Here is a 141483-nt window from a genome sequence, read left to right as displayed (position 1 = left end):
CGCCCCACTGAGGTGGAGGGAGCTGGGTATTTATTCACCAGCTCTGCCAATCATTGGCTGAGAGCCGCTCCCAGGTGAGCACTAACTCCTAGGCCTCCTGGCTTGCCCCATGACTGTAACCAGGGAAAGCTGTCAGGTGGGGTGCTGTAGGCTCTGCACCTGGGAACTGTTGGGTTGGTGTCCACCCAGAATGGTGGGGGCCGCTGACACACCTGCCACAACCTCACGCACACTACGTGCTTACAGGTGGGGCGACTGAGGTCCAGAGAAGTTACCCTGGAAGACATTTGTTGAATAAACTAATAAATGAACAAGCAAATGAACAGATGTCCCTGGAGTTGTGAGCTAAGTCAATCATAAGGACCAGCCCCAAGAGCCCCTGTTCCTACTTGAGGCTTTGCTTTCTCCTTTGATGCTCAGCCAAATCCCCAAGACGCCTCTATTCCTTCAAATCTCTCTCCCCCAAATAGTGACAGAGCAGGCTGTGCCCCATCTCCGGGTTCAGATGAGGAGAGCCCATGGGTGTCAGGAGTGTTGACATCTGGCCTTTGCTCTTCCTCATCCACAGTATGACACTGGGCAGGTCTTGAACCCTCCGGGCTCCGTTTCTTCATCTGTTAAGTGGGGGACGGTGTTAGATCGTGTAACTCCCTCACATTGTTGAAATAATGGGGAGGCTTTGGGGCGGAGTTGCCGAGATCTGTTAAAGCTAGCGTGAAAACAGAGGGGCCTTTTTTGTCCCTTCTGCCCAGCACTCTGCTTGACGGGCCGGGGGCTCAGCGGTTAGACCCCTGCCTGCCTCTGAGGTCAGACTTTGGCCTGATGCAGCTCATTTGCAGCCTTTATTGCATAGACGCCCTCCCCCCCAAATCTGGCCATGGCTGAGCCTTTACCTTGGCCCTTCTGGTTTTTGACCCTGCTAATGAAGGGAGTCCTGATCTGAACACAGACAGACTTCTGTCCTTGTCACAGACTGACCCCTGAATCAAGCCATATACTCACTCTTGACCTGGCCACAAACTGACTTTTGCTCTCAGCCACAGAGTGACCCCAGCTCAGACTGACCCCTCAACCAACCACAAACCTCAGACTCAGGCTGACCTCTGACCCCAACCACAGGCTGACCTCTGGTTCCTAGGCAATGGCTGGTCAGACTAAGATTAGTCAGCGATGTCCCTCGGCCTCTCTTGTTGCCAGTGGGCTGAGGCACAGCCCCCTCTAAGTAAGAGAGCCCCTTTACTCTACTGGGAGGCACCGTTCAAAGTGGCAGGGGGCCACTTTAGCTGGCCTTTCTGACCTCCGCAGTCCTACCACGGCTGACCACAGCCGCAAACTCCAGCCCTCGGGCTGAGATTCAACACCGCTCCTTGGCTGATTAGCTCTTCTGGAGCCTGCATCCTGCCCTAGTTCTTTGGGAACCCTGATCTCTGGGGGCGCCTGATGTGCTGTATCCCTTTAAACTAGGGAACCTCTAACGACCCTGGAATAGGAGGCAGAAGGCCAGGGTTTGAGTTCCAGCTCTGTACTGACTCATTATGTGGCTTTGGACACGACCTTGCTGCGCCTCAGTTTCTCCACCTGCCTTGCCTCTTTCCTATCAGACTTGGAAACTGCTCCTTAACCTAGGGAATCTACAAAATGGGAACAACGGTGGTTTATAACCCAACCCAAGGTTGACTGAGACCAACCAATGAGACAGGTGCCTCAGAGCCTCTGCACTGTTCCCTCTGCCCGAACACTGTCCCAGACACACACACGGCTCACGTTTCCTTTCCTTCAGCCTTCTGCTCTCACGTCGCATCGGGGGACTCGTCTCTGACCACACGGTTTAAAATGCTTTCTATCTTTTTCCCCTATGTTATTTTTCTCCAGAAGTTATCACCCCCTGGCACACTACATATTTGAATTATGCACTTGGTTCATTATTCAGAATACAAGTTTTTTTTCGGCGGGGGGGAGGGGGGGGACAGGAATTTTCATCTGTTTTGTTCGCTGTTGTGATCCGCACACCTAAAACATAGGGGCACAGGCGGTGCTTGCTAAATATCTGTTAAGCGGATGCTTGAATAAACGACCCAAGGAAAGTACTTAAACACCACACCCAACGCTAAAGACTTAATTGATGGTATTTGCTATTGTGGTGACTATTATCATCAACAAGGGGTGATGTAACCACGTAAGTTGGGTCCGGCCTTTGAGATGCTGGAGCCCCACCTCCTTACAGCAGCCTTTTGAGACCACTCCGGTCCAAGCTGACCACACTCACTCAGAGCTGCCGCAGTTATCACGTGGGGCAGTTGAACGAGCCCTAGACTTGGAATCTGCTGGTTTAGGGTCCAATTCCCAGCTCCTCTGTTTCCTTTGTGTCTGTGTGTCTTTGAGCACAAAATTATGTCCCATTTCTGAGCCTCAGTTTCCTAGTAGTCAATGGGAGAATATACGTACCTCCTCCCCATAGGATGACATGGGCCTAAAAGAGATAGGGCATCCACAGTGCTGAGTATGGTTCTGGGTGTCAAGGGTGGCCTTTGGCCGGGATCCTTGGGACTCAGGTGTACATGCTCTCTGTTCTGTTCCAGGGGCTGTCCTGCCTCATCTTTTGGATTATAAGTCCCTGGAGGGACTGGAACCTGATCCTCTTGGTCCTTTGCCTTCTCAACAGCCCGAGGCCAGGCCTCGGCCAGTAAGGTAGGGATGCATCCTGTTGGCTATGGATTGGCAAAATCGTGACTGTGCTTCTGGGTACCTGCTAGTTATAGCCACCAGGGGGCAACCTGGCTATGTACACAAAGGGCTGCCCCTGGTTGGTAACTTTTAACATCTGCTATTCTGGGGCCCGTCTTGTCCTGACAAGCAAGGGGAGACCTGATCTATACTGCAGCCTGTCAGCTGTTTCTACCTGGGAAGAGCCCAGGAGACCTGGATGGCTCTGCCACTCGCTTGTGTGACCTTGGTCAAGAACCTCCCCATCTCTGGACCTCAGTTTCCTCAGCCATGGTATCTTATCATGTGGTGGGACCCAGGGTTTGTTTCAACTTGTTTTTAATCAACAACTGTATTCATGCCTGCCACAAAGTATTTCCTCCATTTCCTCCTAATTCCTTCTTCCTGGCTGCTAGAGGAAGATCTCACTTCATCATACATGCCGCCCTCTGTTGGTTGGAAGAACTATAGCTTTAGCGACTGCCCCCCTGTGTGGCTCAGGGCAGAAAGAAGCAGGACCTGGGGAAGGGTTTGGAGGCCAGTGTTATCAAATGATTCACTTACTCAGCCAACATTTATTGGACCCCTACTGTGTACCAGACCTAGTGCTAGGCCCCGAGAACACAGCAATGAACATGATACAGCCCAGGCCTTCAGAGGGATCAGAGTCATTTGCAGGGGTTGTACTTCTGGGGTTTTCTTGGGCCCACCCCATATTTCTCCAATCTGACAGGGTAGCGTAGCAGCTGAGAGCATGGACTCCGGTGTGAGGATGCCTGGGTTCAAATCTTAACCTTGCTATTTACTAGGTGTCTGACCTTGGACAAATTATTTGACTTCTGTGCCTTTGTTTCCTCAACTATAAAATAGGGATAATAATGCTTACCTACCTCATAAGGATGCTACAAAGATTGAATTAGTTCCTATATCTAAACTACTGCCAGCTCTGCCACCCACGGATCCCTGGTTTGAGATTCTCTCTCCTGAAGCCCTAGCTGGGCCTGGGCAGCCTGTGTCAGGCAGCATCGTGGAGGCCTGGTGTGGAAGGGCTGCCTGCGTCTGGTCCATCCTTTCCCCAGCTCGAGCCTCCGCTTCAAAGGCTGCTTGGGCTCTGGGGTCCTGGGAGGGCCCTCTTGGCCCCAGGAAAGGTGGAGTTGGTGGGTAGAAGCCACACACTCATCGGTAGGTGTTAGTGGCGATAGCATCTTGGCTACTGACGTAAGTGAGGTGAGTTCTTCACACTCAGCCCCTCCAGGACCATGGCCTTCAGTGACTCAGTGGAATCAGAGAAAGAGATTTATCACCTCTCACCAGAGAGGGGGTGGAAAAGCAAGATAAGGCTTCCCTGGGCTCAGACTTCGTTCCCTGTACGTGGAGCCTTTGGGGGAGTTGGGCAGCAAAGAGCAGGAACTCGTGAGCGCTGGGTTCCGGTCCTGCTCCGCCTCAGTTAAGAAGCCGTTCATGCTCACAGCATATTACAGTTTACAAGGCTTTCCCCGCGTGCATGATTTTAGGGGAGCCCCACGACAACCCTGGAAGGCAAGGCGTGGTCTGTCATTGCAGGAACAGGCTCAGAAAGGCTGGTTGACTTGATCAACGTCTCACAGCAAGGAAGGGGTTGAGTGAGGCCTTGGACCTTATCTTGCCTCCCAAGCCAGTGTCCTTTCCAAAGCCTGAGGTGCCCCTGCTGCGTGAGCTCCTGTGATTGCTAGTGAGGACTTTCCTTCCTCCCCCGGCCTCAGTCTGCGCATCTGTAAAAGGACGTCAGACCAGTGGCGCCCTTGGGGATTTTCCAGTGCTGACTTTTTCAGACTGTCAATATCCACTGTCCCTCTGAGATAGCAGGTGGGGGATTATCACCCCATTTGACAGATGGGGAACCGGTCCAGACAGGGAAGCACCTTGGCCAAGGGCTCCGTGCAAGGAAGTAGCAGATTTGGGAGGAGAACCCAGGTCTGCAGACCCCCCACCACAAAGTCAGGGGGGCTCAGCTGGAGCTGGGTTTCTAAGAATAAAGCGCTGCTCCCAGAGCAGACCAGAGAACAGGGACTTTCGGGCCCAGCTGTTTCCCAAGTGTGAGCTCAGGCAGGGCCTGGCCTAGCGTGGGGGTGGGAAGGGGCCGACCACTTCCTGCTCGGGCTGGCGCGGTCCCCATGAGGTGGTCATCAGAAGCCGACCACTTCCCGGTCTGGGCCGCCTTCCTCTTTCTGAGCAGAGTGGCCCAGTGAGGCAGTCCTTGCGTGCTGTGGCCTGGACAGAGTCTGGCCTCTTTTCATTTCCCTCGCTCACCACGTCCCTCTCCACAGCCACCAACGGTCGGAAGCTGCTCAGAGCTGCCTTCCCAGTCCCCTGTCCGCAGCTAGCACCTCCCTGCCAGTGGGCCTCTGTCCCGGAGGCTCGAGGGAGCTTCTCCTTCCCAGCCCTCCAGTGTGCTGGCACTCGTGGGTGTCTGCCCACCGAGGGCCTATAATGAGGCATGGCTATTCCCACGGAGGCTCAGCGAGGTTGCACTTGGCCCAGGGTCACACAGCCAGCAAGCGGCAGAGCCGGAATCGGAACTCAGATGTGTCTGACTCCAAAATCTGCATCCTTTGCACATTTATGTCCCCAGAGGCCCCATTCCAAAATCTGCATCCCTTGCACATTTAATGTCCCCAGGGGCACCCAGAGGAAGTCGGAGCTGGAGGAGGCTTGGACATGAGAGACACTGGAAGGGTCTCCTCAGACACTGGGCTATCTCAGGGCAGTAATGGCATCTGTCTCCTCCGAATTACATCCTGGCACCCAGCCCAGCACCTGCTCCAGAGCAAGTGCTCAGGATACTTGTGGAAAAACAGTGGGCACTCTAACTGCTCCCGCTCAGCTCCGCAGATACTCATAAGCTCTGGACACAGGCCTGAGGGCAATGTGACTTCCGTCCCTGACGAGAGTAGTGATCACCGCCCTTACACGGAATCGTGATTGCAACTTTTAAATGCACCTTGAATCCCATGTGGAGAATTCGACATCCTTTAGTCCTAGCAGAGGGTCACAGAATGTCAGCACGTTAAGGCGTTAAGGAGGCAGCAGAATGTAGGGATAGAAGAACCTAGAGCCAGCCAGGCCCGGGTTCAAATCCTAGCTCTGCCAAACCTGTGGTGGCCTTGGAGAAATGCCTTCATGCTCCTCCGTTTCCTCACCTGTAAAATGAGGATGAAGCAGTAGAAACTGCCTTAACTGGCCTCCATCCGTCTGAGTCTCTGGATTTACAAACGTTTCCCCTTTCTTTGAAAGGCAGGCCGGCAGATGCCACAGCATTCTGGATGTTTCAGGCTGGCTGGCTAACGCTAGTGCCATAAAGTCCCTCCTGCTGGCTCAGTGAGGTCTGTTTCCAAACCTGTAGCTAGCTGCCCCTTGCAAATGCTGAACCAACGGGACTAGAATGAGAGCAGGACAGAGAGTGCTGGGTCTCCAAAAACTAAGAAAGAGCCTTAGAAAGGTCCAAAGCAAGAAAAAAAGAAGAAGAAGGAGAAGAAGAAGGAGAAGAAAACGCTGTTGAATCGTGTGTGGTTGAGACAGCTATAAAAGATTGGAGAAAACAGTTGCTAAAAATCTATCAAAACTTATGCTGATTTGGTTGAAATGCAGGGTAATTATTAAAAATCCAGAAGGGTTCTGCCTTTGGATCGCTTTCCAAGCATCTCTAAGGTCTCACTCCACTCTAAAGAAACCCAACCGGGAACCGTAAACGCAGCTGCACAGGTTTGTTTTATGCAAGAAAAACCAGGTAGGACTTTGGCCAGAGGCCTGGATCTCAAAGAGCCTTGGCTCTGTATCAAAAGATCATCTCATAAATGTACCTGCACTCATGTCGTGTTCAATAAGGTGCTTATTTTACGTATCATAAGATGTTCTGCTTTAAATATTTCTTCTATCAACAAACCGCCGGTCTTGCTCTCATTGGATAAGCGATTTCTTCTATTAATAGTATTTACCTCACAGGGCGGATGTGAGTGCTGAAGAGGTAACGAACACAAAGCGTTTGGTGCAATGCCTGGTACACAGCAAATATTAGCTATTTATAATTATCTTCAAAATCAGGTGCCCCCCCTCCCCCGCCCCACCGCTTGGCAGAGGAGAAGTCTGAGGCTCAGAGGATGGGTAACTTGCATAAGGCCTCAAAGGAACTGAGCTGCAGTAGAGGCCTGGATCCCCGAATCCAGATCTGATTCCTGCCTTCCGTTGGGCTTCTCCCTGGTCCCGAAATTTAGAGGGGTCACGCTTCCCAGAAGAACAGTGGAATGGAGGCGGCAGGCAGGAGGCGGCAGGTGCAGTGGGTGGGGCCTTCGGCATCCCTCAAGATCACACTGCCCGCCCCCCACAGCTTCCCATTACCCACTCCATTCGGGAGACAGAGGCGAATTCTCCCTCTGGTTAGATTTATGTAAAATGCTGTTTCTCACCCCAGCGGCCCCTCTGTGTTCACAGATCCTGTGTATTTTTATCTCAAAGTTTTATCTCAATGTCTCGTTCGTTTAATTAATTATTTGTGTCCACGTCTCCCTCTTCCAGCAGACCGGGAGCTCGCAGCGAGCAGACACCAGATTGGATTCATCTCGCATCCCTGAGCCCAGCCCAGTGCCTGGCACTAAGCGGGCACTTCGCAAACGTTTGTTGGACAAATGAGCAAACTGAACAAATGCGAATAATGGGGACCCTTGGACTTCTCACAGTCTCCATGCTAGACTTCCTGGCTGGGGCCCTCGGTGGGCAGACACTCACAAGTGCCAGCACATCGGAGGGCTGGGAAAGAGAAGCTCCCTCGAGCCTCTGGGACAGAGGCCTGACTGGGTGCCCAGCCCCCTGATGCTCCTTCTTTAACTCCTCCATCCCTGCAGCCTCCAGCCTTCTCCTCCTGGGGAGCCCAGGAGGTATAGGTGGAGCAGGGTGAATTCTGGGAACACCAGCACTGGGGGGAAGCCCTCCTCTCCAGGGATGGATGGGGTGTGGTTTGGGGCTTTGTCTCCTCTGAGTCACCTCCGTGGTGTGGTGGGCTGACTCAGAAGGAGAGAGAGGAGAACTCAGGCTAGTTTTCCACGGGTCCTGAGCTGGGCTGGGGCGGGGCTGGGAGGGGTTGGTGGAGGGGAGAGGCCATCGCAAGGAAAGAGTTAGTTCCGCAAGTAGTGGGCAGTGACGCAGGTCTCAGATCTCCTGGAGCACCTAAGCCCCACACTCTCTGCACAGGGACATCGAGGTTGGAAGAGGCCTCTGGGTGCGGTGGAGGGAGGGGTCGCATCCTGTCTTTACCTCTTCCCTGTCCTGAAGCTCACTTTGCACCTGAGATCCCAGGCAAGGGGGTTAGATCCAATTCCCCTCCAGCCAACGCCCAGACGGAGTGCCAGCACTTTGCCCAAAGGCCACTGGGGCCTGGAAGGAAACACTAATGACCAAGAGATACCATTGCTTGGGTACCCACCACACAGCAGGGACTGGCAGACGGTCTATAATGGTCTAATTTAGTCCTCATAACAGCCATCCGGAGTTCCTTTTTGCAGATGAGGAAACTGAAACTTAGGGAGGCAATGACTTGCCCCAGGTGGTACTCCGAGTTAAAGAAAGAGCTGGGCCCTCATGGGTGTGCCTGACTCCAAAGTCCTCATCCTTAACCACTATCCCACAAAGCTCCTACATCTCCCCCACCTACCTATGCACCAAGATGCTCAAAGTGTATCTTCTGACCCTGAATGAGAACTTGGGAGGCCATCCAGGGCCACTGGTCCTTGTCTCCTCTTGGGTCTGGATTTCACCAGGGAGCCTGTCCTGCTAACCACAGCCATCCCAGACAAAGCCATCCCCAAACCCCCTGAGCTCCAAGTCAGTTGGACAGCTCTGGGGTAGGTGCCTGCTGATCCTTTCATTGTTTTTATTTTCTTCCGACTTCTTGTAGCAAATTTAGAGAATACAGCTATACTCAGAAAAGGAAACGAAAATTTATTCCTTATCTTTATCACTGGAACTTTAACCTTTGGGTACATTTCATCCTAGTATCTATTTTATGCACGCATACCCACAGTTTTGTTTTTATGAAAATGGGATTGTTTGTCGGCAGACATTTCCTGAGCCTCCACTGGGGGAAGGGCCCACGCTCGATCGTTCTGGCCCATGGGCTCCTCTTCTTGGCTCACCTCCAGGTCCTGTCGGGCCAGACAGCGCTCTAGAGACTTTGCGAGTGTGGGAGAAGGCGGCGCTTCGTGGCCTCCCAGTTCAGAGTTGGGATTTTGGAGGGGATAGATTCGGGTTCTGGCTATGCGGCCCTCGCGGTGTCACTCGACCTCTCTGAGCCTCGGTTTCCCCATCTGAAAAGTGAGAATCACAGCACCCGTCAGGGGACAAGTGTGAGAACGGTACGGATAAACCTATGAAAATGAAAACTCAGTCACATCCTCCATAGGTGGCGGGGTCTCTGTGCCAAGGGCGTTTCTCTTCCTAGCGTTCTCAGGCTGCAAAGCTGGATCCGGGTCGTGAGAGGCACGTAATGACAGTTCAGTGATTAGAATCTTGCCTGTTCCACTTGAGGTCAGCGCCTGGAAAACCTTTCACCGCCCTGTGGTGTTTCAAGAAAACACAGAGTCTGGCCCCAATCACCTTCCTTCCCGCGGGGTTTCGAATGTGGGTGTGAGTCTCAACCGATGAACCAAAGCCGACGTCACAGCTAAAGACCACCTGCCAGCCTCGGTGGCAGCCGCGCCCCCTCTGAGTTCCACCCCAGCTCCCCCACCCCCGGGGACTGATGAGGGCGTATTAGGAGAGTGGGGAGAGCAGGGGACAGGCAGGGGACAGAGACGGGGCATCTTCAGATGGATGGCATGTCAGGATTCACGTGGGTTCATGGCATTTGGCAGGTGCTTGATAAATGCTTGCTGCACGAACAAATGAATGGGAGCAGAATGGGGAAAAGAAGCCGTCCTATTTTCTGTCCAAATGTCAAACCCTAGTGTTCAGCGCGAAGCTGAGGGGTGCCTGAAGCACCCAGCAGATAGGGGAGGTGCAAGCCCACGTGGCTGATGGCCGCCTCGGCAAGGAGCAGCCAGTCCTGGCCGCCCGCTCTGCTCCCTTTGGCTGCCTGCCATTCCTCCTATGATAGAGCCACTGGCTAAGAGAGCCCTGGGGATGGATGGGGGGGCTAAGTGTCTGGTTTCACGGACGAGGGTGCTGAGGCCTGAAAGGGGCCTGCTCGGGGCCAGCCATCTCCTCTCCCCGCCCCCTCGGCACCTGTCCAGGGGCCCGGTCCGCTCTCCTGCCGTCCCTCAGCTTCCTGCCCACAGTTTGCCCTCACGTCAATGCTCCCTGTGGCGCCACGGGCCAGTGCTGCCTCCCGCGAGGCCTTCGAGGCCATCAGGAGAACCCCATGAAGGGGGCAGCGGCGATGGCTAGCAGTGGGCATCCTCAGGGATACTCACAGCATTTAACGTCGAAAGGGAACACTTGCTTCTATGGTCAGCTGCACTACCCTTGCTGGTGTGGTCACTCCGGTCCTTCGCACAAGTTCTATCTTGTAGGTTGCTGGTGTGGCCTCTTCTATGGTCATCTGTCCTTTCCTCCCCTGCTCCCTGCTGGCATGGCTCTATCCATCGACCACCGCATTGCCCCCGTTGGTGTGGCTGCTGCAGCTACTGTGGCCTCTTCCAGTGGCCACTGTGCTGGCATAGCTGTTCCTGTGGTCAGATAAGCTGCCCCCACCCCCACTGGCATGCCTGCTGGAGCCAAGTCTCAGGCCGCAACTTTCTGCCTTCACGGAAGTACTTGAGGAAGCCACCAGCCATCAGCAGACAGTAACTGCTGCTCCTTCAGTCGGTCAGCCCAGCCTCCCTCTGAGGTCCATCACTCGGGGGGCCCTGGCTCCCTGGACCCTGGACACCCAAGACTGTATACTCACCTCTTCCCTGGAATGTCTGTGATCCCGACCTCACCCTGTGACAAACACCATTCACTCTGGTGATCTCTGGACTTTCCAGGACAGAACTAAGAGCTCCTTCCTCATGGGACCTCAGTCACTGCCAGGGTGGCAAGGACACAGCCCCTCTCTCTTACTCCACGATGCTCCAGGGCCCCCGCTAGCCCAGGATCCCCGCATCCATAGAGGGATAGCTACCTGCTGTCCTGGGGAAGTCATGGCCCCTCTGGGACCTGCCCATCACCTCCAAACCCTTATCGAGCAGCAGGTCCAAGGGCCTGCTTTTCCCGGAGGTCACCAAAGGGGCTTCTGTGTTAGGAGAAAGAAGAGAAATTCCCGGAAAACTTTCCTAGTGTCTGCCGTGCCACCCTTCTCCCAGTCTCTGGCCACGTTGGTGGCACTGATTCAGTCCAAAACCTCGAGGACCTACTATGTGCCAGGTACTGTGCTTGCCTTGGGGATGCAGCAATAGGGGCCAGACTCATCCCCACCCCGGGGACACCGGGTAGGAACCAAGGCAGAGAACGGCACAAATCGTAATTGAACTGCAGTTATGATGAGCATGCAGAGAGGTGCCATGTGCCATGAGGTCCCTAACGGAGCCAGTCCTGGAAGTTTCCAGAGGAAAGTGACTTTCAAGCTGAGGTCTCAGCTTGAGGAAAATGTGGTTAGGCAAGTCAGGGCGGAGTCGGTGCTTCTGGCTTGGGGAATGGCATGTACAAAAGCTCTGAGCAGAAGGGACATGCTCGTCACGGCTTTCGAAGTCCAAACTTCATCGGCCACCACTTGCCCAGCTCCCGGGACTGGCTGGCACAGCAGCAGATGGCTTGGGGTCTGATGCCACATCATCCGGTTTTAAATATCGCTTTGCATTTACTAGCTATGAGATCGTGTGTAAGTTTTGACTCCCTCTGCCTCAGTTTCCTCATCTGTAAAAGGGGAGTAATACTAGTAAGGACTTCTTAGAGTTGTCGAGATCATCCATGTGGAGTGATTAGCACAAAATAAATACTTGAAAAACGTTAGTAACTCTCATTAATCATAAACCCCGTCGACTGGGCACCTACTGTGTGTCAGACACCGTGCTACACAATCCGCATTGGCCTTCACACAGATCTGCCAGCTTGGACTCCCTGTCCCATTTCACAGATGAGCAGATGAGGGCGGAGAGGTCGCTAAGGTGGAGACTGGCTGAGGTTTTGGAGGAATCCAGGGCAACTTCTTGGACAAGGCGAGGGCTGTGACGAGTTTTTAAGGATGAGCACCCTCCCAGCCTGGCAGCCTCTGACATCGACAGAACGTTTCAGCCCTTGGGCTCCCTGGGTCTGGTGATGGGACAAAGGGGGCCACTCTGGGCACTTTCAAGGCCTTCCAGGAGTCCCAGTGAGGGAAGGCCCCGTGGGGCCAGGTTCTCAGACCACAGAGCCGCTAGCGAGCGTCAAATAACAAAAGGCTTTTCTCACTCTGGATGAGTCACCAGACACCCGGTCCCTGTTACTGAAGAAGACGAAACCACACATCTGAAGAAGTTTCCCACGCCACCACTCGCTTATAAATAGCTGCAAAGAAGTGGAGGAGGGAGGGCGAGGGGGAGGGGTGGAGAGGCCGGGCTCTCCCCACCAGGCCCTGGCTGGGGTCTCCACCCCAGCCCTGCTGGACCCAGACCTGAAGCCCCCTTGAGGCTGACTGTTGAGAGGAACTCAGGCCTCACAAGCACCAGGGGAACTCAGCAAAGGTCCAGAGCCCATGGTGAGGCAGGAGACAGTGAACAGACAGACAGACAGCTGGAGAGACATCTAGCTGGACAGACAGATGTTGGGGTGCAAATCCAGGAAGGGGGAAGTTGACCTCACTCTGCACCCCAGTGCAGCCACCAGGCCCCCAGCCTAGCTTCCTCGCAGGTCACCTGACTCCCCCTCACTGCTCTAGCTGGCCCCCCCCTGCCGCCTGGGTTCGTGACTGAGCCCTGGGCGGCATTTCCGGAGGCAGGCCAGGAGCCGGGGCTGCTGACGCACTTGCCGCCCCCCCAGCAGGGTCGGGTGAGAAGAACAAGCCCCCCATCCCCCTTTCCCGTAAATGAGCTCACCCACCCAGGCTGCGCAAGGATTCTAAGAAGTGGAAGTCTGAGCACCTGCTCCTCGCCCAGCCCACCGTCTCAGCTTCTCCACCAGGAGGTGGGGGTGGGGTTGGTGGGGGTGAGGCTGAGGAGGGACTAGGGGTCCTCACTTCCCTTCAGCTTAGCCCTCAGGCCCAGACTGGGGTTCAGGTGCTGGGAAAGGTTCCTCCCCCTCAGATGTGGAAGAATACCCCTCTGTGTCTATGCTGCGACAAGTTTAGTTTCCGGGTGCCTTGCTGGCCGGGGCCCATTTTTCAGAGGGTAAACTGGGGGAATCCCACAGATTCCTGGGAGATCTGTCTGGGAGTAAGATCACATCTCAGGTATTCAAACAGCCCTTTTAGGGGAGCAGTGGCTAAGTGTCAACTCTTAGAGACTACCTGAGGCAAGGCCTAGAGAGAACAGTGACTTACACAAGGTCAGTGGAGATTCAAGTATATTTCTCTATGAGCCCACAACCCTGGCTGGCCCATTAAGATCACCATCAAATGCTTATTGAGCACCTACTGGATCTTTCGAGTGGACCCAGGGTTAAATAAGACAGCATCTCACTAGAGTCAGAAATATAACTAGAAGTCACCAGAACCCTAGGCCAGGAGTTCTCAGTGCTGGCTTCTCATCCAGATGCCCAGGCTTTGAAAAAACATTTCCGCAGATTGGGAAGGGGCCCAGGAATCTGCATTTTATATGGTTCCTCAAGTGTCAGATGACTGAGCAGCTCTGGGACAAACTGTGAGGGCTGGAGGCCAGGAGCTGCCGCCACGGGAGGGTGCTTTCCACGGGCTTCTAACGGGAGACTCACCCCACAGCCTTCCCCTCCTGGGTCAAAACCTCCCTGCACACAGGGCCAGGCCCAAAGAGACCCAGAAACGAAGCCTCCCTGAGGGGGTGCTGAATGAATGACGCTCCACACCTTTTTGCCGCAAGAAAGGTGGGGCCAGTGCCTGCAGCCCCTCGTGCTTGCTTACTCTTGTCCCGGCACTGAAGGAGCCTGGTTCTCTCCCAGGTAGCACTTGGCGGCGTCTCTGGGTAACATGGGAAGCAACGTGGAACCCACAGGCTGGGCTGCAGGGTGGTTAGGGCTGAGCCCAGAGTGAATGGAGCTGGCTGACACTAGGGGTATCCCTCATCCCGCCCCTGTGCCCAGCCCTGTGTCCGGCCAGGGCCAGGGTCAGGGAGGACTCCATGACTGATTGGGTAGACTGGGGCGACTGGAACCCTGGGATGAGCAGGAAGTGCTCCCCTCTCTGTGGCCAATAGGGCCTTGGTCCTGCCCACAGTGCCCAGCTCTGCCGCCTCATAAAGGCACCTGTCCTCCCAGAGACTCTGTGTCCTCATCTGTACAATGAGCAGAATCATTTCTTCCAGCAGGTGCAGACAGAGTGGGAAGAGAGCGGCTGGTCCAGCACTGCAGCTGGCCTAACAGCTGCAGCCGGGCCCCTCTGCAGGCCCAGTCCCTGCTTCCAGGTGGGACACATCCCCTGAGCCTTTCCGGCCTGTGTGGAGGTCGCTTCGAGAAAGTAGAGCCTTGTCCCAACCCCACCAAATGAGGCTGTGCTCGCCAGCTGTGGGACCTCGGGCAGGTCCCACTCCCTCTCTGGGCCCCCATTTTCTCATCCGTGGGGCAGATACCCCCAACTGCAGAAGGCCCCTGTGAAGATCAAGTGAACAAAATCACAAGACTGTGCGAAGAACAATCACTATTTCGACAAGCATTACTGATTTTTTTCTCAGAACATGAATTCCAGGAGTGGGGACCACATCGGTTTTGTGTCCAGGGCCTAGCACAGCACCTGACACTTGTAGGTGCTCAGCTTGTGTTTGCGAAGGGAGCATAAGGGGAGAGAAATCGAGCTGTCTTCTTGGACCCGCGCTGTCGAAGGCCCGCTCAGCCCTTGTTTGGCACGACTGCGGTCACATGCATGCACGCGCGTGTGTTGTCATGCATGCACACTCTTGCTGTGAGTCCGACCCAGCGTGGAAATGTGTTTTTGTGCCTGAGCCTGTCTGGGTCTATGTTTTGCATATGGCTCTAGCGCGTGTGTATTTGCATGTGTGTCTCAGTCTGTGTGCGTGGACGTCTGTGTGTATGAATATGCTCACCCCACAGGTGGCCGGGCCTTATGTACACAAACATCTTGGGGGGGGGGTGTGATTAACTCTTTGCGTATGGGGGCATCTGAGTAGCCCCCTGCTCTCCTGACCCCAAGGCCCACCCGGAAGAGCCAGACGATGCAAAACAGAGGCCGGGCTTGGGGAAGACCCTGGGGAGTTGCCCCTGGGACTGGTCAGGCCTCCCCCGAGGTATCCACCACCCCAACATCCCCACTACCCCACAATAGAGCAACCTGCCTCTGTGAGCCTCCACTTCGGGGCCTTCACGTGGTCAGGAGCCATGCACCCAGACTTCTCCGCCTCCTCCGCCCTACGCCTCCTGCTCTCCCCGCTCTCTCGATCCCGGGCCTAGCCTCTCCCTCCATTCTCTCTGAGACTCCCTTTCACCTCCGCCCCTTCCTGAGCGGTGTTTGCGAGCTGCACCATGCAGCAGGTTTTTGGTGCTTCACCTACTTCTCGCTGGTCATCCGCCTGAATCATTCTTACCACAGCCCCAAGAGAGAGGTCTGGCAAGAGCCCTGTTTTATCAAAGAAGAAACCGAACTCAGAAAGGTTGAAGAACTTGCCCAGAGCCACACAGCAAGTGAACAAGAGCCAGACACAAACCAGACTCCAAATCCAGATGTCTTAGCCACTAGGCCGCATTGCTATCACACTTCGAATCACCTAAGTGGCCAAGCCTTGCCGGACTGGCCATATGAACCCACCAACCCTCGATGGGCCTCAGGGGCCTGGAACCAGCCCATGTGCCTGTGGCTTATGAGACCACAGACTCAGGAAAGGGTTCTTGCCCTCCCCATGGTGGACCCGAGCCCATCCCGTGCTCCCGCTCTGAGCCATGCTTGGACCTAGAAACTTCTGAGCCCACCCCGGTCAGGCCAGCTTGAAGCCCCCAAGTCCTCCCACTGCCCGGCAGTCCCCCCGGAGAGATCAGGACCCCCCTCTTCAACAGGGTCCCTGTTCTTTCCCCGGAACACGCTTCCATTTGGCAAGGGCGTGTGTGCGTTGGGAGAACCATGTGGCTTTGATTTAAACTTCACCCTGGAAAAACAATGGTTTGGATTAGAAGAAGAAACAGTTGGTGAAAAGTCATGAAAAGAAAGGAGGGGCGAAGGGGGGGGGCGCTTGTAGCAAAAACGGGCCCCAAACTTTCAAACCCACATTCCAGAGGTTTCTCAAGGCCTGCCATCAGCTGTGACCTCCAACCCCGACACGCTCCTGTCCTCTGCAGTAGCTGCGTGGAAGAAGCTGTGGGAGCCAGAGAGGCACGTCCCACTGGCCCCACCCCCTCCGCGCAGAGAGGAGGAAACCGAGGCTCAGAGGGCGTGGCAACGATGGAAGAGGGGTAGGGGGTGGAGCGCGGGGTTTTGCTGCCTCCATTATGTTGGAAGGAAACTTGACCTCTCTAGGCCTCAGTTTCCCCACTGAGAAAGGGAAGAAAAGGGTGTGACAGCATCTGCAATCACCACTGGATCCGAGTACAACCCAGGGACCCCGTGCAAGTGTGCTAAGCTTGGCTCCGAGTTACCCACCCTTCACTCATGCCAGGCCCTGCGCCAAAATCTCCCCACACAGCGCCTGCGCGAGTCTTCCGAACATTTGAAATCCCCATTTCACAGATGAGCAGGCTGAGGCTCTGAGAGCTAAGAATCTGGCTGAGGTCCCCCAGCTGGATGTGGTGACTGGGTCTTGAGGCCAAGTCTGTGCAGCCCCAAGGGCCGTTTCTAACCACTGTGCTGTAAGATAGAGACCAGGAGAGAAGGGTGTGGGGATTCAGACTAGGGAAGTGAGAGCCAGGAAAAGTCTGGATACACACCCACAGGGCCACGTTGTGCCTCCCGAGCCACCTACTGTCATTCATTCATTCCCGCATAGGGCAGAAGGGAAACCAAGGCCAAGGAGGGTGGGACGTGTCCAGGGTTACAGAGGGTGTGGCGCAAGGCCCGGCTCCTGCCACATCCCCCCAGGGCCTGCCGCGGGCTTCGTGCTGTGATTCCAGGCTTTCCTGGGGCCGCGTGGATGGGCTTCACGTTCGGGGATGATGCCCCTGGCCTAGCAGGCCCACTCCAGGAGCGAGCTGCCTCGGCCCTTCCAGGACCCACATCTGACATGGCTGCTTGGGGTCAGGTCACTGTGGCTGTGGTTATTGGTCCATCTGAGACCAGGGTCAGAGCTCAGTGTGTGGCTCGCGCTGTGTGTCAGGAGTCAGGGCTTGGTCTGTGGCTGGGGTCAAGGCTGAGGAGCCTAAGGCAGTGAACTGACTAGAAGAACAAAAGGACTTCAAACCCCAAAGACCAGCGTTGCTAGTGGCGGAGTTGCAGGGTCTGTGACGGGCTGAAGCGGAGGTGGGAGCCTGGGGCCCTGGGCTCTCTGGAGGCAGGGGATGGACACAGTAACACCTGGCTATCCTCCCCCGAACCTGAGGGCAACCCCACTTCTTTCCTCTTGGGAGAAGCTGCTGGTAGTGAGGCTCCCCCACCCTGACTTGCCTCCTATAGGACCGGAAGAGCCATTGCCCCCTAGTTCTGGGGTCCACCCACACTCAGAGCCCAGTCTCACCCCACATGAGGGGGATAGGAATCATGCTGGGGCCCAGAGAAGGGCGGTTCTGCTGGGATGGATGTGGGGACACTGAGCGATTGACTATCACGAGTGTCGTTCGGATCCAGGACCCTCGTTTGGTCCTTGAGCCCACCCTGCCCCTGAACTCTTCCTTGTATTGAGCATTTACCCCCAAGCCAGGCCACAAGAGGTTGAGACAAACACCCCATTTTATGGGAGTGAAAACGCAGGCTCAGATAGGTGTCTTCACTTGCCCAAGGTCACCATCTGGCAGGGACAGGGCCGGGTTTGCCCTATGCCCACCGGCTCTAAGACTGGGGCCATATCCACTCCCCACACAGCCTTCTCCAGCTGCTCTGTCAGTCCTGGGCCCGAGGGGAATGCTGACCCAGACGGGGTGAGGTGAGGACACCCCGCCATGGAAGCGCCAGACATGCCTTCTCAGACTTGCAGGAGAAACGGTAGGGAGCGAACCTCGGCAGCCATCGTCTGACCTGCTGATCGACTGGCCCAGTGTACGTGCCGGGGTGGGGGGGGGGAGGTCACACCCGAATTTAATGATGATAGTAATAATGGCAGGCGTTTCTCGAGGGCTCAGTACGCAGCAGGTACCGTTCACGGTAATTTCCATGCATTTGCTCACTTTATCCTTCCACTATCCTATGAGGTGGGAGCTATTATTAATTTCGTTAAAAAAAAAATAAGCTCTAGTTTTTAGAACAGTTTTAGGTTTATAGAAAAATTAAGATGATAGTACAAAGAGTTCCCACATACCCCCTCTCCCCCACCACATACCCATTTTCCATGATTACCATCTGACGTAAGTGTGGTATATTCGTTACAACCAACGAATTTATATTAACTAACATCTATGCTTTATTCAGATTTTCTTAGTTTTGACCCGATGTCCTTCTTCTGTTCCAAGATCGCGCCCAGGACACCACATTACATTTAGTTGTCATGTCCCCCGAGGCTCCTCTGACAGATTCTCAGGCTTTCTTTCTTTCTTTCTTTCTTTTTTTTTTTTTAATGACCTTGACAGTTTGGAGAGGTGCTGGTCAGGTGTTTTATAGAACGTCCCGCTGTTAGAATTTCTCTGATGTTTTCCTCATGCTTAGACTGGAGTTAGGAGATTTGAGGAGGAAGATCACGGAGGGTAAGCGCCGTTTTCATCGCATCGTACTATGCACACGACTTTTTACTCTAGGCGTTAACCTTGACCACTAACTGTGGATATCTCCACTATAAAATTACTTTCCCAGCCCTCACACCCTTCTCTTTCCATACTGTTATCTTCAGAAGGAACTCATTAATCCATTTTACAGGTGCACAAACTGAAGCACAGAGAGGTTAAGTAATTTGTTCCAGGTCACACAGCAAAGGTCGGAATCAGGATTTAATCCCTGGTAGTTTGAGCTCCTGAGCCTATGCTCTTAACCAACTGCCTTAAACTCCCAGGAGCATGGTATATTCATTTATAAAAGGCAACATTAGCACTATTTTAGCAAAGTAGGGCAGTGTGGGGCGAAGTGCGAGACTGAGGGCCACACGGGCCTGGGTGTCAAGCTTGATCCTGCCACTGAGACTCTGAGCAAGTCACATCACATCGTGGGGTCTGACACATAGTCGACAAATGGGAGATTTCGAAGGCCCGAACAAATGGTAGACCTGCCGCACCAGAGTTCAAATCATGGAGATACCACACAGCTGGGAGAGAAGCCAGCCTGGGCCTCCGACTTGTGTCCCAAGGGAAGGTGGCCCCTCCAGCCTGTCCTGCCTGGAGGACGGTCAGCACTGCCTGCCTTGACTGGGTCAAAAAGATCGCAGTCAGGTTCCAGGTGTTGCCCTCAACCTCGTCTGCTCTAAACTCATGACCACCACACCCTCTGAAAACAGCGAAAAAACAACCCTGAATAACCGAGCAGAAGGGACCCCAGAAATCATCCTCTCTCCGCCTTACATAGGAGAGAATCAAGGCTTTGGTATAGAAAGAAATACGGCCGGGGTTGTACAATGAGGTGCAAGCACATGCCTGGCCCCAAGAGAGGAGCCTCATGATAACAGCAGGTGCTCGCCGTGCTCGTGGGAAGCCCCCTGTGTTCATGTCATCCAACTCTGCCACAGCCATAAGACCACCGGCCCCATCTCGTTAGTGGGTATCCGCCGAGTGGTGAGTTTAAGGCGGTAGCCACTCAACTGGCAAATGGAAGAGATGAAAGGTAGTAGAGAAGGATGCTAGGCACCAAGCCTCACTCGCAGCAGCCAAGACCAGGGTGGCCCCAGGAGTGGCAGCCTCGTGTCCAGTCCCCCTAACCCCAGCATCTTTGCGGAAGTGTGGCCCCTCCTCGTTCCACGAGGAACGCTGGTCTCTTTACTCTGCAGCCCATCTCATGAGAGGTAAGAGGAAGATAAACCCACAGACACAAACGAAGCGATCCCACACCTGCCACCATTTCCCCTGGTGGATTTTCCCTCTGCCTCTGAGTGCAGAGGAGCCTGCTAATCTGGAGAAGAAATCAGGCTGGGGGCTGGGCAGCTGTGGCCCTGGGCGACTAGTGGCCAGGGGTGGGAGTGGGCGGCACATTGGACCGACTAAATGCAATTAGTTCATTTGCATCATTCTTGAAAAGTGTCAGAGTTCTGATGGGTTGAGGGACCCCAAGACCCAGTTGTATTGCCAGTGACTTGCTATGTGACATTGAACGACTGGCTTGGCCTCCCTGGGCTTTCGTCGCCCCACCTATGAAATGAGGGTTTGGGTCCATCAGTGGCTGCCCTAGGGATCTTTTATACTTAATACGTACCCTTAACGATGGTCCTGGGGTTGGCACCATTTAAACCCACCCTGGGTGATTCAGCTGAGCAGGCAGGGTTGGGAGTCCTGGCCAGCTGCTGACATTTCGCTGCAGTGTGGGGACTGGTGTCCAGCTTTGTCACTTGGTTCTGCGTCTGCCTGGGGATGCCACTTCACTACTCTGTGCCTCGGCTTGTCCATTGGTAGCTAATCACAAGGTGAGCCTTCCCTGCGCAAGGTTGTTGAGACGATTAAGCAACCTGATCGTGGAAAGTTCTGGCACATGCGGAGGAAGGACTAGATAAGCTGGTGTGGTGAAGTGGGGATGACGGTTCTGGGACCTGGGCTTCAGCTGGTCGCGTGTCCCTGGGCACAAGAGGAGAATGCAGTGGGCTTCCTGGAACTGACGGCTTTCTCCCAGCCTGCCTGAGCCCCAACGCCACGCACTTCTGTGGTCCCACGAGCCAGTGACGTCCCCTAGTGCAGTGGGGGCCTGCGGAGGCAGCCAGTTCCCGACCGGTGGGCGTGTAGGCAGAGGCTGGAGGACCACTTGGCTGACAGGGGCAAGCCGGTTCAGGCATATTCAAAGAGGATTAGACAGGAATGAGGGCCCATCCATGTCAGGGATGTCCGCTTCTCCATTTCCAAGATCTGGGGAGTTTCCTCACTTGTAAATGGTGGCGGGTGAGTCCTAACTCGTGAGGCTGTGGTGAAGAGAAAGTGAGATCACGCCCACTGACATCACCTGGCTCACGAGGTGGGTGTAGGGCCAAGCAGCGTGCATCGTCTCAGCTCATCCTCTCGATTCCACGAGGCTAGCGAGCACCAGTGCGCACACCATCCCTGTTCGGAGAAGAGAGAGTGAGGCCTGCTTCGCTCGCGGCCTGCCTGCTCTACACTTGCACCCGAGGCTCGGAGTGGTGAAGCCATTCGTCCAAGGTGTGGCAGAAGCAAGTGCCAGAGCCCGGACTGGAGCTCAGGACCGTCAGACTCCCAAACCGAACCGCTGCAGCCCGATTCGACCGAAGAAACGGTCAGAAGGGCCCTAGCAGGGCTCCCGGCTGGCGGCGTGTGCCACGCAGGTGGCGGCCCCCGTAGCATTTCAAGGTAACACCTGGCAGAATTCAGAAAGCCTGGACTCGGGCCCTGGGCCGTCAGTGACGAGAAGGAGGCGGGCTGTCACTGCCTGCCCTGGACTGAGGCCTGCGGCAGGCCAGCAGAAAGTGCGTGTGCCCTCACACTCTGGTAACTTCTCAGGCCTGGCGTGAATGGCAGTGATGACGGTGACATGGGCTGAGCACCTCCTGCGTGACAAGCTCTGCTCCAAGCACTTTTCATTCACTGGCTCACGACTATCCAAAAAGTAGAACTATCACGGTCCCCACTTTGTAGACTGAGAAGCGGAGGCACAGAGGGGCATAGTGAGTTGCCCCAAGGTCACGGAGCTGGAAAGAAGCAGAGTCAAGGTTCAAATCCAGACTCCGCACGCGAGCAGCTGTGCCTTAAGACCTCGGTGTAGACACCTGTATGAAACCTCTCTGGATCGAGCATCCAGACTCTCCGGCCTGCCGCCTGGAATCACATCCCAGCTCTGCCGCTTCCTGGCTGTGTGACCTCAGGCAACTTACTCAGCCTCTCTGTGTGTTTCAGTTTCCCCTCAATGAAATGGAAATGAAAGTCAAGCACCCACCTTATGGCGCTATTGTGATACTTAACATACTAAGCAGCCTGTTGCAGAGTAAACTCCATGTGAAGGTTAGCCGTGATTGTCGTGTTTACTTTCCTGGCACGTAGCTGTTGCCAGTGGTTATTTCTGGGAGCGGGGGGTGCAGAAGGACTTCCACTTCGTACTCTCCACACAGCAGTAGCATTTTACTCTTTTTTTTTTTTTTTTTTTTTTTTGATGAGCTTTTACCGCTATCGTGATACACATATTTTTTGAATAAAGAAAACCCTCTGGTGAGCTGAGTGAGGTGTGAGGAGGCGTCAAGAGGTCTCTTGTGGCTCATAAGTTGCTCTCTTTAGAAAAAAAAAAAAATTGAGGAGGCGGGGAGCATTTGATTGTGCTTCGTATAACCTGAGTCATGGGTTGTGGGCGTGCTAGAGGCCAAGGCACTTCCATCCAGTTTAATGAGAGACAATCTCACCCCCACCGCACGCTTGGAGCTGCCGGAGGAGCCCTGGGCCGTGAGCCCAGACTTGGTCATTAGCCTGCCATCCCGCCACCACCGGTGATGAGACCTAAACTGAGCTGCCCGGCAAATTCTCTGTGATACCTCAGTGTGTCAGGTCCTGGACCCGCCAGGCTTCGAGTGTTCACTGCCCACTAGGCCCAGCATGAGTCTTGGGGGACAAAACGTAGGACAAGGCAGAGGTGGCCCGCGTCCCTCTGGGACCTGCATTCCTGCAGGGGAGGCCACCACTGTCAACCCCGTAATGCGTGCTGGAGGAGGGGTGGGCAGAGGGGCTCCGAGAGCCTCCATGGGGGCGGGGAATGATGGAAGCAAGGAGGAGGCAAAAGGTGCCCTGCAAAGAGAAAGGACAGCATCGGCAAAGGCCAGCTGGTTAAGGGGTCATGGGGACCCTAAGAGAGTGACAGCGTGCTTGGAAATGGGTGCCAGGGGTGCTTGGTGTGAAACAGGAGGGACGTGGGGGCTGGGCCAGGCCCTACAGGGGTCGTGGAGATTTGGTCTTCATCCCTAAAGGGCCATGAAAGGAAACGGTGGGGTGGGGGGAACGTATAGATTTTACCTAGTGAGATCCCTCCAAAGCCCGGGGGGAAGAGATTAGGTAGAGGGTCAGAGTGGACCCCAGCCAGTCTGTAATTCCTCTAACTGCTAAGCCTGGACACACGAAAGCATCAGTAAATGGCTCTTCCCCCTATGTCCATTCCCCATCAACTCACAGAAGCAAAATTCAGATCGCAATTTTTTTTTTAATATAACAAACTTCTTTTTTTCTGACTACAGAATATGTACTATAGTGCAGAGCAACGGGAAATAACCAAATGTAAAGGGCTGTTATGGGAATGAAGGGTTCAGCTCACCTCCGGAGGTTCTCCTCAAATGGAGAACTGGGGCTTGAGGTTGTAGCTACAAGGAAAAGGAAGAGCTCGAAAGCCCGTTCTAGAAGCTGTTCTAAGATTTCTGGGCTTCTTGATAGGTGGTGAGTTTCCCATTCCTAGAGATATGTAAGCTGTCCAAGTATATATATGTATTTTAAGTCTGACTCTCACTCAAATATGGATTGAACATATGTCAAAAACTTGTTTAACTCACGAATAAGAGAACCAGTAAGACAGTAATGCTGGTTCAAATGAGAACTGTAGAGACAGACTTACAGACTATTGGTGACAGAGTATTGTAATAAAATACCTTGATTAGATCCCAAACTGGTTAAGGTCCTAAAGATTGAAAAATCCATAACTTTTTGGGGTCTTCTACTAGACAGACATCTATAAGTTAGCACATAACCTCTAAAATCAGGCCTTTTACTAACACATGCTAAGTCAAAAGCACATTCCTCTGGGTACTTAAATGCCGCTGGTGAGCCTGTTCCACAGTTCAGCATGACGCTGAAAAGGCGCGGTGCCCTCTCTTTGCCTGTGTCCAAGAGTTGGAGACTCCTTCGTAACGAAGCTGGGCCAACGGCTGCAGTGAGAGGCCGCAGTAGTTCTGGTGGCGAAGGGGTTGGCTGATAGTTTATCCTTCGCTGTGTAAAAGGGCACCCCAAAGCTTAGCGGCTTAAAACAGTAAATATCTGTGAGTCGGGAACTGGGGAGCGCGGAGCTGTGCGTTTCTGGCCCAGGGTCTCTCCTGAGGTGGTGGCACGTCAGCTTGGGCCGCACTGGCCTGGAGGCCTGACCGGGGCTGGAGGACCCGCTCCCAAGACGGCTCTGCACGCTGCTGGCTGTGGGCAGGCCCTGCCGTGGGGGCCTCTGCCCGGGGTGCTTGGGCACCCTTACAGCATGGCGGCCCGCTTCTCTCAGGGATCCCAGGGAGTAAGGCAGAAGTAGCCATGTCTTCTAGCTCAAAAGTCACACTCCATCGTTTCCACACCAGACTATTGGTTACACAAGTCGGTCCTGCCCGATGTGGGTGGGGACTTCACGAGGAGGTGAGCACCGGAAGGCCAGGGTCACCGGGATCATCTTGGAGACTGGCTCCACAGCTGGACGCCTCTAGGGCCCTTTCAGCCGGAAGCTGTGGGTATGCAGGTGGCAAGCAGAAGTTGCCTTAAGCTGCCCCACTGCTCAGGATCCTACCTATTCAGATGCTACATAGCAAAGGGCGCGGGGCAGGTGACTCTGCGTCGAAGTCTCTCGTTGTAGCATCCGATCGTGTCTTCAGAGCAAAAGCTCCTCTTCTCATTCCAGAATCTCAGCCCAGAAGCAAGCCTGCCTCTGGAGGCCAGGCTGGTCGGTCAGTCACACCTTGGTATGAATCAATTCATTAGCCTTCCCCTTCTGGCAGCAGAAAAAGAATGGAATTTGGAATGGGAGCTGGTGGGGAGTACGGTCAAAGTCGTAGAGAGGGTAGGCCAAGCAGGGCACTTGGTGGGAGTCCCCAGCAGGGAATAGCTAGGGAGGAACCTTTCTGGGGAGGACCAGGGGGACCATCTTGGAGGGAACACTAAGACGAGTACACCTCAGGCAGCATGTTGGTGGAGACCCTGCAGGGGGACAGTGAGGGGAGAACTTGGGAGGCTTCCCGCTGCTCAGGACCATCTGGGGATCACTAAGTGCCCCGCTGAGGATCAGGAGAGGACAGAAGCCGTGAGGGGAAAGGGCATGGCAAAGAGAAGTTTCTGGCCCTGGTGGTTTGACTCTGACTGGCATTTAGGCTGTGGTTGGCTGTCCGTCTGCCAGTGTGTCTGACTGAGGAGTGGTCCACAGGCCCACCAGTGACCAGCAGAGCCAGATACTGTAGTGGGGCCACCCTGGGCCCCTTGGGAAACTCCCTCAGAGAAGTAAAGAAGGAAGGAGGATTCTCACTTTGCCCAACGACCTGGAGTAGAGGGTGACCAACCAAGAGGCCACATTCCCAGGAGGCTTCCAGCCCAACTATAGAGCCCACCCAAAGCTTCCGGGAGAGTCAGCTGGGACGAAGAGTCTGGGGTCCAGGGTCCTATACTGACTCTGTCCTCTGCTGCATCGCTGAGACCTCAGATAGACTCCTTCCCCTCTCGTCTGTGGGAGCAGCCAGGGCACCGAAGGCAGAGCCAGCTCAGGGAGCTTCCGCCAGGGACTTGGCCCCTGCCTTGGCCAGGCCTGGGGGACAGCCAGGCCCTCCTCCCTCCTCTCCTCCCAAACCAGACCTCACTGAAGGAGGAGGTGGGCAACCAGGAGGGAGGGTGATGACCCCCCCAAGACCCCATGCCCAGCTGATGACAAGGAAGAACTGGAGTGGGCAACTTCAGGGGGAGGCAACGGGCAAATCCGGCTGGGATTTGAGGTCTGTGAAATTGTCCTACGGGCATTTATTCGAAGAGGAAAGCAGGGGAGTCTGCCAGTTTGGGGGGTAATTATTTTGCAAAACTTTACGAAGTTTCGGAAAATCTTGTTTCCCCCTTCATTGAAACCATTGTTTTTCAAGGGAAATTGAATTAGAAGGTGGTGGCGGCTGGAGGGGGCCTGAGAGGGAAGAGCAAGCCACATGTTTTTCTAACTAACTGGGCATCTATCCTGTGCCAATAATTCCAAGAGCTCCTTGCATTCTGTGTCTAGGACCACCAGGGCTGCAGCCAGGGCTGGGAGAGAGCCCCCAGCAGCTCTGGGGACAGAGGCAAGGCTGGAGGTGCCTCCTAAATCATCCCTCCTTCATCCGGCCTGGGAGGACAATGAGATTTAGCTGAGAAGTGGGGTTATGCCCTTGATGCTGGGATGTAAGCCTGGGAGAGGCTTTTGCAGAAAGCTGAGTGGCCTTGTGTAAGCGTCTCCTCTCTGCGGCTAGTAATAGTGCCCTGAGTGGTGAGTTGATCAGAAGGCAAGATGGGACAAAAGCTCTTCTGTAAGGTCAAAAGTGATGCTGACTTCGTTGTAATTCGCATCACCATCATCACCTTGTTGAGAGCTGGCCAATCAGCACCATCCTTCAGGCCTATTCCATGTGATGGTTGAAACTGGCTGTGGTGCGGTGGAGCTGAACCAGCTCCGTGGAGAAAGTGCGGGGATCGACTAGTGATGCCTGTTACGGATGCAGCTATGGAAGTGACGTGTGTGCCAGGCGTTTGTTATCTCCAATCTAGTCCAATTCCCTCCATCTTCCGATAAAGAAGGGAAGTCCAGAAGAAGGAAAAGGGCATTAAATTTTCAAAAGATGACTCTTCCATTATTATACTATTGATACGTCTTCACTCGAAAACCTTCGGTAGTTCCTACTGCCTAAAGAATAAAGTCAAAAATCTTCAGCTGGTCCTTCAGGACCCGCTCTGACCTGTTTCCAAGCCCACTTTCCAAATGATGCTGTTCCAGGTGAGCAGCACCATGCACGACCCCACACTGTCCACCTCCAGGCCTCTGTCCATGTGTGCCTGCACCTGGGATGCCTTCCCTACTTCTCACCTGATCAGCTTTCTTCCTCACCATTCCTGCCCCAAACCTCCGCAGCCCTCCCTCTCTACTCTCCCACCTGGTCCTGCTGAAACCTTCTATTTTAACAATATTTGCATGTGTTCTCTCCCCTGATGAGCAATGAGTTCCTGTAACTGGCCAGGTCAGCTCCATTTTTTCCCCTGTCCCCTTTCCTAGCACAGGGCCAGGTATACAGATCCTCAGCATATTTACTGAGGAAATGAAATGAACGTCTCAGCTCACGGAGGAAGGCAGTGGCCTCCTCACACTAGACTCCAGATCTCCAACTCCCTGTCCAGTGCTCCTCCCAGAGCCCCAGATGTTTCTCTTCCTGTCAGCTCTCTCATGGCTTTCCCAAGGCCAGATAAGCCTCCCTTCTCCCTTCTTCCCTTCCTCCCATCCCCGTCAGAGTCATCAGGAGGACATGATTTCAAGGCTAGCCCGATCTGGACCACTGCCTTGTTGTTGGATCCCAAAATGGAGAAAACTTGGAAGCCTGTGCATGAAACCTCACCATTATCTCCCCAACCCTTTGGCTCAGGATGTTTATCTCCCCTCACATGTAATTATTCCAATGGATGGAGTAGGTGGGCATAGGGACCTTCTGGAACTCTTATGAATCTTTAACCCCTCAGCATGAATGAGCCCAGTGCCAAGGAAAAAGCCCTGGATTGGAAATATAAGTTGCACGCTCTGCCTCTGTGACCTTGGACAAGTCCTTCACCCTCCCTAGACCTCACCTGCACAGAAAACCAAAGGATGCCTTCAGCTCTAATAGACAAAGATCATTTATGCCTCCCCAGAGAGGCGGAAGCCTGAGACTGTCTCCTAGGGGTGGAGAAGGGGCCCCTCCATGCCAGTCCCTGCTTTGAGGGCCTGACCTCTGGGCCCAGCACTTGAATCCACTCCTCCTGGAAAGTGTTTCTCAGGCTGTTAGGTAACCTGTTTCTCATAAACCCAACTGTCATCAAGGCTTTCCTGGGCCAAAGCAATCCATGAGCTGGAAACCAGAAAACAACTCCAGCTTATCTATACATTTGGCAAAATGAAATACCTGTGCTAGGTGTGTGTGTGTGCGCGCGCATATGTGCGCGCACGCACTCCAGTTTTGATTAAAGACATTTACTTTGTTTAAAAAATATATGTATACATATATAGATATAGATATATAGGAGAGGAGACAGATGCATTTAAATTGTAAAATAATAATAATAATAATAATAATAATAATAATAATAATTCCTGCAAAGAGAGAGAGGCTCCAGGGGACAGAGACAGAGACGAGACAGAGAGATAGAGACAGAGGTGTAATTAGAGAGAGACAGACAAAGAAGGGAGGGAGGGAGAACTAGATGCGGGTGATTTGGGCATTTCCAAAACATTGCAAGCACGTTCAGAAGTCCCTACTGGGCATTCAAGCTCTGCTCTACCTCCCGCTCCTCCCACCTTCCCGTGCTCCGGGAAGCAGATGCCAGCCTCCAAGCCAGTTTCCCACCATCCGGAGTGTCCCTCTGCTGTTCCCTGAGGGTTCGGGCTCTGGGCTCAGGAAGGCCTGAGTTCCAGCCCTTCCTCGGTCAGCTTCCTGAAAGTTACATCACCTCTGAGCCTCAGTTCCCTATCGGAAAATAGAGATAATAGGAGATTTAAATGCTCTAAAATACTTAGAATTGTGTCTGGTATCTCTTAAGCACATAATTTTAAGACATTAGCTACTAAATAATGATAAGGTCCGTCCATGACCCACTGAGAGCATGCCGTTGCTGACCGCTTGGCCCACAGGGTTCCCACTTCCTTCTGGCCTCACTCAGCAGGACTGACCCCGCCACACAACACTGGGATGCATGTGCCAGCGCAGGGACAGGTCTCCCACTCACTAAACACACAGTGCCCTGCACAGTGCCTCACGGTGTTTGTGAATGAATGAATGAATGAATGAAGACTCAACATGGCTGCCCCATGAGCCAAGTCATTCCAAGAAATATCGATGAAGCACCTGTAGCGCACCCCGCCCCACACACTGGGGTTTGCTGGCTTCATCTATGTCCCCTCTCAAATTAGGCTGCAATCCCCCTTGACCTACCTCCCCGATGCCTCTGTCAGGATGCTTCGATCGCCCACAAGGCATGGCCTGCAGTAGGTGCTCAGCAAATGTTTGTCACGGATGAGACTGTGGGTAGAGAGGCTGCAGCAGCTCATCAGAGCCCCCGCCTCTGGGCAGGCCGCAGCCACAGCTGATCCCAGACAATCTTGGACTTTTTGATTTTCGAACCACATGAATGTATCACTAATTGTTCCAGTTACTATTGCTGAATAACAAATTACCCTGAAACTTAAACTTAACAGCTTATTAAAACAACCTTTTTGTTTGTTTGTTTGTTTGTTTTGTTTTGTTTTTGCTTTTGCTCCTGCTGCCGTGGTCAAGAGTTCAGGAAGGGCTTGACAGGACACTTCTTGCTTGGGGGTCTCTTATGCAGTCATGGTCAGATGTCAGCTGGGGCTACGTTTACCTGAAGCCTTGACTAAGCTGGACACCTGAGGTGGCTCAGTCACACAGCTGCCGCCTCAGCTGGGCTGGGCCCTGGAGCACTGGTGGCCTCTGCAGCATGGTGGCCTCGGGGCTGTCAGTTGGCTTTCACGAAAGCTGGCTTCTCAAACACTATTGTCTCAAGAGAACCAGACAGAAGCTGCATGGCCTTTTATGACCTAAAATGAAAGTCCCATTGCGTCGCTTTTGTCATATTCTATTGGTGGACACAGACACAGGCCCACGAAGATTCAAGGAGAGGAGGCATAAAGCCCACCGTTTGATGATACGAGTATCAAAGAACTTGGGCCATTTTAAAACCTGCCACATTATTTTAAAATTGATCGATTGATTTCTTTTTAATGTAAAGAAAATGTATCTCCACACTAAACAGAAAAGCAGTGTCAAATAACTGCAAAAATAAATATAAGGAAATAAAAACATGTATTACTTTCTTACTGCTGTGTAACAAATGTATCAGCTTAAATCAACACAGGCTTATTATCTCACAGTTCCCATAGGTCAGGAGTCCAGATGTGGAGTAGCTGGATCGTCTGATCAGAGGCTTACCAGACTGAAACCAAGGCACTGGCAGAACTGAAATGTCCCTGGGGTTCAGGTGTCATTTTCAAACTCAGTGGTGGCGGCAGAATTCAGTGTGTTGTAGCTGTGTGATGGTGTCTCTGTTTTCTTCCCAGCTGTCAGCCAGGGACTACCCTCAGCTCCCAGAGGCCACCCACAGTTCTTTGCCATGCAGCTGTTTGCTGTCCTCCAAGCCAACAGGAGAGTGTACTTCTTGACACTTCACCCTCTTCTTAAAGGTTCTTCTGATTAGGTCAGGCCCACCCAGGAAAAACTCCCTTTGACTAACTCCAAATCACATCCACAGGTTCTGCCCACCCTCAAGGGGACTGGGAATCTTGGGGGCCATCGTAGAATGCTGCCTGTCACAAATATTACAGAACTTAGCTAGACACTATCATCTGCTGAAGCCTCTAACCCTGAGGCTCTCGGTCTGGATAGGAAGCCAGCAAGTGTAAGAAAGGGGTTAAAGACGCTCTAGCACCTAACTGAGACTTCTTCCCTGATGGCAATTGAAGCATGAGTGGGTGCCCCATCAATGGCCACCAAAATCACCCCACAGAGCAGCCTCTGCGAGACACAGGCCAGACTGAGTTTCCGGCCTTTCCAACAATCACATTCTGTGACCTTGACCATCAATCTCAGCTCTGTCCTTTTTGATCATGTGGCCTTAGGCTGGTCATGGTAACCCTAGGATTTGAGAATGGGCTCTGCAAACTGTAAAGTGCTGTGCCAGTATATGAGGGTGTAATGATTAGTCCTGTCTCCTGAGCTAAGCCAAGCTGGACCTTCTAACTCTGCTCGACACTCACAGCAGCTAAGCAGAACGGAGTCTGGCTCCCAACCAGCTCTCCTGCTATTAAGCAGCTTTCAGTGCCCCTGTAGCTGGGGGCGGCTCAAAGCGGCCAGGCTGTGTCGTCTCAGGGGTCTGACAAGAGATGGGCTCTGGATCCTCCCCAGAGATCACCCTCCTAATTGCTCTCCAAGGACTGTGTTATATAGATGGTTCTCCGCTCAGCACTTGCTATTTTCACTGGTATTTAAAATGTTTTGGGAGGAAAAGTCTCTAGTAAATCAAACCGATGATTCCACACATAACATTTCTTGGGATGATGCTAAATTTATTAAGTTAAAAGACTAAATGCATTTTAAACGTACATTAAGTAAAATATACATAAGGGATATTACGTGAGATACGAATTTAGAGTAAGAAAAGTCATAAAGTTGTTACCGGAATGACTAAAATTTGGAAGAAAAAAGCATCTTTGGAAGGACAGTACACCACAGAGCAGTCCTGCTGCCCAAGACTGTGGGGTGTGGCTCTGTTTCTTCCTGAGTCATCAAGCCAAAAGTCAGGGAGTTTAAGACGGGTCCCTGCCCCCAGCCAAGTTCAAGATGCTCTTCTCCAACAATGGGCAGAGGCAGAGAAGCAGAAAGCATTTCTTTGTAGATCTAGTTGCCTGGCTGGACCTGGCAGGACAGCAGCTCTGCTATGTTCCGTAAAGCTGACCAGTGTGTAGTCTGCGGCCATCCCAACTGGGACCAAAGGGTGGCCTGGCCTGAGCCAGCTGCCCGTGGGTGCCAACTTCCTGCTAAGGAAGAACTGAGGGGCCCTGGAGGCTCCTGACTCTGATTTCCGGTGGCCAGGGAGGGGACATGGAGGGAGAGCTTGTGGCAAGGGTGGAGGGGGTCCAGGGTGGGGTGGCTGGAAGACGTGTGAACCCAGCACTGGGCCGGAAACATGGGCAACCAGCAGGCCCTCACCCCAGGGACAGAAAAACCAGCCTCAGCAAAGAGCAAATAAGTCCACCCTTCCCTGCCCAAGCCTGTGCAGAGAGGCTCACCTTGTCTCCGGAGGGCACGCGGGGGGTGCGGGAAGGGTGCCTTGGGAGAACCAGGGCAGATGCTGTGGATGTCCTGGTGGGCCTCTTCAAGGTGCCCAAGCACATGCCCACAGCTCCCTGTGCTGCTCCAGGGCCCACGAGTGCTCAGAGCTGGGTCTCTGTGGAGAGCCTCTCTCTCTGTTGTTGGGAAGGGCCCAGGTTGAGGGAGATGGAGGTTGAGATGAAAAACAAAAATGAGAGGAATTCATGGCCCCCGAGCATCTTCTGAGAGTTGTAATAATCAGAGCAGCTGATACCCATTGAGCACTGACCGTGTTCCAGGCCCTTCCCGGTGTTGTCCCACTGGATCTCCCCATCTCCCTTGGGTGGGAGGCACTACCGTAACCCCCAGCTTACAGATATGGGAAATTGAAGCCCAGAGAAGTTAAAACACTGGCCCAAAGTTTCACAGTAGAGAACCAGCCAGGCCCTGCCAACGTCTGGCTGTCACCTCCACCCTTAAGAGTCAGATTCATTTTTATATGAAGCAAACACGTTCTTCATAGGAATGTGATTTACCAAGATGCTCTCACACTCGCATACCATTTAGTAATTTGCTTTTTCATTCGGTGTACTGTGAACCTCTCTCCATGTTATTGACCTCAATCTTGACTCCTCTCAAGGCTGCCAGAACCTAGGTACAGTTGGGTCTCTGCTGTGTGCCCAGCCCCATGCCAGGCATGATGGGAGGACAGAGGATGACAGAGAAGACAGTATCTCCAGGACTTCCAGAGGGTGGAACTTGGCAGCTGGTGAAATGTGTCTTGTCTTGTCCACATCAGGCCCTGGGCTGGGGATAAAGCACAGATACCCACTTGACATGGGCCCTGCACTTGGGAGCTCTCAGTCTACTAGCTGGGGCACGAGCAAGGAGTCAGATAATTCTAGGACATTGTATTAAACTACCTGGGAAGAAGAAAGACCCTTAAACCTCAGAAACCCTTACAGCTAACAGGACAGCTAATGGGCCAGTGCTCTGCTAGGCAGGACAGACAGTGGGGTGGCAGGAAGCCCCAGGAAGGAGAGGTCTGTACAGATGGACCATTCAGAGACAGCCTCCTGGAGGAGCTTGGTCTGGAAGTCTTGGGAAGATGGGCCAGGATTAGAGGAGGGAAAAGCAGTGTCCACTGGGGAGAGCCAGAGCAGAGACCCCCAGGAGGGAGGAAGCTGGTAAGCAATGCACCTTGATAGTGACACCCACTTAGTTTTCTGGGCGCTGACCTAGGCCTGGCATTATGCTGGACCCTCAACATACGATCCTCACATAGGCTTCATGACAGTGCTGTGGGGAGGGAAATTCAGTCCCATTTTCCAGAGGAGGAAGCCAGAGCCTCGGGTTGCCCTGGACTGTCCCAGTTTTAGCACAGAAACTCCCATGTCCCAGGAAACACCTTGGTCCTTGGATAGCTCATCACCATAGAGCCGAGTCCCTTGAGCTTAGTACTACTAACATTTGGAACCAGCTCATTCTTGATTGGGGGACTGTCCTGTGCACTGAAGGATGTTTATAAACAGTTCGGCCTCTACTCACTAGATACCAGTTGCATGCCCCAGTCGTGACAACTGAAAATGTCTGCAGACATTTCTAAATGTTTCTGAGGGGCAAAATTGCTCAGGGTTGAGAACCATCGCCTTGGAGGAAACTGAGGCTAAGAGAGTAAGACAGTTGTCCAAGGCCACAGAGGGGTTAGCAGCAAGCCTAGGGCTGTTCAGATCGCAAACACATGGACTTTCCACTGAGCCATGTGGCTGCTCCTGGCCTGGGGAATCTGTACATTTGGACTGGAGCCCTCACTCCACCTCCAATGTACTATGTGTCCCAAGCAAGGGACCCCCCAGCTCTGGGCCCAATTTCCTCACTCTAAAGTGCGGGCTTATATTTGACAACCTGTGGGGCCCCTTGGGTTTAGATGCTCTGTCTTCACAAGGACCAGGTGAGGGTCAGCTAGGCTGGCTTGGGTGGGAAAGTGAGGTGTGGCACAAGGCCAGACGCAGGGAAGCAGGAGGTGAGAGGGTGAGCAGGGGAGGGGAGTACTGGGCAGTGAGTGTCAGGCCCTGCTGTCTGGGTTTGACCACCATCACACCTCTGCCCACAGAGCATATCTTGTCTGGGCACAGGAAGGCTCTGAGCTACTCACACTGAGTGCCTTCAAAGAAGAACAGGGGTGGCTGAGCAGAGAAAGAAAAAAAAAGAAAAACAGGGTTGACAGGGTCACATAGCCCTTGAGGAAGCCTAAGCTTGTCTTTGCGGCCACCACATCACTCCTTCCTCTAACTCCTGCCTGCCAGGTCTTTGCACTTAGTGCTCAAGAAACAGTGTTTTGAATGAATGAATGAATGAATGAATGAATGAACGAACGAACAAATGTCCAGTCCATCTCCCAACACAACTGTGCAGAAACCAAAGTCCCAAGGACCCCTGAGCTCTCCAGGCCTGTAGATGAACCATCATCCGCCTCCACTCCTGCCTCCTTATGGCCCTTCCCGGTCTCACTCTCCCCTGCCAGGCCTGGCACACACCACGTGCAGGGCAGCAGAGAGGGGACACTCCCCACGACACGGGGTCAATCTCTCTCCCCCAAACTGAGAACACCTGGCATCTAAGCTGGGGGATGCCTGGCAAGGAGGGGCTTGGAGCCCCCATGCTCCCTACCTCTCCCGCCCCCCACATTGTGGTTTGTTCGCAGAGGAAACAGCAGCTGGGCCCGAACATGAAGCCTAGAGACGTGCTTGCTGGGGCCGTGTGGAAAGTTACAGCCGCCACCACTGAGGTCTTTGAACACCAAACTGTTTGTGTTCCCCACAGCTATTTGTGGCCAAGGCGCCCACCACCCCCCACACGCCCCGGCTGAGCGCTGGAGACCGAGCAGAACCCAGAGCCCTGCGGCTATCCCCCTGCCAGCCCGGAACCCAGCCAGACCAGGCCAGCCCATAACCCAGCCACCAAACCAGTCTGTCCCAAGCCAGACAAGCCAACCAACCAAACCCAGCTAAGCTATTCCAGTTTTAGAAACCCAAGCGATCTATCCCATCCCACTAGCTCTACCCATCTAACCCTGCCCACGCAAACCCAAACCAATCACCCAACCAACCAACACAACTCAAGTAATGAGCTCAACCCATCTAACCAAGTCTGATTCAACCAACCAGACCAACTCAAGTGGCCCTGCTCCACCGGCCTAATCCAGCCTACTCAACTAGTTAGCCCAACTCAACTGACTCATCTCAAGTCAGCCAACCCAACCTGCTATTGACTGCATGTTTGTGTCCCCCCACTTAAATTCATATGTTGAAGCCTAAATCCCCAATGTCATGGCACTTAGAGGTGTGGCCTTTGGAAGATAATTGGGTCACGAAGAGGGAGCCCTCAGAGTGGGATTGGTGCCCTTATAAGGGGACAAAGAGAGCAGAGCTGTCTCTTCTCCTTGAGATGATACAAAAAGATGGCCTCATCTATAACCAGGAAGAGGACGTTCTCCTCACCATGCTGACATCCTGATCTTGGACTTCCAGTTTCCAGAATTGTGAGAAATAAATATGTGTTGCCTAAACCACCCGGTCCATGGTATTTTGGTTTTAGCAGCCCAAACCGACCAAGCTTCAACTCAGCAGCCTGACACAACAAACTTAGCTGAATCCAAATAACCAGCCAAGTCCAATCAAACCAGCCCAAACCAACCCAACTCACCCAACCCAATTGAACTAATTTAAACAAAGCCAACCCAATAGCCCAGCTTGATTAGCCCAAACCAACCCAATTTACCCAGCTCAGGCCCACTGAGCTCTCCCAATTCAAGTAATTCAACACAATGCAACTAAACAGGCTATTTTCCCAACAGTTTAAATCCAACTAGGCCAACCCCATTCTACTAACTGGCCCAATCAAATAAACTCAGTTTGACTAATCTGACTGGGCTCAGATAACCTAGCCTAACCTTACCTGGGTGGCTAGCCCAATTAACTCAGCTTAAATCCAACTGGTTTAAAATAAATCCTTCCAACCCAGCCCATTCCTATTTAACTCAACCCAGTTCCAAACAGACTATCCATGCTCTCCATTCAAAGGGCACCCAATATGGTATCATCAAGCAGCTACTTTTCTTTGGTGTTAAATAAGCCTCTGAAGAGAGTGATGAAGAAGAGGGCCTAGGTCCTGTCCTCAGGGCCCTCACCATCTCAGAGTTTAGGAGGAAACAAAAGGCCCATGCCTTGGAGGGGTCTCCCTATTGTTGGAGCCACCTCAAAGCTGACCCAGCCTGCAGAGTGGGAGAGGCTGTGGCCAGGGCTGTGGGACAACAGCTCTGAAGGGGTAACAGCAGGAACTGTGCCTGACACAACCCCTGCGCAGGTCTTGAAGATGAGGCAGGGATTTTTGACAGAAGAAGGAGGGAAGGAAGACATTATAGGCAGATGGAAGAGCAAGAGCAAAGGCCTAGACATGGGGAAGCCCTGGGTCCTGCTCGACAGGATGAAGCGGCATGTTATGGCTGGAGAGCTAGAGGCAAGGTGGGGAGGGGTGGGAATGAGAATGAAAGAGCGGGCTGGGCAAGAGCCGGGAGGGCCTTGAGCGCCGCTTAGAGGTTTAGATCTCTAGGTTTTGGGGACCAGGGAGCCAGGGAGTTTGCTGAGCAGGGTGGGATCTGATCAGACACATGCTTTCAGGGGTCGTCTTAAAGTATAGAATAAAATAGGGAAGGTAAGGACTAGTGTGGGGCAGGAGGCCATGAGGATGCAGCAGGTAGGATGTAAGAAGAGCTGTCGAGAGGGGAGCAGCAGCAGAGAGGGGAGAAAGGAGGAGAGTCAAGACAATGTGGAAAAAAAAAAACAGAGAGAGAGAGAGAGAACACATGTGAGAACATCAGCCTGGAAAGGCCCTTAATGCTGTTCCAGCTCAGTGAGACCCTTTTGCAAGTATGAACCCTGAGAGCCCGAGACCAGGATGTGTCCAAGACTTAAGACCCAGCCCAGACCATCAGCCCAGTGTTCTGTGTTCGGCTGAGCTCCGAGGGCATCATAAGGACCCTGTCTGCAAACCCGGCTCCTGAGGTCCCCTTCCTGGGGCCAGCCCCACCCCCACAGAGATAGCCCAAGACCCATGGCTCAATCCCTGGCTCCATGAGGACCTGCAGCCTCCCTGGGAGACAGGGGATAGGAGCATGAAAAGGGAACCGTAATTGACACTCTGGAATGGCAAGGGCCAGGGTGTGAAAGGGGGCAGTTATGACCCCCACAAAGGCCATGTCCACCCCATGAACCCTCCCTAGGGAGTGCAGCATGCCCGGACAAGAGGGAATATTGTCATCACTAAAACTGAGGGCAGAGCTGGACTATTCTGACTGCTCATTGGTCCGACCTCCTTTGACCTCTGGAGAAATTAAGGTCCAGAAAGGAACAGAGACTGCTGAAGGCCACGCAGCAGGTCAGTGTCAGAGCAGGGTTAGAACCAGATTGATTATCCCAGCCCGGAGCTGTCAGACCTGTACCACCAGGCTACTAACCGGGTTCAGGGGCCAGGGCTGAAGAGGGATAATGAGTGGAAGCACTAAATTGTCAGAACATCTGGGTTGGCCCCCTGGTCCAGGCCTCTGGGGCTTCCCAGCATGCTCTGCAGTCCTGCCATGCCAGCTGACCCTCCAAGCAAAGTATTTCCTAAACTCAAGAGGAACTATTTCCTGGCTCCAAACTCTTCACCCTCATCTGCTAAGCTGAGTTTCATCGATTTCAGATTTGGTGGAAAACAGCTGCTTTCCCCATGCTCACAGCAGTACCAATCAATAGAAACAGCCCTGCCCCTCACCAGGCCAGACAGGCTTACGTAGCTGGTGGGCGATGGATCTATACCAACCCTGGACCTTTAGATGCTGCCTGTCCCTGCTGTCTGCCTCCCCTCATTAAGGGAGAGAGGCCAAGAGATATACGGCCCACTGGTTCTAAGAGTGAGTCTTCAGCACAGGGCTCAGGCTTTGGGGAAGGGAGGAATGGACAGCATGGGTCAGGTGTGGAGAATGGTGTGGTGCTAAGGACCTAGCCACTCCCAGGAGGTAGAAAGAGTGTGTATCGTCTTCTCTGAGAACTCATCTCAGAAAGAGGAAAATCGAGGTTCAGAGAGGACCCAAGACCTGCCCAGGTCACACAGGAGTGAAGCCAGAGCTGGGATTCCAAGATTAGGGACACAGCTCATTCTGCCTCCTTCAGGCCAGAATCAACTGGGAAAACGGAGAGAGGGACCAAGGGTCACCACCTTTGCTCCATGAGGTCAGGCATGCTGTCCCCTGCCCCGGCTTAACAGAGGTGATACAGTTATTAGTTAAGGGCATGGATGATGAATCAGACATCTGGGTTCAAATTGCAGCTCTACCGCAATCAACCGTGTGAACACTTGGTTCCTCAGTTATCCTACCTGTAAAATGGGAATAATAGCGTTTTTCTCAGATATAGTGTTTACAGAGACAATGCGCACATAGCGACAGATCAATAATTGTTAGTGGTTATGATTCCCCAGCACTTGACACTTTAGTAACCATTGAGCATATAAATGAGAGCACCTCCCCAAGATCACAGAGCAAGTCAGCGGCACAAATTAGGCTTGGCTCCTATTTCCATCTGTAAAATGGGAAGAACAACGTTGAACAGAGTGAACGAAGTCATGCACAAATTTGCTTGCAACACTGAGGAACACGCAACAGGCTACCAGCCGTCATCCTTGCTGAGATTCTTTTGCCTGGACAGCCGGTTGGGCTCTAATTGGCCCAGGTTGGGTCACATGCCCAGTCACAAACCAATCAGGGAAGCCCTGGGTGACCCGGTCTGTATCAGGTGCAGCCCTGGGGATGGGGGCGTGACCGGGTCATTCTGAGCCCCAGGAACTGAACCACCCCAGTTAGGATGTGGCACAGAGAGGCACCACCCTGAACGTTCAAAGCAAGTGGAATCTGAGCCACCAGGAAGAGAAGAAAGAATAATCACCGCATCACCATCGTTTCCAAGCCCTGCCCACCGGGTGCTCAGACACACCCTATCGGGTGGAGACTGTTACTACCCACAAGTAGCGGATTGAGGACACTGGGGCAGCGCAGAGAGGTTAAGCGCCTCTTGATGATGTCTGGGAGGGGCGGGGGGGGGGGGGCAAAGGGGGGCGGGGACGGCCAGGGGCCGGGGTGGGGTGGAATTTATGGAGATTGTCCCGATCGGAGGCCTCCTTAAATATAACCGAAAATATCACAATATTCTATGACACTGAATGGCTGTTGGGATGTGTCAATTAATAATAATAGCAGCTGACATTGATTAAGTTCTTACTATGTACCATTGTTTTAAGCACTTTTTTGTGTGTGTTAACTCATTTTAATCCATGTAATAATACTCCTATGTGGTAGGTCAGATTATAAACTCCATGTTAAAGGTTAGGACACTGAGGCGCCAATAGGTTAAGGAACTTGCCTAAGGCCATACAGCCGCTAACTGGAAGTTTCTGTCAAGAGAATTTTAAATAATCACTGTCGTGCCATAGAACAGGGTAGACTTCGGTTAGCCTTTATCTAGAACACCTCCCTTCCGCTTCCTCCCCACTGGACAGATTACCAATACCTCAGCACCACCTGCTTGCCAAGCATTCTGCTGGGTGTGTTACCTACATTTAGTCTCACTAGCAAGACCTCAAGGTCAATCTCATCATCCCCATTTTACAGATGAAGAAACTGAGGCTCGAAGAGGCAGAGCAACTTGCCCCAGGCCACACCCACAGCGGGAAAGATAGAGCAGGGCCTGGTCTGGTGGGGGCTCCCTCTTGCTCTGTGGTGAGGGACTGAATAAATGGGGCGGAACTGCGGTGTGCGGTGGAATGTTCCATGCCTGTCCTAGCAGAGCCCAGCACATGTCCGGAAAACCTGTCCCCAGAGAGGGCAGGAGTGGCCTGGGCACCCCGTGGGCTTCACTGTCTGAGGCTTGACTCCAAGTGACCTTGGCATTGGGCTCCTCCAGGACCACAGCCTGACCCTTGTTTTGCTCAGAAACCCCACACATCATTTCACACAGGAAATTCAACCTGGCCTTCTCACGTCCTGTTCTCAAGAAGAGGGGAAAAAAAACCTGTAAAGTCAGTCAGTGTGTTGTTTTTTAAACAGACTTTGAAATGTTTCCTGAGAGGGAGGAAGAGTTCAAGAAAAGGAGAGGTAGAGAAACCTGCAGATAAAAATGGGAGGGAAAACGTGTCCGAAGGACAAAGAATTGGAGAAACCAAGCAAAGAGGCTTCCAAGAGGGACACCCAGGCAGAAAAGCATCAGGAGCAGCAAGCAGAGTGGATTAAGGGGAGCCAGCAAGAACAAGAGAGGCACGGGAAAATCTGAGGCTTGTGGGTGTCCCTATCCCCACCTCCAGGGCCTCCCTCACCCCCATCTCAGCTCCGCCACCTTTTCCCCCCACCTCCACCTCACCTGGAGAGATTGCAGGAGGACTGACTTGGGGATCAGACAGACCTTCGGGGGTGTGCTGGAGCCGGCTTATGCTGGCTGCTGCTAGCTTGCAGCAATTGAGAAGTATCTGGGGATTTTGCAGGTTCGTTAGGGGCAGCTTGAAATTGGCCTTGGTGGGAGTATTTACACCATAGAAATTGGCAAACACTACAGATGAGGGCTTTGTTGTTGTTGTTGTTGTTGTTGTTGTTGTTGTTGTTGTCGTCGTCGTCATTGTTGTTTAGTTTGAGAGTCACCAGCACACCACTGCCTGGGATCCAATTCCAGCCATGTTTCTTAACAGCTGTGTGAACTTGGTCTTGTCAGTCCGCCTCTCTGATTCTTCATTTCTCCACCTGTGCAATTAGAAGGCTAATACCCATTCACAGGGGAAATAAACATGAATCTGTGTGGAGCATCTGCACGCGGCAGGCACCCAACATATATCCCTTTCTTTCCTTGGAGAATTCAAAAGATTGTCCTTCACCCTCTTCACTTCCCCTTTACGTCTGAGGTTTCCCCTGCTGGAAAAAAATGAATTTAAGCCTTCCTCTCGTTTAGTAAGAAAATACAATCTTCCTGGTAGGAGAGGACACTGGCATGTCTATAAGCCATTCGTATGCTCTTTGCATGGGAAGAGGGTGGGGAGGCAAAAGGAAAAGATGGAGACGATTGAGAGAATCCCGGGAAGGAGAGGTGAGGCTGCACATCTAGAAACGATGCTAAGAAATAATGGCATGTGGCTTTGAAACATGGAAATCAGGGGAGGCTCCCAGGGAAGGTCACATTCAAACTGGGTTGTTGGACCTTTCCTTCCTCCTTCTTCCCTCCCTCCATCCTTCATCCCTCTTGTCATCATTTAATTATAATTTATTCATCCATCTTTTATTATTAAGCCAATATTTCCTGCCCGGGCTAGATGACGAGGATGCAAAAAAGCAACATGTTCCCCTGCCCTCTCAGAGCTCAAGGCAAGCGGAGGAGATAGGCTCACAGCAGCCAGTTCCAATGCAGTGTGGTCCCCTGTGCAGACTAACAGGGTTGCAACCTGTGGAGATGGTCAGGAGGACATTCAAGGAAAAGGAAATGGCACAAGCAAAGGCCCAGAGATTGGACTGGGCAGAGCATGGTTAGAAATCTGAGTGGCCCTAGAACAGGCAGAAAAGCTAGAAAGAGAAGTCAGGTCCTTGAGTACCTGAGACAGTGCATTTACATCATCCAGTAGGACTGTCCCCAAGGACTGACAGAGTAAAGAGAGGAAGAGGGAAGAAGAGGATCACTGGAGACAATGCTCCCTCACCTCGGACAGCCACTTGTCCTTTACACCAAGCCCTCCTCTGCAGAGCTGGGCAGCTGCTACCCCTCTGCAATGGACACCTGTGATTTGAGCACCCTCAGCATCCGTCCTCACTTCCTTTGAAAACAGTCTCTGGATTTTCTTGTGAAGAACCGCTCCTCTTTTATGTTTCTTCCATGTGGTGCTACATCAACTGATCATGAGTCAGATCAGGTCAATCCTCTGCTCAAAATCCTCCAGTGGCTCCCACCGCCTTGGAAAGAGAAGACGAAACCCTCACAACCAGCTTCGGGCCCAACAGGGTCTCGGACTCCTCCCCTTCACTCACCCGCTCCAGCTGCACTGGTCTCGTCGCTGTTCCTGGAACACGCCAAGCCTGCGCCCACCTCCGGGCCTTTGCATGTGCTATTCTGCTGTCTGGAAAGCGCTCCCTGCAGATAATGGCCCAGCTCACTCACTCATTCCATTGAGGTCTCTGCTCAAATGTCCCCTCATCAGAGAGGCCCTTCCTGATACACGTGTTACCTGCAGTTCTCTTATCCTGCCTACTGTTTCCCTTTTTAATGCTTTTTGCCATCTGACGCGTTCCATTTTTGTTTGAGCTTTGCAGTTTATTATCTCTCTCTGGTCTGTGAGGGCAGGGATATTGTTCATAGGGACTTGGCTGTGTCTCCAGTGCCTGGAACAGCGCCTGATGTAGTCACTGGGTCAGGGTCGGCTGGGAGCAGGAGTGAGGGGCGACACTGCTGGGGAGCCAGCACTGGGTGGCTGCGAAGAACCTGGAATCAAACAATCCTGGATTCAAATCCCAGCTCAGCAACTTACCAGCACGCGGCCCCGGGCATGTTTCCTAACTTCTCTGAGCCTCGGTTTCCTCATCTGTTAAATGAGATAGAACAGCACCCACCCTGGGGAGTTGCTGTAAAGAATAAATGAGATGATACAGGTAAAGCCTTAGTAGGATGCTTGGCACGGTGGATGCTCAATAGGTGTTTGCTGTGATTATCACTGGCAATCATTCAGGATAGGGCTTCAGCCTTGTCCCTTTGTGTGGGTTCAAATCTTAGCCCTGCACACTCTGGCTATGTGACACTGGGTAAGCTGCATGACCCCTCTGAGCCCCCGTGTTCTTCATCTGCCAAAGAAGAAGGTAACACCTGCCTCGCAGGTCCTCGAAGGGATGGAGGATTGAGCGAGCTGGTGGACATGAAGCATGTGGCCTGTGCTCAGCATTTGGTAGTTGCTAGTATTCGACTGTGAGGTGCAACCTGACAGGGAGGGACCAAGCTTACAGATGCCTGAGATGGCCATATCATCCCACCCGGCTGGAGCCACTGGCTGGTCTCATTAATTCCTCCAACAAACATTCATTGGGTATCTATACGGGCTGGGCACTGTTCTAGATGCTGAGGACGCAAGAGGGAACATGACAGGAAATGACCTCAGCCTGTGTGGCACTTTCATTGCAGTGTAACGAGACAGACTGTCAGAGGGACATGGGCGAAGTGCGGGACACGGGTTCCAAGTACAGCCGGAACAGGAGGGCCTGAGCTGCGGTGTGTGGGTCAGGACTCTGGCCCTTGGAGATGCACTGACTGGGTGACATGGCTGCTAAAATTGATGCTGGCATTCTCGGTTGCATGACTGAAGGTAGGGCTCCAGAGGAAGGAGGCGAAAGCCACCTTCTCTCCTTCAAGGCTCACACAAGCCCCCAATTGCCAGCCATAAGGAAGGTCTGATTCATGAGTAGACCCCTGTGCCTGCACCTGCTGCCCTATATCCTCCTTTCTTCCAAAAACAGCACCTTTATTCTTTGGGGAACTCCCCTCACTCCCTGTCCCCTGCCCTCCCCAACACACGCAAATTTTTAGTTCATGTGATTTGGGTGGAAATAACACCATTCCCTAGCTCCAGAGATGAGCATGTGACCCAGGCCTGGCCCATAAGAGCACTGGCTCCTGCATCCAGCCATTGGTTTAAGGGAGAGCACGCGACCCAAGCCAAGTCGATGAGAATTGGTCCTGGGACATTGCCTAGAACTATGAGAAGCAGAAGCTCTCTCTGCTGGGGTTGCTAAATGGATAGAACATAAAACTTTAGTTTCTGAAGACAACTAGTGGAAAGGCCTGCCTGAAAATGAGGCCTGGAGAAAGGATAGCATTATGGAGAAGGAGAATAAGTTTGAGTTCTGATCATGTTGTTCGAGCTTCTGGATCCAGCCACATCTGAAGCCATTCCCCTGGAATTTTCAGTTATAGAAACCAATAATTAAGCCAGTTTGAGACTTATTTCCATAACATGGAGCTATAAGAGTCCTGACCAACACAATTCAGTCCTGGGTACCCTACTTTGGGAAGCTTTGGTATACTAAACCATGACCAGAAGAAAGCTTCCTGGAGAGCAGAAGGTTCTCGAAACCAAGTCGTTTGAGGAACAGTTGAAAGTAGCAGAGCCTGGTGGCAAAGAACACAAGCTTTAGAATCAAAGCAGACTTCTTACTCAGCCCCATACTGGTCAGGTGACCCCAAGCAAGCTCTTCCACATCCCTGAGGCTCAGTTTCCTCCATCAAATGGGCACGATAACAGTGCCCACCTCCAAGAGGAGGACATGAGATAATGTGTCATGTGCTCGGCTTAGCACCTGGAGGACAGCCTGCAGAACTGCTGAGTTCGAGGCCTGGAGGGCCATGGCGTGGATGAAAGATTAGCATAGCGGGCAGGGAGGGCAGCAGAGGGAGCAGAGAGGGGGCAGAATTGGGACTGATGAGTGGAGGGGCAGAGGCAGGAACTAAAGGACTCCCGGTGTGGGGTGGGGAGGAGTCATGAGCCAGCTCCCTGGAGATTTCAGTTTCAGCCAAACTGATCCCCAAGGCAATATTTCAAGCTTGGCTCCACCTCCAACCCCATTCAAATGAATCTTTGGGCTACATCACACTAGCTGCTTTTTCTTCAGATCTGAAGTTCTCATTTCAGGCTCATTCAGTTCCCTGGATCTGCCTCAAGGCAGGAAGCAAGCAAATATGTAGGGATCACTGTCAGGCCACTGAAAAGAGGGCTACCTGGCTTCCTGTCCAGTCAGAGTCTCAGCAATTGACTCAGAAATAGTCAGATGATGGGAGCCAAGCCAATGGGTGTCAACCTCCAAACTTTTGCTAGAATTATTAAAAAAAGAAGTCCTCCCTTTTTATAGTTTGCTAAGCTTAGACAATAAATAGAACTGCTGGCATCTTATTTTGCACCTCTTGAGGAGAGTCTGCTCAAGAATGAAGCCCGCACAGAATAGCAGAACTGGCGGCAGTAGGGAAGGGGCAAGCGGAGGAGGGAGAGATTGACCCTAAGGAATTGGCTGACTCTCCTGTGAAGGCCTGTTAAGTCCCAAATCTGCAGGACGGGTCAGCAGGCTGGAAACCCAGGTGAGAGCTGATGCTGCAGCTCAAGTCCAACGGCGATCTGCTGGCGGAATTCCCTCTTCCTCAGGGGCTGTCAGTCTTTTTCCTCTTAATGCCTTCAACTGATGGAATGAGGCCCATCCACATTATGGAGAGCAATCTGCTGAACTCAAAGGCTACTGATTTAAATGTTGATCTCATCTAAAAACTACCTTCTCGGCCACATCTAGACCAGTATTTGACCCAATATCTGGGTACTATCATCTAGCCAAGTTGACCTGTGATATTAACCATCACAGTTGGGTTTCTGTCACCTGAAATAATGAAGAGTCTTGACTGGAGGCAGGGGAATGTACCAAGTGACCTGTATGTCCTTCTCTGGCTCAAGGACTTCACCTGGAGCAGAGACAGTGGAGTGTCTTGGAAGGAGCCCTGGATTTAAGAGTCAGAACTGAATACAAATTTCTTTCATTATCAGAAAAACAATTATTAGAAAGAAAGAATAGTTTGAAATTGAAGTCGATGTGGAAACAGACCACTACTCTCTGCTTTCTCGAAGGCTCCATTTGACAGAGGAGCCACAGGGTATTCCAGTTGGAAGGGCACGGATGGGTGGAGAAACATCCAGATTCTGAACTCAGGAATGTCTCAGAGTAACCCCAACTCTGATGCTTGCTGGCTGTGTGACTATGGGTGTTCCTTAGCTTCTCTGAGCCTCAGTTTTCTGACAAGGAGAATAGAGACAGTGGTACAGACATCATCATGACGCTTTAAAGAGGCCAAGTATGTGCAATTTAAGACCTGCGTGTAGTAAATGCTTAATATATATAAGCTAAATCCGAACAAGGTAGAAAATTCAATGCAAGCATTTTACTGATGCTCTTGCCACACACCACGCCATGCCAAGCACCGAGGGGGCAGATGGAAACAGAAGCTGACATCTCAACTACAAAAAGAACCGAAGCCTGAAGTTGGCAGCCAGGGACTTCCAGGAGGAGGGGCATTGAAGCTGGGTCATGAAGGATGAGCAAGATATGGACAACGGCAGAAGGAGGGAGGGACTTCCTAGAGGAGAAATCCCCAGGAACAGTGACCTTGAGTTGTAAAAATGCAGAACATGTTCCGTCCTGGCAGGTGGGAGATGCGCGATGAGAAGCAGCAAGAGGATTACCTGGAGGGCCTCAGTCTCCAGGCTGCGGAGTGTGAAGGCGATGCTGTGGGTCCTAGGAAGCCACAGGAGATTATAGACCAGGAGAGAGCCTGGCATCTTGCGATCCTTTGGGGGCTGCAATGGGGCCTAGGATTCCAGCCCAGCCCCAACTCCATGCATGAGCAGCCTCTGCCCACGCTCTCCCCAGGCTTCCCTGAGGCCCAGCTGCACAGTGAGAACCACGGAGGAAAGCAGACAGCAGCCGGCCTGTCTGACACCTCGACCACATACAAGTCAAGAGGCTTATCTGATGTGCCTTAATGTGCAGAGCTGACAGAGCAGACAAGGGAAGTGTCTTGATTTTCTCTTGCTTCTGGCTGCTCTGCCTTGGAAACACTACTGTAGCCTCAGTGGGGTCTGGGGATGGGGGCTACACTGGGCTGTCATTATTGGGCCACCGGGAGTGGTAGGCCCCAGAATTATATCAGGGCCAGGCCCCTAAAGCCATTGTAGCAGCTGGCTTTGTGGTGCTGGAAAGACCTTTCCCTTTCCTCTGCACCTCACTGCCTGGAATCCCACCACGTCGGCTGCCTCCCCGTCGGCCTAATGCTCGCTTCGTTCACTCACCAGAATTGATCGACACTGGTGGGATGGCGGGGTGCTGGGAAGGTGGCTCTGTGGTCCGTCAGGCCTCAGAGGCATTTCTATTGTTTTCTGGGAACGGATTCTGATGCGGAGAGGATGGAAGAGCACAGGGATTCTGGAGGATCGGGCCATGAAGAATCAGGCAGGATAAGCGACAGGCTGGGACTCCGAGACTTCTGAAGGCAATCTCTGCCTTCTTTGGCCCAGGGCTCCCCTGCAGGTCATGGGAGCTTCCTGTGCCTCCACCCCTTCCCCCACACCAAACCTTGCCACAGAGCAAGGTTCACCAGCTGTCTGAAGATTCAAGATCTGCAGGGAGTTTCTTTTCACCTCTCAGCTGCCCTCTGCAGAGGACACTGCCTCCCTGCAACCTCCAGAAGAGGCTGCCCCTCCGTCCACCTACCACGTGTCAAGGCTGCTTCCAGATGCTGCCCCGGACAGCTCCCCCTCGTCTCCCATTGAACTCTCTGCTCCTCTGAGCCATCCCTCACCCCATTCATGTCCCATTCTGAGTGTCCTGGTCACATCCCTTGGCTCTTGGAAGGCAATTTTCTTCTCTGCCTTAAGTCTGAAAGAATGAATGAATTCATGAATGGGTGAATAAATAAATGAATGTGGTCTGACTTCTGTTGCCCTTTCCTGTGGTCCCCTCCACCCCCACCTGAAATTGCACCTGATTAATCACCAGCAACATCCTGGTCACCAAATGTGATGGTCACATCTCTCTGCAGCATTCATGCTCATTAATGATACCTTCCTTCCTCTGGGGCCTCCCCCTCACTACATTCGCAGACATCTTTCTGAACACACCATTCCCTCCCCATCCTTCAGGCTGGTGCATCCCAGTTTCTTGGCCTTGGTCCGGGTTTGTTCACACCCAACATGTACATGGCCATATGTGGGCTGGTGATGCCCAAATTCCTGTCTTCTTTCTGCTCCATCTACCTGCCTGCTGGACGCCATTTCTGGGAGATCTCCTCAGACATGGCTGGACCCACTTGGACCCCTCACAGGCTCCGCCCAATGTTCCTAAAGGCTCCACCCCATGTTCCCCACCTAATAGGCTCCACCCTCATGTTCCTTACAGCCACCCACCCAGTCTCCAGGCCATGAACCCGGAGTCATTCTCGGGTCATTCAACCCAGCTTCCAAAATGCCTCTCGACTCCATCTCACCCCCTTCCACGCAGCCATTGTCCGTTTTCAGGCCTTGGCACCCACTCCTGAAAATCACCGAAGCCTAGACATCTCCCTGCCGAAATGCAAATTGGAGCCCATCCTTCCCCTGCTCAGTACCCTGCATGGCTTTCCATTGCCTGCCCAGGGCTAAGTGCAAATGCTGCTGCAGGGAACGCCAGCTATCTCTTTAAAATCAACCTCTGCTGCTTTGAGACCCACCTGTCCATGGTCCAGGCCCAGGTAGGATTGGCCAATAAAATCCAAGATGGCTGGTTAAATGAGAATTTCAGATAAACAATGAATCATTTTTGGTATATCCCATGCAATACTTTGCACTCTGTAGTTTTATTTGCCAAATCTGACAACCCTGGGTCCAGAGTCAGCTCATTTGCGCCCCTGACCACCTGTGGCCTCAACTGGGGCTGACCTTCTGAGACGGGAAGACAGGAAGATGGCGGTCTTTGCATGTTCCTCTGCACAGCCTCGCTCTTGCTGCCCTCAGCCTGCAGGGCACTTTCCCGTCCCCAAAGGCGTGTGGCTCAGCCCCTGCTTATCTTTGGGTCTCGGCTCACATGGCCCCTGCTGAGAGATCTCCCTGACCACCTACCCAAACTCACCCCTCTCTCCCTCTCCGTCCCTTTGCCCACTTTATTTCCTCCACGGTGTGGACTTCACGGGGCACGACACACATGACCTGGTTGCTGCTCTTTATCATCTGTCTTCCTGATGAGGACACAGCTGGATAGAGACCTCATTTTGTTCACTGCGAATCCTAGAACTGAGCTTCATGCCTGGCACGGAGTAAATGCTAAATAAACATCTGCGAGCGGAAGAGAGCAAACCAGCCTTCCATTCCAGGTCACAGCCCCAGGAGCCACACGGAGGCTGGTGGACGTGCCTCCCGGGCTCTGCAAAGCTAAGGGGCACCTCGAAAGCAGAGAGCACTTTCCAAACACCTCAAAGTGCAGGATGGTGCGGCTGGAGGGCTCTTTGGAGGGTTTGTCACATGAAGGTGGGTGGAAGCCGGGCGTCTGTCTTTTATGTATTTTCACAAACCCCAAGCACAGGTGGGCGACAGACCTCTCCCCAAAAACCACCTGTGTAAATGAGCTCCTCACTGCCGCGACGTGTCCATCAGTGCAGAGACCGTGTCAGCCCCCAGAGCCAGCCCAAATGGCTAGCCTGTCACAGTCACAGCCCTGGTCTGTGATCGGAGCTGGCGGGCAGGGGAGGAGTTCTTAACCTTTACTTGGGCCCCAGGCTCCTTTAGGAATTTCATGAAAGCTAGCGACCCTCTCCATGGAAACTACACATTTTACACAATTTTAGGTGTGGTTTTCAGGGGTCCCCAGGGCCCCTAGATCTTGTGTACTCGGGGTAAGAATGCCCATTGTAGAACAGTATCTATCCAAGTGGGAGAAGATTCATGAAAATCTAGGTATGGCAATGACGTTTTGGGAAAGAAAGGAGAGAGAACAAGACAGACGTTGACACAGGAGAAAGCTGCACACCAGATTATTGACGATGTTTAATTCTGGGTGGTAATGAAACTGGAATAATGTTAAATTTTCTCTTTAGTCTTTTCAACTGTTCGGCATTGAACGTGTCTTACTTTTGTGACTAGGGAGAGAGAGGGAGCTAACTACAGAGAGGAGGGAAGAGCAGGTGGAGGAAGGGTTTCGTCCTGGGCCTGGGCAGGGAGCCCAGAGCTGGAGGGAGGACCCGAAGGTCAGAGCTGGCCCTGCTGTGCTCAGCCCTGTGAAGCAGCCCCCCGGCCCTCGGGGTCGTTGACTTGCTTGGCCTGAATTTCTGTTTTCCTACCTGCCCATTAGATGGGGACAGATGGTGGCGCCTTGGTCAGAGGGGGAGGGTGAGGATGAGGTATACGGCATGTAAAAGGTGAAGTGTAGACACATGGAGAACAGAGTTCAACCCCCACCCGCCAGCCCTCGCCTCTGCCCGGATGGCAACTTCAGGCTCTTTGATCTGTTTCCTCGAAAGGAGGAAATCAAAGATCCATACGTGAGGGCAAGAGTGGTGTAGGAGCTGGGAATAGGGTGGGGGCAACACCTGCTAAGCCCGTCAAGAGACCTGGAGAACACCTTATACCCCAGGGACAGAACCATTTTCTGAGAGTCTTTGAAGCCCAGGCCCTGGGAGGGGTCACAGGCCTTGGGACCTCAGCTCTCAGTCCCCCTTCAACTTGTTCTCCTGAGGAAATTCGAAAAATACAAATCTGATGATATCACACCTCATCCCGCCTTGACACTCTCTATACTTCTGGTCACCTTTATCATTCCTTCAGAGCTGGCCACCGCTTCCCTGCTCAGCCTCTCTTCTCCCTGAGGCCCACAGCCTTCTGTCAGTTCCTAAACCAGGCCAGCCTCCTGCCCTCCTCCAGTTCTTGGCCCATGTTGTTCCCTCCACCAAGCCCACTCAGCCTCACTCTTGAGTCACTACCACTCCTGACTCCGTGTAAATGTTACTTCACCATGAATCCTTCATGACTAAAATTAAATAATTATTCATGAAGTTACTCGTTGAATATCTGTTTCTCCCATCAGACTCTAAGTCTCATGAGGGGAGAGAGCTCACCTGCTGTGTTAACTACTGTATCCTTAGCACCAGCATGGGGTGTGACACGTAGTGAGTGCAGAACACGTAGCTGTTGAGCAAATGACATGAATGTCAAGTCCAACGATCCACGCTTCTTCTTCTTCGATGTTTAGGAAAAGCAGGGGCATTCATTTGATCCTTTACCTGGTCATTCAATCAAGTACTCATTCAACATTCATGGATGCCTGTTCTGGGAGCTGGGGACACACTTCCTGTCGTCAAAAATTCACAACCAGGGGAACAAAAGCAGCTAGAACCGTGAAGAGGGCAAGGAGCCCGACGGAGGAAGAGAGGTTTCATGGAGGAGTGACTTCTCTGTGGACAGGAAACAAGAGCAGGAAGGAGGCAGGCCTCTTGGGGTGCAGAGGGAAGGGTGACAGCAGGGTCAAAGTCACAGAGATGCAAAGCAGACTGGAGTGCTAGAGATACCACATGTTTCTCTATGTATCTCCAACTGGAAGGCTGGAGCTGGGAGGAATAGGTTGAGGGAAGGACCAAGGCTTTCCTGTAGGCAACAGGAAGTTGTCGAAAGGTTAGGTAGAGTACTGGCTCCTTCTCCACCGACTTAGCTGATAGGCGAAGGATGAGTTGCTTGTACCTCCATACAAGAGGTGATATGAGGATTATTCTGAATGTAAATTCAACAGTAAATGCGGAATAAAGAAGGATCAAGGACCCTGCTTGGTGACAGGGTGGATGGAAGTGCCATTCACGAAAGGAGAAGGTTTGGCGGTCGAGTGGGGTCAGGGGGAGGTCTAATGAAGTCTCTTTGCAAGCTGTGGCATTTGCACTGTCTGTGAGACCACTATGTGGAGTAGCTATAGGTATTTGGCTATTTCTGTATGTATCGGTTATTCTCCATTCCCCCCTCAAATATGATGCCACCTTTCTCTACCGTGCTCTGGACACCTGGAGGTTGATGTCTTTGGTCTGCCTTGCCTGGTTTCCATGCCCTATGGTTAAGCCAATGGAAGGCACTGCAGGAGGTGAGCCATCTCCACCTGGCCAGTCATGGTTTGGGCAGTGTCTGCATTTCTTCTTTGAGTCACCTGCTCTCCTAGAGCTGTTAAATTCCTGTACCATCTTCCTTCCCCAGCCTCTTTAGGCTGGGGTTATGGCTTCCCATTGCTGCTAGAATCAAGGTGCATCAGCATTCCTTGCTGGCTCCCTTGGAGGTGTGGCTCCTGCCCACACCTCCATAAAGAGCCACTTCACTAAATGCTCCTCAGTTAAGCCTTTGAGGGTACCATCTGTTTCCTGTAGGGTGCTGAGTGATGTGCCCTTTTAGGGACATCAGTTTCTGAGTTCTTTATTCTGTTTCATTGGCCTAATTATATATCTCATGCTAATACCTCTCTGACTTCATGACAGTAATATGTCCTAGATCTCCAGATTTTGTGGAATAACCGCACCCCCACTCCTTTTTGCCTCTCCTTGATAAGATGGTCTTGACTTTTCTTAGCCATTTATACATATTTTTTAAATATTTTAAATTTTATTAATAAAAATAAACAGAACTAACAAGTTTAGTAGCTGCCTTGCATTCACGAGAGAATCAAAGATATTTTGAACAAACATCTTGATAGTTATATAGTCTCGTTCAAAATCGAGATAGCTTTTATTTGTAAACTGATATCAAAACGTCTAGCAATTCGCTAATAACCAGACTCTCCAGAAAGAAAAACAAAAACAAAAAACCTTTGATTTTAGCATTTGCCGATTTCTGTGGTGCAAAACTGACAACACTCATATGTTTTTGTTGAAGTTGTTTTGCCAAAGGAACATTTACTTGCAAATCTCTAAATCCATACACATACACACACCACTCTATACAAATATACACACTTCCTTTTACTTCTTAAAGGGTCCTGAGAGGAACAGTTTGTGTCCCGGAGCATGATATAAACAGGCCAGCCTCTTTAAAAGAAAAGCATGGCTGAGAAGGGAGACTCGTCTCTGAGATAACTCTGATCCTCTTCTTCAGTGCAGATCGAAGTTGAAGCATCCCTCTCTTTTGACCAAAGTGGAGAATCCAATGGCTTGAGTTCCCCCCTAGAAGGCCACGGTGAAGTCCGTAGAGCAAAAACAGAAATGCAAAGTCCTTCCAAAACATCACCTGTGGCAACCATCATCATCCCCGTAACATGGTGGCGTCCAGGTTGAGCGGCCCACAGAACAATAGTCCAAGGTGGAGAAAGAGTCCAGTCCTTTAACTTTCCCACTTCTCCATTTGAGGCCACTAGGGTTATGATGCTTTCCTTAACTCAATCTGGGAAAATTTTAATCTCCGTGCAATATCCAAGGAACTCTCACCATGCTTATTTCTTAATGTGGAGTCTGCAGGGGCCTCGAGGAGCAGAGGGAAGAGAGTCTGTTTTTTCATTTCACAGGCGTAATGTAATGCAGTGCAGCCAGTACAGTCTGCAGCATTAACTTTGATGCCAGCGTCAAGTAGCATTTGGACAAGAGTCTCATTCTGCTTTGTCTTTGATACCGTAAGGAAATACCCAATAAGTAGGACAGGCATCAATAGAATAATGAGTAGGTAATCAAAGAAAGTAAATTTTTCCTTCGCAGCATACTGCAAACAGGTTCTCTCTTTCTGGTTTTTGAGGTTCACGTCAGCATTTCTTCTTAAAAGGAAGGAAATGATTCTCAGGTGCCCTTGCCTGCAAGCACAGATCAGGGGAGTGTCTCCATTAAAGCCATCTTGAACGTTGATATAGTTGCTGTCTTCCCTCACCCACCACCACACTTGACCTAAGTCATTCTGGGAGATATGCATGGACTTGGACCTGGGGCCAACCTTGCAGGAGTTTAAGAATTTGCTAATTCTGTTTGCCATTTATATTTCTACGTAAACTTTAGACACAATTTGGCAAGTTTTATTTTTAAAAAATCTTCTTGGGGTTTTGATTGAAATTGCTAATATAATTTATAAATTAATTTGGGGAGAATTCACATCTTTCAAGTATTGAGTCTTTCCAAACACAAACAAAATATATTCTAGAACCCTTATTGCAAACAAAATCCTTCCTACAATCTAGAAAACCAAGAGGGGCGGATTGAAAGCATGCATTTACCTCTGCTTCCTACATATAAAGTATTGTTGCTGGTTGGTTGGTTGTTGGTGGTGTGTTTTTTGGTTTCCTTTTAGGCATCAATCTACAAGGTCAAAGAGAACAGGAGGAAAGATGACAGCAATGGAGTGTAGGGAACTGGAACGCATCTGCGTAAGAAGCCACCGACTTGGCCGACTGAGAGACATGAACCCCCACAGATACAGCAGTGGACAAAGCCAGAAAGCAACTCAGCTTCTTACTCAGCGAAACCACCAGCGACTCAGAGATTGGCAGCATGAGACATATATCCAGAAATGGGGGTGAAGAAGTGACCGAGAGCAGAAAGAATATTTGAAAGTCTATAAGAAACAGCTGGACCTTCGATTCCTCTCCCTTGCCCCGGTAGAATATTTGAAGCTTCTTTTTTGGAGAAAAACAGGGAATGTCGGGACAGGGGAGAGCTGGCCATGTAGAAAGCAGAGGCTGCTGCACTGAAAATGAAGGATCGAGTGAATGTTACTCACATGCATTTTCAACCCTCTCGCCCCAGAACGTTGGTGACCAGTCCAACACCTTCCAAGCAGATCAGAAGAGTCTTCCCCAGGGAATGTGAGCAACCTTAAAGGAAAGATTCTGACTTAAAAAATGACCTAGCTAGACCCTCTCTATGAAGTCCAGAGTTGGGCAGTCTCACACAATTACACAGAGCTTCCAATCAGAGCTCAGTACCCTGCTATTAAATAGGGCAGACAGCCAAGGATCATCAGCCATATGAAAAAAAAGACTCTACCAGGACAAAATAAAAGGGAGAAAAGTAACTTAAAGGAAGCACACTAGGCAGGGAGATTAAATCTTTTTTTTTTAAAAAAAATTCTATCATTAATATCCTCAGAGAGATAAGAGAAAGTACTGCATCTGTGCAGTAAGAATAGGCAGTTATGAAACATAATAATCAGAAAACCAAAAAGTACAAATTCGAATTATTCTAACAGAAATTAGATACTCAATAGAGATGCTGAAAGGAAAAGATAAAGATATCCCCTCCCAAAAGACTATAAAAGCATAATACAAAGAAATAGACAATAAAAAAAGATAAGAATTATAGAATTTTTTAGAGCTTAAATTATTTAGAATTTTAGACGTCTCAGCAGAAAGAGAGAAGAGTGAAAAAGGAATGAGAAAATGATCAAAGAAATAATTCATGAAAACTACCCAGGATTGATCACCATGAATGAATGTCCAGATTATAAGACTAATTAAATGTCCAGAACAGTGGATGAAAACAGAACCACACAAAGGCATCTCATTGTGAAATTATAGAACACTTGGGACAAAGAAAATATCTTCAAAGCTTTCAGAGAGAGAAAAAAAAATAGGCTATTTTCAGAGATTAAGAACAGAATGTCTCAGATTTATCAACAGCAGCACAAAAAACAGCAAGAAGATAAAGGAAACACACCCTTGAGGAGGAAAAATGATTTCAATCGTGATTTCTATACCAGCTAAACTACCCATGAAGGATGACTAAAGGCATCATCAAACGTAACCAGCTCACAAATAAACCTATCTCCTATGCCCCCTTTCTCAGGAAGCTTCTGGAAGGTGTGCTCCATCAAAACGAGGCAGTAAACTAAGAAAGAGAAAGAATCCAGAAAAGAATGGCTCTGATGTAAGAGGCGGCAAAGGGAACCTCAGGATGACAGCGAAGAGAGACCTCAGGTTGACAGCTGAGCAGTAAGCTAGAGAGCAGCCAGTCCAGACTGAAGCAGGTAAGGGAATTCAAGGAGAGATGACTCCAGAAAAGATGAAATGAGTAGAATACGTGATGTTATTGCAGTTCCTAATAGGAGATTTGGGTAACTAGTGGGTAATTGGGGGATGAATTCGTGGCAAGTACACAGAAAATTATGCAAAAGAAAAGTTAAAAAAATTACAACTCCAGGGAAAACAAAAAGCTATATAATCAAGAAAGTGTCATCAGAGCAAACTATATGACTCCTCTGTGAGAAGCATTTACCCAGTAGTAAAAAGGCGAATACTAACAGTTCATCTAACCCAAATAACTACAATCCTGGGAGGATAGAAAGGGTGCATGGTAAGGAGAGGGCCGGGTAAAAGGAACTGAATCCTCTTCCATGGTGAATAGTCAATTGATAATGCCTAAAACTGAAAAATGATAATGAACTTGGTAAACATGCTATTTAGAAAAATAGAGTAAATACTAAAAGAAATAGCGAAAAGGATTGGAAGTGATTTTCTCTAAGGAGTAGTAAGGAAAGCCTTATAAAAATATTGGACTAAACCGTGAGCATATATAACTCTGAGAGGGGCAAAAATAAAAGCTAAAACAAAAGTAAAAAGACTGAGATGAAAGACTGATGAAAGTGGTGGAGAGACAGAGTCCCCTCCCCTCCATTCGGCCTACTAACTCTGGGCGCCCGCCCCCTCGGGGAGCACCCTAAGGCACTGCCTCCCAGGGGTTCCAACGGCACTTCAAAAACCGCTGGCCAACATACTGCAGCATGGCTGGGGGTGACCCTGGGACAAGTGGTGAGGGAGTGATTTTGTACCCCGCCCACTGTGCTAACACAAGGCTTTCCTGGCGGCGGAGCAGCTAAGAATGGTTGAGAGAAGATAGTGATGAAGACACATGGGAAATGAGGGACCCTTACCTATCAGAGCCTGGGTCCCTTAGACATCAAACAGCCCATGTGGATAGACAGTTCACTGGCCTTGAGTGGGCTTTGCCCAAGGGGAGCAGCAACGCCTGTGGGAGAGTCGTCATTCCCAAGACGGCCCCACACTGATGAGAGATAGGAGTTGATGGATACGAACTCTGGCTCTCTTGTCCCCTGGGGAGCAGTTCTGAGTGGCGTTCCACCCAGTTCCTCCGGGGGTCCCTAGTGGGGTTGAGCCCAGGGAAATAAGCTGCTTGCTCCTGCACCTCGTATGGGCTGCCTTCCCTCCCCCAAGCCGCTTCCTCCCCTCCCTTGCCCCTGCTTCCTGAGATCACCTCCCAAATGAACTGCTTACACCTTATTCCTTAGCCTCAGGGTCTGTCTTTAGTGGAACCCAAACTAAGATAATGATCTCACACTTTCCATTCACAGATGAAAAAAAAAAAATAACCCAGAGAAGGAAAAGAACTTGTCTGATTTCACACAACCAGTCGCTTGCAGAGCCAGGTACCATGGGAAGAGCATAAGGCTACAAGTCATGTCATGCAGATCTCGGCCTTAGCTGTGTGGCCTAAGACAAGTTCTTGCCCCTCTCTGAGCCTGTTTCTCTCAAGTGTCAGCCTCGGCCTGAAGCCTCACTGGCCCGGGCTCTCTCCTTACCCCAGGCACCCCCTCTTCCTGCAATGCTGCCTCTAATGTGCAGATCTCAAAGCGTCCTACTTTAAGTCACGAAAATGTACACACACACAGCAACGAGGAAGCCACAGCCCTGCATGGTAGCTAATTCTCCAATTTTCTTGAGGGCTGCTGAAATTCCTGGGATTCTAGATCGGTGGCATACAAAACGCCCCACCATTTCCCAACCACATAATGACAGCCCCCCCTTCCTTTTGCCTGGGTCAGCAAATTTGCTGAGCGGCACACCCCTGCAAATAGGGTCATTATGATTGAAAGAAAGAGAGAGAGAGAGAGAGAGAGAGAGAGAGAGAGAGAGAGAGAGAGAGAGGACTATTTAAAAATTACAGCTCAATCTGTTCTTCTCCTGGGGTTCGCTCAGCCCCCTCAAGGAAAGCAGCAAGGGCTCGGGGCTGGGGAGAGGTGGGAATTGAGATAACAGCTTCTAGCAAAGGCTTCAAGAATTCTAGGAGATGAGGGTCAAAGCCTGACTCCGCCACTTCCAGCTCTACAACCTCGGGCAAGCCCCTTCTCCTCTCAGAGCTTTAGTTTCTTCCTCAGTAAAATGAAAAGTAGGAGAATGATAGCGCACACACGCGCACACGCCATTTGTTGGGAGAATTCGTTGAGGTCATAGGTGCCACACCCTGGAAACCCAAAAGTCCAGGTGAGTGTTCAGGCCAGAGGCCCTGCGTCAGACAGTCCTGTCAGGAAACCTGACCTCATCATTTGTGATCTAGGTTATTTTGAGCAAATGCATCTGTTTATCTGAGCCTCTGTTTCCTTGGCTGTAAAATGAGACTAAATCATGATAAAATGGACTGTCTAGGTACAAATCTTGCTGCATCCTGTCTGAGTTGACCTTGAGCAAGTCACTTAACCTCTGAGTGTCAGTCCCCTTATCTGTTGAAAAGATCAGATTATTGTGAGGATAAAGCGAGTCAATTTATGTGAGGTTCTTGGAAGTGTGCCTGGCACGTGGTAAATGCTGTGTCAGGGCTAGTTTATGATTCTTGTGATGGTTATTATTGTTAGGTTTGTGGGGAGAATGCGCCGAGAGGAAATGGAGTGTTGGGGCACCAGCCTGGTCCCAGACAAGTGCTCCCGGAATGAAATGGAAGGAACCCCACTGGGAGTCAGGAGCACCTGGCCCTGGAGGCCCTGCCCTCCCTGCGGGTGGCAGGGGCACCCTTCCTGGCCACCCTCTGTCCCACCCGATGAGGAGCGCCTGCCTCTACCCGGTTTGTGGTCACATAGAGCTGGTCCCTCAGCAGGGCTAAGACCCTAGCAGAGCTCTTTGATGCTAAAAATAGATTATTCCATCTTAAGACCAAGAAAAAGATCGTTTTATGAACCAAAAGGAACTGAAGCTTGGGGTTTTCTTTCTTCCTCTGAGGGCCTGAGACTCTGAGGGAGGGAATATCTTAATGGGTGAGACTTTCCAGGTCTCAAAGGAACACAAGAGAGGCTTCTGGGCTGACCAGCATCTCAGGGAGGACAAACTGTGGCCAGGGTGGCCTCTCTGATGCTCCAGTCTACAGTCTGGGACCCAGGTTCAGGCAGCCCTTGACTGGGGCCGGCTTCCAGAAGCCAGCAGAGTCAGGGCCTCATGAAGCAGGGCCTCAGTGGGACTGGGTGGGCGGGATGCAGTCCACTGGGTGGCGTGCCAAGGACCCTTAGGGAAGTCATGAGTTAGCCACATGCCCCCAAGGGAAATGATTCTTCTTCTGTCCCCACTGCTTATTAACTAAGTCATTGACACTTTCTCTCCTCCACTGGCCAAGACCCTGTTTTGAATCTCTTTTTGGAGTTGAGTGGCACAAAAGTACATATACAATTTCTGCTTATGTCGATGGAGTGGCTGTGGGAGAATTAAAATGCTCATCAGAGGTACATTCCCACTGCCTAGTTCTGTCTTCCTCCCCTACACACACACGCGCGCGCACACTCTCTCTCTCTCTCTCTCTCTCTCTCTCTCTCTCTCTCTCCACTGCCCAGGACTCTCAGTGTGTTAACAACTGAACAGCACCAGAAGAGCTTCACCCAGCCCAGTGCCTGCCTGGGGTTCTCCCCGACCCGCACGCCTTGGGAGAAAAGAGAGGGTTTTGATGGTCTCACCTCACAGGTGAGGGCAGTGAGGTTCTGATAAGCCCGGTTGACATCGCATGGCTAGGAAATGCCAAAACGGAGATCTGAACCCGGCTCACCCGAATCCAAGGCCCCAGCATCTCGACCTCGCGGGGGAGGACCTGAGGACAGCCGGAGAGGACCTGAGGACCGAAGGGATGTCCTGGAGAGGCTGCGTGTGGCAGCAGCAGACCTGTGGTTGACTCCCCTTACAAGTGACTGTATGTGAGGCCCTTCCGTCTGCGAGCCTCAGTTTCCCTGGCTAGAACCCGGCTGGAACCACCTCTGCTCTGTCTGCCTGGCCTGCTTCGTGCGTTGGGTTGTGGCACTGGGGGAGTCCGTGGGTCATGATTTTAAGAAGTGGGGAAAGTCTGACCAGGGAGGAGGCAGCGTGCCCATTTGGAGGGGACTGGTGGAACCCAGCCTGGGTTAGTCTCCCAAGCTGGCTGACCCCGCTCAGAGGCTCCATTGCTCCTCTGCCTTTTTAACAGAAGACTGACGGCTAAACCCATATTTGAGTTTGTGTATCCAAACCCAAATGTACATGGACAGGAGGATTTCAGGCAGAAGGAAAGCCCATGAGTGGAGCTACTGGGGTCTCTAGCGAGGCAGACGCCGTGGGTAAAACCGACATCAGGTTGTCTTCAATGCCACCAAGATCCCTGAGGATGAAGCTACACTGGGATAGCAGTGAGGCCCGCAAAGGGAGGGTCCTGGAGAAGGGGCTGGGCCAGGGAGGTGAAGTAAGAGAGGGGAGGGGTTAGGTTCTGAAGGGGGCACTGTGAGCAGTTTTCAAAACAAACAACAGGAAAGAGAGAGGCTGGGGCTGGGGAGGGGAGAGGAACCGAGAAAGCAGGCAGAGGGCAGGCTGGGCTTGAATCCAGCTTTCTCCAACGTAAACTGGATGACCTTGAGCAGGTCTCTTCACCTCTCTGACTGTCCCCTGGAAACTGTCAGGAAGACCGCTCAGCAGGGTTGGCTGTCCTGAGGGCTCACCATTGGAGATACTGTGCGTAAAGCTCTCAGCACGTGCACCCCACGTGGTAGGTCCTGAGCTAAAAATCCCTTGGCTTGGGTACCCTGGTCCCTGGGTGGGCTGTGTGGCCTACAGGTGTCATTCTCTGCCCTGGGCTCCAGTAGAGCAGGGCCAGGCCTGGCTTCGGGGGTGGAGAGACAGGAGAAGGGGCCATCTTATCTTGATGTCTCTGTGCTGGACCCCGAGGGGGTGCTCCCTGGTCAGCCTGCAGCAGGTATCAAATATTGCTCCAACACCTTCCTGGGGCCCAGCATTGTAATTTGCTGGTGGAAAGCCAGAATTTGAACTCCAAGACCAGTGCCCACCTCAGATCTGCTTCCCATTTGGACCAAGCCGACTTGGTCCAAGTCATCTGGGAGCTAGAACTTGGAGATCAGTCCCTGGGACTGGTCTTTTCCTCATTTGAAAGGTGAGGAGAGCCACCCCTGTCCCATAGGTTTTTGGGAAGGTCAGCGGGCTTGGAGTGTGCCGTCTTCGTACACTGTAAAGTTCATTTGCGGGCCCTGCCCTCAGTGCTCATGACTGGTGACATACTTCCCCAATCATAGTAACTCAAGGTCGTGATGAAAGTGTCAGCTCTGCACACAGGTTAGGAAAGTGGATCTCATCGCCCTTCGTAGTAGGTGCTTTCTTAACTGCCCTGCAATGAGCCAACTCGTGGGCTCACTGGCACCTGGTATAAGATGCCAATCGATGCCCTTGGGGAGCGGGTCCTTCACTGGGATTCATACTTCCTGCTCCCACCAGCTCCCTGATATCAACTTGCCAAATGTCACTTGGGTTCGTTTCCAAACCTGCGTATGCCTGTTTGGTTTCCTAGGTTACAGAACTTCTTGGGCTAGTATGCCAGTCTGGGGCCAGTTTGCCCTTGATCCGTTCTACCCCTTCCGCCCTTAGGGTCTGTAATTCAGGGGTCTGATTCCACTAAGTCAGCGAGTCCCAGCTCCATTCGACCAATGGGAGCCACTGGAAGGAGACTGAAGAACGGGAAGAAGAGAGAACCCCCTTTATTCTTTGTCTCAGGGTCATCTTCACAGTGGCCGAGTCCCTTCTGTGGCTCCAACAAACACTAGAATGTTCTACCATGATGCTGCTTCCCCTGGGGACCCCTGGCAGCACCACCTCTCCCTAAGTCCCCCTTGCCGAGGGGTGGCAGTGGTTGGCTGCTGTGGCTAATCTTGGGGCTCCTCATTATCTTTGTTTGGCTTCTAAGCTCTTCCATTACCTATGTTGCCTATAACCTCTGAAGTAACTTCCCTCGGTTCCCAGTACAGAAAGTGACTTTCCTTTTCCCGTTTGGACCCTCACGGTCCAATTGCTATGTGATCAATGATGTGATGCAAAACGGAGTGTCCGTTTTTATGAAAACTAGGTTGAATACCTTGGAAAGACTCAGTAAAGGCAAGTTGCTAAAAAAATAAGTTGAATTAAGCACGGGTGGAACATGGTAAAAAATTGAGGGAAATAGTAAAATCTGGATACTGCTTGCTTTGTAAGCATCTTCACGTTCATGTTCCACTTTAAAGAAGCCAAAACTGGAAATTGTAGGAGATGCCATCGGGGTTGGCTTAGGCCAGAAGAACAAGGGGAAGACCATTGAAGTCACATTTGTAACTTTAAAGTAAAAATAAAAAGTTTAATGAAAATGAATATTTTTTTTATGATTCCATTTTTCAACCAAATTTTTTGATTAACCTAATCCAATTGGTTCAGAAGCTTCTATGATATCAGACTTTTTTTTTTCTTTTAATGGAGGACAAGGGAAAACCTGCCTGCCCCCTGCATGCCAAGAGAACGCGCCCTCGGGAGTTGGAGGAAGGGGAGACCACGGGAACTGGGCACCTCCAGTGTGTCAGACACACTTACGACGTCGTCTCATTTAATTCTTTTTTGCAGTTCGAGAGGTGGGTACTGTAGTTGACCCCATCTTATAGGCTCTGTCGGAAGCAGGCTCAGAAGGATAAATCCTCTTGCCCACGATCTCACAGCTCATAAAGACCAAAGTCGGGCTTCCGGAATGTTCTTCCTGCTTCCCCAGGTAGCTTTCCGGGGTTTGTTCGAAGGCCGGCACGCGCTTCGTAGGGGGCATGTGGTGACTACAAGCCTCCCAAGGGAAGGACGGAAACTGGCGCCCGGTGTGTGTTTGCCACGACGTTGTCCCCAGAACGCGTTAAACCACCCCTGTGCCGAAGCGCTCCTGGGCCCAGCGCAGCCTCCTGGGCCCCCTCTTGTTCCTGAGCTTGGGCTCAGCTACCCAGGGAGGGAGAGTCCCCTCTGGGTGACCAAGTTATAGGTGTTATGGGGGGGCCGCTCTTACTTGTGGAAAAAAACAGCGAAGTGCGTAGGGTGGGACATTAGAAACTGAAGGTGGTACTGGCAGAGTGGAAAGAACTCCCGGGCTGGGAAGCAGGGCCTGGGTTCCGCTGACTCACTGGGCGGGCTCGGCTGAGTCTCTGCAACTCTGGGGGCCTCAGTTTCCGCTTCTGGCAAAGGGGGCCTTCCCAGTCGTGTCCTGCTCCGATCTCGTCCACAGCACGTGAGACTCCAAATGCTCCGAGTCTAACCAAGAATCCGAGGCCCCTTGGCGAGCTCCGCCTGTGCTGTGCAGCCCACGGCCCTGCCCAGGCCGGGCCAGCTGGCGAGTTCATGTCGGGGCCAGTCTGTCTTCCTACATGACTGTGATGGCTCCTTACCTGTGATTACTCATAACGGAGCCCAAACGACGTCACCGAGACCGAGGCAAGGAAACCAACATTTATGGCGCCCTCGCCCAGTTGCCGGTCTCTCTGAGAAATGTGTTATCCCCATTTTACAGCGAAGGAAACTGAGGCCCAAGCAAAGGAAGTGACGTACTCGCGATCTTGCAGCTGGGAGTCATTAGAGCTGAGACTGGAATTTAGAAATCTGACCCCAAAGCCCTGTGGCTTGTACCATATACCTGCTTCCTCCCTGGGCAAATTAGAAGCCCACCACCACCGCCAACTCACCATTCAGGGTCAGAAGATTGAGGCTTCATGGGGCTCCAGATGAGGCACAGTGAGTGTCTAAGGATGTCCTGCTCCCAGGTTACCTAGTGTGGCTGTGGGCAGAAACGAGTCTCTGTGGGACTTTGGACAAGTCTCTCCTCCTCTCAGAGGCCCCTCCTGCTCTGGGTTGGCCAAAGAGGCCACTGTGAGGCAGAGGCTGGTGCTGGGGCCTGGTCTCAAGTGTGAACTCCCTGGAGGGGCCGGGGGAGGGGGGAGGGGAAGGGGCAGGGCCCAGGTGGTACAGGGCTTTCTGAAGTCTCAGGACTTAGCTTAGAGGGCACCGCAGGGTGCTATGGTCATGTATGGTCATGGCTGAGGCCAGGGGCTGGTGAGTCAGAGGCTGGTGTTCCAATTCCACTCAGAGTGCTGTGGCCAAGCTGACTTCAACATCCAGGGCCCCACGGGTCTGGCCTGCGAAATGGGAGAACAGAACTTGCGAGGGAAATAGTAAAAGCTACCACCCTCCCCCACACCTGACCTCGCCTCTGGGAACGTAGAAGTGTAGGGTTGACTCTTCTTCCACATCTTTTCTGACTTAGAGTTCTTCTGAGCCTCAGCCCCTCTGGGACATGCAGGATTCAAAAAGGGTGTGACAAAGGGCACAGAGGGGGCGCGGCATGAGCGAGAGCACAGAGGAAGGCAGGCCCGGGCACGTTCGGCCAGAGCAGAGAACCCAAAGGGGCCGCACGAGTGAGCGGAGTGAGCGAAAGGCCCTGAATGACAAGCTCAGGCCTCAGAAGCCAAGCTCTGTGCAGGGGCCCTGGGCACGGCCGAGCCGCTAGCTTTCACGAGAAGGAGCTTCCTCGGCGGGCAGGCCACGGCCAGGCGTGAACGCTGGCGCTGCCGCCTCATGTGTTTCGCATTTGTACTTAATCCCGACTCCCATAAAATCCCCCCGAAGTACCTCCCAGCCACACATGCAGACACCTCGCGCGGCAGCCGTGGTGGTGGACAGGGGTGGTGGCGGCAGCCGCAGCCCAGGGCCAGAGGTATGAAGGGAGCCCTCTGCCACGCGGGGGGACCTGGGCTCCCAGCGCCCAGGGAGGGCCCTGCGGGGCTCCCAGCCTGCTCAGACCAGGGCTGGCCTTAATTAAAAAGGAGGCTCCCAAACCACTGCCCCGGCCACCCACGCCCCCCGCTTTCAGTTCTGCTTCGGGGCCGCGTGCTGAGGCCGGCCCCACACATAAAAGGCGTCACTTTTTCTCTTTCTTTCTCTTTCTTTCTTTTCTTTCTTTCTTTCTTTTTTTTTTCTATCTTTCTTCTTCTTTTTTCAAAAAGAGAGAGAGGCGGCCACAAGATCTTCTAAGAGGCCGTGACATCACGGCCCAGGTGACCGTGGCCCAGCCAATGGGCCAAGGCCGCGAGCTGGCTTCTTGCATCCTGTGAGCTGAGGTTGGGTTGACACTGTGAGGCCTGGTCCCTCAACCACAGAACCACAAGGCCAGGCCCTCAGCAGCCTTCAGGAGCTGGTTGGCTCCTGGTCCTCCCCACCCCCGGGCCGCCCTCGCACCCACTGGAGCCTGGGCTCTGCCGGGGGGTGAGCCTCATTCATTCATTCCCTGTGGCGCTGACGCTGGCCTGGCTTTGCTCTCTCTGCCCTCCGAGCTCCTCCGCCCTGGCTGCCGAAGGCCCCTTCCCGCCATCTAATGATACACTCTGCATGCGCTTCTGTTGAAAATTTGTGGCTAGACATTCCTGTGGGACCGGGAATCCAAATTCTTGGGTACAAACAGAAACTTACTTTCCTTGGGGATTTTTTTTTTCCTCTTTTGCTCACACACACACACACTCTCGCGTTCTTTTCTTTTTTCTTTTTCGTAGCAGTAGGGGGGGAAAAAAGAGACAAAACAACAACCGAAAAAAAAAAAAACAACCAAAAAACAAAAAGCAACACTCTCCCCCTCGCTTTATTTTCAAAAGTAGCTAGAAAAAAATAAAACAACAGCCAACCAAGTCAATCCCAACCCACCCCCCTCGAAGGGCCGAGTTCTCGCCTTCCTCAGAGCGGGGCATGGCATCAAACAGCATCTTCGATTCCTTCCCGACCTACACGCCGACCTTCATCCGCGGTGAGTAACTATTGCCCAGGGCCCTGAGCTGGCCCTTTCGGGTGGGGAGCTGTGGCCAGGCCCCAGACCGTGTCCCTCCACTGACTGTCCTGGCTGCCTTCAAGTGTACAGCCTGTCTACCTGAATCCGCTGGCCTTTGAAAGCCTGAGGTGGGAAGAAGGGTTGGTGGCCTCCGTGGTCTCTTGGAGTGGACATCTTTGTGGGACTTTTATCCTCAGCTGGTGGGGACGGTTAGCGGTGGGGGCGATGGATACCACAAGACCTCAAGACCTCAAAGGGCAGGCCTCAGAGGGTCCTGGGATGGAAAGGACTTGGGGGGTGTCCCTCTGACCTGCAGCTTCCGGCCTCACTAACGAGGCTCCTGGGTCCTGCAGCCCCAGCCCCTGGCCCACCCGGAGGGCTTGGGCCCTCCACCTGGGCTCAGGCAGGCAGGGACCGAAAAAGTCATTTAGTTCTCCCAGGGCCAGGCCAGCTTCCGAAAGCCGTGGAGCAGGCAGGGGCAAAGCTGCCCCTTCCTAAGGACCTTCTCCCGCATTCTCTGAATGGTCCCTGGGGTGAGGGAAGCAGCGAGAGGAGAAGGAGGCTCTGGGCTTTTGTCGAGAGCTGGCGTTGCTCTGGATGGCACTGAAACAGGGCCGATGTGAGGGGACAGGCCTTGGCGGTGTTTGCAAACTTGGTTATAGAGGGCAAGAACGTGTTTCTGGGCAGCTTTTGGCTCTATTCATGGCCTAGGGGGACCCAGAGGTCTGGGTCAAGTCCCTCAGTGCGGACGAGGTCCAGGATGCCTGTGGAACCTATGATGGAGGCTGGAACTCAGGAGGGAGTTTGCTCTGCCTCTTTGTTTCTGCTCTGAGGCCTCAGACAGCACCCTGCTGCTTTCCTCACCTCTTCCTCAGCAGGAGCCCAGGTGGGGCCACGACCCCTGAGATTAGGGGGTCAAGAGACCCTGAGCTTGAGTCCCGGCTCAGGTTGCTACCTTGCTGAGCAGGCTTAGCCAAGTTATTTAACCTCTCTGTGCCCCAAAGAGAGGCCCCTCTGGCTGTGACATGCTGCTGGTCTGAGGCTGGGGATGGGCTCTGTATGAGGGCAACGTCTCTGGGTGGGACACAAGGACCAGTTCTCCTCTGGGACAGAGGGGCCTAGTGGGCTCTAGGACTCTAGATTTGGGGTGATTGGTGCTGCCGTTATTCAGCCAAGGTGGCCGGCTGAGACACAGAAGTCAGTCCGACTGTCTGTCTGCCCTTCTGCCTGTCCCACTGCTGGCTAGCAGTCCTTGGGCGGCTGGCAGTGGGCACATTTGGGTGCTTATTGTCCAAAGGCTTCTGCAAGGGCTTCCCTGGCAGCAGGACTGTTCCTGCTCTCTGGAGAGAAGGTGGGGCAGGCTGCGTGGTTGCAGGTGGGGACCGAGCGGGGCGAGCAGGGGGTCTGCTGTTCCTGCGGCGGGGGCACTCCCACCAAACCTGGTTGTGGCTGGCGACAGCAGCAGCCCCAGTCCAGGAGCCGGGAGCCATAAGCTCTTTCCTTCAAGCCACTCCTATTATAACGCTGCTCCCTTTGTAGTCCTCTAAGCTAATTAAAGGCAGTTCTGTGGCAAGAAAATAAGAGTTTATAAAAACCATTTGCTGGGTCTTTGTAATCTGTATTTCTCCCTCCGTGCACAAGATGGAGAGACGTAGAGTTTAAAACAAAGGAACACTGGGAGATGGGACTAAAGGGCTGGCCCACCTAGGATGAGCTCCTGAAGCCACGGAGCCCGGGAGATGACAGACAGTGACATGAAGGGAGAGGGAAAGGAAAGCTGATGGATTTCGGCCCAGTGTGTGCCCAGAGATGGGAGGCCACTGGGCAGAGCAGGCTGATCCCTGGTGGACAGGCGTATAGATGTGCCTTGTAAGCTGGGGTCCGTGCGGGAGCCCTGGGGTCTGGGATCTGAGGCTTCCCCTGAAATCCCATGAAGTCCGGCCTGTGGTATTCAGGCACCCTCTCTCCTGCCTAGTTCTATTCCCCACGTTCTGCTTACAGCTCACTTCGGGGGCTCTGTCTCCCAGATTCTGTCCCTGGAGACTCACAAGGCCATAGCTGCCCCTTCTGTCCCCACAGAGAGAGCTAGACTGGGTCCTGCAGTGCTTGGCTCCACACTGCCCCACACAGGGTCCTTAACCTCTTCTGGGCCATAGATCTTTCTAGAGTCTCAGGAAGTCTACAGATTCCTTCTCAGAATTGCATTCTTAAAGGCATAAAACAAAATTTGTAGGAGTACAGAAAAAAACAAATCTTTAGCAATATGGTTGGCAAATTGTAAAAAAAAAAAAAAAAAAAAAAGTTGTGTGAGATTGTAGCCACGTGCCTCGTTAGTAACAGACTGAATGAAAAGACCTCACGGAGGCTCCGTCGATGGCCGTGATGCAGCAGTGATGGGCGAGATCATCTGTGACAGCCCGAATGAAACTGGGGAATATCTCTGATTTCCGCTGTGACAAAATCACTGGGGGAAAAGTTGCTAAATTTCAGTCAGAAATCAGTGAAAAGAAAGATGTCTTGTGCTTCCTGCCCAAGTTCATGGACCCCTGGAAGTCTACACTAGCTGGAACTCCAGCCTCCAGCCTCCTGTCCCTCAGCAGGAGGTGATGGAGCCAGCGGGTCTGGGACATCACCATCCCTAGACAGCTGTTGAACACCTGGATTCCCAGTTCCACCTCCGGCTGTGGAATTGGAATCTCCTGGGTTCGGGCCTGGGTGTGTGTGGTTTGAAAATCTCCCCAAGGTGCTTCTGATGCACACACAGCCCGGGCAGGTGGGCATACCCCTGGCCAGAGCCCAGTACTCTGCCTGGCTCGGCCACGCACGTGCTGTGTGGCTCCATCGGAGTTACTTACCATCTCTGAGCTGCCATCCTCTCATAGGTAAAAACGGGAGGAATGAATTAGATTTGATGCTCCTGGACGCGGTCCAGCCACCCGCATGGCCTTCACCGTCTCCGCCTCCTCCACCCCACAGCGTGGTCACCAACACCATGACCAAGCTCTTGCTACCTCAGTGTCCCCATAGACCAGCAGGAGATGACTGCTCTTCTGTTTTCTCTGGCAAAGGCAGGGTGAGGATGAAGCATCTTACTCATCCAGTTGCCTTCGGGCATCTAAGCCCAACTAATGACCAGGTCTGCTCAGACCTCTTGGAAGCAGTTAGGGATCCCCCCAAGAGTCAGACCCCTTGTGAGTAACATGCAACGACCACCCCCCACCACCCCTTCTCTGGGGTTCTCTGACTTAGGAGAGTAGGGGGCATTCATTTGCAGGTCACTGAGGTTTGGGAAGAGGGTGAAGAGGCATTTGGTCCCACCCTGCAGTAGAGGGTGAGGAGGAGACAAGGAGAGGGCAGTGCTTCGCCCCAGGAGCGGCAGACCGAGGGCGGAATTCCAGACACGGAGAAGGAAGAGGCGAAGGGGCGAGAGGGCAAAGCCGCCCCCCGTGGTGCTGCGGGGCCCTCAGCACGTCTCCCTGGGACTCTCCCGTCTCTGCTCCTGGGACTCTCCCAACCGGGAGAAAGGCAGCTATTCCTCTCTTTGACAAATGGGGAAGCCGAGCCCTAATGGCTGTGACTCGGATATGCTGCGTGACTATGGGCAAGTCCCTTCCTCTCTCCGGGCCTTGGTTTTCCCGATAGCCTTAGGATGCTCCCGGCCCGTCCTCCCAGGGCCAGCGCTTTTATCCTGAAGCCCCATGAGGCCCTTCTCCGCACCTCCTGCGGCATCCCTTCACGGCAGGCCCCCTCGCCTTCCCCTCAATAAACTGCACCCCCACAGACAAAAGCACTCCCCCAGGACACTGAGGAAGGGTACCCCTCCAGGGAGAGAACCAGAGAAAATGGCCCTCGACTGCCACATGGAGGATTTAGAGAATCCTGGAAAGACGAATATTTCCACTTATTCAGTAATTCCACCAAAGCTTATTGAGGAGTAGGGTGTTGGGAGTCCAGCTTGGGTTCTGAAATCAGACTCTCTGGGTTCGAGTCCCGACTCTGCCCTTCGCCCAGCTGTGTAGCGTGGAGCAAGCCATCGTCCCTCTCTGTACTCCTGTGTCTCCACGTGTAAAAGGAGAGTGACGACTAGGCCAACTTCACAGGGCTCTGGAGAGAATTAAATGAGTAGGCTGCCCTGTGCAGAGTAAGCGCTCGGTAAGTGTTTCCACTCCGTACATTACCACGAGCCTGACCTCGTGCCGGGGTCAGGTGCGAGGGTGGCGGACTGGGTCAGGCTCTCTGCCCTTAGAGAGCTCATGGGCTGGTGTGGAAGGAGATGGGCAAATTGAGAGTAATATATGTTATAGTGGGGGAAGAACTGGGGGCTGGAGATCAAAGAGGGGTACGGGCTCACCTCGGGCAGAGAGAATGATTTCCCAGAAGAAGTGACACTCAGCTTGGTCTTGCAGGTGAGCAGGAAAGGATGACCTAGGCAGAGGGAATGGCTTGGGCGAAGGTGTGGAGGCAGGAAAGCATGAGATGATTCTGGGTGCCCCCTGGCTTGGCCGGAGGGCGCGGTGCAAGGTAGGGGTGCCGGGAGGTGACTAGACGGGCTCGCTCGGCTGTCTGGCCAAGGCTTTCTCAGCAGTGGTTGGGTCGTTGGCTGGCAGCTCCTCCCCTGAAGATGCCTGGGAGAAATGGAAAATGGCCTCCCAGGCATGAGGTAAGCTTGTGTGGAGGCAGGAGGTAGACAAAATGGTCCTGGGCAGGTCTAGCTGGGATAGACTGACTCAGAGGTCGCCGGACGGGGAGGAAGCCGCCCAGACCAGAGAGGTCGGTCACTGTGTTCTTTCCTAAACTCTGGGCAGTGGCCAACAGCAGGGGACTCTCTTGATTTTAGCCCTGAAAATCTCAAGTCTCAGGCCCCCAAGGACAGAGTGATGGGCCCATGGCGGCTTCCCCTGCCCCCGCCAACCCTGGGAAATGAACGGACTGACCGCCAGCCATCCTGCGTCCGCTATGGCGCTAGCCTGGCGCCACCTCTGCCGGGCCCCTTTGATGGCGGCTGCTGAGGCCGCCCTGCGCACGCCCGCTCCCCAGACCACCCTGCCTGTCCAAAGTGCCCCCCGGACTGGAAGGGCATTCCTGGGAGCCCCCCACTGGCCACAGGGTCTGGGCGGGCGTGAGCGGGCCCCACACAGTGGGACTGTGTGTCCAGGCCTCACCACGCCCACTACGGCCGGCGGCCCCACTGGTCACATAGAGGGCCCATTGACGAACGAGGCCTTGAGGTGGCTGCATCAAAGCTGAGGCTTGCTCAGTTACCTGAGAGGGCAGGGAGGTTTATGGAGGGGAGGGCGGCTGGGAGATGGGTGCCCCGGAGCAACTACGCCTGAAAACCTGACCTTCCAGAAGGCTCTGAGAGGCAGGGAGACAGCAGCACCCCCTGAGCCCAGGCTTATCTTGGAGCCCGTACAGACTCCTCCCTGGGTGGGCTAACTGAGGCCTCGGCTCTGTGTTCAGGAGGGGCAGCCGGAACACTAGCTCTTACTCCCACGATGCCTCATCAGCAGACCCTTCCTCAGATCCACCACCCAGAGTGGTTGGAGTGTCTCGCCCAGTCTTCAAGACTGAATTCAACACTCCCTCCGCCAGGAGTCTCCCCAGGACCACCTGCATCCCCCCCAGGAGCCCTGACCTCCTCTAGTTTCAGAGCCAACCAGGGACTCGGCTGGCTGTTCCCACCTTAGTGCCCGAGTAACTGCCTTTCTTGGTGGATGTAAAGGGGAGGGAAGAAGGGCTTCGGCCCTTGGTGGATTTGGCGCCCAGGCCTCCATCGTAGGCCTTGAAGAAGCACCTCCTGGAGGGAGCACCCAGACACAGCAGAGGTTAGAAACCGTGGGACTAAGGCTAGGAGAGAGACTCTGTCATTCTTTGAGAGGGCCTGGCACGGAGAAAAGCCCCCTATAAATGCTGGAAATAATTCCCATTTCATGTTCCCCCTTCCCAGGGGCATAAGGGGCGCCCTGACTCTGAGCAGGATGTGGAAGGTGAGACACCCACCCCTCTCCTCTCGAGGCCCAGCCCCCTCCAGGGAGCCTTCCCTGGTCCTTCCCCTTCTCCCCTTCAGGCCTCAGAGCCCCCTGCGCCTGCCCTCACATACCCCTCACCTCCCACTTGTGGGGAGAGCCACCCCTGGGAGCAGGTGGGGCTCACAGGAGCCGCTCAGGGTTTCTTGCTAAGTGGTTGGAGCGAAGCAAGGATGAATGGACGGATGGATGAATGAACCAGGCCCGGAGGTTTCCAGCTTCTCCCCTCACTTCCCCCTTCGTCGTCTGGCCTGTGCTTTGAAACGCTCGCTGGTGAGAGCCTGAGCTCTCATGTCCAGTCGGCGCAGCAGCGTGAGGTTTAGGTTCCTCTTTGGGGTTTTCTTTTGCGTCTGGGAAAAGTGTTTTTGGCAAAAGGTTCAGACTTACATGTGGGCGGAAAGGACAGACGCCATAACTTATGATTTGCAGAGGTGACCAAATTCAGCCCCCCTCCGCAAACATCCCTCGCTGTGTGACATGGTGACTAAACTACCACCGTGAGCCCTTAGTCCCTTTGCAGTCAAGTGCTGCCCATCTGGGCTTTTCGAAAACGCAAGGTCTTTCGAGTCACTGCGCTTCAGTGTCTGTGAGTCTACCCTGATCTCCTCACCTTTGCGAAGAGGAAGAGAAGTGGCTGACGAGCAGAAGGTATTAAGGGAAGGAAAATGTGGGGTGCTCGAATGGAGAAGAGCACGAAATAAAAACAGCGAAAAGAGGACCCTGCCCCTGCCCCAAACTCAATTCGCCTAGGTGTCCGGTGGCTGAGGACCAAGACCCCACAGCCCCAAGGCGTGCCCCCTCCTTGCGGACTTGCCTTCACACCTCCCTCAGTGAACCTAATTTCTGCCCCCACTCCGTGGGGAAAGCGGGGGCAGGAGGCTAGACCCGCTGATGCCCCTCCCACAGCTCTGGGCACCCTCATATCTTAGGAAGACTTGTCAAGTCCCGGGTGGGTGGAGTAAAAGGCATGTTTGATAAATGGCCCAGGGCAGAGCCTGATTCTCCCCTACGAACAGCTATACCCCTTTCCCAGAGGGAAGGGACAAGCCCACCATAAAAAAAGAAAGACAGAAAAAAGAAGACTGGAAGGAAAAATTAAATGTGCACTTATGACTTATTTCTAATGCTTCTGGTGATAGTGCCTTTTCCAAACCTTTAAACACTGAACATGAATGACTCGTACATTTAGGGAAAAAACTTTAGTGTTTTATTAAAAAAAAAAAAGAGGAAGAAGCAGCCCCGCCCCACCCCCCAGAAACAGGTGAACTGGGCCTCTGTCCGCGCCTGGACTGCAGCCGGGAGTGGGCCCATTCCTGCCCAGCCGATGCCCTGCAGGCCACGCCTCCTCTCTTTCCCTCTTCCCGAGTTGCCATGCCCGCCATCTTACGCCCTGGCCCTTGGCAGGCAGAGCTGTGGATACAGCAGGTGTTCAGGAGATGCTTATGGCCTTCATTGTAGCCCCAATACAGAGACAGTTGCCCAGAGAAAGACTGGTCTCCCTGGATTGTCACATTCTTGGAGTGTGATGTGGGTCAGTTGGTGCTGCTGATTATTCGATAGTGAGACAGGCCAGCACTTCTCTGGCTTGTGTCCTTTTTGTCGATGTAGGATCTCTGGCATCTGGAACTTTGGCAGATGCTCCCATTACCTCCTGAGGTCCTCCTCACAGTCCTGTGTGCTAGGCATCACTACCTCCGTTGCAGAGATGAATTAAGAGACTCAGAGTGGTGGAGTGACCTGCTGAGACTCATATTTAAGAGGAGAAAAGGCAATGAGGAAGGCAGAAGGGAACGGTATGTGTTGATGACTTACCAGGCACTGTGATGGTTCCTTTGCACGTGTATCTCATTTTACTAAATCTACAACAATCCATGTAGTTAAGTCTTATCATTATTGTCCTCGTTTTACAGATGGGGAAACCGAGGCTAAGCAGAGGGAAGTAACTCACCCCAGGTCATGCAGCTAGTGATAGGCGAAGCCCAGATTCCTGCCAGGTTCTGTCTGACGTCAAAGCCAGCCCAAGAAAACTCTTCCTTCTATCTAGCAGACATTTCTTTCTTAAGGCCCAGACTCACAACCTCCATGGAGCCCTCCCTGATTCCTCCAGGCAAGGTGATTTATATCCTCCTGTATGCCACCAGAGCACCTTCAGACCCTTTTTAAATAGTTCCATAAGCCTTCCCAGAAATGATGGAATCTGAGATGGGTCTAGACTAGGTCAATCTGAGAAGGAAGGAACGTTGGTGCTCTAAGCGGAGTGAGCGGCATGGTAGAGGTGCGGAAGAAGGACCACGTAGAGACGGTTTCTTAGATGGGAGGGTACATGGGTCTTGTGGAGCGGTTGAGGGAGAAGAGGCTGGGGAAGAGGTGGGTCAGGCCTGGAGGTTGGGCACGACCTTCAAAGCAGTGGGGGTCCAAGCAGGATCCCAGCTAGTCAGTGACAGGGGCCAGAGCATCCCATGATGCACTGTGCCACTCTCTGAAATAGGCCAGTTTACACGTGGGCCTCAAGCGCGTGTACATGTGTGAACAGAGACCACAGAGGCCCCCTCCTGTACCCGCTCGCAAGCCCTATTTTTATCACTCTCTAGACACACATCTGAGTAGCTGAAGCACACTTGTTCTCAGGCACATAGAGTGCTCCATGAATGGGCACGTCTATGATCCCACGAGGACGAGGGTGGCAGTTCAGAGCAGTCAAAACAAGACTTATCCTGGGGAGAATCCCAAGACCAGCGCTGGTGACACAATTTGCAGGGCACAGTGCAAAAGGCAAAGGCAGGACCACCTATTCGAAATCATTAAGAAATTCAGGACGGTGATCACGGAACATTAAACCAGGCTCGGAGCTCTTCTAAAAAAGGATCCCTTTGGGTCTACATGGCTCGTGTGCCCAGGACGCAGCTCTGCCTAGAACAGCCCGAGGCTGGAGGAGCCCTGGCCTGAAAATAAATCTCGGTCGGCCTTTCACTCTTTTGTCTTTATTTCTTTGACTTGTGTAGGCTTCCACTCTTCATGAGTCCACAGTAATAATAATAATAATAATAATAATAATAATAATAATAATAACAACAACAACAACAACAACAACAACAAATAAATAAAATTAAGCCTTGGGCGAGATCACACCTTGAAGATTTTAGAATCAGCAAGAACATTAGGAAAAACATGAACTCAGCAACATCCCCACCCCACCCGTACTTTGTGTTATAGATCACCCGAAGGACCCAGGAAATTTAAAAATAAACTCTGTTATCTGACTGCCCCGAGGAAACCACTATTGTTCAATGTGTTTCCTTCCAGACTATTCTTCCCCGTGTCTGGTTCTTGCCTCCGTGGGTGAGGCCATACAGTGTGCGTGAGCACTCGAAAGGTACCCTCTCAGGTCCATAACTCGTGCAACCGAGGGACTAAATTTTTAATCTTGTCTCATTTTAATTTTTTTGATTGAGATAGCCACGTGTAGCTAATGGCTACCTTGTTGGATCATGCAGATCTACAAAAGTACTTGCCCAATCTCACCCAACTGGGTGAGATTATGGAGTTTCTCATTTTCCAATTCAAAGTGTTTGAAAAGTCTTCTATACAACAGGAATAAGTTGCTTTTGCAATCAGAATAAAGCTACTGAGGGTTTTAAGTTTTTAATACAGGCAATGTTATAAGGTAGGGGGGAAACTTTAGATTTTTAAAAGTCATTGATCCTGGCAGAATGAGATCGATTTTTATTTTGCCTATTAATATCCAAAAGAAAAAATGTGGGGTTTAGAAGCAGACGCTGTGGGTTTGTCTCCTGGATATGCCACTTACTGGCTGTGTGGCCATTTGGCCTCTGTGAATCTTCATTTCCTCATCCATAAGATGGGGATATTGACGCTACTGACCTCCCCAGGCTGCGGTGGGGACTGAATCCGACGGGGCAGGTGAGAACGCAGGGGACTGGTGGGGCGGTGGAAGCTGTTCTGGAGATGGTTTCGGTAGAGGGAGACCACTCTTCTCCGAGGGGAGTTAACCACAGCTCTCGCTCCTGTCTGCCATTTCCTAGAAACAAGGAAATGAGGGGGGCAGCTCCCAGCGTGTGTGCACAGCAGATGTTATCAGATGTCGAGCAGGAATACAGGGGACTCTGTGACCAAACGAGGCTGGCGATGGCTCTATCCTAGGCTTCTCCTCCTGGGGCTGGTGTGCCGGGGAGCCCACTTCGGGAAAAGCCGCTCTAGGGAGAGCTATTACATTCACCATGGCTAAAAGGGTGAGAGAATTATCTTTTCAAGGACCTAGGACATTGCGTGAGACTCAAAAGGGAAATTTCCTGGATCCTAAATACAAAAAGGAAAAGTACAAAATTAGAATTGATAAAGGCATAATTGTCTAGAAAACATAATATGACAACTCAACTCTTAAATAGTTGTAGTATCAGCTCTTACTAGTGCCAGGCACTGTCTAAGCGCTTTACATATCTTTGCTTATTTAATCTTCACAACCCTATAAGACCAATTGCTATTATTAAGCCTGTTTTATAAATGAGGAAACTGAAGTCAGAGAGGTTAAACCACCTGTAAGGTCTCCCAGCTGGGGTTCAAACCCAGGCAGCCTGTATCCAGAGGCTGGGCACCTCATCACAGCACAGTAGCTCTGCGTTAATAGAGGTTTTCCTGGATCAAGGAACATCCCTTGGCTCTCATGAGTCCTCTTCCTGGGGAGAAGGTGGCACTCCCCGGAGTCCAACCAATCAGAATCAGTCTGCCGCTTTCTCATTAGCTGGGTCATTGCCTTCTCTGAGCTTGAGTTCCTCATTGGAAAAGTGGGCCAGTGATCGTGTGAAGACCAAGCGAGGGGAGGTTCGTGAAAACACAGTGCACGGTCCACTCGGCAGCACTTGATGGGTGGTGGGCCTCTCCTTCACCGGGGCATAGTTGGGGCAACTGAGACACACAGAGGGCGACATGGTCAGAGCTGAGCTCAGAGAGCACCCTAAGGAGCTGGGCTGAAATCCCATGGCCGGCCCAGGTCTATACACGGCGTAGCAAAGGGCTTCTTTCTCATTTTGCAGGGGCCCCTGTTATCCTTCTCATAACAGCACTTTTGGGGGGCCTTTTCCCCTGGGCTCCTCTCCCTGGGCTCCCCAGGTCTCCCAGGGGCAGGTGCTGTTTGATCCAACATCACGCCCCAGCCCTACTGCCCTGGGCGCCCCGCAGAAGTCCCCTGGAATTCCCCTCTCAGGTCCCCCATGTGGGGTGAGGGACACACACGCAGACATGCCTCTGCCCCTTTTCACAGACCCCCATGCTTGTCTGGGGCAGGGGAGCATTCCTCTGCCCTGAGTCACCTATGAAAGTGACCGTGTGCCGGCACTGAGCTGGGCACTTCATATACGTCACCGCTAATTCTCACAAGCCCATGGTCAGTATTTTTGTCTCCATTTTGTAGAGGAAGGAAGTGAAGCCCAGAGAAGCGAAGTCGCTTGCCTCAAGTTCACATAGCTTATAAGGAATGGAGCTGGGGTTCGAATCCAGGCTCTGCTCACCACTACCACAGGGTCCCCCCATGGGCACAGCGCTGTGCACAAAAGGCAGCTCCTGAGAACTTGAGTTTGACTGCACCCTTCCTCTGCACCCTTGCAAGGTGGGACTTGGGTGGTTGACCCTCATGTCTGAGCTGGGTCCCTCCCTCAGGCAGGGCTAGCTTCATGGGTTGCTACTTAGGAGGTGTTACAGGGCTCCAAGCTCAGAACAGGGCCCCGCACTTGGGTTTAATGCTCTGTATTCGCTGTCTTGAAATTCTTGATAATTTTATCATTGGATTGGTGCTTTGTAAGTGAAGTCTATTGCAAAAGGGCCCCTCCCCGCCCCCCCGCCAGTGGGTGGAGCCTGGGCATGAGTGTGGGTGTGGGGAAGACAGCTGCATGAGACCCACACACCAAGTCTTGGGGACCTGAGTGTCTGTGAGGGTTTGCACTCACCCCACAACCAAGTCCAGGTCCAAGGAAGTGTGACATCAAATAGCACATATAAAACACCGTGACAGGTTGAGAAACTGTGGGAGAAAGCAAAAAGCTTTTCTCCTGCTTTTTGAATAAGGGCCTTGTATTTTCATTTTGTACTGAGTGCCACAAATTAGGTAGCTGGCCCTGCCTGGGGACTGGGGGGAACACGCAGGGCCCCCAAAGATATGGTGTAGGCGGGGAGGGAGTCCAAACCAGACCAGCCGTGTCACTTTTTTCTAAGTGAGTGGAGGCAGTCGTAATTATTCTTCAGGTGCCCTGGGGTGTCCAGAGTCTCGTTAGGAAGAGGAGACTAGGTTCAAGGACTTGGGGACATAGAAGGCCCCCCCTAGTGTCTGCCCTGAGCTCAGCAATGCTGCCTGGGGCTGCTGCAGGGGTGGCCCCATGAGGAGGTTCTGTTTGGCCAATCACAAGAGAGCTGGGCTTCTATGCCGGCCCTGTTGGGGCCAAGCCCCAGACCTCTCCCAGCCCCAGCCTAGCCCCTGTCCCAGGGAGGCTCGGTCCAGAGTATTGGGCCTGAGGTGGTGGTTAATGGCCTCCCTGCCCACATGGACAATGGACCTGGTGAGGTGGGCACCTGGCCTTGGCTTTTGTACACATAGTGGCAGATGGAAAGCTTACAGAGACCCCTGCCAGGTGAAGGAGCTCAATCAGCTCAATCAGCCACAACCTGGACTTGGAATCAAGCTGTGGTTAGGGCTGGTCTGTGGCCATTTAGGGGCTGAGATGGGGGCTTTGTCTGTCTTGTTCAAGGCTGAGTACCCAAGGCTGAGCTAGATCTGACTCATGGGAGATGCTTGGTAAATACTGCAGGAAAATGAATAAGTGAACACAGTTTGCCCAGAGGAGCTGTACCCGGGACCCTAAGAGGATCTGTACCTTCAAATTAGCCAGACCTGGGCTCGAATCTTGGCTCTGCCACTTACTCCCCAGGGGAGATATTTCACCTCACTTTCACTCAGTTTCTTCCTCTGAACAATGGGGAGAAATGACAGCACAGAGAATTAACTAGGGCAGTATTTAAAGTGTTTAGTGCCACCGGCAGGTGGCCCATGTGAAATGCTCAGTATCTGAGAATTAATATGATTATATTAAGACCCCAAAGGACCCCTACCCCTCAAAAATGCTCACTCGATCTCCGAGACTTCAGGCTTAGACACTTTAAAAGTATTTTTCTGTATTTTCCAAGTCTTTTTCATTGTGCTTATATTACTTGTATCAATGGGCAGGTGTGAGTATGTGTGATTCAATTAATGTTATTTATCAAAGGTATTATTTTAAATAGACGGTAAATAAAAGGAGGCAAACCAGAATCAGTTTCCCTCAAGCATTCATTGGGTTCCCAGCTTCCTAGAGGCACTGACGACATTTAGGCCCTGTGCCTTCCCAACATGCACCCCTGTCCTGCATGCACCCCTCGTCCACATATGCCCCTCCCCCACGTGCATCCTGCCTTCAGGTTATACCAGCACCAGTCGGGAGATTCTGGGTAAGATCCATGGGCGTAGTGACGCCTCTGTCGCAAGCTGTCTCAGCTCAGCAACCAAAATCTGGTCCCATCTCCACCTCAGGCCCCGGGCCTTACACTCACGGACTGCCCCCCATGCTTGCCCCACCCGCATCCTACTTGTGAACAAACACACACTCACACAAGCAAACACGCACCAGAAGCCACACCCACTGCAACAGACACCCAACTTTTTAGGAACCCCTGCCTGTGGGGACACCTGGGGATGCGGTCTGAGGGAAGCCATCGCAGGAAGCTGCTTTGCCCCTACCCAGGCTGGTCCCCACTTCTCTGGTCGGGAAGCCTTTTCTCTCCCTGGGGGTGCCCGGACACCTTCCACTGGCCCTTGTCCACTGAGCTGATGGAGAAAATCCAGGAGTTATGACACAGAGTGGAGGCCCCGGCTCGGAAGAGGTTTCCTGTCCGGGAGAGGCCTCGTTGATGCCCGGGGGGGACACATCATCTGATAGGTGGGGAAACTAAGGATGGAAGGGGCGGGGGCCTGCCCAGGGTTACCCGGGAAGGTGGAGGCAGGGAAGGCGGCCTGGCCCTGTGGATGCCCACAGCAGGGGCAGCAGTGAGGGAGGCGGGCCTGGTCAGACCTCTCTGGGCTTCAGTTTCCTCACCCATCACATGGGGGTCACTCAGGACCCGTCCAGTCTGAACTTCTGGGAGCTCTGGAAGGCTCTGGGGAGCTCCAGGTGATGGTCACACAGCTCTCTGGCTGGTAGGGGAAAGAGGATGCAAATCGGAAGGGTCCCCAGGGACCTGGGTTAACCCCTTGAACTAATTTCTGGCCTCTTCTTCCTGTGGGGTTGGTTAAAAAATAGCCTCCCATCTGCAGGGGTTGGGGGGTGCAGGGTGGGGCAGGCTCTATCCGGGGCCATCAGGTCCTCCCAGCCCGGCCTGCGACAGAGACCTGCCCACCCCAACCCCCAAAGACCAGGCTTGGCTGCTTGTGGTGAGGCCGCCTGTCTGACAGAGTTCTTTCTCCCTTTGACTCAGCACCGAGTATCACCACGGCTCTGCTCAAGCAGCCGCAAGCCCAGGAGACTCTCCCCTGAGTCCCTGCTCTCCCATTTTACAGACGGAGAAGGTGTGACCTCCCAGGACACACGTGGAGCCAGGACAGGGGATAGGAGGTGGCCGCCCAGCTTTTAGGCCAAAACTTCCTGGTGATGCTGAGACTGCGTCCCCCTTGGGTAGCAGGCAGCAGGTGTAGTAAGGCAGGGCCTTTGTATCCCCAGATTACAAAGCCCACACCTCTCCCAGGGAAGAATCAGTGATCTACACAGGTGCAGCTCTTAGAGGACGGGAGAGTCGGGGCCCCCTGGAGTGGATCCCAAAAGCCCTGTTTCCTGGCTCTATGACTTCAGCTCAGCCACTTAATTCTCAGACCCTCAGTGTTCTCATCTGTAAGATGGGAGACAGCCATCCTTACCTCTGAGGGTGATTGTTAGGATGCATTGACATGCACAGGACCTGCCTAGTACCAGGCAATCTCAGTCAATGAATTATGTTAACAAGCGTGATGTCTACGCAGGCCTGGGATCTCGAGCAGTCTCAACTTGTGGTCATCTCTGAGGCTGTTTCTGTTGGAACTGAGTGTCTGCGATGGAAACCATGAGCCTTAGACTGTGATGTGGACCAGTGACTGAATAATGTTTTTTTTTTTCAGCTGAGATGGAACCAGCGAGGCCTTGTAGACGGGGCTTTTCTCTGGAGGAGGTCAAATAATGTCCTTGGTTTGCTGCCAAGCCCAGAAGGCCCCGGCTGCTGGGGGGAATGGGGCTGGAGAACAACGGGCAGGCAGTGTCGAGAGCCCGATGGGGTCCACGCTGGGTCCCAGTCTGGGACTCATCCTAAAGGGACGTGGCTAAGACGTCCATACCAGGGTGTTCCCAGCAGTGTCTCTATGACTAAATCCAGAAACACCACAGTGGTCCAGCTGGTGTGTGGGGGGTATCTCCACACACCCACCTTTGCCGTGCTGGGTCAGTGTAGACACATCCCCGGCCATCAGGAAAAGGGTTAATGACATAGGGAAATGCGTACTATATGTTGGCGAGTTTCAAAGGCAGGTTCAAAACAACATGTACTCTATGTCCCTAACATTATAAAAGAAGGAAGGGAGGGAGGGAGGAGGAAAGGGGGAGAAGAAATTAAATCTATACATACAGTAAGAATACCAGAAGGCTTCAAACCAAAATGTTAACAATTGTTCTGGGTGGCAAGATTACAGGTGGTTTTAATTTTCTTCTTCATAATTTTATTATTTTCCAATTTTTCTTTAATGAATGTGTATTATTCTTATAATCAGAAAAAAATGTATTTTGTTTTGAGAGACTGTTGGGGGGGGGGTGGCGTCGTTAGAGATTGTTCTTCCCCTTTCGTAGACTCTGAAACTGAGGCCCAGAGTGGGAAAGATGATAATTCATTCACTCATCCATTCATTCGCTCACTCGCTCACTCATTTATTCATCCTCAAATGCTTCTGGAAACCTCCCTAGAGCCAGGCTCAGTTCTAAGTCCTATGGCCAAAGAGCTGAAAGTGGCCCATCTCTGTCCACGAGGAGATCACAGTCTGGGGGAATAAAAGACACAACAACAGCGAGTCCTTGGGAGTAGTGAAGAGTGAGGGGCTGAGTCCTCCTGAGAGGGTCAGAGACGGTCTCACGATGAAAGGGAGACTGGGATAGGGTGTCGGTGTCTGAGCGGGGACTCTGCAGCCAGAGGACAAGGGAAGGCCCCTCTTGCAAAGGCACCATGGGCTATGAGAAAGAAAGAATCCGCTGTGTGGCAGAGAGGGTGTCAGGAGGTCACGAGAACGTTCTGTGACCCATGTTCTCCAAGGGCCTCGAATTGCCTGGCTCTGTCATTCAGTGGTTGCGCAACTCTTAGCAAGTTCCTAAACCTCCTGAGCCTCGATTTTCTCATCTGGAAAATGGGCTAAGGACCTCACTGGGTTCCTGCAAGAACTGAGTGATGAATAATTGTAACATACTCAGAACAGTGTCTGGTACCGCGAAAGGGCTATGAGGCTGTTTGCTTCTATTACTTGGTATTATTTACGCTTTTACCTGTAGGTATTTCAAAAGCCAAAGGGATTTTTAAGCTAGAAATTAACATTAATTCATTCACTTATTTATTTCAATCGTTCAACAGATATTTATTGAGATCCTAGAATGAATCCAAGCCTTTTTAGGCACTGGTGATAGAGCTGCCAGATAAAATACAGGATTCAAATTGCTTGAATTTCAGACAAACCATGAATAATTGCAACATTCAGGACGTTATACCCCAAAAAAGTCTTCATTGTTTATCTGAAATTCAATTTAACAGGGCGTTCTATATTTTTATTTGCTAAATCTGGCAACTCTAACAGGGAATGCAACACCAATTGAAAAAAAAATAAATCCTGCCCTCCTGAGGTTGACATTCTATGGGGTAAAGGGATGATTCTTAAGTAAAGGTGTGATTTATCAGGCAGTGATAAACATGCTGAAGAAATATAAATCAGGGAGGAGGGGTGTATTCATTTCTTACTGCTGCTCAAACAAATTGCCAGGCTTAAAACAGCAGCATTCACTATCTTACAATTCTGGGGTCAGAAGTCCTAAGCGAATCTCTCTGGGCCACGATCAAGGCGTTGACCTGGCTGAGTTTCTTTCTGGAGGCTCTGGGAGAATCCGTTTCCTCGCCTGTCCAGCTTCGGAAGGCCACTTGCTTTGGTTGGTGGCCTCTTCCTATGTCTTCACAGCCGGCGACATTGGGCCAAGAGGGTCTTATACTACCATCTCTCTGGTTCTCCAATCGGTTCTCCATATGACATCTCCCTCTGACTGTCCTCTCTGCCTCCTTTTCTACTTGTAAGGACCCTTGTGACATGTCGGGCCAACACAGATAATCCAGAATAATCTCCCCATCTCAAAGTCCTTAACCTTCATCATATCTACAAAGTCGCTTTTGCCATGTAGGTGATATATTCACAGGTTGCAGGGGCTGGGATGTGGGTAACTTTGGGGGCCATTATTCTGCTTACCACAAGAGCTCAGAGAAGGCATTTCACAGGGGGCGCAGAGACCCGATGAGGTGGGAAGTTGAGCTATGCAGGCAGGATGTGAAGGGCTGTCCAGGCGGGGGGAACAGGATGTACAAAGGCCCTGCGATGGGGGTAGGATCGGTGTGCCGAGCACCCGCGAGGAAGCCAGCATGGCTGGGGCAGGATGAAGGAAGGGGAGAGTAGAAGGTGGTGAGGAAGAGAGATGGAAGGGGGGCCGGTCACGCAGAACCCCATAGGGCTGGTTGGACAAGGAGAATTGGTGATGCCCCTCTCCACTTCTGGTCCTCAAGTGCCCCCAACCCTGTTCTACTCAGCTGAACACTCCAAGAGTGTTCACATCACAGGACAGATTCCTCTCAGAAGTACAGCACGATGAGAAGGAAGAGGGTTTTCCTGCAACATGAGGGATTCAGGTTAGATGTTTAAGAGAACTTCCTGTGTGCTAACAGGAGACTGTCGGTTACCTCCCAGAAAGATCAGAAATGCATGGGAGACTAGGTCTTGACTGAGAGAAAAGGGATCCAGTGCCTTCAGGGACCTCACATTCCGGGACCACTCATGCTCCTGAGATGATCTGGAGGAGTGGTGGGTCCTAACTTGGACTTTCCTTGGCCACTGGCCATCCTATGACTTCAGGAAGCCAGATCCCCTCCCCAGACCTGTTTCTCCAATACGAGGGAGCTGGACTCAAGGATCTCCAAGGTCCTCCCGACGTTGACCAGCTGTGCTTCCTATAAAGCTACAACTGTCTGATCTAGGAATTTTATTTTAGACAAAAACCTCATAACTGTGTGACCTTAGGCAGGTTGCTTAACCCCTCTGAGCCTGTTTTCTCCACCTGTAAGTGGGGATGATCATAGAACCCACCTCCTAGGGTGGAGTGAGGGCAAAAGGAATTAAGCTGTAGAAAGTGCTCAGAACTGTGCCTGGGACTCACTGAGCGCTCGACAGATGCGAGCTCTGACCCTAACATGCTTGGAACCTAGAGTCCGTGACCCTGTCTCCAGGAGCTTGACGTTTGCTGGCTGTGGGATTCCAAGTCTCCAGACCCCACTGCTAGAATGCCCCTAACGCCCTGGCCTCCCCCACGTGCTGGGTGGCAGGCCTACCCCACAACCACATGAAAAGCCATTCCCCCAGGGTGTCCCCACACCTGGGAAAACCGGCAGCCTGCCCAGCGCTGGCCCCGCCCGGTGGCTGGAACACCGGGCAAGATCAATGAAGCCCGGCTGGGCTCCCAGTGCCGCCACCTTGTTCCAATCAGGGCCGGGCGCCTTCCGCTCCGGACCCCCGCCCGGCCTCTCCCAGACCCTGCCCTGCAGCCCACGTTTCCAGCCCCGTGACCCCTGAGGAGCGGTGCCCGTGGCCTGACTCCACTTCGGCTGCGGCCTGACTGGACTTGGGTGGTTGAAGAGCATGCTGGACAATGCGGAGGCTGGCTCTGGTCCTGGCATCCGGGCACCAAGTAAGGCTCTACGAGCCCCTCCCATCTCTGGCCTCAGTTTCCCCAGCTGCCCATGGGCTAATTTCATCCCCTCTGGTTCTCGTGGCTGTTGTGTAGAAGCAAAACAGATAAAAGGGAGACCGAAGTTTTAGAAATGGTGGCCATGCCTAGCTCAGAGGCAGGTGGGAGAGGCCGGCTCCCACTGTTGGGCAGCGGGCTCTCCTACGAGCTCCCTTCTCCCTTCCTCTGCCTAGGTCCTTCTCAACCTTCAGGTCTTGGCTCAGATGTCACCTCCTCTGAGAGACCTTTGCTGACCACCCTGTCTTAAAGCCTTAGTGACCAACCCCTCGCCCCACCCACCCATCAGTCACTCTATCCCTTGACCCGGTCTGTTTTCTTCACCATTCAAAGACACTATCAAATATTGGCGTGTTTATTTGCCTCCTTGTTCATCTTCTGCCTTCCCTGTTGGAACCAAATCTCCACGGAGCGCATGAACTGGCTTGTCCACTGCTGTGACTCCAGCACCTAAAATAACCCCCGGCACATAGTAGGTGCTCAATGAATGTTTGTCGAATGACTCTGGTACCTCCTCCTCCATCTATTTCCTCTGTCTCCTTGTCCGTCCCATCCTAGCTCTTCCCCAGTCAAGTTTAGGGCTCCCTGAGGACAGGACTGAGAACACTTCCTCCTGTACTCCTGGGATAGGGCCAGGCCTCTGTGAGCTAAGGACCTTCAGATCACCAAGCTCATGCCTGACTTGACTGAGGCTCAGAGATGAAGCAGTAAAGAGGGCCCAGCCCTCACCCTGGGTCTGAGCACGTTCTGTGATCCCCTTCCGGAAGCCTGCTCAGAGGCAGCCAGAGACACACATGTGGTGAATGTCACATTCTTGCCAGTGACAAAGTCCATGCCAACAGAAAATGACAAAGAATAGCCAGTGTCTGAGCCTGTGGCCTAGACATGCCAGGCACGGATGTATGAGCCTGCTCTAGCTTCTGCTCAGCTCTGCCCACATCCTCAGCACCTCCGCAGAGACCACAGGCCTGGTAGGTGAGGAGGAGGGGACGTAGCTCATTGCATAGGGCTGCTGTCACTCCAGGAGCAGATCTCCCTAGCTGCATCTCCCAACCCCAGCCATCCATCCCTGCTGGCCATTGGTCCTTGCGGTCATCTGTGGACCCTGGGCCACAGCTCTGCCTTGCTTCCATGGTGTCTGTGCTTCCCAAGGGCCAGACCAGGCAGAACAGTCTACCCAGGTTCAAAGCTCAGCTCTGATATTCATCTACCGTGTGAACTGGAGCAATATACTAACCTTTCTGTGCTTCAGTTTTCCTAGTGTTAAAATGGGGCTAATAGTAAGGGTACCTGACGCATAAGATGGCTGTGAGGGTTAAATGAAATAATATGTGGAAAGCGTAGATAGCGTTAGTGGTTGTAAATGAGGGGCCTGGCCCCTGGGGTGAGGCCGGTATAGACGGCAGGGCACAATTTCAGCATCAATAGATCTCGGTTCAAATCCCAGCTCTGTTCCTTCCTTGCTGGGTCCGGGAGACTTACTCAGTGGACTTCAGCTCCTCATCTATGAAGTGAGCCCAGTGACAGGTACCTGGAAGGCTTTGGTAAGATTTAAGAAGCTCAGTAGGGAGCGTGCTCAGCAGGGGTTGGGTACCCAGAAACACTCCTTGTGGGGGAGTGCCGTGATAAGGATGGCTTCAAGGGCCACCAGATAATTCAGCAGAGAGTGAGCCGGTGGACAGGGCAACCTGCTTGAAACGGCGATTTGGCCAAGAATAAACTCTCCACCACTCTGACACGCTACAGGCAGTTCTGCAACTCTATGCAAATGGAAGCATTTTTGTCCATTCTTTTTTCAGAGGTTTGGGTGGAGGGGGCTTTTTCTATTTTTTATCTTTTGCTTTTCTTTTAAAATATCTTATTGTAAAATATAGTAACAGAGAGCATATAAGTAAAAATGTTATCTACAGAAAAGTATTGACACAGATATACATATACCTACCTCCTAGTTTTAAAAGATTCTGCTGATTAGAGCTTACGGCACCCATTAGCATCTGCTCCCTAATCACGTTCTTCCTCCTCCCTCCCCCTGTCACGGTGGAACAGGAGAACCACTCTTCTGGGCCTTGTATTAACCATTCTCTTGCTTGTCTATATGCTTTTTGCTTGCAATGTCATTTTCTTTTATAAGAACAGAAATTTGAGGATAAACCGAAAAGCAGCAATGGGGATGTGAACTATTAAGCTACTGAAGGAGTTTACATGATGAGCAGAGCATGAAAGAGGGTCAATTCTCCCTATTGTACAGATGAGGAAACTGAGGTTTGGGGAGGCCCAGGGTCACAGAGCCAGAAGGCGAAGATGCCAGGGTAGGAACTCAGAGTTACTACACCCTGAATCATAGACTGTCAGGTTATGAATGGAGCTTCGGTTTCACTCTCTCATTTGTTCAATAAAAGTTTACTGTGCACAAATCCTGCTCCGGACACCAGTATCTGATCCTGCCTCCAGCCCCATTCAACACGCTGAACTCCCTCTACAATATCCTGGCCTCTACTTTAACACTTCCCATGACAGGGAGCTCTCTACCTCTGGAGAGGTATGTCTCGTTCTCTCTCTAGCTGGCTCTCAATGCTTCTTTTCCTTGAATGGTGTCCAACAGCCACTGGCCTTAGTTCCATCCCCAGTACCCACCTGGTCCCCTGCCACCTGGAAGCTCTTCTCATACCCGGAGGCAGAGCTCTCAGCCCCCTGGCCTGCTCTTCTCCAGGACATAGTCCCCAGTTGCTTTAACAGTTCGTCATGTGACATGATTTCAATATTATTCCCCACGAAGTCCCTGAGGATGTTGCATAGGCCCTAACAGAGGGGTTCAGGCAAACTTGCCCTCCAGGGGTGGTCGAGCTATGGTGGCTGCTGTTTCAAAGCTCCCACCACACGCCAGCAGCCCCTTCGCACGCCAGTTTGAGCAGCAGTAAGTACCCCCATTTTATAGGTGAGGTGGCTGAGGCTCAGGGAAGCTGTCATGTACAAGGCCTCTCAGCCTGACCCTGACTCTAGGGCTTTGGGCCCCTAGGCTGATGCTCTGCCCTCCAGCCCTGGCTGCCTCAGGAGACCCTATGTGCAACCCTCCTGGTACAGCCACCATTCTCTGGGCCAGGAGAGCAGGCTCTCTTCACCTCCATGGGACATGTGGGGAGGGGGAGGGGAAGGTTAAAAGTCAGATGCTGGGGAAGCGTCTGGAGATGCAAGGCCGGCAAACCATGTAGAAAGTCAATGTCCCTGAATCAAGGCGAAGCAGACACTTCCATGACCAGGGTTCCACTCCTCCCAGGGCTGTCCTCAATTACAGGTCCAAGCTCCGGGCCTGGATTCCACACCTGCCTCCGCATGTGTGTGTGGATCCATCCACAGGACGGTTCGTGTCTACACAACCCCGACATGTGCCCCTGCCTGTGTGTGTATGTCTATGTAACCCTATATGGAGGCCTGTCTACATCTACACTAATGGGCCTGTGTGTATTGACAAAGATAGATGTGTTCTTATAAGTGTCTTTGCACACACACACTGTTTGCACGTGTGACTGCAGCATAACAGAATTGGCCTCCATGAGGGCTTGTCCATATAGATGTGTGTGTGAGTTGCCGTTAAATGTGTGTGTGAGAGAGTGTGCTGTTTGTGAGTGTGCCCATGAGAAGAGGTGTGTGTGTGTGTGTGTGTGTGTGTGTGTGTGTGTGTGTGTGTGCGCGCCTGGCCGTGTGCCTGAGGTCCAGGGGAGTCTTTCCCATTCTGGTTTCCCAGCACTCTAAACCTCACCTGCCCCTCAGATCTTAGAGTCGGACTCTTCCTGTCCATTTTATAGCCAAATTATAACCAGTGGAAGAGGAGCCTTTATTATGGAAATGATGACACAGGAAACTGAGGCTTGGAGAGGCCCAAATGTGAGTGGGAAAAAAAAAATGCTGCCATCACTGGGCACATTTTTTTCAAAAGAGAGTCTTTAGTTCCTACCAAGGACTCTTAGCTGTGGCTTCCAGCCCTGGACACTTAGAGTGCCTGATAGGACAGTATGGGCCAGGGCATGGGGGTGAGGATAAGTTCAAGGCCAGGCCCTCCAAAGGCTTTTGCAGAGAAGAGCTGGGCTGGCAGGCAGTCCCTCAGAGTTAGGTCCAACTGTCAACGAGCATCCCGTGTGACCCTGAGCAAGTCCTTGACCATTCCTGGGCCTCAGTTTCCTCAGACCTGTCATAGAGTAACATGAAATTCTAGAACATTGAAGATGGACAGTACTTCCTGGGATCAAATGTGGTCCAATGCACTTATCTCCCTGATGGAGTGTCTGATACCCAGTGAGGGAAAGGACTTTCCGAGGGTCACCTAGCAAGGAATAAGGAGATGGTTCCCCCTAAAGCCAGCAGCCAAGTCCACGAGCCTCAGGCCCAGCCCAGGTTATAGGACATGACTGACTGTCTTTAGGCTCCATTCAGCCCCAACTCTTGAATACCTGGGGACTTGGGACTCATTAGAGTTTATCAAGGTACAAGGCATAACTGCTTCCCCAACCAACGAGGGTGGCAGAGCAAAATTGGAGCGTGAAAGAGTGGAGGAAGTCACAAAGAAAAACTGTGGAGGGCTGTGGGGGGGGGGGGAGGGCCGCTTCTCCATCCCAGGCTAGACTGAAGGCAGTGATCCACACAGAGAGAGCTAACAGATTACAAATGGAACAAACAACTGGGGTGTGCTACCCACTCCCAGCCCTCTGAATCCAGGCCCAGGCCCACAGTCACACAGTCTGGTACTGAGCGCTTGATCCATCAGTGACTACCTGTGACTATGAGCACCTTCGCTTCTCTGGCCTCAGTTATCCCTTCCATTATTTGGGAATAAAAAAAGCCTGGCCACATGCATCCCCCACTGCCTGGGGAACTGGCGAATGTGGAGTGGTTAAGACACTTGCTTTGCAGTGAGAGGCCTAACTCCAAATCTAAGCTTGCTTGCCTCACGAAATCCTCTCTGAGCCTCAATTTCCACAGCTGTCCAATTCACGGTGTTGGTTTGAAGTTCATCTCAGATAATGTAAGGAAAGCAGGTGCTCAAAAAATACTACTCCACAGGCCTGGGCGCGTGCTAGGGGCCAGGACACATATGCCAATTGGCTGACGGGGTAACCTGTGGGGGCTAGACAAGTTACATAATTTGAGGGCCTAGTGCAAAATGAAAACGCAGCTCCTTTGTTCAAAAAGTATTAAGAGATTCAAGGCAGCGACAGCAGAGTATTCAACCAGGTGCAGGACCCTTCTGAGAGCAGGGCCCTGTGTGACCGCATGGGTACCAGGCCAGGAAGCTGGCCCTGCCTGTGGGACTTCTGGGGTGGCTCAACCCCAGCTCAGGTGAAGGGACTGAAGTTCTTCTACTGTGCCTTCCACCACTGTGCTGAGCCCCCAACCGCCCTCCCCAGACTGCAGCTAGGATCATGACCGCTGGGCCGGCTACTCTCAGTGGCCATCAGAGGCAGCATAAAAGACCAACTGTTCTCCACTTCGTTATAGCCCATTTTTATCTCATGCCATGCATACAGCACATAGCTGATTTCTTTCCGCAAAGGGCTGCGCTTTTTTACTTTTCCAAGGGCGACTATGGAAAGCCATGTGGCTTTTATTGCTGGCAGGAATGTCTGAGGCGTTCCTTCGCCACCACATGAAATGGAGCTGTAATCTTCATCTGCGTAAGGCCAAAGCCCCTGGTCTCCTCCAAGCCATCGACCTCTGAGATTAATTAAGGCTTCATAAGGACTGACAGTCATTAGGACCTGTTGGGGAGGTGGAAAATCCCTAATGGGACTGTCTGGGCCCAAAGCCATGAGGAGGGCGGTGGGGCAAAGAGGGCCTGCCATGAAGAAGAAGGCACCCTGGACCAGCATCAGTGGGAGGTCACAGAAGGGGGTTCCAGGCTCTACCCCTGGCCTAGGCTGCAAACTTGAGTGAGGCACTTCCCCTCCCCGGCCTTGGTTCTGCCGCTCGATAAATGGGAGAGTTGGATATATCTCTTGAGTCCTGCTGAGTCTGACATTATAAAATCCTGAATCCTGCCCACAATTCTCCTGCCAGGATTCTAATTCTATTCCATGACTATAACTTCAAGCATCTGATTCTGGTCCATGAGAACAGAGCGCGGTGGTCAGGAACGTGGGCTCTGGGGCCAGGCGGCCTGGCTGGAATCTCAGCTCCGCACTTTCCCAGCTGTGTGACCCTGAGCGAATGACTTAACCTCTCTGTCTTTCGTTTTCTCACTTGTAAAATGGGGCTGATAACTGTAACTGCCCCACAAGAGTACTGTGAGGCACAAATGAGTATGAAGTGTGGGATGAGGTCTGGCATGCCTTAAGAGCTTAACTGCTGTCAGTAAAGATTAATGGAAGCTGGGACTCTAGTTCCCTGGTTCCAATCTTATTCCAAAAATTAGTGCCTGACTGGCTCCTATTCTTGCTACCTGATTAAGGTTTGGAGGCACTTTAAACCCGGAAATCCTCCTGTCTTTCCTCCACTGTAAGGGATGTGAGAGGTGACAGCCACTCAGAGGAGCCTTGTCTCTGCCTGACAGCTGCACTGAAGCCCATCCTGGGGCTGGGGAAAGGGCACACCCATCCCGTAGCTGTCTTGGGCTCCAAGCCGCCCAGATCCCTCTTACCACTCCCTACCTCCCCATAGAAGAATCCTCTGATGTGATGGCTCTGCCAGCAGGTAGCTCTGCACCCGCCCACTGCTGTCCACACAGAGTCTAAGGCGCTGTGACCAACCAGCAGAGCACAGACAGAGCCAGGGTCAAGCCATGTCGAAAGAAGAACCTTCAGGTTCTGAGGCCCGGAGCAGGGAAGCTCTTTCTTCTCTGCGCCGCAATTTCCCTCTCTGTAAAATGGAGAGAATAAAATCCCTCGCCTAGAGAAGCACCATGAAGGTTAGTGATAATTGGGGTAAAATTCCCAGCACATGGCAGGTGTCCAATAAATTAGGACAATTATTAGTCATAAACCAAAAGGCTCTACCAGAATTATTTTCCTGTTTTATAGATGACCAAAGCAGGAAACAGGGAGGGCGGCAGGAAGACCAGATCCAGTGGTGGGAGCTGAAACCACAACCCACTTCCCTGGCTACTGATGGCTTGCCTCCCCTCCCTGTGCCAGGCTCCCACCGGGACCTCCTCTCTCCCTCCTGCTCTCACTCTGGTTCCCCACGCTGGGCACTCTCTCTCACGACAGACTTAGGACCTATGCTGGGTGAGAATGGGACTGGGGGTTCTGCAGCTGCACAGACACAAGGGGGCTCCGACTTGAAGTCACGGGAAGCTTATCTGTGGTCCTGAGGGGAGCCTGCCTGGCGCCTAGAGGGACCGTGGAAGCGCACTCCCATCATTCAGTTGGGGAAGCTGAGGACCATACGGAGAGGTGGCTGATGCTGGCATTTCCCTCTTTGGTGATGGGTGTTCAGGGGTTGCATCCAGCCCTGAGGTGGCGCCCTCTTGTGAGGATCCTGGCCTCATTTCCACTTGTGGGCTGCAGGAGGGTGGTCAGGGGTTCAGGCAGGCGGGGGTCAGTGCATCCCACTGTGGAGGGTGCCAGGCTTCTTTCCCCCTGGCCTCACTTCTTCCTTGGTGACTCGGGTCACATCTCTCCTCCTTCCTGGGCCTTGGGGTTCCCATCTGGAAACTGGGGACAGACTGTGGCTAGGTCTATCTCCTCATAGGTCGTCCTGAGGCTGAAGGAGAGTGCAAGGTGGGAGGACCTCAACAGATGGCCCCTGCAGCCCCTTTCCTGTCTCCCAACCCCGTTTAAAGCGTCTGCTGATTTCCAAGTCCATGGCTGTCTAACGGATTTTGTTGCCTCTAGCTCCACCACCATCATAATAGCAAACATTGATTGAGCACCTTCAACATCGATATGCCTGGCTCTTCCCATTACTTTATTCGACCAAGGAGGGAGGTGGTGTGCGTAAGCAGGTGGTGTCTAGGCTCCCCAGATTTTGAGTCAGATGGGCGTTTTATCCTCGCTCTGGTTCTCCCTAGCACAGAAAACCTTGGGCAATGTCTCCCTTCATTTAAACGGGCATAACGCCTACCACATACCATCACTATGAGGATGGGATCAAGCACTTAAAGCCCTAACACAGTGGCTGAACATAGTCCATTCTTCCCATGCTACCAGTTAAGAGACCAAGACTCAGAGAGGGCCAAAAGTTACACAGCCAATCAATGGCAGAACCAATAGCTGTGTCCTAACTACAGTGCTCTCCTCAGCTCCCCCTCCCTCCCCTCTGAGTCTAGCCCTTTCCAGAAAAAAAAAAAGAAAAAGAAAAAGACTGCAATTTGAGAAGCTCACTTGTCTGCCTGCATATTCTGGAGCCTTCCAGAGGCTGCCCAGGAAGAATGGTCCAGAGCTGGATTTTCTGAAATGAGGGCCCCCCAACCTTGGAGGCAACAACCCCTCAAATATAATACTGTTTTCATGACCCTTTCTTGCTAACTTTATATATACTTTTATATATAACATACAGCATGTATATTATATATAATATATTATATACACATTTATAATTATATATGTATAAACATATACCTGAAACCAGGATGCAGGCAAGTCCTGGTTTAATTAGCACTTTTTTCCCTTCTTTTTCTTTCATACAAATCAATGGACAGCATTCTAGATCCCGTGGAACACAGTGCCCCTCCCCTCCAGATGAAGTCTCCAATCCTCTGAATTATGAAATGGAGTGACTGGAATGAACTCCATTCACAGAAGAGAAAACCGAGGCTCAGTGAGGGGCAGAAATGCCCCACCTTGAGTTCTGGGGCACCAGGCGGGAGGGTGACGTGGTAATATGTAACCTTTCCAAGTAGGGCTGTGGAGGTGAGACTGGGAGAAATCATTAGCTTTTAGAAGACAGTCTTTTTGTCTAGTCACCGGACCTGGGCTCCCATGAGACTCAGGATAAAGAGAAAGATGGCTCCTGGGGAGGGAGAAGTGGTGGGGAGTCCGTGATGGATACTGGAGAGCCTCCTGCAAGCTGCCTCCACCTGGAGCCAGGACACAGGCCGTCTTTACCTCCCCTGGGCAGCCCCTAGGTGAACCAAGGGGGATAGAATGGCCATGGACTAGGCTCTGAGTTCTGGCAAGCTTTGAACATGAGAATTGGACACTTCACAATGGGAATTGTGTGGCCCAGAGAGGGGAGGTGACTTGCCAAAGGCCTCCCGACAAGGCATGAACAGGCCTTATTTAAACAGCGTAACAACAGTGGCAATGGGTGGAGCGCCTCGTAAGTACCAGGCCTGTGCTAAGCACTTTACACACAGTTCTATGAAGAGGTCACTATTATTACCCCAACTTTACAGATGACACAGATAAGGCTCAGAGAGGATTTAAGCAATTTTCCCTAGATCACAGTAGGTGGTGGAAGAAAAACTCAAGCAGTAGAACTGCAGACCCAAGCTCTTTCCACAACCACTGGACCTCTTAGAAGGTTTTCCAGAGCATATATGTCCATTGTCTGGCACACCTGGGGTATCCCCACTCCTCCCCAGGCACCAGGAATCTCCAGGAATCAGACCTGCCCTTGGAAGCTCTCTGGCCAGCACCTCATTAGGAGTAAAGCTCTTAGAGCCAACTCCTAGACAACCTCCAGGGACAGGAGGAGGGTGGCCAGATACAGGGGCATTCTCACCCGGTGGGTCCTCTCCCTGGAACGAAGGACACTGTCAGAAGGAGTGGCCCACAGAACCAGGGCTCTGGAGGCTGGAGGCTGGGTCCCTGCTTACCCAGCTCTGGGCCTCATCCTGTGGACAACGTGGGGTGCCATTTGAGAGAAAGCAGGGTGTTTGTACATGGGTCCAGTGAAAGAAGGAGAAGAGATGTCTGTCTATACAAGATGGGGAAGGGAGAGAGTATCCACATGTCCCAGGTAGAGGAGAAAGAGCCCTTCTATGAGAGAGAGAGAGAGAGAGAGAGAGAGAGAGAGAGAGAGAGAGAGAGAGAGAGAGAGAGAGAGAGAGAATATGAATGACCCTAGGTCAGGTCTGTGGGTTTGGGACTGAGAAGTAGGTTGGTCGTTGGTCGAAATCAGTAATGAGCTGGTCTGTTTTACTGTGCACCCTCGTCACCCCAGTCCCCCATAATGAGACAGGAAAGGGCTGTGCATTTCTATCAGGGAGGACGTTCTGCAGGTCTGCAGGTCGGAGTGCACAGGGACTCTCGGGCGTCTGAGATGCGACTGCCAAAAGCATCAGTGTCAAAGCGTTAGTGTCCATCGAGGGCCGGGAGAGCAGCCTTCGGTCTGACACAAAGCCATTGGTTTGTCCCAGACGTGGCCGCACAAATAGCGAAGAATAGGACAGGACGTCTGCCCAGCAAGGGCAGCCCTTGGGTGATCCGCCACGCCTGGACACGGGGATCCCAGCTGGGTCACATGTGTGAGCCGGGACTGGCGGGGCAACTACGCAGCTGACAGAGTGCAGGCGCCAACTAGCGGTGGCTCCTGGAATTGCTCAGGCCCCGGCAGCCCTGGCCACCTCCGGTTGGGGACCCTAGCGCCAACAACCAAGGACCCCTGGTTCCGGCGCCCACCTTCAACGAGAGCTCTACGGAGAGCTGGAGCCGCGCTGGGACCTGTGCCAGGTGCCGAGACCCACAGGAGCCCCATTCTCAGGAAACCCGTTTGTAAACCCGCCGTCGGATAAGAGAGAGGAATCAGGTAGAGGAATAAGTGAAGGCCCAGGTGCAAATCGAAACCAATAGAGCAATCGAATTTACAAACCCTACAGGTCCTGGCCCCACAGCCACCCCAGGGCAGCACTCGTCGCCCGCCCTCCCTGGCCCTGGCCCCTACCTCGCTGCCATGGCGTGTGCCTTTCGTGGGGAAGCTCCCAGAGGTCGGACGGACAGACGCCGGGCCTCTCGTTTTCTTCTGGTTCTGCGGCTAGTGCCAGAGCTCGCCAAGCGCGCGGGCCTCAGCCCCCGCGATCTGCGATTCCGAGGTGTAGGCTTTATAAAAAGGTCCAGTAAGGGGCCTTCTCCTCTACGCTTTTCAACGGCCTAAGGTGCGGACGGGAGGCCGGAGAGGGGTAGGGACCAGCCCTCCAGGTGGTCGAGAGCTGGGCCAGAGCCCGTCTGCTCTGCAGCGCACGCGGGGCTTGATTTCGTTTGGCGACGACGAAATGGTGCGCACGGGGCCGGGGTCAGATCCGGGGCGGAATCTTGCCGCCGCTGTCGGTTCCTACGCTTCTTTGCACCCGAGACGTGGAATTCTTCGTTTTGCACCTGTCGAGGACCGGGAACAACGAATATCCAGCCCGATCTCCAAAACGGCGGGGAGACTCGGCACGCATTCGTTCCCCAGACTCCAGGGAGCGTCTGGGGTGGTACTCCAGGGTGAATAAGGCTTGATCTTTCCAGTGCCCCTTCCCTGCTGTAGCCTGTCCCTAGACCCGCTCGCCTGGCCTAGGAGACAGGACAGAAGGGATTGTTGGCCGTGAAGCCCCAAGGGCGGTGGGCCGCACGGCCGCGTGCGGGATCGAGGACCCAGGGCCAGCTCGCAGGCAGGGAGTGCCTCCGCAGAGCCGTGTGCGCCCCTGCGGCGCGGCCGGCGTGCACCGCCGGGGAACGCGTAGACCCGGACCCGCCGGGGCCGGTTGTATCCACGTGGAGGAAAAAACTCCCTCCTTTGCAAGCCGGGGCCCTTAGCCATTCCCGCATTCTCCGCAGTTTTCTTCTGGCCACAGACTCGCGTCCTCTTACACGATGCAGGGTCGTGGTTACAATACGGGGAGAGAAACCAGAAAAAAAACAAACTCGCGTTTTTCAGGCCCCATCGCGGTTTACAAAGAGCCACAGGCCGCCACGACGAAGAACGACGCAGCGAGGCCTGCACTATCCTGACAGTTGCCTTGACGGGAGAGCGGAGGGGAACGGGGTCAGTCGCTCCCAAGCCAGATGCGCGCTTGTGGGGGACAACCTTCCCTCCGTCCCCGGCCCGCCGAGGCCAGGACCAAAGCCGCTCAGGCCTGGGAGCTGCAGAGGCCGTTGGTGCGCGCGTAATCTCTTGTGCGATGGAGACTCTTGAGTCAAAATAATTTGCGGGCTGGGGAGGTGAGAAGCCTCTTTGGGGCAGCTCCCCGCGCCGTGTCACCCGTCTTGGGGCCCCTGCAGTCCCCAGCTGTGGGTGCAGGCAGCACAAGCCCAAAGCGGCTGGAGCTGGGGAGTCCCGACAGCGGGCAGTGAGTAAAGGGGGGAGAGAAGAGGAGGCGCGGCCCCGGAGACAGCGGCAAATGAGGTAGGGCCCCGACCTTTTAAACACATTTTTAGCCTTGGCCCGGGTTCCCCAGAACTCTCCAGGAGCCCTGGGCTGTCGCGCTGGGCTTTCGACCCCAGGCGTCCTCCGAGAGGCGGGGCCTTCCGCCCCTCCCGGTGCGGCGGCCTTCGGAGGTCCTCGGTCCTCCTCCCGCGAGCGCCGCCGAGGTGCCCTCGATGGGGGCTCGGATTGGCTGCGCGACGCGTCGCTCGGGCGGCCCCGCCCCCGGCTGCTACCCGGGGTACTAACCCCGCGCCGGCCGCCGCGGCGCCGCCACTTGATTCTCGAGGATTTGTTCTGGGGCTGCGGCCGCGTAGTTGGTGCGGGGGCGGGAGGCAGCGGCGGCGCAGTCGGTGCGGGCCCGGCCGCCGCCGGGACAGCTGGGGCCGCCGCGAGGGGCGGCCACACCGGGGTCGCGCGCCCGCGATGCGGGACTAGCGGGCAGGCTGCGCGCGGTCGTCGGGGCGGCGAGCCCTCGCTGCAAACGGGCCCCGGCGGGGCGTCCCTGGGCGCCGCCCCCCGCGCGCAGAAGCCCCGGCCTGGCCGCTTCTGCTTCCCCGCTTCCCGTGGCAGCCGCGGCCGGGGAGGCGCCCGCGCCGGCCACCCCCGGGGGAGCCGCGCCGCTGCCGCCCGCCCGGCGCCCTGACGGCCGCTGTTATGCGTATTCCTGTAGACCCGAGCACCAGCCGCCGCTTCACACCTCCCTCCACGGCCTTCTCCTGCGGCGGCGGCGGCGGCGGCGGCGGCGGCAAGATGGGCGAGAACAGCGGCGCGCTGAGCGCCCAGGCGGCCGTGGGGCCCGGCGGGCGCGCCCGGCCCGAGGTGCGCTCCATGGTGGATGTGCTGGCGGACCACGCGGGCGAGCTCGTGCGCACCGACAGCCCCAACTTCCTCTGCTCCGTGCTGCCCTCGCACTGGCGCTGCAACAAGACGCTGCCCGTCGCCTTCAAGGTGAGTGCGGGGCCCAGGGAGGAAGGGCACGGGCCCTGGGGCTCCGGACGCCTGCGCTGCAGGAGCCAGGGCCGGGGGAGCCGAGGGAGGGGAATTGCCCGCCACCCCGCAGCTAGGGCCGGGCAGCTGGGCCACGGGCGCTTTTGGTCCCGCCGTGCGCTGCGCCGGGAGACTTCGGCGTGCCCTCTTGGATGCACCCCGCACGGGTGCCTTTTAGGAGGTTTGCCCCCTCCACCTTCCGGGAGCCCTGGGGAGAAACGTTGATGCGGAAACGGACGGATGGGGCTTCGCCCCCCTCCAACTCAGATCCCTGGATACAGCCCTGAGGGCAGGGGGGAGAGGAGCCCCGGGACTGGGGCGAGGACAGCGGAGGTGGGTGTGGGGGTGCGGGTTGGTGGATAGGGCCTACCCTCCACTGCCGGGCACCCTTCCTCCTGCACCGCTTCAGAAACACTTCCTGCTCACACCCTCAACCTCTGGCTTCTGAAATTTTACACCGAGCGACTCCGGGCTGGGATCGGGGGCACTGTGCCCTAAACGGTTGCGTCAGGGATCCCGAACGTCAGGCAGAGATTGGGGGCGCTCCCACCCCTAGCAGCCCCCAGTCATGCAGAGGCTCTTTTTTCTCTTTGCCAGGGAGTAGGCGACTGTTTCATTTTCATTTTTTTAAGGGGGCAACGAGATGAAACGAAAACGCCTTGGTTTTCCCCTAAACCTCTCACAGCTGCCGTGAGAAAGGGCAGGGCAGGAAGGGCCGGCGGCTGGGGGTGGCGGTGCCCCGAGGTGGCTGGAAACGGAGGCTGCTGGCAGCTGAGGCCGTCCTTGCTCCCATTAAGACGACTCCAAATTGGAAAAAAGGATGAGTGGCTCTTTGAGGTCTCCCGGGTGACATCTTAAAATACCAGTGGGGAAAATCTCTGGGGGAGGGGGGGGGAGGAGGGGAAAGGGAGGCCCGTGTGACTTTAATCCTCAGAACCGAGGTTTTACTGTCACTTGGAGCTTAAAAGGAATCTTTGAAATTAAAAGAAGACAGGATGTTGACAGGAAATCTGGCCTTTTTAATCAGACCCTAAACATTTTCTCCTTGAAATTTTTACCATCTGGATCCCTAGTCCCTGCACGCGGTGGCCACGTTTAAATGGCTGTGACTGCGTTTGCAGTCTGAATCCCTTTCAAAAGGCATCTGCCTCTCCATGCTCCTTGCGGGGGTGGGTGGGGGGGGGGGTGTGGAGAGACCATATTACGGGGACATCTCCGCTTCCATCCTACAATTCCCAGCAGGTGCATCCTCATGCTACCAAAAGCCCCTCTTTCACTTTAAAGGAGTTTTCTGTACAAACCTTCTCCAAACACCAGTTTGTTTTGATTTTGCGTTTTCTCTGCATAACGAATCCAGGCTCTGCAGAGGCCGATTAACTGGGCCTGGGCCACATTTCAGGGCCAGATTTCATACCCCAAACAGCTCTTGCATTAACTGGGTGTGAGAAGCAGTCCCCGTTATTATTGGTGTTGATATTGTTTTCACTTAGAGACTTGGTTGCTAGGAGCGTGTTGATTCCTTTTTCGCTCAAGCGAAGGGGAGAGGGGAACTGCACCCTACATCACAGTGACTGAGCTCATTCTCAGCTCTCGCTTACGTTTAATCGAATCGAAAGGATAATTTTGCAGGACACGGCTTAGCCAATTGATCTAGGATTTCGGTATGAAAGGCAGAGATCTCTTTTTTGTTAAGACTTGGGGGAAGGTCTCTATTGTTTCAAGCCTCTTCTCCGCCCAGCATTTGAGAAATCCGCAGTGCGCCTGGGACCTAGGGGACCGGCCCGCCCCAGCCCCTCCCCCCTTTCTCTTGCCTCTCCCTACCTTTCTAAGCTGTCCCCCTGCCCCCATGCCCTCAGGTGGTAGCGCTGGGGGACGTGCCAGATGGAACGGTAGTGACTGTGATGGCAGGCAACGATGAGAACTACTCTGCTGAGCTGCGCAATGCCTCTGCTGTCATGAAGAACCAGGTGGCCAGGTTCAACGACCTCCGCTTCGTGGGCCGCAGTGGGCGAGGTGAGTGGAAGGGAGGCCGCGCCAGCCGACACTGGCAGTGGCAAAGGTTGGGGGGAAGGAAGCTGAGAGCGAGGCTTTGGGGTCCTAATGGGAGCCCCAGAAACAGATCTCCAGGCCCAGCTCTGGCTAAAACAGTGGTTTAGGGTTCTACAGATCCTTTTGAAGATGTGAGGAAAGTTAAGGTCTCTTGTGGGGGGAAAAAAAACCCCACAATTCTCTCCCAGTTTCTGGGGTTTACTGACTCCTGAAGCCTCCCCTTTCCCGATTAAGTGCCCTGGTCTCACAAGAGATGCTGGGAGAAGATTAACAGGTTCAAACAGGAGCCTTGTAGGTCTTTGAGCAGGTGGTTTAGAGGACAAATCCTTGGTCTGCGGAGCCCAAGCACCCCAGCCGCTCTTCCCACTGGGGCAGAGTCACCCCACACTTAGAGGCTGCCTCTCCACAGCTGTGGTCTCCCATAGCCACAGTTTCCCCAGCCCTTTGAGCCTTAGGTGGTTTAGAAAAGAAATGAATGCAGTACAGGATGCTGAATGTTGGAAAGCACGGCTTGAAGGCTGCCATCTCCCGCTCCCAAATCAAGGCCGGTATGCCTCCCTGACTTGTCTGATCTACTTCGGGTGGTGTGGAGGAAGGCAGGATAAGATGCAGCCTTGGCTGCCAAGAGGGCCTGTTGAGTAGGAGAGGTTGCCGGGACCTGAAACCCACCATCACTTCTAGGTGGAGAAGTCCTAGAAACCCTGCTCCCAGAGAAATGGGGAAACGAGGGCTGCTGGCCCTTTAAGACCAGCCTACTGAAAATTGGAGAGTGCCCCTCCCAAACACTGGCCTGCCCCTCCGGCTTTGTTAAGAGAGTAAGCTAGGTTTCCTCAGCTCCCAGTCTCAACAGAGGCTGAAGCAGAATTGTACTTTTCATCACCAATAAACAAGACCTTTTCAAGGTTTTAGTTTCCTCTGAGCCGCCAGCCCTGCTAGGAAATGGGCATCTGGGCACCATTTTTCCCTCTCCGACCATTCAATGTATACATACAAATGTCAAACATATTTTGACTTTTCAGCATTAATTAAAACCAGGGCATTATTTGCATGTAATAACTGTTTACTTGTTACTTTTTATGAAACTGAAATAGTTTACATTCTTTCAAACATTTCCTGTTCCTGTTGGCTCCCTTCCCCATGCACAGATTTCTTTCAAACGGTGCCCTTAACTGGTTGCAGGTTGATGGATGGAAAATGTTTGCTTTTATGAATTAAGCTTTCATTGCTGCTCCTAATTAGTCTCCAAGCCCCTTTTGTCATCCTCAATCTCTCAAGCCTTTTGCAACTTAATCCCAGCCCTAACCCGTAGTGGAGGGTTGCTCGCAGCCACCAGTCAGTGGTGGTGGTGGTGGTGGCTGGCTCGGATGCAGCTCAACTGTGACTGTGGGGCGGTGGCCCGTTCTGCCGGCCCAGGTGACAGTGGTGGTGAGGGCGGCCCGCTGTAGCTGCAGCCCCTTGGAAGACAGGCAGAAGGGGAGGTCAGTCCCAGGAGCCCAGCACGGCATCAGGAATGTGGCACTATACCCCTTCTCCTGGGAGGTGAGATATGGAGAGAAGAGATGAGGACTCTCTGAGTTTCCAGGACCTTGTGTGGCCATTCCGCTGCTGAAAATGATTTCCCTGTGGCATGTATGCCCACAGACCTGCACACACCCCGCACGGCCTGCACCGTTGAGCAGCACGGTCTTGGATCAGGCGCGGCTGAGGCTGGACTGTGGCTCTGGGACATGTGGGAGGCTGAGTGTATAAGCCATGGTCACAGACATTCGCTCGCCACTCTCAGTGGTGCTGGGAAGCAGGAAGAGGCCTGAGTGGGAATTCCGGTGCCCGTGGAACCCAGCAAGGCTTTCAGACCTCGGAAGCGCGTGGTATTAAACAACCTGGGCTCTAAAACCAGCTGACCTGTATTTCAGTTTCAACTCCGCCAGTGACTTGCAGGATGACATTGAGCAAATGGCTTAACCTCTCTGCGCCTCAGTTTTCTCATCTATAAAATAGAGATAATAATGGTGCCCTCCTCAGGTGATTTCGTGAAGGTTAAGGAACTTGGTACGAGTGTCTTAGTTGGCATATAACTGAGAGCTGGATAGATGTTAGAGATTTTGTTAATTCAAATGTCTGGGACTGGAGGAGATCTTTGAAGTCCCTTTGAATGGTGACAGTCACTGATTCTCTGATTCTGGTGCGGTTTGGGCGGGGGTGGGGGAAACCCAGAAGGTTGTTGAGTGGGAACTTGGAGGCGGGTGGCATTGAGGAAGGAGGGTGCAGGGGTCCTGTGGCAAGCAGCAATGCATCTGCTGTGCCCATCCTGCACACTGGGAAATTCCCTAGGAGAGAACAAATCAGTGATGGATACAGACAGTTCAGGCTACTTCAGGGGTCAGGACAGGTTGGGGTTTGGGACCCAAAGCCTTTCCCTAGCTCTCTGACTTCTGCCAGTACTAAGAAACCAGATGGAAACTTCCACTCATTTCCTTGCTTTTTATTCCTGGATTCTGTCTTAATTCCAAGAAGATAGCTTTCCACGAAAGACACACACACGTACCACCACCACAGAGCTCTCGCGATAAGCCCGAAGGCGTGAACCCAGGAAAGGAAGGAAAGAAACCAAGGCATTGGCATCTCCCGCCGTGATTAGGGCCGAGGTCCCCGTCTTGCGAGACCGAGCATCCCCTCCGTACAATAATATCTTGTAACGGCACCCTTTACCTTCCCACAGTGAAACATGTAGAGAACGTAGCCAGCTTCCTTACTTAGGTGCAGTTTCGAAATCCGAATCGTAAAAACGATTCCATAGCTATAACGAGAAAAAAGGGGGAAAGCAATTTATGATAAAACATCTGTTTGGATGTGTGCATGCTGGGCGAGACCACACTGGGGGATGGAGGCTTGCCCCTCTGGCAGGAGCCCCAGAGGGGCACGGCGGGCGGGGCAGCAGAGGTGTACGCGACTCAGTCTGACAGCGGTATTGTCGGCAATGACACTATTTTATGAAGTCATGAACAATTCTTGACAACTATCTGGACAAATTCGGATTTTTTTGTTTTTTGTTTTTTAAATGGTCTTCCTGCCTGGAAAATTCAATAGATGTTTAAAAATTTGCCTTGTTTTATACAAAATGGAGTTAGGTTCATGGCTCAGAGTCGTCATAAGCAAGTTTTTCATGCACAGGAAGAAAGAAATGCTCCACTGCCTTGTGGTTGCTGGATATTTGCATCCCCTACCCCTCATATCCCACCTCGGTGAGGACCAGACACCACAAATCCCCAAAATGCCCTCGAGGAGGCAGCCGGGGGCATGAGCCCCTGAACTGTTGATAACTCATTGAAAAAAAAACCCAGTATGTGTGAGGAGAGCGGTTTGGGATGAGATGTGCGGGTGTAGGTTTAGGGGGACCATGGATGGGAAAGGAGATAGATTGGCTTCTTGGCCAATGCTGAGAAAACCCAGAGGTCTCCTGAGACATGTCGCCTCCTGCTGTCCCTGAAGCCCTGTGGTTGGGGCATATCACACAGGAGCCCTGGCTGAGAGGGACAGGGACCTGCCTAAAACCGCACTGCTAGACCCAGCTGTGCATGCCAGTGGGTCCAAGGCCCCAGGTCCTACGGAAATGTCTGAGGCCACTCAGAGTACAAAGGGGCAGCTATTTCCAGACTATAGGACTTCCCCTCCGACAGGGGACAGCCCTTGGAGTGCCTTGATTTGCAATTTCTGGACTCCTGGCTGATTGCAGATTTGCTGGGACAGTTTCTGCACAAAGTCATCTCCCTACCTTCCTTGTCTTCTCAGCTTCCTCCTCCAAGAGTGGGAGAGAGATGGGTGGACGGGTTCGCTGCCAGGCACAGAGAGAGGCCAGGGGCACTCTGGTTCACAGGGTCCTTGCCGCCTGTGTTACCTGACACCTGCCCCTCCCTCCCACTCCTGCTCCCAGATCCCAACCTCTCCCTTCCTCCCTCCTCCCTCCTCCTTCCTCTCTTCCTGTTCTTGGAAGGAGTGTTGCCAGGCCTGGAAACTGGGAGACAACTGTTGAGGAAGGCCGATGGATGCCCTTAAGGAGTGGCCTGTGTTTTGCTGCCTGGTGAGGATGAGGGCTTCTGACAATCCAGAAGCGGGTCCTTAGTTTCTGCACGGCGGGGCAGGCTCTAGCACATTCTAACTTTTCTGGGCCCTGCCTGGATACCGTGTGAGCTGGTCGACTCAGTGCCCCTCTGTGAGTCTTGGTTTTCTCGTCTGTAAAACGGGAGCAGCAATCTCTGCCACTAAGTGTTTTAACAAACATTTATTGAACATCTCCTATGTTTCAGATGCTGTCCTAGGGGCTAGGCACACAGCAATGAACAAGACAAAAATGCCGGCCCCAAGTGAGCTTAAGTTCAGTAGAGGGAGACAAAATAAAATAAATAGATGGATTATTAGAAGTCATAAGCATTTGGGGATGATTTAAGCAGAGAGGGTGGGAGTGGGAGGGTCTACGAGGAGTCTTCCGATTGAACTTTTTAACCCTTTTTCACCCTACGGACCCCTTTGACAGTCTTAGAATAATGTTTTTTAAGGACTAAAACAAAACGCAAAGGATTACAGTGAAAACCAATTATATTAAAATGTAGTTAGGAAGATGTCTTTTTAAATTGTGATAAATGTACTGCTTTGTTAGCCTATTAAATAAAAAGATCTCTCAGTGGGTCTGATGACGACCATGATTTTGAAGTTGTGACGAGTATAAAAGATATTTAGAGACATTTGCCATATCCGTAACGCGACATGGGAGCATCTGTGGCGTCTGTTGTGACAAGGTCGCGGGGACCGCTGGAATGCCTCTGTGGCTTGTGACCCTTGTTCATACTCGGGAGAGATGCTAAACTTCATTTGGAGGTTAAGGACAGTTCCGCCACCATGCCTTTTCCTCTTTCCAATTCACGGGCCCACTCAGTTCTTAGAAGTGGCCACGGATGCCAAGTGAAAACATGACTACTTTAGATAAAGTGGCCAGGGGGTGCTTCACTGAGAAGGTGACTTCTCAGTGGAGACCTGAGGGAAGCGAGGTGAGGAACAGGAGCACTTGGGGAGACCGGGGCCCATCCGGCCTGGGTGTTCAGAGCCGGGTCCTCCGTCTCTGGGCTGTCCGCCTAAACTCCCCATTGGCCTGCTGCCCAGCAGGACCAAGGTGGTGATCGAAGGAGATGCCCCGGGAGAGTGCCTGACTGGTTGGGGGCAGGGTGTCCAGGAGGGATTGACCTGGGAGTGAGGGAAAGAAGGAGGGGCCTCTGGGGGGTTGGGCAGAGAGCCTGAGCCCACCTGCCTGATATTGCCCTAGACTTTCTGCAGGTCCTATTTTCAGAAACAGTGGTCTGAGAGCGAGGGGCTAGGTTCGTCTCTCTGACCCAAGACTTCAGGGGCAGAGGTAGTTTGGATTTACATCTTTGCCTGCAGCCGACTGGCTCAGGAAAATTCTTCCAGAGAGGCCAACTCTTTCCAGTTGCGGCCACACCTCAGTTTAAACCCCCTGCCCTTCTCCACCTCTGGTATGGCAGAAGCTTTTGGGTTTCTGCATGTGGCCCCAGCACCCTGGCTGGTTTACTTGGGTTCTGGAGTCTCTTGTTTCTGGAGCTAAAGTTTTCACTTCATCACCAAACCCACAAGTACCCAGAGAGAACCATGCAAAGGGAACCGTAAGCTGTTGGACCCACCCTGAGTTTTCACCTCCCACTTGTGAAACGGGAATATGAAAACCCCACCTGCCTGCCTTGGGGAGTCCTTGGAAGCACAGGGACCGCAATGGGGGCCATTCGAGCTGCCTCCCTTGGCGCCCACCCTGGGCCAGCCCTCGGGGACACAGGTGCCCTGGGCCATTGGCCGCTGCCCTCAGGGAGTACCCAAGTCTATAATGGGGATCCAAATATAGGAGTGCTTAGAAGGGGAGGCAAAGTTTGACTTGGGGGACCAGCAAAGCTCCCACGCATACCCTCTCAATCACATTCACGTGGAGGATTTGATAATAAGGCAGGGTCGGGGAGCAGGGGCCCAGGGGTGAGGGGGCAGCCCTCACTTCAGGGAAGGTGTTGGGAAAACAGGGGGAAAAGTCTTACTTTATACCACCCAGACTGGTAAACCCCCAGGAGAATCAAAGAATTACATGTAGAAAGTAGAGAGAACGCTATCTATCAGAGGAAACCCTTTATCTGCTTATTACATGAGGAAACTTGCCTAAAAATGAAAACGATAGGAGAAATCACGAACCAGATATAGAACTGAAAATGCAAAACAGCTCAGAGTCAGAAAGCGAAATGTAAAGGCCAGTGAACAGGGAAACTGCCACAAATAGGGCATGGAAAGTGTTAACCAGTTTAATATAGAGTGACTTTTTACAAGCACTAAAATAATAGGAAAGTATAAGAGAACACGAAGCCATAATCTGTGTTGGATTAAGACAGATAATAAACATAAAAAGTTTCAGTCTCACTCATAATAGAAGAAAGGCAAGTGAAGTCTGGAGCATTTAAGAGATCTTCCACCTCAATAGACGTGATGCTGAGGGCACCAGGGTGACATTCAGCCTCAACCAATCACCGTGACTCTCCGGAGAGTCATCTCACTAGAGAGATCAATACCCCTAAATACATCCCAGCCTTCTGATGCGATGAAATCACTCACCACTTCTTAGAATCAATGCTAAGGAAATAAGCAGAGATGTAGACAAAGATTTTTTTCTTTTTTTTTTTTAATAAACAGAAGGTCATTTTCGTTTTATTTTAAATGGTAAAAAAATAAATTCTTATTTTAAAGTTATTTTCCCCTCTCAGGAATTTTGAATGGAGACTTCGGAGCCAAATGTCTATCTAAAAATAGAATAGAGTTCTGGAAATAACAGTTGTGTCTACAAATGAAATGTCTGCAGCTCCCAAATCAGTTCTTTTCCACCCCTCGGCCACACACACCAATAAGAACTTAGCAGCACCATAACTATTCGAGAGTAAGGAGATGGATAAATAAAAGATGAGGCTTCCATGAGTTGAAATATTTTGCGGCCATTAAAAATGAAATTTATGAAGAATTTTTAATGACGGGAAAGTGCTTATATATAATAAGTGAAAAGAAAACAGGGAACAAAAATATAGATTTTAGTATCACCACAACTATGTAAATACACATATCCACACAAAAAAGAATTGGAGGAGAAAACGCTCAAATGGTAACAGTGGGACTGTGGAACTGCTTAGTGGAACTATGAGTGGTTTTTCTCTTCTTTTTTTATGTTTTCTGTGTTCTCAAAATTTTCTATAAAGATCACTAATTACTTTCAGGAAAAAAATAAGATGCCCATCCTTGCTCCCCACCCCAAAATCACAAGGGTCTCTGGATGGAAGGAACTGCATAAACATAGGCTAAGAAGCAGGGAGGAAATAAGCCAGGGTGACCGGCACGGGGGAGGGGATGTGTGTGATGAGTCGGTGCCAGACCTCTCTGAGCCTTGAATGTTGACCTTAGCAGCTTGAACATCACACAGAGCCCTGTCTTCTGCCCAGGTTCAAAGGAGAGAGACCTGCCCCTTTGGGAAGGTTAGCGGTTTCCTGGGGAGGTGCGCCGGGCGTGTTGTGAATGGCCCCAGGTGCCAACTTCCTGCCTTTATTCCCCATTCCTCCCAGGGAAGAGTTTCACACTGACCATCACCGTGTTCACCAACCCTACCCAAGTGGCCACCTACCACCGAGCCATCAAAGTGACCGTGGATGGACCCCGGGAGCCCAGACGTAAGTGCCAGATCCACTGAGTCCCCTGGGTAGGGGAGGAGGGTCCAGCAGAAGTACTGCAGCTGAGGGCAGACAGGTGGCACTGGTTCCCAGGAGCGTGCCCAGGGGAGTCGTGGTCCTCAGTTCTATATCCTCATGCACTGTGTGCCTGCCAGCAAAGCCCCAAACCCTCTGTGCTTGGCCCGGACCGGGACTGAGGGAGGCCAGCGAGGAGGCTGGGAGGGGGAGATGGCAGGGTCAGTTGACCCCCTTTCCTCATCGGATGCCTGCCCATTGGGAGCCAGCTGGGGTGTATGGATTGCATTCATTAAAGAAAGGGAAAGGTTTCAGATAGGGTGTGTGCGTGCATGCGTGCATGCGTGTGTGTGTGTGTGTGTGTGTGCGCGCGCGCGTGTGTGGCTGGTGTTTGAGCCAGTTGTGCTCTACTCTACCCTAGCTTCCTCTTCCGGTGGCTGAGGAAGGGAGCCATCCAAGGCAGGACTTGGTCTGGCTGTGAGGCCAGGTATCCTCCTCGGAAACTCTTTCTTTGAATCTCAGTATGTGGCGTGCTCAGGTTGCACAGAACCCAGGCACTCTGACCCCAGCACCCCACACTATCAAGATCAGAAATGCAAATTTGATTCTGCCGTTATATAATGAGCACCTACTATGTGCAGGGAGCCCTGGGCTGTGTATTTTAGCATCGAAGAGAGTTTATGTTTAATTGCTTCTGCCTGCTGAAGGACTTGGAGTTTGCAGATTCAGGCTGGGGAAACTTGAAGGGCAGCTGCCTCAGAGTGGGCCAGAGGCCTGTGTTCATTGGATGAGTGAGTGAGTGAGTGAGTGAGTGAGTGAGTGAGGAGTGAGTGAATGCGTGAAACAAAGAACCATCTGGCCATCTCTGGACTGGCTGCTTCCTGAGCTCTGACCCGGGCTCTTGTCTGGACTGTCCCTTGCTGATGGCTCGCGAGGTATGTTGAAAGCTGCCCTGTCCTTCTCCTTTTTTGTAAGCGTGGCCCTTAGCAGAAAACTCTCTCACATTTATTGTCTCATGTGATCCTCATGACAACAGAGCCAAAGGGTCACCGGCCTCCAGTAAGGAGAGAATCCAATGTAAGGACATTAAGATCCTGGCCAGGGCCTCACAGTGTCTGTGGGGAAGTGCCCAGTGTCCCGAAGACAGCCTTTGACCTTGATTCCGGGTGGAGTGGGCCAGGGGCAGGAGGACAAGCTCCTGGTCTTTCTTCAGTGCCCAGGGAGTTCTCAGCAGGAGTGTGACTATGCCAGGGTGTGGTCAGTGAGGGCCACCCAGGCCCTGCCTTGGGCTGACTCCTCCCTTCTTAGGAATCAGGCAGGCCTGACTCCCCATCCATCCAGTCCTGGGCCCATCCAGCGTCTGGCCACTTGGGAAAGGCTCAGATGGTCATCAGGCCTGAAGGCTCAGCTCCCAATAGGTACCTGCTTTGGCCAGATTTCTGCTGGGATTGGATGTGGACAGGTCCATGCCTCTGGTCTTGGGTTTCATGGCTTTGGGCAAGTCACATCTACTTTTTGCCTCAGTTTTGTCATCTGTGAACTGGGTCAGTGGCGCCCAAAGCCTTGCAGTGGTGATGGCTGGGAAGCCCTTGTGAGCCACAGGCCATTGTGCTGAGAGAAGATTCTGAACCAGCTTGCCCAGTTGGGGGACCTTGGGCAAGTTGCTAACGTCTCTGAGCCTCAGCTGACTCCTCTAGGAAGTGGGGTGGTACTGCCCACCCTGGGGGCCTGGAGATCAGTGCTGACAGGTGGGTAGCATCTGGCTAGAGCAGAGGGAGGGTCTTTGTGAGTCTTTGGGCTGTGATGTTCTGTTATCCCTGGTACCCGGCCGCCCCCTTGTACTCCCACCGTTAGGAGGGCTGCCAAGAACCCCAGGCCACGATAATAGAGGTATAAGTTTCTGTGGAAAGAAGTCACATGCTGCTCTAAGTCTCCAGGGGCAGATCAAGATGGACAGGAGGCACAAGGGGGCTCGACGTGATGTTGCAGCACTTAGAAGCCACTCCACAGAGCAGTGAGCACCCAGTGCTTAGAGGTATTTGAGCAGGGTTGGGGAAGGGGAGCTTAGAGCCTGGTAGGAGGTTCCCAGGGGCCTGGCAGTGCCTGGAATCCCTCAGAGCCCCCTCCCCCCATGTTCACCCCACCCAGCTCAGAGCTGTCCAGTCGCCCTCACTGAGGCCTCTGGATGAGGGTGGAAGTTTGACCCTGCCCTCAGGAGCCCCGACCCAAATCTCCTACCTGCTCTTCTCTCCTGGGATCCCCCGGGCTTGAGTCAGCCCCTTCTTGGGGTGAGCTGGTGGGAGAGGGAGTGGTATAGGAAGAGGCAGCAAGAGGAAGGGAAAGGAGCCCAGGCAGGAAACTGACCCGAGTCAGGCCGGGATTGCTGCACACCCCGAGGCAGATGGCATCCCTCTCTGGGCCAGTCAGTTTTTTTTTTTTTTTTTTAAGCAAACTCTTAGCAGAAGCTCGTGGGAGTGGGCCAGTCCTCCACGCCTCCCATCCTGAGGACCTGCTTGCTCCTGCCCCCACCCCCAGCCCTCAGGTCAGGTCTCGCCAGTACCGTCAGCTTGTGACCTTGGACAAGTTCTCCCTGTTTGAAGCCTTCCATTTTCCCAACTGTAAGAGATGAGAGGCCAGCTCAGCCACTGCTGGTCACCTAGCGCTCTTGCTCCCTGAGTGCCAGGTCCTGGGCGGTCTTCATTAATTGATCCTTAGCAGCCCCAGGAGGAGGCAGGCCAGGAGGCAAAGCCACTTCCCCGAGGGTGAGCTTCAGTGTACCCAGGGGCTCTAGCCTGGGGCTCAGAGAAAAGAGGGCCCCTTGGAAGGGCCTTCCCACCTCTGTGTGCTCATCTGTAAAAGGGGGATGAAAGAAGCATCTTCTCTGTGGAGGGTTTGTGAGCATTAAACCTGCTGACAGCGGCCCAGCCTGCAGGAAGGGTCCAACAAGCCTCACGGCTTATCACAGGATTTCCTTTCTGGGCCTTTCTCCTGCTTGGAGCCCCCGGGCCCATGTGAGGGCTGAGCCTCCTGTGGGGTGGGAGTGGGCACTCGTCCTGGGAGCCAAGGACTGGAGCCTGCAGATCCCTGAGGCCGCTGTGGGTTCTGTGGCCGGGTCGTTCCCCTCCGGTGCCCTGCAGAGCGTGCCCAGTCGGCAGCCAGGTGGCCGGCTTGGTTTGAAGGCTGGCTTGGTGGCTTCCTGCCTGTGTGGCCTCGGTTTCTGAGGTTCTCAGTGCTGGTGTCCCTCACAGTCACTGGGGGCTGGTTAAAAAAATTGGTGGCTGAGCAGGAACCTGGATACGGGGGGGAAGGCAGGACAGCTCTGGTAGGTCTGACATGGACCATGGTTTGGGAAGTTGCTCACCCCGGGTCTTCCAGGCTGAGCAGGTGCTGGGACCTGAAAGAGTAGGGCGCAGATTTTTAATCCTGCCCGAGGCCTTAGAAGTCTGGGGAAGCAGCCCCGGCGTCCTGTCTCTGGGTCCTTCCCAGAAATGTACATGGAATGGTTTCAACAAATATTTTCCTGGGCACCTACCATGTGTCAGGCACAGTTCTAGAAACTGGGGACACCGCAGCGAACCCAGCAGTTGGGCTCTGGCCCTCTTGGGTCTCACGCCCCAGGGATAAAGCGAAATAGTAAACAGTTCTGCTGTCACCGTGGCCCCCAAGGCCCGCCTGGTCTGTGCCCGGTGCCCTCTGCCCTCCTCTCAGACACTCTCCTCCTCACTCTCTCCAGCCTGTCCATACTCCCGCCTCAGGGCCTTTGCACTGCTGTTCCCTCTACCCAGAACTCTCCTCCTGAGACACCCCCAGATTCGTGGCTCACTCCTTCCCGCAGCAATGCCCCCACTCCCCCTTGTCCTCCCCGGCTTTAATTTCCCCTCGAGCACCGGTCACCTTCTAAGATGCTATATAGTTCACTCATTTATTTACTTTTCACCTTCCCTTACTATATGCTCCCCAGGACACAGGTTCTTTCCTCTGCTTTGCTAGGCGCTGGTATAGACCCCAGAATAGAGACGCGAGCCCTTAGTAGCAGCTCGGTAAATATGCGTGGAATAAACGAAGCAAACAAATGATTAGCTAATTTAATTTCAGGTCCTGCCAAGTTTTATAAGGAAAGACAAAGATGGGGGCAGAGGGAGAACGGAGAGGGTGGGGGATGGGACGCAGCAGGGGTGGGGGGCCAGGGAGACTTCCTGAAGAGGTGACATTTGAGCAGAGGCCTGAAGGAAGTGACCAAACAGCCACTGTGGCTGCTGGGGGCTCCAGACAGCATGGGCGAGAAAAGTGACTGTGGGCCTTGGAGGGTCCTAAAGCTGCCAGTTTCATTCTCAGCTCCAGGTGTGGGGAGGCAGACAGATGTCCCAATTGAGGAGAGCCAACTGCTCCTGGTCCCAGCACCCAGGACCCCCAGGACCCCCAGGGGAGTGCTCCCAACAGGAGGGAAGGGGTTAACCTCAGACCTCCCGGGTTCCCCTAATCAACCCCAGGCTGTTGGGAGCCCCGGTTGCAGCCCTGGGAGGGAGCCACTTGCCTCCCTGCCCGCTGGCCCCCCGCCAGCCACCGACCGGCTTTCATCTGCTCACAGGGGGCCGTTCACAGCAGACCACCCGGGGCCCGGCACCCGCCCGCGATTCCGATTCCGCGCGGTTGTTAAGCGTCGGGTGTAAATCTCCTGACAGGCCGCAGAGTGGGCCTTGGGCCCAGGTGCCCCACCCCATGGCTGGGCAGACAGTGGCTGCTGTGTCTGGGCTGTGGCCACACCAGGGGCAGGCCAGGCAGCCAAGTGGCTTCAGATGAGTGAATTATGGGGCCCACATTGTTCCCCGCAGATGACCCTGCGCAGCCCTGCCGCTCCCTGCTCCCCATCGCCTGCTGGCCTCCTGTCCCCCTCCACCCAGCCGAGGCAGGACACCGCACTGGCCTCTCGCCAGTGGACGCCACTGCCAGGCAGCCCAGCTCTCCCCTCTTGGAGGTCTGGGGGAGCCAGGACCTTAGCAGCCGAGCTCCACGCAGTGTGCCGACTGTTCTCGGTTGGACCGTGCATGTCCCCTTTCCCATTTGTAAAATGGAGGTGACGGTAGCAGCCTCTCAGAGGGTGTGGCCTTTGGGGACCGTGTGCATGGCCCACCTGGCACAGTGCGCGGCCACGCCGGAGGGGCTGTCAGTGATTGGAGCCCAGCTGCTGGAGGCTGACGGGCAGCCTGAACCAGGTTCCGTGGGCCAAAGTGCCCCCCATCCTCCCCACGAAGTGCTCTACTTTTAACCACTTGGGGCCCGTCCTCAGCTCCTCCTCACCCTTGGGAGCAGACACTATGATAACCATTTTAAAGGTGTGGACACTGAGGCCCAGAGGGGGAGAGGGACTTGGCGGGTTAGAGCAGGGTGTGACGAGAGGGTCAGCTCCCAGGGCCGAGCTTCGGAGCAGGGCAGGGCCCTGGAGGAGCCCACCGAGACCCTGTCGTCTTCCTGTCCCCAGGCCCATCCTCCTGGACCTGCAGAGAGCTGCTCTGGGGCCCCTCATCTGGAGACCCTGATTTTCAAACCCCAGGCTCCTTCCCTGCAGAATAGGCTTCAGGAAGGGAAGGTGGCCAGGTACCTTCTGTGTGACCTCGAGCATGTCACGGAGCATCACCAAGCCTTAGTTTTCTCACCCGTAAACTAGGGACAGTGGTAGACCTCCCTCGTGGGGTGATGCAGGGTGAAGCGAGGCAGCGCACATCAACTGCTCAGACACTGGAGGGGAGGAAGCGCTCAGTGAGCATCGGACGCTGAGCGCTGAGCGTCACTTCCCCGCCTGCTCTCTGCTGCGCTTAGCCCGCCGAGGCGCCGCGCCGTGCTGTGGGGACTCAGTGCTGGGAGAGGGGGCTTCCTGGAGCAGCGACTCCAGGGCTGAGCCCCAAAGGACAGGAAAGCACTCCTGGCCAAGGCTGTGCCTGAGATGCGGATCTGAAGTGTGGGAGGCAGAGAATACTCGAGAAGCCCTGAGCGTGGCAGCAGTATGATGGTAGACGGGCCCTGGAACATGCAACCCAGCCTTCATTCCTTCTATGGCCCCACTCTGGCCAGTGGCCAATCCTCGTGATCTTAAGTCAAGGACTTTCAAAGCTAGAGGGACCTCAGTGAGCAGCCTGTATAGACGGGAAACTGAGGCTCAGTGTGAAAGGGCTGGGCCAGAGATCCCTACCCAGCTGCCACTGTGGGTAGCCGAATGAAAGAGCTCTATTCTGCAGGCCCATCTTCCTTCCTCGGGCACAGGAAGTTCTGTTCTGCTCCCAAAGCGAAGGCCTGGGACCCGTGGTGCTGAGCCTCTGGCACCCTGGACTTCCCCCAGGGTGCCATCCCCAGCTTCCTTTTGCTCCTCCCCAACAGTGGTTCCAGCCTTCCACAGCGACAGGGAGCAGTTCCCGAAGCGCTGTGAAAACGTCCTTCCTCCAGGAAGTCTGCCGTATGTGAAGGCAGAAGAGCTCATGGTAGGAGAATGTGCTCTGAGGCCATATGAAGTAAATCTGGGATTTATATCCCAGACCAACCACTTAAAATAGGACTCAGCTTGAAGCCTCGGTGGCCCCATCTGCGCAATGGGAGCAAAAAGGACAGTGTCAAGAGAAAGAGCACAGAACTTGGAGTCAGGGGTCTGGGCGCCGATCCTGGCTCTACTGTCCAGGTTATTGTCCCAGACACGGCTTACCCGCCTGGCCTTAGTGTTTTAGTCTCTGATGCGGAGATGATGATCCCGACTCTCTCGACATGGGCTGAAGTAGAAGTTACGGTCGAGGTGGCAGTGACCCATGTGGGTGGAGTGTGCTCGCACACCTTGTTTGGCCAGTACCACAACCTATGAGGGCGCCATGATGGGTACACTGTGGCTTGAGGTGTGGGCCAAGGAGTGTGACTTGAGTGAGCCACCAGGCTCTGAGTGGCAGGGCCCATCTTCGAACCCAGGCCCACTGTGAACCCCGCCCTCCTTCCGCGGGGCCCAAGGAGTAACTGTGAACACTTTGTACACAGTGTGACTCAGAAACAAGGCTTTATTCGCTGGCGATGATCATAACAAGGCCTGAGGTTTTGCACCAGCTTCTACTTAGCCCCATTGGCTCACTTCGAGCTTGTGGTTGACTAAGACACCCGGATCCTTTGTACCCAAGCTGTTGTCAGGTCAGTCTGCGGTCTCCGGGTCCATCGGTTGGCTTCCTGCCTATTGAGATTGCTCTGAATTCATTCGTTCTCCAGCTCAGCCGCCTCACTCCGCCATTTTTGGTGGCTTCAGCAGCAAGGGCAGCATTTCCATCAGGGCTGAGGTCGAGCCTCCTGGCACTCCCCTAGAGACCACGTCCTGAGGGGTACCCATGAACCAGTCCTCAGTAGCTAAGGTTACACAACCAACCAGCAGAAGACATCTCAAACTTGGAGGTTATAGGCTGGCAGCCCCCCTGAGCAAGACCCATTCTACGAAGTGGTCGGTCCGGCTTTTTCCTCCCAGTATTGGAATTAATTGCCGATGCAGAAAACATAGGAGGTTTCATCTAAAAGCAGGTTTATGGCTCCTCCTGGTCAGTTGGAAGCTCTGGCAACACTGGGCCTACCCCCACGGAGGCACCAGTCAGCCGGATTGGATGGTGACTGTCCCTTCTACAAGGTGCACCCTCTCCGCTCTGCCCTAGTCCCCACCCATCCCATGTGCCTCATTTACGCGACTTGTCCGGCCCTCACAGTCGGCTGAGTTTGCAGCCCCGGCTCCAGCAGAACTCACACCCAGGCTTGTGTTCTCCTTTGTGGCCAAGGGTCCTGGGAGGCAGCAGCAGGGGGCCTGGCTGGAGGTCTAGTGGTCTCATTCCAGCTGCCACGTGTCCCCTGGGCTCCAGGTGTGGGGACTCCTCAGAGGAGAAGGTGGGTTCCTTGGTTCTTGTTGACTTGCTGAGCCCACCGTGGCTCCCAAGTCTACCTATTTCATTTCTAAGGGCTCTCAGATGCCCATTTGAGCTTGTGGCAGGGGCGCGTAGGGAGTCTGGAGGTCTGGGGGGTCCCAAAATCCATGGTTTTCTCATTTTGAAAACCAGAAATTAGACCCATTCCAAGGCCTCCGACTCGGTCCCTTCTTTCCCAGTGGTGGTCCACAGTCATTTCCCACTTTTCCAAGACTTAGGAAGGACAGTGGAGAGTTAGTTCTGTTTTACTTCCCACCTACTTCTCTCTCTCCTGTCCCTGTCAATCTAGAAAATTCCACATGTCACTGCAGACCATGGACTTAGGCAAGACTTTTCCTCTCTCTTGACCCCTCCCCACGTTCCTTTTCCAAGGGATCCCAGGTCCAAGAAATCCTGACCCTTTCCTCACTGTGTGACCTGGGACAAGCCTCTTTACCCCTTTGAGCCGCAACTCTCTTGCCTGTAAAAAGAGGGCAAGGCCACCCTGCCTTCCTGGCCTCCTCCCTCGGGGGCTGGCTGGAGTGGAATGGGCCAGCCTCGGTGTTGGGCTGAGCAGGAGAGCCCAGGGATGCCCAGCCCTCTGTGTGAGCAGTCATCACAGTGTCTGCCCTGGAGAAATCCCCGGAAGCACGAGGGAGTGAGCAGGGACAGCCCTGGGAACACTGCATGTAGGGAATAATGGAGGAAATTCAGAAACAACCTAAGAGCATATCCACAAGGAACAGCTGAGTGACCTCCAGTGGACGTGACCAGCAGGAGCAAGGGAGGCCACCAGCATAGCGGTGCAGTCTTCCTCGGGCTCCTGAGGCTTTGTGGGAGCTCTGTCATTTTCTTGGGGCTGGGTTACCTTCCCCATCTTACAGACAAGCAAACTGAGACAGTGTTCCAGGGTGCACTCCTGAAAAAGCAAGTTACAGAATGATACAACCAGGCTGAGGTCATTCGGCAAAGTTCCATGAGAAACTTGCTCTGTGTTTTTCATGCATGTGAAACCAAAAAGAGACTGGAAGGAAAGGTCTCCAAACTGATCACGTGGGGACTTCTGGGGAGGGGTTTAGGGCGGCTCAAAGCCATAGCTTTATGGGTAACGCTTTTATTCTTGTAGATATTCACGTGTCGCTTAGGAAATCTAAAACAGGTCATTGAAAAGTGTGTGTGTGTGCATGTGTGCGTGTGTGTGTGTGTGTGTGTGAGGTGGTGGTTTCTGCAAGCCTGATGTCATTTAAGAAGCCTTGAAGTGGCCTTGGCTGGTGACACAAAGGCAGGGACATGGCCTTCTTGACCTTGCCAGGACCTCTGGAGCCTGGAAGGCAAGGCTGGGGTCCTTTCTGTGTGGACCATGGCAGAGGCGTAATGGAAAATGCTGGCAGTTTCTCCAGGTGCAATGCCCTACGCCAGGTGCACTGGTTCCCTGTTCCCAACTTCCAGTCAGAGATGGGGGTCCAGACCCTCGGCGAGGCGCCTCACCCTCTTTTCAGCATCCTGGTGAATTTTCCTTCTGTCTGAGGCTCAGAGAGGAGAAGGCACATGCTGGGGGTCTCGGGGTGACTCTGGGCTGGAGGGGACAGCCATCCCATTCTAGGGCCACTTCCCGTCATTCTTGCAGATGTGGAGGGTGGGGTCTGGGATGCTGGGGGGCAGAGGGTGACAGTACTCCTGGGTTCTCTCCCTGGCCCCCACGGGAGCCTGCTCGAGCCACTTGCCTATGCTCATTGCCTCAGTTTCCCCTTCTGCCAAACAGTGTGTTATAGAGATTCGGGTAGGAGAATGAGTATTCCTGGTCGAAAAGGTAGGGGTGAGGTCATCATGGCAGCCCCGGGTGGCACATATGACCATTCTCTGTTTAGAAAGTCTTTGGAGAATCTCAGAAAAGAGGTCGGTAACCTAAGGATTCTCCCAATGAGGCCTAAAGCTAGACCTCAGGGAGAACTTCGCAGCAGAGCCAGGCAGTTCTTTTCCCCTGAGACTCTTGGGAACCAGCTGCTGACGGGCTCCCCATGCTCTGCAGGGCACCGGCAGAAGCTGGAGGACCAGACCAAGGCGTACCCTGACCGCTTCGGCGACCTGGAGCGGCTGCGCATGCGGGTGACGCCGAGCACGCCCAGCCCTCGAGGCTCGCTCGGCACCGCGAGCCACTTCAGCAGCCAAGCCCAGACCCCCATCCAAGGTACAGCACAGCGGGCGCTGCGGCGTGGGGAGGCGGACGGGATCTTGGACGCGGTCCTTAGGCGAGTGTCCATCACGGCGCCGCCCTTGTGTTGTAAAGGAGGCAGGCATGCCCATTCGCTCCGACAGTGTTTCCCGAGGGATGCCGAGTGCCCGAGCCTGGGGTCTGCCCTTCATTCATTCATTCATTCATTCATTTATTCATTCACTCAGCACCCACTGTGTGCCAGACGTAGCTCCTGGCCCCAGGGATCAGCCTGAATGGACGCGGTCCCTGCCTGCCAGAAGCTCACTGTCCCCTGGGGAAATGGGCATTAATCTCATAGTATGCCCATTAAACCTGAGGCATGACTGTCCGAGGAGTCCGTGGCAGACATGTCGCTGCTAAAGACACCATCCCCACCCAAGGCTCAGCTTTCTCATCTGACAGTAAGGTGGTGGATGCCTCTACCCAGGGCTGGGGCGACAGTCAAATGCCATTACTGAACTTAAACTGTAAAGTGATGTTGCAGCCCTGGAGAAACACATAGCATTGCCCGGGAAAGGCCCCACCAGCCCAGAGACTCCTCCCAAACAGAAGGGAGGCCCAAGACAGGAATCTCTGTCCCCATTGCCTGGATGGATACTACAGACACAATCAATGCTCGATCTCAGGCAGGCCTTCCAGAGCAGACAGATGCCTGGCGCATAGCAGGTGCTCGGGACATGGTTGGATGTCAGCCAGCGGGTTTAGGCACAGGAGGCTGTGTGCTCGGCTGGCCCCTGGGCCAGGCTGGGGCAGAGAGCGCTCCTCAGCAGTGCTGAACAGAGGCAGGGGGCCTGGCTGCTGTCTTGCACTGTGCATGTCAGTCTTTCTCGGTCCTTTAGGACCTGGTTGGAACTCATCTGGCAGATGCGTGATTGTGGCAGACTTGGTGCAGTCCCCTAGTGTGAAGAGAGGGTCCTTTCCTTTCTGGCCTGGGAAGCTAAGCCTTGGCCTTGCTAAGGCGGGGAGAGGCCCCAGGTCCAGCCGCTCTGAGCCTGTGGGCTAGTGGGTTTGAGACACTCAGCTCTTGAGCCCGGAGGCTGTAGGGTGGGGGTCTGAGGCAGTGGGAGGTACTCTGCATTGTGGGCTCATCCCACCCCTGCCCAAAAGCTGTCCATGCTCCCCTTGCCTACAAGCCATCGTTTGTCAAGGGACCGTAGCCTAACACTTCAGACCTTATTCTGCATGAGTGAAACTGGGGTACAGTGGGATATTGGGGCCCAGCCAGGGAGCCCCAGAATCTAACAGGTAGAGTAGAATAGGCCAGCCCATTCCAGTCTAGCAGCTCCCGTGGAAGGGGAGCCCATCTCTGCCCTCCCACCACTGTGGGGACGAGGCTGGGGAATCAGTGCCTGAGGGAGCCTGCGGGAGGCTGCACACCCTCTGTCCAGCCCCTAAGGGCTGAGTCTGGCCTGGCAGCAAGAAGACCCCCTGCCTCCACGCTGGGGCTGAGAGGAGAGGCGGGGCGTGGCTGGCCCCATCCTTCCCCTTCTGCTACCCTAGGCAGGGCTCCCCAGCCCCTCCCTAGCCACCCACAGCACTGGCCCTCAGGCTGCCTCTATGGCTCTTGACGCAGCCAGGCCTCCCCATCCCCAGGCCTTTCCCCTTTGGAGTAAGAGGAAGGGCGCTTGACAGCAAGGACCAGGGAAGGAGCATGGACTTTGTACTCAGGCAGACCGGACTTGGAATTCTGGCTCTGCTAGGCACTGGCTGTGTGTTCTTAAGCAAGTCACTTCACCTCTCTGAGCCTCACCTATAAAGTGGGAAGAAGGAGGTACCTGCCCCAGAGGGGTGTTGGCAGGGCTGGGTTTGGGGTCCTTTCTTTGGCCCTCCCCTTCTGCTGGGCTAAGCCATCCTGGGGATCCCCTCAAACACTTCACCACCACTCCTCTTGGTGCCTGTTAATAGATTGGACCCCCGGCTTTGGTCACTGTCAAGCAGTACAGAGGCCCTGAGTCTTCATACCCCAGCCCCCAGCCCCCGGCCGCGGCTGCCCACAATGGGGGCTTCTCACAGCTCAAAGGCCTCATTCAGCCACCACACAGCAGCTGGGGCAATTTGGAGAAGAAAATAAACATTTCCTTCCAGTGTTGGGATTGGCTGCTCGACAACCGGTCAGCTCCGGTTTCCTGGGGCTCCTGGGCCAGGGGAGCTGAGGGGCAGGAGCCTCAGGGGTGCTGAGGTTAGACGCTTCCCCACTACCCTGGGAGGGAGGCAGAAGGGGACAGTGGCTGTCTGGGCAGGTCCAGCTCAGAGCTCGCAGCCCATGTGAACTCCAAGGCCACACGCGCTTGGCCTTGGCCTTGTGTTTCCTGTGCTGCGGTCCCACTGTCATATCCTGGGCGCCCTGTTTGGGTTTCCTCTGCTTTGAGAATGGGGCTCCTGTCAGGTGGGCAACACATACTTCCTGGGCTCAGAGCGAAGGCATTAGCTTCATGCTTGGCTATGCTCGAGGTGCCGGGCATTGCCAACAAGGCCTTCCCCCGCTGGGGTTCCCAGACGAAGGCAGGGAGCTAGGCACCTCTGACCCCCTAGGCTTCAAGGCAGCACTGACCAGACAAGAGACCTGTTAGGGAGGACACCAGGTGTTCCAGGAGGACACCTGACCCCACATCCCCCCACCTTGAGCCTGAAAGCATCTTCTGCTCCACGGCCAGGACCAGAGGTCACTGCTGAGGAAGCATCTCCAGCTGAGTTGGGAAAACCCCAAAGCCCAGACAAGTTACAAGTCTCATCTGAGGGCACGCAGATCTGGGGAAGCCAGAGGCCTGAGAGCATCCGCAGCTCTCTATCCCCAGCCAAGGGCAGTGCCCACCTGGAGCTGCCCAGAGGACAGAGGCTGGTCTCCCTGAGTCCTCTTTGGTGGGGTGGCATGGAGGGATTGGCGCCAGACAGACTTCCCCTCGGGACCACTGCTGGGGGCTCATCCACCTCCCCACTGCTGCTCAGAGTCGCCCCCGTGGCCAGGGTACAAGGAAGGCCCAGGGTCAGGGGCTCATTTTTGCAGGACTCTGCATGGCCCAGTTCTCCTGGGTGCCCAGAGCAAGAGTGTCATAGCCACCTCAGCAGTGCAAACCTTCATCAGGCCTCCACTCTGTACCCAATCTAAGCACTTTACATGTATTAACTATTTAACCCCTAGGAGCTCTTACTGTCTCCATTTTTCACATGGGAAGATTGATGCACAGAGAGGTTGAGTGATTTGTCCAAGAACACACAGCTAGTAAGTGTCAGAACCAGGATCAGTGTCCAGCCTTCGTTCTGTGCTGCCTCAGAGGTGGGACAGCGACCTGTCAGGCCTGTACTGGGGTTCAGGACTAGAAGCGTAGGATTTTGTGCCAGGCTCCTTAGACAAGTGCCTCACCCTTTCTGGGCCTCCGTTTCCCTGCCGGGGGGCTTGGACTCAATCCCAGGGCCCTTTTCAGTGCTAAGGGTTTGGGGCCTATGACTGGCAAACAGCAGGCCGAAGCTCAGCTGACTCCAGTGAGGAACCAATCTGCAGGAGCTGGACAGGGCCTGGGCTGGACACTGGGTCTCTTTTGGACAAGGGCAGGGCCTTGGCCACCAAGCGCCTCTGGCTGCCATCTCCCTTTGCTGCTGAGGCAGGCGCAGGTGGCCTCTCTTTGTGCAGGACAGCCCTGGAGACGCAGGCCCAGGGTGAGGTGTGTGGGGCTGGGGAGCGCACAGGGCTGCCACAGACCGCGCCCCCGCCACACAGCCGTGAGCTCGCGTGGCCTAACCGAGCCCCACCTGGGCGGTGACAGGCCTGCACCACGCCCCGGCAGAGAGCAGAAGGCAGAGGCCTCATGAGGAGTTCAAGTCCTTTCTGCAATGTCAAGAAAATTAATCTTTCTCTCGGCCTCAGTTTCTTTACCTGCAAAAGCAGACTCCGAATCCCCACCTCACGGGGCCATTGCAGACCCCCTCCGCACCCATGGTCTTGCCAGTTTTTAACCAAGAGGAAGGGAGGCAGAAGCTGCCAGGCCAGTCCTGCTGGGAGGCCGGTCTTGTCCCTGTCAGCTCCCCACACCCCCAACAGCCTGGGGCGGGGTAAGGGGGCGGCCAGCTTTCACCCCCTGACAGGCCTCTGCACTGCTAGGCTGTGAAGAGAATCCCATTAGGTAAAGAAGAGCCCCGCCCCTGCCCCCACACCGCTGCCTGCCCAGGGAGGCCCCGTGGCCACCTGCAGCCCAGGTACCTGTTCCCACCTGCTTCCCAGGTAGGGCCAGGTTCAGAGTCAGGCAGGCTGCTGCCCCTAGGCAGCCAGGCCATTAAGAGCAGGGCCAGATATGGAACAAAGGACCACCACCCCCCACACACATACACACAGGCCTGAGGTCATTCCCTTTTTTAGTTTTTATTTTTCTTTATTTTATTTTATTTTTATTTAATTATATTTATTGGGGTAACATTGGTTAATAAGATGGATAAGCTCCAGGCGAACAACCTCACAACACGACATCTATATACTCCATGTCCCTGTGTGATCACCGCCAGAGGCCAGTCTGCTTCCGTCCCCAGGTATTTGACGCCCTTTACTGAGGTCGTTCTTGAAGCAGGCCACTGGGTGGTGTCGGGCTGCCACTGACCGTCCTCCTTGCCGTCCCCCAGGCACCTCGGACCTGAACCCTTTCACCGACCCCCGCCAGTTCGACCGCTCCTTCTCGGCGCTGCAGACCCTCCCGGAGACCCGCTTCACGGACCCCAGGATGCATTACCCGGGGGCCATGCCGGCCGCCTTCCCCTACAGCCCCACGCCCTCGGTCACGAGCATCAGCAGCCTCAGTGTGGCCAGCATGCCGGCCACCAGCCGCTTCCACCACACCTACCTCCCGCCGCCCTACCCTGGGACTCCGCAGAACCAGAGCGGGCCCTTCCAGACCAACCCGTCCCCATACCACCTGTACTACGGTGCGTCCTCCGGCTCCTACCAGTTCTCCATGGTGGCCGGCAGCAGCGGGGGCGGCGACCGCTCGCCCACCCGCATGCTGGCCTCCTGCACCAGCAGCGCCGCCTCCACGGCCGCCGGCAACCTCATGAACCCCAGCTTGGGAGGCCAGAGCGACGGTGTGGAGGCCGACGGCAGCCACAGCAACTCGCCCAGCACCCTGAGCACGCCGGGACGCATGGACGAGGCCGTGTGGCGGCCCTACTGACCACCCAGGGCAAAGTGGACTGCTCCCGATGGGGGCGGGGACCCCGAGAACCTTCCCGACGAGTGGCTGGCCCAGCTTCGAGGCTCAGGGCAGGAATGGGACCTGTACTCTGTGGCGATCACGGGCCCAGGGTCCGTGGGTCCTGGGGCCCAGAGCTGGTGGGTGGCTCTGGGAGCATCTTGTCCAGCCACGTCTTTGTACAGAGGGCTAGGGACCACCCCCAGCCCACATCCTAGTCACCTCATCCCACTCTCCCGTAGGAAAAGTATCCTCTTCCTGCCACCTCCCCTGGCGACCTGGCCATTCCCAGCAATGCCCAGTGTTGTCACGGGGCCTAGGTTTCCTGGGACAGAGACCCTTTCTGTTCCAGAGAGAGGCTGCATTTGCCCACACAGTTTGGCCTCTTATCCATGGGGCCCTGGAAAGCCCTCCCCACCCCCACCTTCCTCAGAGACCCTGCGCCCCAGGAGCCCAGCCCTTCCTCCACATTTATGCAGATTGATTCAAAACTGAAGGGTCTCCCCGCCCTGAGAGGGGTTCCCCGCATTGTATAGGCGGGGAAGGGACCCATCTAGAGGACCCAGGAAATCACTGGCAGAGATGAGAATACTCCCAAGCCACGCCCCCTCAGCTCTGCGTCCCCACAATTTCTAACAGCTGAGAAGCCCCCATCCCTGTCCCAGCTCTTTGTGGGTCCCAAGCCCCAAACTAGACTAGCCTATGGAGGTAGGTCCCTACAGCCAGGGAAGGCACCCACAGACGAGTACTCCATGCTCTTTACCAGCCCAAGGCATTCACCCGCTGTTCTCTTGGTGGGGGAGCCGGGGATTCCCCCTTCTCCCTAGGCTGGTCTCAAAATTGCCATTTTTGGAGCGAGCACAGGGACCAGATAGGGCCTGGCAGAAAGCACTGAGGTGGAAGAGTCTTGCAGCCAGATGTCAGCATCCCTGCCTCACCGAGGCCCCGCCAGGCCGTGCAGACCCCCAGCCTCGTGGGGAGGCCCCGCCACAGCTCCCCACCTCTGACACACAACTCCCCGTCTTTAACCAGTCTGTGCTCCACAAGCCCTCGTGAGCAAAAACTGGTTTTTAAGGCTGATTTCAGAAAAAGAAACTTCAGTCAAACATTTTCGAACACATGCTCTCTTACCGGTAAAGCCCCGTGATAGCGAACAGTATCCCTTACCCTTCCCAGCCGTGGAATCGTTGGGACCTCAGTACTTCCTCAAGCAGTCCTATTCCTTCAATAGCATCCCGCCAACATCCCAACATCCCTCAAAGGCCGGCCCTGCTGGGGACCGAGGGGGACGCTGCTGAGATGCTGGAATCGCACATCCGTGGCTCTTAGACACTCGCCCTGGGACTGGTGGGTGGGGTGTGAGAGGTGGCGAGCAGTGAGCAGTGGCTGCCTCGCGGCAGAGCAGAGGAGCTGTCAAAGGCTCAGCAGCCTCAGCTCAGCAGCCTCGGCTCGGCCCACTCTGCGCCCCTTCGGTTTGCAAATGGGAAGGCAAGCCTTGCCCCAGGGGTCAGGCTGCATGGATTCTCGTGTCTGAATTCCTTAATTCTAGAAAAGCTTAGGAGGAAAAGGGCAAGAAAACTCTTGTAAGAGGTAGGCAGCATGTGGTTTCAGCCGTAGCCTCTGTGGATGTGGAAGCCTCCGCCTGCAGAATGCTCCTCGGTGGCCGTCTCTGTCCTAGCGCTCGGCCTGCCTGCCCTACCACCCACAGCCCGTCACAACAGCCAGATGTGAGCACCGGATACACACTCTGGCAGGTTGGGGAGTCCTGGGGATCTTATTTAAACCCCTCCTGCTGCGATTTCTCTTGTCCTGCCCTCACTGGAAAAAGAGCAGACTCCATCTCTTCAAAATAGCTGCTGGGGGCGTCCTGCTGACTCCCTGCACCCAGGGGGGCTCCCCACCCCTTCTCAGGAAGCAGCTACAAATCCATTCCCCACGTACCTTCTTCAGTCCTCTTCTCTGTGGTCGTAGACTGTGTGGGAGGCACCCTCAGGTTCCCAGTGCCCAGCACTTTGTAGCCCCACCCTGGATTACTCCACCTTCCTGATGTCCAAGCCCTGGTCGGGGGGGCACAGACAGGTAAATCGACCCTACCCTCCCACCCCTGACTGGAAATGACAGCAGCCATGCCGAGTCTGTGTTTAAGGCCCAGAGTGGCTACAGACAGCCCGGGCTTGTAGAAATGGGTCCTTACTTACAAGGCTGCTTTCAAGTTGTACCAGGCAAACGCACTGATTCAGAAAGCACAAGGAGACAAAGGCGTTTTGGTACCGTGTTCCCGTAAGCGTGGCGGTGGTGGGTGCGTATCCTTTGTGACATATTGTCATGCTGAGGTGTTAATACCTGCTACACTCACATCTTCCATAAAACCGTTCCAGAGCTGGGAAGAGGGTGGGGAGGGGCGGAAACTGCTTTGCACTATAATTTGCTTGGTGTGTTTGTTTTTAATGCACAACTTGCTTGTATAGTAAACTGTCTGTCTTCTGTACTATTTAACTGTAAAATGGAATTTTGACTGATTTATTATAATATAACTCTGAGATGTGCTGAAGGATCGCAATGCCGGGCTTCTAGGGCTGTGTGCATGACGGGGGTGGGTGAGGATGGAGACCTCCCGCCATGGCCGAGGAGGAATGGGATGGGGCCTGGGGGCCTGAACACGACCAAACACACTGCTTTGGAGACCCCAGCGCTCTGGCCTCCCTGCATCATCAGCTCCATCAGGAATGGCCCCACAAGCCACCCTGGGCAAGTGCAGCTGGTGAGGCCCCCTCCCGGTGTGGCCGGGACCCCAGAAGCACGTCAGACAGGTCTGCAAGGTGCCGCCGCCCTTTCTCCCCTCACGAGTGGCCTGTGATTTTTCGTGAGGAGGCAGAAGCTGTGCCCCTCTTCTAGCTTTTCCCCAGGCTCAGAGTTGGGGAGAAGGTGGAAGCAGGTGGAGCGTAAAGCAGCCTTGCTGAGAACCCCCCCTCTGGGACTTGTGTTTGCTGGGACGGTGGCACGTCAGCAGCAATCCGAATGCAAAGCCAACGGCCACGTCAGCCCCCCCATTTTGCAGATGAAACATCTGAGGCGCAGAGAGAGGGTGTCGCCTGTCTTCACATCTCCCTGGAGTTGATGGTGGCTGAGCTAGGACCGCAGCCTGAGGGTGCGGGGACCTGCCTTAGCAGAGCCCCACCCCCGCCCTGCCAGCCTGCTCCACCCTGCCTGTCTAGTTGGGACTCGTGGAGGAGAATTTTCATAAAACAGACCTTATTTTCAAGTGAAAGTACACACTGCAATAGCCAATCCCACTTTGCCTTGTTCAGTTAGGTTGGTCTGCCTGAAACTCAACACCCAACAGGAAGTTCCATTTCCCCAACCTAACTCCACCCCGCCCCCACCCCCAGCATCCCCTCTGCCCGAGGGGGCAGCAGGTTCCTCTCTGGGCAGGATTCCAGCCATCGCGGCAGCATTTCATTCTGGGTGCGCGCTGAATGACATCAGCCCAGGGGAGCAGGGCTGGTCCTGAAGCAGTGTCCACAAGCTAACACGCTGCGTCCATGTATGTGGTCATTTGGGGCCACTTCGTAGAGATGTTGGAGATTATGAAGGGACCACAGTTCAGGCCTCTCCTGGCCAGTCTCACTTTGGTGCCACAGCTGGTGGGAGAAGAGCTGTGGCCTCCATAGCCCCTGACTCAAATCTCCATTATCTTCACCCCGCCAGGCACGACCCAGCACATCCAGTTTTCTCAGAGGAAAACTGAGGCCCAGAGAAGTCCGGGACTTGCTGGCTGTGGCGCACAGCTTGCGGGCTGTGGTGGGAAGCACTGCAGTAATCACAGTGGCCTGCAGGTGGCAGCAGGTGAGGCGACAATGGACCTTCCCCTCCAGAGAAGGGTGAGTGAGAAGGGGCTGCCTCAACTGCAGCCGGAATTTAGGTTAGATATTAGAATTTCCTAACCTCAGGGCTGGGGCGATTGTCTGGATGTGCAAGAAGGTTCCTTCCCTCCTTTAGCTCTGTGGCTGTGGGAGGTCCCTGTCCCTCTCTGAGCTTCCTTTTTCATTCAAATCTTACACAGCACCTCCTATGTGCCAGATGGATAAGTAGGATCCCAGGTCCCGTGACCCCCAAAGACTCTGCTTTGGGACAGGGGCTTGCTGGGCTTGAAGGGGAGGATGACATCTCTAGTCCAACAACCCCAGCCTCCTAGAGCCCCGGCCCCGCCTCCCTTCCCCCACCTCCACCCCCAGCCACCAGCAAGACCTTAGGACAGGGCAGGAGGCCATCTCGTTCCAGAGCCGCTTCTCTCTGGGCTGTGCCTGCAGTTTCTACAGCCCCACTCCAGCCCCCACGGCCAGTGGCTGGCCACCGATAGGCTGAGAGAGGCAGTGCAGGCTCTGGGGCTCCCAGAGCCGGTCAGCTGGTCACTGCACTGTGCTTGGCTCCTCCTAAGGAATGACGTGGCCCCCAGACAGACCTGCCCCGCGGGCCTCAGGGAGCAGCCCTGAAACTGCTGGACTTCTGGACATGGAGATGGCTTTGGCTTTTATTCTGAGAAATGGACATCCTGGCAGGGTGTTCTGGGCCTGAGATAATGGCGTGTGCCCAAGGGGAAAACTGGGCCTCCTGAGGGTCCGCGTGGACGGCCGTGAGCGCTGTCCCAGTGTGTGTTTCACACCGGTGATGCGGGGCAGGACCAGGCTGGGCGCTGACCTAGGCCCGCCTCACTCCGCCCTTGCCGCAGCCTGCACCCCATAAACACAGCCACCCAGGCCCCCACAGAACGGCCCAGGGGGCCTCTCTCGACCCCACCAGACAACCAGCTTGGCTGTGCGAGCAGCGAAGGCACCTCAGTGGGTCGGTTCATTTTGGGGTCATAAATGAAATGAGCTGTCAAATGCGGGGGGGTGGGGGGGAGCCAGAGTGAAAGAATGAACTGTTCCATTCGGAAACCCAGAGCGCCCCCCAACCCCAGAGTGCCCCCCAATCCCTTCCACGAGGGCTGGGGCACTGCTGAGGGCCTGCATCCCCCCACATTCGCACCCACACCTGTGTGGTCCAGCAGCTCCGGGACCCTGGAGCCGGATTCCAGGCTTCCTATTTTTAGTTTTGCAGCTACACGCGCGCTGTTTGTTTTATGTATTTATATTCACCCGCAGAGAGAGGCTGCCCTGAGCCCTGCGAGGAGGAAGCCCTCAGGCAGAGAGGCGTGGGGCAGCCCAGAGCCAGTTTTCTGGACCCGCCCTTCCTCTGTGCCCAGGCCAGCTGCTGGACACAGCGTGGCCTCATAGGGGTCCTACTGGGCGGCAGCCTTTCGGGCCGTGCCACCCCACTCTGCGCTTCAGGCCTGGTGTCTGCATGGACTTGGCTAGCGTTCATTTACTCATTCACCAAACATGGACCCAAGCCGCGCCCTACCCTCCCCCCCCCCCCCGCCCCGCCCCGCCTCCCCAGTGCCAGACAGCCAGAAGGAAAGGCATGCAAAGTCGCAGCCATGCCCCTGAGGAGTTCCTAGAACAGACAGACAGGAAAGCAATCCAAACCCTTGGAATACACGGGGTGGGTAAGACAAGCTGGAGAGATGAACTGAAATTCACCAGGCAGAGAGGCAGCAGGAGGGCCTTCTGCGCATGCACAAATGTCCGGAGAACAGGGATGTGGCTGAGCCGGAGAGGACGGTGGGAAAGACGGAGTAATGGCGGTGGGTAGGGGAGGCGAGCAGGCGCGTGTCATGGGAGCTGGAGGCCAAGCTGAGGGGCCTGGGTTTGGTCCCGTGGGCACTGGAGAGCCCAGCTGAGGTATGGTGGCATGTTCCCATGGGTGCGTTTGGAGGGGATCACCATGGCAGCACAGAACGTGGGCTGCATGGAGGTGCTGAGACCTGGTCACAGGCTACTGCAATAGTCCAAGCAAAGGAGGGTGAAGCTTGCACAGATGGTGCGAAGAGGAGCTAAGCGTCCCGAAGGCATCTTTAGCACTGAAGTCTCTCAGGGATCGTGGCACTTGAGGGGGCCACTTGGGACAAGATCTTGATAATAGTGTTTGTTATAGCCATTGTGCAGCAACAACAGCCCTGCCAATCTCCCTGCACCCCCCCTCCCCCCGGGTTTTTAGTGAAGCCTTAAGTCCTGCCTCATGACATCCCCTGACCGTCCTCAAGGCCACACGCAGCCTCTCCGACTAAAAATTCCAGGGCTCAGAGTCTGGTCCAGCCACCCCAAAGATTTAATGGTTATAAGACCCTGAGTCTGAGGTTCCCAAGTTTTATGTATTGAATTTTAAAATTACATAATCATGGAAGAAAAGGTGGATAATGCAGATTACCAACAAGAACAAAAGGAAAATTACCCATTATCTCGCTCTTCCAAAGAAAACCAAAGTTAATCTTTTCAAGGATTTTACCTCTCACCCAGGTCTCTATTTTGTACAAATATAGAAATACTTTCCTAAGAATAAACATTTTTCTAGCCAAGTACACAATGTATAAGCAGTATATCAATTAATACAATTTTAAAATAGAAATAAAAGTAATCTAGAATGAAATCACTGGAGAGATATTGTCTTCATATTTTTTGGTGTTTTTCAAGTTTTCTAAGAGGATAACATTTGGTAGAGGGATAGTATATTAAACTTCTTGGCCCTGATAAATATTCAAGCAAAGGAGTTCTAGAGCATGCTTGGATGGACAAACTCATCGGACATTAGCTAATGTGTCACCTCTTCCAGGCAGCCTTCTCTGATAACCCCATGCTGTGTTTGGTGTCTTGTCAGGGCATTTGCCTTGGAATAAGAATCATAATCATAGCAGCTAATACTTCATGCCAGACACACGCATGAATATCTCGCCATTGTTCATTCAGCAGGTTAAGGTATGTGCTACTCTTACCTCCATTTTACAGATGAGAAAAGCTGAGTCATACTAAGGGAAAGACAATCCCTGAAAAGACTGAGTTTTAAATTTCCCATCAGCTAAAGGGATCGGAGGCTCAAAGCAAAAATTAAGTCGACTCTAAGAAAAAGGTGGCAATTCTTGCCCCCCCTTCCCCAGTTTGTGCCGCCTGGCTCATACTTGCTACAAAGATCGATCTTCAAAGGGAAAAAAGAAAAGAAAGAAAAATGAGAAAAATGTCTTTTCCTCTTTTTCAGTAGAGCAGCAAGAACCTGAGGTTTCATGGCTCTTTCTCTGCTTCTGAGAGTGAACGTGTCTACCTTTCTGAGTTCTGATTCTCAGAGTTCAAACGGTGTGAAATCAAGAGAGAGAAGTCACTGTCTCTGTCCCCTCCGGTGACCCCTAGCCCATCCTGCCCCACCCAAGGCGACGCCCCATGCCTGAGACCCCGGGCCTCTTTATGGCAGGGCTCCTTCGCCCTGGATATGCGCACGGTGGGAATATCTGCGGAGGTGGCCGCCGTCTTGCCCTGTTTCACACAAGTTCCATTTCTTTTTCCATGAAAACAACTCAGTCCTAAATCACCGACGCCTGAAATTAGAAAAATACGAGGCCCATATTATCATAAAACTATTTTAACACGGTGGGGCCCTCTCGGTGGCAGGAGGGGTGGCCAAGAGCTCCACAAGCAGCTCCCTTCCAGTTGCAGCCGGTGGGAATGCTCAGAGGGACGAGAAATTTGGTTTTCATTAGCGGCGAATGTGAGGGGTTCTGTCGCTCTGAATGGACCTTTGATTCTGGCTGGCGGTGGAATCTTTCCAGGACCCAGTGAGTTTTGTTTTGTTTTGTTTTTTTTCATATAAAATGGGCCAGGCCCTTCTAGCTTATATCTCCCTGAACTACACAGGAATTGGGCAACACCCCAACCTCTTGACTTCTAAAGTCAACAGCCAGGGCCGGCAGGAGGGTCACCCGAGACCATTCGGCTTTATTGACTCTGAGGTTTTATTAAAAATGTTATGTTTCCTTGAGGTCTGAGCCAGACCCAACAAGAAGACTGGCCAGTGAAGGGCCGGGACAGGCCAAGGGGCTTTTCACCACCTGGAAGAGAGCCCACCCCAACCTGCTTTCTCCCACTCCGGTGACCCTCAGAAATGGCCTCCGCTTCAGAATCTCCACAGAAAACCCTCTTTATCCCTTTCTGTCTCCTTCAAGTGAAAGAACGTTGGCCTGCTCGTTTGTCCATCTGACACACATGGTTAAGCACCTCCTACAGGGCTGGGTGTTTGGGATGCAAGGCCCTCAGCCCCGTGGAGCTCATGCCCTCGTTGGAGAAGGCCATCGACGAACAAATAACTGTATGACATGATTTCAGATAGTAATAAGGGCTACAAAAAAATAAAATGGGAGGATGGGATGGAGGAAGACTGGGATTTGCGAGAGGACATAAGATAAGGTGGTCAGGGAAGGCCCCTCTGAGAGGTGACTATAGGCTGCCACGAGCTTAGCCACGTACAGCCCAGTCTCGGCTACTGGTACCGTTGCTGGAGCGGGTTAACGCAGCGTCTGGAATTTAGTACGCAGCTCTGGATTTGGCAATGAGTTTTCTCATGAGGTCCAAGCAGCAAGCCTTAACGTGGCAGGGAAAGCAGAACACCTCTGCACCCCTCCCAAGGGTCTAGGGTAACTGTGCAGCCCGTCGTAATATCGTTGCCAGGAACTGTCTGAGGTCAGGTTCCCCAGAAGCAGATCCAGAGATAAGGATTTCTGTGGGGCGGCGCTTTCGAAAGGAGAATGAGGGAAGCAGGACAGAGCGGGGGAAGAAAGGTGATCCGTGATGGCTTTGAGCTGGAGATTGGCTTCATTCTGATCCCACAGGGGCCTCTGGAGCATGGATTGGCCCTCTGAGTGGACCCCCAGGGAGCTGGCCTTCTGTCTGCCCACGTCTGTCATCCAGACAGTTTGGCTGGCTGATCCCCTGGAGGGGTAGAAAGCCCCTGGTAAGATCCCTACTGATGGGCAGAGAGCTGTTCTCCAAAATAAAGGGGCAGCTATGAGCTGTTAGCAGCCAACACTCCCATGATGTCAGCACAATGGACCTGGGTGATGGCTGTGGAGTGTCGGCATGATCAAGGACAGTGTAGTGGATGCTGCTGGAGAGTTCCCCACACCCCCTCCACGGGGCAGTGCCCCACCCCCCTGATGCTGTGACCTCGAAGAGGAGAAAGTGGCAAGAGCATGTGTGCCCATGAAGATTTGGGGGTCCACCATGCAGATGAAGAAATTAAGGAGCCAGGGAGCCGAAGCGTGCCAAGCCATCGCCTTGAAGGTAAAAGACAAGTTGCTGCACCTTTCACCTTCTACCGTACAATAGGCAAAAAAAAAAAAAAAAAAAAATGCCCCCCAACACACACACCAAAAAATATGTGCACATCCCAATCCCTGAAGCCTGTGACTATTACCTTATTTGGAAAATGGGTCTTTACAGCTGTACTTAAGTTAAGGATCTCAACATGAGGATACAATCTTGGGTTATCTGAGCAGTTCTGAAATCTAGTGACAAATGTTCGTGTACGGTACACACAGAGAAGAGGAGGAAGCAATGTGACCACAGAGGCAGAGACTGGCGTGATGAAGCCATAGGCCAAGGGACACCCGGAGCCACCAGAGACTGGAGGAGGCAAAGAGTGGATTGTCCCCCAGAGCCTTCGAGGGAGCACAGCCCTGACAGCAGATCAGGCTTCTGACCCGCAGAACTTTGAGAGAATAAATGTATTTTTTTTAAGTCAGCCTCTTTGGCCTCTGAATTTTGGAGAAGCATATACCACCCTTGGGAATACTACTCTGACCTGTTTAGTGGGTGGTCAGAGAGCTACCAGGTTTTTTAATTGTGTTAAAGTGCACATAATATGAAATTTGCCATCTTAACGATTCAAGTGTACAATAGAGTGGCATTAAATACACTCACTTTGTCATCATCACCATCCATCTCCATAACTCTTTGCATTTTGTAAAACTGAAACTCTATGTTCATTAAAAAATAACTCCCCCATTTCCCCGCCCCCTCGCCCCTGGCAATCATCATTCTACTTTGTCTCTATGATGTCAATTAAGTATCTCAAATAAGTGGAATCAGACAGTGTTTGTAACTGACTGGTTTCACTTAGCATAATACCCTCAAGTTTCATCCATGATGTAGCATGTGACAGGATTTCCTTCTCTTTTAAGGCTGAATAATACACCTTTGCATGGATATACCACAATTTGCTCATCCGTTCATTTGTCGATGGATACTTGGGTTGCTTCCACATTTTAGCTATTTCGAATAACATTGGTGTAAAAATATTTCATCAAAATTTCACTTTCTCCTCTTCTGGAGTTACTCACATACCCAGAAGTGGAATTGCTGGATCATATGCTAATTCTATTTTTAATGTTTTGAGGAGCCGCCCTACTGTTTTCCATTAGTGGCTATACCATTTGACATTCCCACCAACAGCGCACAAGGGTTTCAGTTTCTCCACACCTTCACCAACAGAACGTCATCACTTTTGAGACACAGAAAAAGAGATAACTCCGCAGGCCCAAACTGCAGTGAAACCCGCCTTCTAATTTAAGCCACGTGACTAAGAAGATTCCACGCTGCTAATTAAAGATATTGAGCGGGGTCTTTGGCAAACTCCGATAGATGGTGAGTGCTAGTACAGACTCCTAGGGTTTTCTACAGCGGAGAACTAGGCTCCTTTTGAAAAGCAATTTCTGGCATGCAACTGGATCCTAGCAGAGACAGAGCACCTGCTTGTGGGACCCCAAAAACCTGTACTGCCTGAGCTTCCACCATGAGCTGGGTGTTATCAGATCCGGCAAGTCATCGTATTAGGAGAACACAGTGGAAACCCATTACAGAACGGAAATGATGTGTTTGGAATTGAGACTAAGCAGGTCCGGAAAATCCAAGTAGGTTCCACGAAGAGGTGCCGGGTCCCCACGTCACTTCCTTCTGTTGCGTCTATACTTATCCCTCAGTGCACACCTGTGGCCTCACGGTCACAGTGCCCTGTGGCCGATTGTCAGAGGAGTAAAGGACTCAGGTGTGGTTCATGGGCTGGCACACAGGACAGTGAACAGTAGCTTTGGTCATCCCTTCATGTGGAGGAAGAAGGACTACGCGTCAGCACTAAGTCCCAGACTGGTTGCTCATCAGCGTGAAAGGACAGGATTATAGAAGGTCTCAGGTAGGGAAGGGACAACTGAGTAGACTATGTGGGAGAGACCGCCACACTCACAGAGGGCTTTTTGTTTACAAAGCACCACCATCCATGAATCACTGAACCTTGGGACCTCGTGAGGTGAGTCCCTTTGTGGCTCCCGTAGCCTGAGTCCTCGAATCGGTGCTGGCCACAGTGGGCTGCAGGTGTGAGGACCCGTCTCAGATTGGTTGGTCTGCTCAGAGCAGGCTTTGGGATAAAGATTCGTGTGAAAGTGCATTTCTTAAGGAAAGACTCTCAGGAAAAACAGCGAGACGGGGTGCGAGGGAGCAAACAGGACACGGAAAGTTAAAAAGTCAGTGTGAGCCTGACCTGGGCTGGGGGAGGGACGAGGGTGCTCTGGATTGTCAGTTACACCTCAGAGTTCGTTCCCGGCTGGAGGTAAGCGAGCCGGGCGTTCACGCTCGTGCATGTCAGTCGTCATCATCATGTGAAGGCCACTCCAGGGGACATAAATGCCCAGGCACTTCTGGCTAGAAGGGTGACCTCCGACGACAGTCACAGGTGCAGGCTTTCAGAAGCACAGGCGCATGGGAGGGGCTCACAGTGTCAGCTATAACCTCCTTCCGGGTCAGGCCCTCGGCATTTCGCAGTGTGCGGGGCTTCGCAGCGTTCACTCTGAAGTTCATGTCCTTCCTCGGACTTCAGAAGGCGACCTTATTTGGTAATAGAATCACTGCTGATATAATTAGTTAGGTTGAGATGAGGTCATGCTGAAGTAGGGTGTCCTTATAAGAGGAGAAGAGATGCAAAAATAGAGATACGAGGAGAAGGCCAGGTGAAAAAAGAAAAAAAAAAACAGAGATTAGAGTGATGCACCCACAAGTCTAGGAATCGCTGGTGGCCCCCGGAAGCTGGAAGGGATGCGTGGAACAGATCTTCCCCCGGGCCTCCAGAAAGAAGCAACCCTGACAATGCCTTGGCTTTGAGTTTCTAGTCCCCAGACCTGTGAGAGGACATATTTTTGTTGTTTCCAGCCACCCAGTTCGCGGCACGTCGTTACAGCAGCCCCGGGAAACGAACACGCCTGGACCATCCGGGTGATAGGTAAGCGAGGCCACTCGGTTCTGGCAGGAAGGCCAACGGGTCTGCACGTCATCGTTTTGCCAGAGAGACTCGGAAAGATACTTACGTTCCAAAAGCGAAGCGAGAAAAAGGAAAACCATATACTTCCAACACCTTCCAGGAGGTGAGTAGCTGCCACCCGAACCCAACAGGAACCTGGGTCTGGGCCGTGGACAGGAGTGCCATTGGTCCGGGCTGAAAACCATATCCAAGCGCTCCTGAGGTTGTTTCTGGAACCATATCTGTCCAAATGGCAGAGGTGCTGGGCCTGGCAGCTGGACCAAGGCTGTGTCAGGGGAAAGGAGGGAGCGGCTGTGTGCCAGGTGAGCAAGCGAGGGGATTGCTCCATCTTTGCTCCTGGGGACCCCTGGTCCATGAATGCGAGTCTGGGAAGAGCAGAGAGGGGGAAACGTGGCTGGGGTCTTGCCAAGTTATCCCTTTGGGTGGGAGACCACGTCAATCCTGGCATCTCTTACTGAACATGGCATCTTGCAAGCCAGAGGACATCCTCAAGAATTCGCTAGAAAAAAGCATCTCCCAAACTTCATTCACTCAAATACCACCTTCCCCCATTTTGCCACATCTGGCACAAATCAGCTACATCAGTTTCTTACTCAATATTCTTCTTTGCAACGTTGTCTCTTCAAAAAATGATGCTGGAACAACTGGATCTCCACATGCAAAAAAAAAAAAAAAAAAAGAGGCTGGACCCCTACCTCACACCATATATAAAAATCAACTTAAAATGCATCAAAGACCTAAATGGAAGGACTACAGCTACAAAACTATTGGAAGAGAACATAAAAGTTAAATCTTCATGAACTCGAATTTGGCAAAAAATTCTTAGATACAACACCAAAGCACAAGCAACAAAAGAAAAAATAAATAAATTGTACTTCATCAAATTTTTTTTTTAAATGTGCATCAAAAGACACTATCCACAGAGTAAAAAGGCAACCGACGGAATGGGAGAAAATATTGCAAATCACATATCTGATAAAAGGGATCGATATCCAGAATATATAGAGAAGTCTTAAAACTCAATAACGAAAAAATAAACCATCTGATTCAAACAAGGGCAAAGGGCTTAAGTAGACATTTCTCCAAAGAAGTTATACAAGTGACTGTGTGTGTGTGTGTGCGCGCGCGCGTGTGAGCGTGTACAAGGGGATGCCATCAAAGACAGTTGCACTTAAAAGATTCTCAGCATCACTAATCAAATCAAAACCACAATGAGCTACCACTTCACATCCACTAGAATGGCTACATGATTAAGGGCAATAGCAAGTGTTGGCGAGGATGCGCGTAAAGTACAACCCTCACGCACTGCTAGTGGGCGTGTAAGATGGTGCAGCCCCTTTGAAAAACAGTCTGGCAATCCCTCAAAAAGCTATACAGAGTTACCCTATGACTCAGCGATTTTACTCTTCAATCTCTGCCCAAAAGAATTGAAAATAGGTATTCAAACAAGTGCTTATTCACAAATATTCACGGTAGCACTATTTGCAATAGCCGAAATGTGGCAACGACCCAAATGTCCATTAATGGATGAACAGGTAAACAAAATGTGACATATCCGTAGCATAGACTGTTATTCAACAATAAAAAGGGATGACTGATCCGTGCCGCAACATGGGTCGACCTTGAAAGCATTCTACTAAGTGAAATTAAAGATTACATATTATATGATTTCATTTATACAAAATATTCAGACTAGACAAATCCATAAAGACACAGAGTAGATTAGTGGTCGCCAAGGGCTGGGGGGTAAAGGGGAACACAAACCAACTGCTAAAAAGTACAATGTTTTGGGGGGCAATGAAAATATTCTGGAATTAGTGGTAATGGCTGCGTGATCTTGTGACTATACTAAAAACCACAGAATTGTACACTTTGTAAAAGGGTTTATTGTACGGTCTATGAATCACACTTTTTTTTTTTTTTTTCAAAAATCTGCCTTCAAGTCTGGAGAAGTGGGGACCAACTGGCATGACGGAAGCTTTCACTCTTCCTGTTAGCAGCACTCGCCTCGGAAGATGGATGGGCAGACTAACGAGCTAATGCCACGATTTTCAAATTTTAGGCTTCAACAGAATCTCCTAGAGAACTTGTTAAAATACAAACAGCTGGCCACATCCCCAGGGTTTCAGATTTAGCAGGAGCCCAAGAATTTGCATTTCTAACAAGCTCCCAAGTGATGAGGATTCTGCTGGTCTCCGGACCACATTTTGAGAGCCACTGAATTAATTCCCTTAAGTCCAGAGCAAGGTTTCGCTATCACATGAGCAAATTTAAATTATGCCCACAACTGTAGCTGGGAGGTTTTCAAGACCAGGGTTATTAATCTGGATTTTCCAGTTGGAGAAACTGAGGCTCAGAGAAAGCGAGTCATGGAGTTGTGAGGATAGGGGATGGCAGGGCTGGAACTTGAACACAGGTATCCCGGTCCAGGTTGAAGATTCTTCACCTCCCGGAAGCAAGACAGTGCCCTCTGAATTCCCCACAGCCCCCGACGCACGCCCAGGTCTGCCTGTTCCAGACACCCAGTGCTCCAACCCTCTTGCTTCCTCCTCAGAAAACTCATTGCAAGCCTCCTGCCCATTCTGAGGGTGTATCTGGATGTACCTAACAATGGGTGCTGCTTCCTGCCATCCCTTTCCCAGCCCCCGAGCAGGTCTCAGCCTCATCCTCCCTGCCACTCCCTTTCCTGCTACAGACCCAGGCCTTGGCTCTGGCAGGCAGGGTTGAGGTAGGGCGGCCTGAACAGAAGGAAGTGGCCGTTCCCAGGTTTCCAAAAGAGCCACATGATGATGCTCTCAATTAACTCCTCGGTGCTCGTGCAAATTAACCCCTCCGCGGTCGTGGAAGCCATTTTGCATCGTCATCTCCGTTGGCGCTGTCGGTTTTGCAGAGAAGCGGCTTTTTCAGGGCGGCAAGCCCAGTGGGCTGCGGAATGAAGTCTCTGCATTCTTAGTCTGTCACGCGTTCATTTATTCAAGCATTTCCTGGGTACTTGCTTTATGCCAGGGGCGTGCTGGGCCTCGAGAGAGCACGAAGGTGATTAAAGCCCCGTCACAGAAGGTCACGGTCAGGTTGAGAAGATGATGCTGATCCTGAAACAGCCCTCGCAGAAGTGTATGTTCAAGGCGCGACCTCGTAAAGAACACCTTGAACAATCGTTCCCCAGAGGGCACAAGCCTAGCCTTCGTCTGCGCCCAGAAAGACTGTCCTGAACCAGCCTGTGGTCCAGGGGGTTCCCGCAGTATCCCAGCCCTCTCTTTCCAGGTCAGGGCCAAAACTAGTGATCCCAGAAAGGTGTGCAGATGCTTCCTGCCAGGAGACAGGCTGACCAGTGAGATTTCTGGCCGTGAGGAAATGGGGCTACATCTGGTTTATGGGACTCAATCATCAAGACGAGCCACTTCTCAAAGGAAAATTGCTTCATTAAAGAATTCTAAGAGGCACCGTTTTCACTTTAACGTCTCTGAAATTGGGGTGTGTCTTACAATAGCTGTTGGCCAGAGGCCTGTGGATGAAGTTGTTATTGCCTGCTCAAGCCAAACATCGCTCTGGTAAGGGTTTCTGTGGCTTGGAAGAAAATCCCGGAGACAACAGGGGAGTATTCTTTTACCCTCTAGGAACCAAATGGCTGTGGGTCCCGGCTCGGGGAGGTGGTAAAGCAGACGTGTCTGGCAGCATTTTTCACATGGGTGTCATGATAGCAAAGCCAGCGTCAGAGCCCAGTGCCACGGCTACCTGTCCAACTCTGGATCCCTTTAAGAAATGTTGCTTCAGAGTGGCCCCCGAGTTGAAAGGGGTAGGGAGGGCACAAAGGAGCCTTCTTGGGGTGCCAGAAATCTCTCTCTGGATCCAGCCGTGGTTACACTCAGTGGTGTGCCATTGAAGGGGATTAAAAGCCCTGAATTGTAGCATTTGCCAATTTCCGTGGTGTAAATATTCCCACCAGGGCAACCAACAGTTGAAAAACCAGTTTGCAAAATTCCGGAATAGTTAACAATCAGCCCATCAGTGATGGCAGATGCATATACATACATGGGTAAAAACTCATCAGATACACTTAGGATTTGCGTATATTTTATTGTACGCCAGCTTTAGGTCAATAAAATGTTTTTAAAAACAGAGAGAGAGAGAAATCTGTGTCACCGACACTTACAGGCACAGAGGACAATGTTGTGTGAAAAGAATGGGCAGTCGGAAGCAGATTTTGAATGTGAAGTTTATTTTCATATAAATTTTATTTCATTTCATATAAATTTATTTTCATGTAAATAGTCCCTTTATGTATGCACAAGAATGACATGTATATAGATACACACACACACACGACGGGCATCTGAGTCTAAAAGAGCTCTTTTATTACTGAAAATCCTAAGTGATAAAAGTATTGTATCTCAGTTTAACTGACACATTTTTATTTCCTGCAATATATAAAATAGTGGTATGTCTATATTTAATGATATAGATTTCTTGAAATAAAGAGAGTTTTTGTTGTTTTTTTCCCCCAATTTTATGACTGCTCTCAAGAATCGGTGAGAACACTAGACTATGAACCAAAAGATGGATTCTAGGTCTGGATTTGCTGCCGTGTGACCTTGGGCAAGCCAGGTACTCTCTCTGAGCTTCAGTATCCCTACTTCTAAAATAAGGACAATAGTATTATCGACCTCACGTAGCTGTTGGGAAGGTCGAAGGAGATCCAGTGTGTAGCGTGGTTTAGTACCATGCTAACAGGAGCAAGACACTCTAGGAGCCCAGCAAAGAGCAGCTAAATGTTACCGTTGCCTCCACTTATCAGATGGGCTCAAGTCCCCATTTGCTGGGAAGTCACTGAGCTCATGTATATAAAAGTGCTATGCAAACTGGAAAGTGCTTTGCTAACCAAAAAGGAGACTGTTAAGAACAGCCTGAAGATTGTTGGCAACAGATATGAAACATCGGGGCAATAAGACCTTGACAGGACCCATCGCCCAACCGAAAGAGTGAAAAGGGAACCGCGAAAACATGCATCAAGACTCAAACCCCACTTCCACACGCGGAAATATCTGTCACTCTGTGGTTAGACCGGCCGTCCCAGCCTGGCCTCTTGGTCATTTCATTATGGAGAAGTGGTCATGGGAACAGCCTCCTCGTCTGTAAGGGGCTGACGTAGGGGCTCGGACAGAGGGTGGAAGAGAAGTTCCAGAAGCTGAACTGAAAACATTCCCAGAAAGGCACCTCCTGCGGTCCCGCCCATGGCCCTGCTGCACTGTGACAAGACCGTGTGGCCTCTTGGTTACGGACGCGGCCTTCACAGCCAGAGAAGCTGGGTTCTATTCCCAGCTCTGCCCCTCACTAACTGAGTGGTCTTGGGCCCTCTCTTCTCTGAGCCTCAGATTTTCTTGCTGAGAAATAGGGATAATAATACCTACTTTGGGAGTCGTTGGAGAAGCAAAGCACTAAGTAGGCCTGGCACATTGTAGGTGGCTCAGAAGACATCCCTGTAATGCAGGGCTAACATTGGGGAGGCAAAGCCAAGCCCACCCAGCTCCATGCACCTCGTGCTAAATCGAGAAGGAAGGGTGCAGTCGCCCTCTGTGGGGGTGCCGGGGGGTTGCCTGGAAGAGCTGAATGGATGGGTGAAAGTTAGCTGGGCGGCGGAGGCGGGAAGGGCACTCCTGGGAGACGTGAGAGCAGGAGCGAAGCCAGGAGACTTGAGGCAGCCCACCGTCCTGCACAAAGGGCCCGCGCTCCGAGGACCAGCCCCTTGTCTTCGGGTTGAGAGTCACGCGCAAACCACCGCTTTCCTTTCTTTCTTTCTTTTTTTTTTCCTGAGCCAACGCTCGTCGGCGGCGGGCAGTGAACTGGGCCGTTGCTGCTACCTCTACAGTTAGAGAGCTCCGCAGCACCCGAGGCATTCGGGCACTGTCACTGGGCCCGTCCCAGGCCTCTAGCCTCAAGTGCATTCCTGTCTGAGTTGCAGGGGCCCGAGGCCCGCGGGTGTGTTTCTCGGGCCCCCTCGCCAGCGGGAACACCCTGGCCTTGCCTTGTCCCTCAACCGCACCGGCTCTTCCTCTCCTCGTGGCTGCGTCTCACCGGCCCGCATGGGTCCTCCGCTGAATCACCCTCGTCCCCACCCCCCGAACTGTCTCACTGGTTTCCCAGTTGATCTTCAGGCTCCGACCACTGCGAAGTCACCTCTGGGGACCAGCACCTGGTCCGTCATGTTTGCTGTTGTATCCCCAGATCCAGAGAAGGGCCCGGCATGAAAACAGGTACATTATAAATGCCTGTTTCAACAGCGAACAGACAGCACTCTACAGTGGACGTAGCGTTTTCATGTCCGCAGCATACTCTGTCCACGCAAGCCTGCGAGGTAGGTGGTTTCTCGCTCCCTTTGAAGATGAGCAAACAGGAGCCCAGAGAGGTGAGGGGACTTGCCTGAGGTCACAAAGCTGGGAGGCGGCAGGGCTAGAACATGAGCCCAGGTCTCTCCGATGCCAAACCTCTTGTTCTTCGACGACTGTCGAAAATTCTGTCCCTGGCAACACATTCGTTGGGCTGTTTCTCATCTCGTGTGAGGAG

At 53.0% G+C, this 141483-nt stretch overlaps 2 protein-coding genes across 3 annotated transcripts; one reads left to right on the top strand and one right to left on the bottom strand.

Moving 5' to 3' along the window:
• Positions 1 to 52754: 52754 nt before the first annotated feature.
• LOC107499927 (ankyrin repeat domain-containing protein 22-like) lies at positions 52755 to 53294 on the bottom strand. Its single transcript, XM_036231169.1, has one exon. It carries the CDS (start codon positions 53292 to 53294, stop codon positions 52755 to 52757), a length of 540 nt encoding a protein of 179 aa, XP_036087062.1.
• Positions 53295 to 64958: 11664 nt separating this feature from the next.
• Positions 64959 to 125198, top strand: RUNX3 (RUNX family transcription factor 3). Of its 2 annotated transcripts, XM_016124601.2 has the most exons (6): positions 64959 to 65182; positions 97273 to 97550; positions 99446 to 99602; positions 107282 to 107386; positions 117338 to 117496; positions 122132 to 125198. In XM_016124601.2, exons 1-6 carry the CDS (start codon positions 65125 to 65127, stop codon positions 122674 to 122676), a joined length of 1302 nt encoding a protein of 433 aa, XP_015980087.1. In that variant the 5' UTR covers positions 64959 to 65124; the 3' UTR covers positions 122677 to 125198. The 2 variants fall into 2 exon arrangements, with proteins under 2 accessions (XP_015980087.1, XP_015980088.1); XM_016124602.2 differs by lacking the exon at positions 117338 to 117496.
• The last annotated feature ends 16285 nt before the right edge of the window (positions 125199 to 141483 follow it).

The sequence above is a fragment of the Rousettus aegyptiacus genome, unplaced genomic scaffold (assembly GCF_014176215.1).
Source record: "Rousettus aegyptiacus isolate mRouAeg1 unplaced genomic scaffold, mRouAeg1.p scaffold_m13_p_1, whole genome shotgun sequence".
Classification (NCBI taxonomy): domain Eukaryota; kingdom Metazoa; phylum Chordata; class Mammalia; order Chiroptera; family Pteropodidae; genus Rousettus; species Rousettus aegyptiacus.
The sequence above is the reverse complement of the archived record's forward strand: the minus strand, read 5'-3'. Positions and strand labels throughout refer to the sequence as shown.

What these genes read in the sequence shown, in the direction of transcription:
- LOC107499927 (XM_036231169.1), bottom strand. Translation starts at nt 53,294, where the DNA reads ATGCATATCTCCCAGAATGACTTAGGTCAAGTGTGGTGGTGGGTGAGG.
- RUNX3 (XM_016124601.2), top strand. Translation starts at nt 65,125, where the DNA reads ATGGCATCAAACAGCATCTTCGATTCCTTCCCGACCTACACGCCGACC. An exon ending in CACGCCGACCTTCATCCGCG is followed by an intron (nt 65,183 to 97,272) that starts GTGAGTAACTAT and finishes GTATTCCTGTAG; the next exon opens with ACCCGAGCACCAGCCGCCGC. An exon ending in TGGACCCCGGGAGCCCAGAC is followed by an intron (nt 107,387 to 117,337) that starts GTAAGTGCCAGA and finishes CATGCTCTGCAG; the next exon opens with GGCACCGGCAGAAGCTGGAG.